The sequence below is a fragment of the Strigops habroptila genome, chromosome 11, assembly GCF_004027225.2.
Source record: "Strigops habroptila isolate Jane chromosome 11, bStrHab1.2.pri, whole genome shotgun sequence".
Lineage (NCBI taxonomy): Eukaryota > Metazoa > Chordata > Aves > Psittaciformes > Psittacidae > Strigops > Strigops habroptila.
This window is the reverse complement of record NC_046360.1, coordinates 16,702,182-16,836,490: the sequence shown is the minus strand read 5'-3', so window position 1 is coordinate 16,836,490 and position 134,309 is coordinate 16,702,182. Positions and strand designations below refer to the sequence as shown.

General features: G+C 43.5%; 1 protein-coding gene across 13 annotated transcripts; it reads right to left on the bottom strand.

Moving 5' to 3' along the window:
- Positions 1-13,807: 13,807 nt before the first annotated feature.
- On the bottom strand, positions 13,808-128,872 carry WNK2 (WNK lysine deficient protein kinase 2). 13 transcript variants are annotated; one of them, XM_030501361.1, is made up of 29 exons: positions 128,715-128,842; positions 127,613-128,422; positions 88,962-89,134; positions 87,744-87,964; positions 83,557-83,714; positions 73,508-73,596; positions 72,432-72,651; positions 70,933-71,221; positions 66,890-67,086; positions 64,066-64,218; positions 61,204-61,395; positions 59,613-60,143; positions 56,877-57,185; positions 52,662-52,711; positions 49,967-50,132; positions 49,772-49,888; positions 49,443-49,610; positions 48,549-48,594; positions 47,339-47,455; positions 45,888-46,894; positions 44,799-44,871; positions 43,457-43,512; positions 42,694-43,379; positions 41,287-41,501; positions 38,800-39,021; positions 37,679-37,777; positions 32,492-32,536; positions 30,696-30,949; positions 13,808-14,996 (listed from the first exon to the last, which is right to left on the bottom strand). In XM_030501361.1, exons 2-29 carry the CDS (start codon positions 128,330-128,332, stop codon positions 14,889-14,891), a joined length of 6,681 nt encoding a protein of 2,226 aa, XP_030357221.1. In that variant the 5' UTR covers positions 128,333-128,422; positions 128,715-128,842; the 3' UTR covers positions 13,808-14,888. The 13 variants fall into 13 exon arrangements, 12 of the variants coding, with proteins under 12 accessions (XP_030357221.1, XP_030357225.1, XP_030357226.1 ...); XM_030501355.1 differs by lacking the exon at positions 13,808-14,996 and adding an exon at positions 20,052-22,606 and having other exon boundaries at positions 128,715-128,872; XM_030501357.1 differs by lacking the exon at positions 13,808-14,996 and adding an exon at positions 20,052-22,606 and having other exon boundaries at positions 61,204-61,392; positions 128,715-128,872.
- Between the last annotated feature and the right edge of the window lie 5,437 nt (positions 128,873-134,309).

Genomic DNA, 134,309 nt, shown 5'->3' with positions numbered 1-134,309 from the left:
GATAGATATTGCCATTCCTTCCTCTATCTGGTCAGTGAATGTAATTTTTACTTACATTATATAGGTGTGAGCAAAGACTTCATAGTCCATGAAATAGGGTATATCTTACATGAGACTGAAGTCAGCTGAGCACATCTGAAAGGAGCAGGACTTGTAGGAGCACACAGACTCAGCAAACCTTAAGAACTGACACATCAGGGTAAGCACCCTAAACCTGTGTTGTCTAAACCCCAGTAGCTGGTTGTGAGCAGTTAGGCTGACATTTAGTCGTTCTGTTGCATGTTCTTGTGGTGCTACAGACTCGTGCAGTGTGGTTCCAAGCACAAGCTTTGAGAACCACACAGCTGATTGATAGCCAGCGGCATCCTGACAGTCTGCTGGAGTCTGCTGCTCCAGTAACCACTGAAACGTCTCAAAACTATGCAGAAAGAGAGGCAAATGCATGTCCATACTTGAATTTACAGCATTACTCAGGTGTTTTATTTCATGGAAGATTCTATATTAAGGAGAATGTGTATCAGAAGAACATCTTTTCTCAGAATCAGATCAGTCAAGATCAGTAGGCACAAATACTTCACTACTTAAATAGGGCTCAACCAGGAATGAGAAGTGAGGGCTAATCCACCTGCCAGTCTTCTCCTGAAGTTGTTCTGGTTGAACAAGAAATACTATATATTTGCTAATTATGCTTACTACATATTACCCCATACAAGGGGGTCCCATCAGGCCAGGTGCTGTGCAGGCACAAAGAAACACATAATCCTTTTCCTGAACATCTTCAGCTCTGAATAATGTGTCTCAATCTCCTGTTTTCTCAGCCTTCAATTAGAGGATATTTTGTACCACTAACCCAGAAGGTAGTGAAACGGCTCTGAAAAAGGATGTGTCTTTGGTTTAAATAATTACCTGCCTTGACTTGGATATTCTATGAGCCCCTACTAAGCTCAGCCTTCCCAGTAGTTTGTTAAATAAAACAAAACAAAACAAAATAAAATAACCCCAAAATAAAATAAAAGACAAGAAAATAACATATTAGTCTAACCCACTGTCGGTTTTATGACTGAGCTCCTCTGCCACATTGACCACTCACCACTTGGGACCAGACCTGCTACTGTTCTGTCCTGGTAGGTTTGTGCTCAGTGCAGTGGCAATATAGCATATGATTTCAGCTGAGAATTTGATGCCAAGCTATTTTGGGACTGAATGAAACTTGTCCTCCATAATTACTTTATAATCAGTGAAGAGTGCTTTCTAGAGCAACTTAGTATAATACAAAATCACACTTTAAATATTCTGGGCTTGTACCATGTAACAGCAAGAAAGGACAACGACTTGGAGAGTGCAGGATGGTCACTTGAGAGTCCACAAAAATACCATGGCTGTGATATATTGGACAGGCCTGATGTTGCTAGCAGGCAATCAAGGATATCAATAAAGCAAATGGGAGAGCTGGACAGTTTATGATGCCTTATCTCCCCTAGAATGCCACATAGACTTTTATTAGGAAAATAAATATACATTAATGAATGAAATAACCTGCAATTTACAACAGAAAAAACATTTTCTGTCTTCAGGAATTTCTACTTAGTTGCACAATCCTTCCACGAGCTCCTCAGACCACCTCTGCAATCACAGGGAACTCCAGAACATTGCTCCTCACTGTTAACTGTCTTCTAATTTCAATTCTGTGCTTATTCGTGACTAATTGATACCCATTTGATCCCAGGCTAATATTAACCTTAAACTCATGCAGTTCTTCCTGTTTGATATTACCCCTAAGGATATTTATAAATAGTTGTCTTTTGTCATGCTTAGTTTGGTGGGGCTAAAAAAGATGAACTGATGTTTATCAGTCATGGAAGTCCTTCCTGTGCAAGAATGAACATGACCCTTCATCTGGTAGACTAGCCCCAAATAGCTCCTCAGTTTGCAAAACCACAGTATTCTGGGTTACATGTAAAAGTTGCTTATTTTTTGTTTGCAGTTAAAAGTCATCAGGTACAAGTCCCAGTCATTTATTGACTCAAGATTATGGAAGCACAGAATCCCAGACTGGTTTGGGTTGAAGAGACCTTAAAGCTCACCCAGTTCCAACCCCCTGCCACGGGCAGGGACACCTTCCACTAGAGCAGGTTGCTCCAAGCCCCTGTGTCCAACCTGGCCTTGAACACTGCCAGGGATGGGGCAGCCACAGCTTCTCTGGGAAAAGTCTGTGCCAGCGCCTCAGCACCCTCACAGGGAAGAGCTTCTGCCTGAGAGCTCATCTCAATCTCCCCTCTGGCAGGTTAAAGCCATTTCCCCTTGGCCTGTCCCTACAGGCCCTTGTCCAAAGCCCCTCTCCAGGTTTCCTGGAGCCCCTTTAGGCACTGGAGCTGCTCTAAGGTCTCCCCTTAAGGAGCTTTCTCTTCTCCAGGCTGAATGTATCACTCTTTACTGCATTTTCCAGTGATGGCCTTGCTCTGCTGTTCCGCTCTTGTTCCTGATGGCTCTTCTGGCGATGCTCAACAAGCCAGAAAGGTCTGTGTAGGGACCTTCAGACACCATTACTGAGCAGCCTTATCACCTGCTGCAACACTCTTCTGGGCTGCTGAGCACCAGGACCATGGTGACGATGTGCACGAGGAAGGGAAGATGTTGGATTCAACAGTGCTGGTATTTGACAAGCCTGGTAATGCTTGGAGTCCAAGTTGGTTTTCCACACTAAAATTCCTGAGGCTGCTCAGAGATCAGCTGACAGCCTCAAAAATACATAAACCAGCTTGGAAAGGATCAGGGATGGATGGGACATGAGAGCAAAGCCTCGCTGAGAGCAGCACGTTTTCAGAAAGCACCTTCTCCTTAAGGTTGGCTTAGCCTTGGCTGAATATTAGGTGTGTAAGTGCCCTCTTAGCAGCAAAGAATTATTGTCACCTCCCTCTGCAAAACCATCTCTGCTGCTTTGCTGCAAGATTATTACCTAAAAAGCTTCTCCTGGCAGAATTTGACTGGCGAAGAGCAGAGCCTGGGCGAAAACTTCTTTCAGCGCTGGTTAAATCCTCTGTGCCATTTGCTGGTCACTGCTTGCACTGTCCCTTTCCCACCCATGCTGTCACATTCGCACCATGCCGTGCCGTCCTCTTCCCACCTCATTGCTCTTCCTTCCCTCAGGGAGAGCCAGCCAGCTCTCCTGGAGATGTTGGATCACTTCGTATTCTTACGTGTTTTGAGCTCTGCTGAGCAGCTCTTCACTATCCCAGGCACCTTCCTCCCACCCTCCCTCTAACTCTGGTCCCAAATCTCGGATACTTACCATTCTAGGATGATGATGGTGGTGAACCAGGGACATCTGGAAAGGCAGGAGCTCCAGCTGATGGAATAAGCAGTCTCCAGACAGGGGCTGGAGCTGAAGAACATAATCTTCCATCTATATATTTGTTGAATTTGTATCCTCTATTGTATTTACTCCCCACAAATATTCTGGCAAATAAGTTTAATGTTAAAAATACTTGCTAAGAAAGCAAGGGGAGCAATCACAGCGGCACAGCATCAGGCCTGCCGTGGGCATGAAGGCACCTGCACAGGCAGCAATGGCCCCCTCTGTGTCCCTGTCCCTGCGATGCCAGCCCAGGGGTGCTGCCAGGAGGCAAACCCAGTGCTGTGAGCACGCTTGGCAAATCATATTGAGTAATACTGGGAAGGCTGCCCCAGCATGAAATGCATTTCCTTGGATGTCCAGAACTCCATCATTTGTAGGAACAGTTTGGGTTGGAAGGGACCTTAAAGCTCACCCAGTTCCAACCCCCTGCCACGGGCAGGGACACCTTCCACTAGAGCAGGTTGCTCCAAGCCCCTGTGTCCAACCTGGCCTTGAACACTGCCAGGGATGGGGCAGCCACAGCTTCTCTGGGCACCCTGTGCCAGCGCCTCAGCACCCTCACAGGGAAGAACTTCTGTCTAAGAGCTCATCTCAATCTCCCCTCTGGTACGTTAAAGCCATTCCCCCTTGTCCTAAAAGCTGAAGGTCAAATTTTTGAAGTTAATGCCTATCAAGTTCCTTTTCTTCTAAACATGCAGAGTTGCAAAACTCAATGTGAACAGATTCCTCCAGAAGCAGAGAGTACTCCAGCTTATGGAAAACCAAATAAAGAACTCTTTTAAGGAATGGTAACAAAAATATTTGGAAACTCTTGACATATCTTCAAAGGAAATTCCCTTTCTGTGTAGAATTGCTTTTTAGATCACTGTGCTGAAACCAGAAGCTTTGAAAAATGTTTCTTGCCATTCCTTAAATAAAGGAAAAGGAATCTACTCTCTTAGGTAATCCCTCTCTCTAAGACAGGGATTTAGTAGATTTAAACTGCCCTGTGCTAAACTTTGCAGAACTGACTGTAGATAGCTGAAGTTATGCTGGATCCTGCTGCCTTAATTCAATTAATTTTCCAAGCAAAAGGCAGCATTGGAAGTTCCACTCCTGAGTGATTTCTGCTTTCATTCTTGTCAACAGCTGGGAGTCAGCTGGGTGGTCAGAGTCTGTGAACTGCCCTTTAGGAGAGCAGCACCCAGCAAAGAGCACGGCTGTACGAGGCAGCAGTCCCAGGCACGGCGCTGATTTACTGCTGTGGCAGTGGCCCCACTTCTGGTGTGAGAGGAAATCGATCTCTCCAGCTAATAAAAAGGGAAAAGGCAGCCTTTGCAGAATGAGACCGCACCTTCTGGGCACCGGGGGAGCTGCAGGCTCTGAAACGCTGCTTTGCTAAGTTTAAAAGAAGGAAAAAGTGGAAAACAAAGTTATTTTTCATAATGCTCCCCTGATAAAGCCTCTTGTGAGCTGCACTTCGTTCAGAGCTGCCAAATGCAGCCATCGAGGTGGCTGGTGGTGGCTCACGCTGCCGTTGGCACAGGCAAGGCTGCAACCAATACAGACAGGCAGCACTGGACTGAGCAGCACTGGGTTAAAGCCACTGATATTCACGTGGCCAGTGCAGGAGAATGTGGTTGTGCTGCTACAGCTGCTGGCCTTGGCCTCCTGGAAAGCTGTACATGATGTGTACAGACATCCAGGCCTCACTGCAGCGGAGGGCACAGTACTGCGCCAGCACCCAACGACAGCCCTACGCCAAGGCCACGTCTCAATGCTCCCAGCACTAACTCACTCAACACCCGCAGGCAGCAGGATGGCCCCTGTGAGCCCACCCGGGGCTCACGGTGACACCAGGGTGCAGTAACATCAGCAGGAGGGACATCACTGGGGGTGATGGAGGGGCCCCCGATGTGGCTGCAGCCCCGCTGCCATTGCCAACGCATCCAGCTACACAACGGCATCTCCTGCCCCTGCCACTGCCCCTAACCCTGCTCCTTCCCCTTCTCCTGCTGCTGCTCTTGCCCCTGCCCCTGCTCTCTCCATCTGATGCGGGTGCACTTGGCCCCGGCCCGCAGAGGCTGGGGGGGGTCTCTGCCGCTGCACAAGAGCATCCTCTGCCTCCCAAAAGCGCTGAGCACAAAGCATGGAGAAAACCAACTTTCTGCTCTGTGACGGGAGATGCTCCTGTGTCTGGGGCTCACAAGGAAGGAGCCCCCGGCGATGCTGCAGATTATTTCCTTTCCTACTCCACCAAGATTCCTTATTTCCTTGGCAGCCTCTCACATAATGTTCTCGCAGCGCACTGCTAATGCACGTGGCTCTGGGCCTGGGCACCAGCGCCGGACAGGCCCTTCTCCCCTTGCACCTGCCAAGGGTAGCTTGTTGGGCACCTCTGGAGCTTGAGTGAGAAACAGGGGATTTTGAAGCATGACCAATATTGCTGTAGATCCACAACCACTCGCAGGCTTATTCTTCTTTTATTTTCTTTTTCGACATGTGAAGAATAGCAATAATAATAAAATAAAAGTCATACCACAGCAGTAGGTGGTAATGCAGAACACTGGCAGCTGTAGATCAGCAGGAGCCCTGGCACAGCACACTTGCCTATGAATCCCTCAGTCCCAAGCATCCCAGCTGGGGTCCCACTGCTCTCACACTCCAGAGAAGGCAGAGGAGAGGGATGGAGCAGAGAGAAACTGCTCTGCGGGTCTGGTCTGTACAAGTCTTCATCTCGTGAAGAAGGGAAGAAGTTGAATGGTCTCCAGGAGGCCTCATGGTACCCTTGTCTCAAGAAGGGGCAGAGGCCACAAGTCTCATGCCCACCACTCTCCTGGAGCCCCTTCAGCTGCTGGACTCCATCCACACCACGCTGACGGGGGGAGCAGATGAACATGGCAGGCAGGACCCTGAACGCCCTCCCCCTGTCCCCTCTGCAGCGGTGGCACAGGGCAGGACCACCAGTGACCACAGGGTTGCACAGCTTTGCCTGGGGCATGGCGGGAGAATTCAAGCTCCCTATGTACCTTGACATGAGCTGAGCAGCACCGTTGTCCCTAGCCCAGCTTCACCGAGAGGCAAAGGGAGCATCTCCCACATCCTTGCTCCCATCTGCGGGAGGCAGGAGAAGGGCTGGCCCCTGGGACTGGATGCCAGAGCAATTGCACCCTCCTGGAGAGATACCAGGGAACGCTAAGACGCAGCTCATTTTAAGAGGAAACAGGTTTTTACTTTGCTTCAACTGCTCCTTCAATTCCCCCTTGTCCGAGGCAGAGCAGGACAATTGCCAAGGGCAGAGCAGCAGCTGATCAGTGAACAGGACACCAACACTAAACCTTCTGAACCCTTTCGCAACAAAGGCAAATGCCAGTGCCACTGTTCCCCCCTTGCACAGACCCGCCTGTGCTCCTTTCTCCCCCACAGGGCTCACAAAGAGACCACGGGCTTATAGTGAGTTTTTAATGAAAACTGAGCTCGTGTGTCATTGTGCAACCAACCTTTTCCCAGCGGAGGAGAACGTTGTGTCTGTGGCTGCAGCTGGTACCACCCGGGGTTCACTGCTCCCCATCCCTCCTGCATCCCTGGTGCCTGTGCCACGGGAGCAGCCCGGAGCTGAGCACAAACCCCCTCATCATTTTGCCTTTGCTGTAAAAACACAGCAAAGCATGAACTCCAAAAACCAAACGTTGTCATTGGGTTTGTGCCACGGCGAGAGCAGCGATAAGGAATGCGGCTCACCCCGAGCCAGCTCAATGCAGCTCAAAGGAGATTTTCCAGAGACCTTTTTAATTTAGCAAGGACATTTTGGGGCAATTAAATGACCCGTGAACTTTGCCCAGGCCTAAGATACAAAACTTGTCCAAGGAGATGGAACAGAGTCACATTTGGTACTTCGTCAGCCTGCAGAAATGGAGCCAATCTGATCTGTAGTGTTAGAAAAGCAAGGCCCAGGGAATGGAACCAAGGCCCAGGGAATAGTCTGTTGCTTTCAGTTTACTTAATGAGTTTATACACTGGAACTATGAATAAAGGGGCTGTGCAGTTGCTTTGGCTTTAGTAGTAACCCTGCAACCATGACAACAGGCAAGCATTACTGATCACCATGACAAAGAAGGGAGACAGGGCTGCTGCCATGGAACAGCCAAGTTGGGCTCAGCAGAAATTCAGTGGACATGGAAAAATCCACCCTGAGGGCGCTGCTTTAGCGCTCAGGGTTTAGTGCTCTGTGAAAAGAAAGATTCTGGGATAGGTTTTGGGCAGCTCCACGTGTCCACGTTTGTTTCATTAACTGCTGCGAGCAGCAATGTCTTGCAAAGCCAGGATGTAATGGAGTTATGCCTAAAAAAATAGAGATCTAAATATTTACAGCCAGTGCTGCCCCGCCTGCGCCCTGCCTGCCCCTGCCTGCATCCCTGCCTGCACCTGGCTGGGCGCTGGGATGCCCCTCACCAGCTCGTGCACTGAGGATTTGATACTAGACCTGATTAAAGAGAACAGTGAACAAATGACGTGTTGCTGCCAGCCCCTGCCCTGGCTCACACCCGGGTACAGAACATGCATGGCCCCCCGAGGTGCTCAGTCTGCACAGGCTGCGAGTGGAGGGAAGGAGAAGGGTTGCTTTGCTTTGTCACCTGGCAAACAGCAGCCAGCACCAGCACCCGGCCCACACTGCCCTTCCACAGGGGTCTTCCTGGTGATGCTTCAGTTATTACCTTAGCCTGGACTCCTCTGTGACAGAGAAAAGCAACAGGTTTACCCAGAAAGGATAAGTAAAGAAAATAAACAATGACACCTGAAGGTATGTGATCAACTCATAGAACCAGGTTGGAAAAGACCTTTAAGATGATCAAGTCCAACCATCCCCCAGCACTGCCAAGGCCACCACTAACCCATGGCACTGAGGGCCTCGGCTACACGGGGTGTGAACACTTGCAGGGACGGTGACTCCAGCACTGCCCTGGGCAGCCTGTTCCAATGCCTGAGCACCCTCTGGGGAAGGAATTGTTCCTCATCTCCATCTAAACCTGCCCTGGTGCAGCTGGAGGCCGTTTCCTCTTGTCCCATCCCTTGTTCCTTGGGAGCAGGGACCAGCCCCCTCCTCGCTCCATGCTCCTGTCAGGCAGTTGTAGAGAGCGAGAAGGTCCCCCCTGAGCCTTCTCTTCTCCAGACTAAACCCCTCAGGTCCCTCAGCTGTTTCTCATCAGGCTCGTGCTCCAGGCTCCTCACAGAAATAACACTGCATGCCTGGAGCATGGACCAGGTAATTGGGTCAAAGGACACAACTAAAAAGGATCTCAGAGCTTATTAAAAAAGTGATGGAGAGCAGAGCTTCCAAGATGTTCCCCCTTCTCACAGGGCAGGGGCTGAGACAGCCTAACACCAAATCATAGAATCCCAGAATCCCAAACTGGTTTGTGTTGGAAGGGACCTTAAAGCTCATCCAGTTCCAATCCTCTGCCACGGGCAGGGACACCTTCCGCTAGACCAAGTTCCTCAAAGGACAGGGGAAACCTGTTAACAGCGTCGGTTCAAACCAAAAGAGAGTATTTAGTTTTTGCTTTCCCAGGATCTACATTTTCCCATTGAGGAACCCTGCAGGCAGGTAAGTTTTGAATAATTTTATTTGTCTGTCTTTCTAGTAATAGGTATTAGAAAACAGTGAAGAATAATGGAAGAGGATGAATAAAAGTCTCCGAGTGCTTAACTCCACAAGATGTGCTTCCCTGTGCTTATCCCCACTAGTCAGTAACCAGCAGTATTTTTAATTCCAGATTGCTAATTGCCCTCTCTTTCATCTCATATTGAATATATGAATATTCAGTGAATATTCATTAAATAAAAATATACACGAATATGTTCCTGGATTCCTACTGCCAGAACAAACGCAAGGCCACTGGTATGTTAGGTTGTTCAATACTTCACACCAGTGAGAGCAAAACCACAGTGACGAGTCAGGAGCACTGAGTCTGCCTAGGCTCCTGCCGCCGTCTGCTGGCCCTGCTCCCCCCAGCGTCACCAGACAGCGCTGGACATGGAAATGAAGGTTCATTCTGCCACCAAAAGGCAGGCACAGCAATGCTGAGCTTCACCGGCTCCAATGTACGGGGGTTTCTTTAAAACCAATACACACTTTGCTTTAAAAAGGACAACAAAACCACATTACCTTCTAAAGTAACCCCCCAATGGAACATTTAAAGCTGCAAAGTCCTGCAAAGTCCTACAGTCTCCATGCACCCCTCTCTCCAGTAGCACTGAGCACATTGGTCACTGCCAGGAGCCAGCCAGGTGCTCACGTGCGATTAGCAAATATCCGAGAATTATTTTGCCATGTTGGGCATTTTAACGGGCTCCCAATTCCCATGGCTGTGTCAACAGCCCATGGAATGCTCGTTAAACATCTGACAGCTCGAACATCTTCATATGGCCCCAGCATCAAATCAGCGTCTCACCAATTTTATTCCTCCTTTTTTTTCCAGAAATTCTCTCCCTCAGAGCACTAAAGCACTGAGAAACCAAAGACAGAAAAGGAACCATTTAAAGATGCTCTGAAGTCTCACAGAAACTGTACAAATCCAGAGGGGATTTGAAACCACCTCAGTTGTTTTCCCTCCCCTAAATCAGTAGCTACCGAAATACTTCACTGCTTCAGAAGCCCCTGGTGCAGGAAACCAAGCTGCATGTTTAAGATTTGCAGTTATTTGCTTTTATTGCCACAAGAATATGTTTTGTCAGATTAAAATGTCTGTCTTCCCAAACACCCAGCTGCTCCAATACATCAAGCACTTGTACTTACGGGTTCAACAGTAACAAGAACCCTCATGTTCCAGGGGAGGAGGGCGAGAAAGCAGCAGACTGCTTCCATAAACTTTCAGGCTCTTTGTACCTGTCCTTGCTCCACAGAGCCCAAGGCACACCCAGTTTTCTCTGTAATTTTCCCCAATCTTCCAACAAGCTCTGCCAAATCTCTCCAACATCCGCATCTCTGCTGCTCCAGCAGAAAGGCTGGATGAAGAGAGAGCCCACCCTCCTGCAGAGCAGGACTCCAGCCCTGGCAGGGCTCCTTCACCCTTTCACATGCTAAAAGCTGCCCCAGTTGTTCCTCCAGCTCTCAAAGCCCCAACTTGCATAAGCACATGGCCAAGCTTGGCATGTGGCTTTGGGTTGTAGCAGACCAGATATGCAGGGCTTTGATGGACAAAGTAGCCTGAAAGCACAGAAGTTAAGTTTATGAAACTTAAGACTGTTTCTTAAACTCTACTCATGGTTTTATTTCTATGCCCACAACATGGAGGGTAACTTCGCTGCCCACACACCAGATCCTGACCAAAGTCGTGCTGCTGGACCAGGCAGCCCTGAATCCATGGCCTCGCCTGCTTTAGGATAACACATTGCAGAGCAATGTAGGATTTGGATGACACAAAGACCTAAAATCTCACCTTGCTTTGCCCAGCGCTGCGTTGGCATCAGTGTTTCACACAGTGTGTCCAAGTGGAGACAAGCTACAGCCCAAGTTGCTCCATCCCCTAAAGACTGCAGTTGAGGAACATTTCGATACTTACTCTGCATTTTATGAGTAGATCTCATGAGGATCCAACAGATCGACCTCATCATTTTTCTGGATTCCTATGTCAGAGCATAGAAGTTGTTATCCAAACAAACCTGCTTGGTTAGTTTGGGGGAAGCCTCGGTTCTCCAGCCATTCAGCCCCCAGAGCTGGGCTATGGGGGGTTTGTGAGCCATCATTTTGTCTCACCTAAGAGCTAGGAAAGCATCACATCCGCTATGTTTATAACCAAGCTTGTACAGCAGAGGGGTTGTCTGTTAGTACACTCACAGCAGCTTTACCAACTAGCTATTCCTCAAGCTCTAGTAGAAGCCTGAGGGGTAGCTGATAACTCAAACTCTGTTTCCTGAAGGATTCCATGTTGATTAACAGATCACAGAAAATCCTGAAGCTGAGGCCTGCCTCTGAGGACATCCCCAAGGGTAGTTTGGATATATAAAGATACCTCAATACCAATAACACAGAAAACTTTTATTGGAAATTATCCCAAGACTTCAGTAACTTCACATCCACATCACGGGGCTGGAAGAAATTGGGAGAACAACCTCCATGAATTGGTCTACAATTTATCTAAAGACAGGTTGGCTGGTATGTTAGTCTTGTACAACATTCTCTAGACCTCCTAACTCTGCTGTCAATAGCAAGATTACAATGAACTGCTTAGTTTTTCCTTAAACACTTGTTTCATATTCAGAGTAATTTCAGAATAACCAACCATCACCAAGGAGTCCCATTCTTATGAGCATCCTCATAGAATGGTTTGGTTTGGAACGGGTCTTAAGATCATGCAGTTCCAACCCCCTGCCATACTTCCATAGCACCCAAACTGCAGGAGTTTTTATGTTAGAGTTTTTGTGGGTTTGGTTTGGATTATTTGACGGTTGGTTTATTTTCAGAAGGTGGCACGGGTCCATATGAACTGCAGCAACTCACAGGTAGCATGGGAGAATGGTTTTCAGGAATCAGCATTAGTTGGAGACTTCCTGAGAAGCAGCGGCATTGGCAGAGGACCCTCCTGGACTTCCTGTGACCTCAAGACAAGCAGCAAAGGCAGCAGCAGCACTGCAAAAAGGGCAAGCTCCAAAGGGAGATTTGAAGTGACACTGTCAAGGAACACTGCAATAGCTTCAGCAAAGAGTTAATCATCTTTGGATGGCAAATACATATCTGAGATTTTCAGAGAAGATGGTGAGACTGCTGTTGGCTCCAAGCAAACAAATGTCTCGAGATACCTGCAGTCCTGATCCAGCTCTGGGGCAAAAACACAAGAGGGACATGGAGCTGTTGGAGCGAGACCAGAGGAGGCCACGGAGATGCTGCGAGGACTGGAGCAGCTCTGCTCTGGAGCCAGGCTGAGAGAGCTGGGCTGGGTCAGCCTGGAGAAGAGAAGGCTCCTTAAGGGGAGACCTTAGAGCAGCTCCAGTGCCTAAAGGGGCTCCAGGAAACCTGGAGAGGGGCTTTGGACAAGGGCCTGTAGGGACAGGACAAGGGGAATGGCTTTAACCTGCCAGAGGGGAGACTGAGATGAGCTCTGAGGCAGAAGCTCTTCCCTGTGAGGGTGCTGAGGCGCTGGCACAGACTTTTCCCAGAGAAGCTGTGGCTGCCCCATCCCTGGCAGTGTTCAAGGCCAGGTTGGACACAGGGGCTTGGAGCAACCTGCTCTAGTGGAAGGTGTCCCTGCCCGTGGCAGGGGCTGGAGCTGGATGAGCTTTAAGGTCCCTTCCAACCCAAACCATTCTATGATTCTATGATACTTCAATGAGGCGATGAGATGGCTTAGCTGTGTGTGCCTGGTACCTGCTGGCTGACTGAACAGCAGCGATGAGCATGGGGACCTAAAGCAGCTGTCTTCATTGCACCCATGAATATCATAGAACCATGGAATCCCAGACTGATTTGTGTTGGAAGGGACCTTAAAGGTCACCCAGTTCCAATCCCCTGCCACGGGCAGGGACACCTTCCACTAGAGCAGGTTGCTCCAAGCCCCTGTGTCCAACCTGGCCTTGAACACTGCCAGGGATGGGGCAGCCACAGCTTCTCTGGGCACCCTGTGCCAGCGCCTCAGCGCCCTCATAGTAAAGAATTTCTTCCTTATATCTGTCCTAAACTTCGCCTGCTTAAGTTTGAAGCCATTCCCCTTGTCCTGTCGCTACAGTCCCTGATGAAGAGAAATCAGTCTGCATGTCAAAAACCTGAGGCTGAAAACAATTCACTCCCAACAGCCCAAGGGGTAAACCCAAGGGGCTATGATGCAAAGGCCAGGGGCTGCTGCTGGCTGCCAGGTGAACAGGGCTGTCAGTTACAGGTCCTCTCCCTGGTCCCTATTATATGTGCCCCAGTGGCTGCTGAGCTTAACACAGGAATAAACTGGAACAAGCATGTCCAGCCTCTGTGGGAGAAAACACCTTGATGGAAGTATTGCATTTCAGAATGAAGTTAAAGCTCATGTTTTTGTATTCCTCCTTTTAATGCTTATCTCCTATGTTAAACCTTGTGATGGTCACACTCACCTGCTTGGACTTTTCATTATGGCCAGAAGAAAATATTTCTGATTAAACTCTAAACCTAAGTGTTAGCTTGGCATCAGATCGAGAAGAGAACGACTGCTACTGTTCTGCAAGGAAGAGAGAAACTGGAGACAGCAGGTAGGGAGGAAAAGCTGCAAAGGCAGCTCTTCGTCCACAGAGGATCCCACTCAGAGGTTCATCCTGGAGGAGCTGAAGGACCCTGGGCACATCTTAGGGCTTTTATTTCCAACTGCAAGTAGTCAATACCTGGGCTACACCCTAAAACAGAGCAGCCTTTTGCAGAAGAGATTATCTAAAGCAATATGTCTAAATCCACCTGTGCTCTCATCACCCTTGCAGACGGGCACGAGAAGCCAAGGTGGAAAGGAAACAGGTAACAACAGCATCAAAATAAGATTTATTATTTAGAAGCAAGATTTGGAAGAGACAGACATGGCAGATAACAACGAAACAAAATGCCAGGCTCCAGCTGCGAGGAAGGATGGTACCCAAAGGCTTAAGGGCAAACAGAAATCCCTATTTCTCTGGTATCAAAAACAGGAGTGAAAAGGCCAGAACACTGTGGTCTGGAACTGTCTAAGGGGGAAGCAGCTGAGGTGCTTGGGTGCACAGCATAGCAGCAGAGGGTCAGAAGAGTTCAGGGCTCACATGCAACTGCAGGAGCAGCACCCTTCCCACTCATAAGGAACAGTGCTAGACCTCATCTTTCTAAAGAAAAAGTTGAGTAGTCCTTTATAATAAATGATTACTTTTGAGATTATTGCTACAAACTACTTGGTACATCACCTGAACCCAGGAGACAGCTGAAACCCATCGTCAGGGAATTAAGAAAAAGAAATCTCCCACTACATTATTTTAGCTTGTTGAAGGCACTTTAAAGTCTTTTAAAAATTGCTCCAATTACCAACTCCTCTGTAGAAGGATTTAAGTCTTACATTTAAAATTAGAAGTGACTTGAGAACTGTATTTAACTCTGGCAAGAAAACACGACCAGTCTGTCAGAAAAAGAAAGAGGTAAAAAGGGAAGTGACAAGCACAAACTTACTCTCTGGTGAAGTATCTGTAAGGTTTTTTACTTGATTTAAGTGGATTTAATATAGAGTATTATCTTCACAAAAGAACTGTGAGAAATTTAAATGGAATTGGAACTTATCTTCTTTGTACTAGAACCTGAATACATGTGCCTGGATTATCTTACAATTAACTGTGTGAAACAAAAAAGGAGTGCTTCCTCTTCCTCCTTCATCTCCAGTCACTGCTCACGGGAACCTGGCTCACAACAGAAGGGAACAATTTGGAACAAAATCCTTTTCCCCCAAAATAATTCTCCTTTATTTTTTTTTTTTTTTGCATAACATATTTTGTATTTCCGACTATAAATAAAAAAAATTATTAGAAAGAAGTTACAAAATTTTGTTGAATGGACCAGAAGGGCACAGAATTTCTCACACATGATAAATCACTTCCCATCTTCCTCTTCCTCCTCCTTAGCCGCGGCAGGGCCTTGTGCTTGGCGCCGTAGCTGAGGGGGCCACGTATCAGTCACTGACGATCTCATTTTCAGAATCTAAAAAACAAAATATCCACATATGGGTTTCACACACAAGAAAACCCAAACAAAACCCAGAAGCGCCACTTGAGATTGTGGACCCAGAGCAGGCAGAAGATGCTTCTGCCAGAGCGTGGCAGCTGCACTTTGGGTACCGCAGGGAAACAGAAACCAGAATCCTCTGTTAACACATCACCTGTGTTGTACTGAAAGTTTAGAAGCATAAAGGTGGCAGAACTTAAGCACCTTGTGGAGTCCCTCAGGCTGGAGTCCTGATTCCCACAGGGAAGAGCTAGTCTCCTGGGAGGCAGAAAGGGAAAGCTACCACAGACACTCAGCACTTCCCTCAGTTGATGGGACTGTCATTAAGGAGAGGAGAGGGAGGAGGTGCTGTGTGGCTGCAGGAGGCTGCTGGAGCGATGGTGGCATTGCTGGGGCTGGTTGTGGGCACCGTGTCCCTACGCCCGCAGGCTCAGCAGCACGGCCCAACCTCACCTCCCTTGTCTGAAGGAAACGGAGCCAAGCCTAGGATCATCCTCCCACCTGGGAAGCAAGGATGCCATACACCACACACCAGCAGAACATAAGGCAGGGATGGGATCCATCACCCTCCATCACCCTTTGCTGCCCACGGGGTGAGGTGGCCGGACATGACAGGGTACAGCAATGCCAAGGGCTTGAAATGACAGTACCAGAATAAAACACAATGAGGGTGACGAGAGCACAGCACAAGGCTGAAGCAGCAGCCACACAGGGTGCCACCACACATCCCCTGCATCCCATGGCACATGCCCTACTGGCTCACAGTGACATGCACCAAAGCCTTTTACTCTATGGCATGGGAACATGCACACTGTTATGGATCTGCGAGCTTATGTAGGGTTTATACAGCATATGGTTTGCTAGATGCTTTCAGGAAATATGCAGTGAGTCTTTTAGGACACAGAGGGAAGGCGAAGGACACAGAGCGGAAGCACACTGTGCAAACAGATGCTGTCTGCCTGGCATAGCTCCTGGTGGGTCTCCATTTTTTAGGCTTTGCTTTTATTAAATGCAGTCCCAATTTTCTCCCTCCTGTATTTCTGCTCGTAGAAGAACCACTTTTAAAGGCAGTAAAATTATGGCTTGATCATAATTCCTCCCCAGGCTTCTAGTCAACAACAGTTCTGCAGATCCACCTGAATCCACCATCAATTCTCAACATCTGCTCACTACGGATAACCAGCATTTGGCACAGAGGTTCATCCAGAAAAACAAGACAGAATTAACTATGTCCAGCTAACAGGAAAAGCCTTATGACAGCAGTGGGTTACAGCCCAGGGCAGCCATAAAGCCAGAGCAAGATTGCCAGGTCCCTGGCTCTTCATGCAGACCCTTGCAGATGCTTAGCCTACACGCCATGGACAAGCTCTTCACTTCTTATTCTGAAGTCAGGCCGAGTTTCCAAAGACTGAACGGGCAACAGCACTGAAGAGGTCAGTGAACTCAGTTGTAATCAACATTTTCTCAGTGCTGGGGAGAACTATGGGAAAAAGGCTGGGATTGCACATGTTGTAGTGCTGACTAACAGTGAGAGAGATATCAGATGTAGTCTGTCTAGCCTAATAAACAAAAAGGGAATGCTGAGGAAGCTTCACCTGATTTGCAAAAACCAAACCCACGCAAGTTAGTACTTTCTGGGGTGTTTTATGTTGCACCTGAAGAACACCCGTTCGAGAAGGACTGGCAGCTGGTTATTTCTTCTTAAATTTCCTAGGTTTTTACAAGGTCCCAGAGCCCTGAATATCTCAGGAAAGCTATGACAGAACATCCCTGTCACCTGAAACTCCTTGAGAGCAATGTTGCTATAGCTGTACTCAGTGGTGCCTTCCATAATGATAGGCAGAGTATGGAGATCTGCTCCTTTCCAATGGAAGAAAAAATTCCCAACTTTTCCTTCTGCCTGCTAACGTGTGACTACAACGTGCTAAATATGCACCATGAATCCATCCAGTGGCACTACATCAAAAGAAATTAATCCAAGCTTCCCTTGCTCACCAGACTTTGAAAAACCAAGATTGTCACAAGAATTTCACTGTTATAACAGATCTTTTATCAGAACAGTAGGTCCTCTTCTCTGCATAGCTTCTCCATGCTTAGCAAGCAAAATCTAAAGCTTAATGAGGCTTTGCATGTAACACTGAAGGCTTCAATTACACAGCCTCTACGCTCTTCATTGTGAATGTTATTTCATGGGAGAAGATTCATAGTCAAATATAGATCCCAGTGTATACAGCAACGATCCTGTTAGTACACCACAACTGCTGCTGAAAAAAGAGCAGGAAGGACCACATAATTTACAGAAGTTGCTGCCTCCTCATATAAGCTTGACTTTCAGATGAATCAGTTGTAAGTAATCTATTTACCAACACAGCTGACATCAGCATCACAGGACATCCAAATCCCTCTGAGCAACACATTCTTTCATAATGCAGAATTTGTAACCTGACAGCTTCTAAAATCCACTTCATTATATTGCACTTCTGGAGCTTATCTGCATTAATAAAAGAACCAGCAGGGTCAGGGCTAGAATGTCACCTTCCTGCTGCACCTGCAACAACAGGTCCACAAACAGACCTATCTGAAAAAGCAAGTATTCCCCCAAAAGTCACCAACATGTGTAAGTCAGAACACTATTCCCATCTGATCAATGGTTGATTTCAGGAGTATAGAAACAGGAAAATAATTGTATTCAGCAGTTTCTTTCAGAAGAAACACCACAAGCATCAGCATAGCAGACAGCTTGCCAAAATACTCCACAGAAGCTCCGCCTGCCTAAGCACCAGCCAACCACAGCCCAGCACTACACGTCAAAGAAATGCTCCTCAAGGATTCAATCAATAGTAAATCACCATAGCAAGAAATTCCACACAATTATGACTTCGCTGTTTTATAAAATCAATCCCATCATGAGATATTCATCCACCTGTGACAATGAAGAGCACATGAGCTCCCTGCTCATACGCTCTGCAGAGACCTTGCCCACATTGAGCAATCACACACCTCTCCAGTACTGCCACCCTGCTCCACCAGCATTGCCAGAAACCAGGGACTGAGAAAGGCAGACAAGGAACCAGAGAGTGCAAGGAAACTTGAATAAGGTATAAAACACAGCAATGAACTATTTCATTTGTGACTTCTGTCTCCAAGCCAACACTTCAACTGCAATTATTGAAAACTCAGGTCATACGAGCTAATATCTGAGATATCAATCTTACTCAGAAAAACTTGAACCCTTTGTTAACCAGAGGCAGGGGACACAACAAAGAAAACAATGCTGAGGTCACATCGTTTCACAAGGGAGACTTCTGATTACAACTCTCCAAAGGCAACTCCCGAAGAACAGAGGAAGATGGATGTTTTTCCTACTTAAACATGGACTAGCTGAACCATACTGACACAGACTCACCAAGCGCTACATCCATGTGACTTGTTTGGAAAACCTCTGAATGTTCTCGGAATTGAAAATAGTGCGCTGGGACCATAAAAAAAACCCCAAAAAACCAACGATAAATGCTTGCAGGGAAAGAGCAGCTGTTGACAAAGCCAAGTTCAGCCAATGACTGATGCAAAGTATTAGTGACCTCCTTCCACAAATACCTAACGGCAGAACCTGCAGCTTGATTAAGCAGCTCATTTCAGAAACCCTGCCATTTAGCATGAGCACACCCTATTCCCAAACATGAGTATCTCTGTAGGAGCAAAGAGAAGCCACATTTGGCCCATTTAATTTTGTCCTTGATACTAGCCAATGTCAAATATTGCAGAGAAAAGTAATCGTTAAGTAATATTTCCTCGATTAAGTTGTGGAATGAAGACCAGAGTTAAACATGCAAAGAAACTGCAAGGGTCAACTCTACATCATTCTTTTGAACGAAATCTGTGTCAGAGAGGTTGAATCAGCATTTGCAGAAGAGCCTTAAACCACCCAAGTATCTCTCCCTGCCAGCACCAGCTCCCAGCTTTGCATCCCTGCAGCAGACAAGCAGCGCCAGCAGCTCTTCTGTGTGCCCAGCCCCACTCCAAGCAAGCCAGGGATACGGTGGGAAAACAGGATGTGTGAACACATTAGGTACTCCATCTATAGCAGTCAGAAAGCCAAATTAATGACATATGGGCAAACTTAATTTGGCATTTCCTATTGGGTGCATGACTTGGCAGTTTAAAACGTTCTTCCAATGTTCGTATTAAGTTTCTTCAACTTCTAAAAGATTGAAAACTGGAGGGAGATCTGCGAGCTCCGTCCCCGAAACCTCGTATTTAAAGCTGAGGATCCGTACTGACTTCACACGTCCTTGCAGAGCAGCATCAGGAGACGGCAGAGCTATGGGACATGGCTCCAGGCCTGAGGTGAGAAATTCTACCCACGGGTTTGACCCCTGCTTGCTTCACATCAAAGCAATATTCAGAGTCAGGAATAAAATCAGTTCAGTTCTGGGCTCTGCAGGAGAATGTCCTTTTGGGTACAGACCCCCCCACCTCTGACGGTGCATCATGGACCCTTCAGGTCCCTCTCACTCCTTTCCTCACTTTCTGCTCAACAAGTTGTCCCATTTATTTCATCTCATGTCATTTGCTTAATTGCTACTGAGGGTCAAAGCACCTGTTAACATGACTGGCACAGAATCACAGAATGGTTAGGGTTGGAAAAGACCTTAAGATCATTCAGTTCCAACCCCCCTGCTATGGGCAGGGACTCCTCATGCTAGACTGTGTTGCCCAAGGCTCTGTCCAACCTGGCCTTGATCAAGGACGAGAAAGCCTAGCTTGAAGTTAATAGTCAGAACTCCAGCCAAGGCAGCAATCAGACAATTAAACTGATGAGCACTGAAATGCAGACATCAACCTCTGAGCCAGTGTTTGCTCCCAGCGCCAGCTAGAGATGCAGCAGCTAGGAACACACCCACTAGAAAGGTGGAAGCTGCATCGAAGCCTGGCTCAGGCAGGGTGACCAATGCAAGCAAGGCAAGAGGGGACTTGCATCAGGCACACTGAATATCTTCTCTTCTTCGGATTTAAATGATGCCAGGATCAAGTTAAAAGGGCTTCTCTAGCATGTTTCAGTGCAGGAGACACAGTCTACGTGCCTCTTCCACCACCTACCAAACTCTAGCATCCTCATGTGTACCACCAAAAACACTGAAGGTACCATCTCCTCAAAGGAACCCATTTAATGTTCCAGCCTGTTTCCAGCATAACATCAGAAATACAGCAGGGGGGTGGGGGGATTTCATCAACGTAACCTGTGAGGAGGCACTATGCAACTTCTGGAGCACCGTTTCACTTCTACAGCTGCCAAGAGGTGGGATGTGTCACCTATGGGCAGAACCTGAGAAACAGTGGAGGCACCACATCTGCTCCTTCTACACAAGTCAAGGGATAAAAGTCTGGAAAACAAACGTAGAGTTACTGGAGCAGTTGGGAATCAACACAGTTCTATGTTTTAGAAAAACACTGGGTTTTTCACACAATTTTCAAGCACAAAATGTTTATTTTTCTTCTTTTTAATCTATACAATTTCTTGGGGTCTTTAGTGCCACTGACTTTGTCAGTATACAAGGGATGGACTATATAACAGGCAATAGCGACACAAACTGTAAGATTCAGTGCAAGCTGAAGGAAAACTGCTGTGAGAACATATTTTCCATGTTTGCTCATGAAGCATACAGACATGAATCTAAAAAACCCAAACAAATTAAAGATACATGTAACAGAGAACAGAAATCTCTTACTACAGTAAGTATTTTGCCCAGGCAGAAGACTCTGCATAATTGTCTATAAAATTCAATTCTAACTGAATTGATGGAATAAGATATTCAAAGGGTACAAACAAAATAATTTAGACAGATATAATGCTCAAAGTACAATAGAACTATACAATTCACAGCTTGGCAGCACAGGACAGCTCTGCCCTTCTCCAGGCAGTATAAAATGGCATCGCAGTAGAGATAGAGAGCAATGTGCCTTCGGATGTGACCGTGTGGTTGGAACCTGTGCCTGCAATGCTCTCCCTTAGTGATTCCAGGGAAAACAGACTTACCATCAGCAAATGAATATTAGTGGTTGTCTTGTGCCTTTAGACCGAGAGGTGCAGGTGGAGACTCTATGCACAGTAAAACGGGCAAAAAGCAACTTTCAAACAGGAGAGAGGTGTCCATGGCACCTAGAGCGCAAACTTGAGTCAAACGAAAAAAAAATAAAAAAATAAGAAAAAAAGAATTCAAACACAGGGTGGTGAGACTCCAGAACCGAAGCGTCAGATAGGAAAAAGAACAGCTTCACATTCTCATCCTGTTTTAGCTAGCACGTCAGTGGCAAACCACCATTCTTCACCTTGGAGGCCGGAATACACACCAGTGCTGTACTTACAAGGCTCTTACAATAACCCGGAGGTACGTTCTCCTACCATAACAATTCCAGTTAGATTTCTTCAGTTATGAAACATGCATGAATTTGTAATTTAACTAAATTGTCAAAGCCCAGCGGGGGATAGAAGATGTAATCCAATTTGCTGCTGATCCAGAACAAAACAGTATTTGCCTGCCTGGTACAGTAATAAGTTGCTGTCTACAACAACTTTACCAAAGCGTGTGGAAGAGAATGAATTGCACTGCCCGAAGATATTACCTGTCCTTATATACAACTTACTTGGATCACTCTGTAAATGCTTCTATTTTAAAATGTGCATTTCACTATTCTGTTTACAAACACATTTTTTTATCAGCACATCAAACAAATCTCACCTCACAATGATTATTTTAAAGCTTCAGAAATGAAAATTCATCCCATGAATTAAAATAAAAGCATTTACAGCAGAATGAAACTGATTGAGAACATTAACTGTAAACCGTCAATACCTCTGCAACTAAAAAGAACTTAAACTCACAGGTGGATTGTAAAGTTTTTAACTCCTTTCACGTAATTTTAAATCTCTTTCCAGCTGCAACTGAAAAGCAGAAATTCAAGGCACTGTACTTCTGCAGGGGTTAGTACAATTTTCTAGTCATCAATTCAAGTACATCGACTTCAAGGACCGCAGGTGTAAAACATCAGAACACAACAGAGTAAAGTGTCTTCAGCAATGAAAACAGAAGCAAATATTGCCATCACAGACGAAGGATCTTTTGTGAAACCATTTCACAGTGATTGCTAGATGCAGTGTATGGCTGTGTATGCTCACAGACCTGGACTCCTGCCTCGTCCGACACAAATGGCATTATCTACACATCAGACACTCCACGGGACATCCCTGTTAACCATCGGGGTTATGTGGTGGGCAGATGCGGTCCGGGCGGCTCGGCAGCACGCGGCTGCGGCGGCACCGGGAACATCCGCAGGCAGGGTCTGCTGAGGGGCGAGAACCGTGCAATGCCCCTGCCTCCAACACGCCACTGAGCTCCGTAAACAGGGCTCGGGAAAACTCCGTACTGACAGAGAGGCATCACGTAAGGGGTCACTGTGCCAGAGAGGGCGGGCCCTGGCATAGGCACTGGCAGGGACGGTGACGCTCCAGGAGCTAATGCAGCGGGCATGGGACAAGCCACTGGAACAACGTATTTTTTCCCCAATCCCGTTCTTACTGAATTAACCTAAAAAAAGAAAAAAAAAAAAAAGGGTACAAAAAGCATTGCTATACAGCTCCTCCTCCCTCCCTGCTGCCGGCAGCGCTGCCCTGCTGGGACATGCATGGCTGTGCCAAGACACACGTGCCCATGCAGGGACCACTGCTGCTCCCCCAGTGCCATGGCTGCGGCCGCTGCCATCACCCCTGCTCTGTGTCTGGGCTGGTGGCTGGGGAGAGCACAGGGATGGCACTGTGTCCTCAGAGCTTGGGGGGGGGCACTCTCTTCTGTGGTTTTTAGTCTTTTTTGGGGTTATTTTTGTTTGTGGGAGGGATTGGGGCTTTGGGAGTTGTTGTGTTTGGGTTTTTTTTTTCTTGGTTTCTTAAGACAAAAGTTTTGAAATCAGAAATACTTGTGCTTGTTCACCCTGGAGAAGAGAAGGCTTTTAGGGGAGAAATTGTAACAGTCCTCCAATACCTGAAGGGGGCCTACAAGAAACCTGGAGAGGGGCTTTGGACAAGGGCCTGTAGGGACAGGACAAGGGGAATGGCTTTAACCTGCCAGAGGGGAGACTGAGATGAGCTCTGAGGCAGAAGTTCTTCCCTGTGAGGGTGCTGAGGTGCTGGCACAGACTTTTCTCAGAGAAGCTGTGGCTGCCCCATCCCTGGCAGTGTTCAAGGCCAGGTTGGACACAGGGGCTTGGAGCAACCTGCTCTAGTGGAAGGTGTCCCTGCCCGTGGCAGGGGCTGGAGCTGGATGAGCTGTAAGGACCTTCCAGCACAAACCAGTCTGGGATTCCATGATTATTTAAGTCTGGGAATCTCCAGTTAATTTGATATTTCACATTAAATTGATAAAATTGGTACGAAGGTGAAATTTCAGCAGAAAAAAAAAAAAAAGACTATATATATAAGGCTATATGGAATGCTTACTCTCTGCTTTTGATTTTAGTACCTCTTCTCAATTAATAATAAAAATGGCAATGTCACTCTGGGATTTACCACTTTGGGGCGCTAACCTGTGCTGGAAAGTAGATTTTACAGAACTAAGAAACATCTGATATCCTTCTTCACTTCACTGTCTCCATTCCTAATCTGAAACCTGAATCTGATGGTAAGCATCAAACTAAGAGAAATGCTGCTTTGGTATAATACATTTAACATTATTAATGTACAAAAATCCACCCAAATTAACAGCAGAAACCAAAGAACAGTAAGGACATATTTTTAAGAACTGAAGACTTCTTTAAGCTGTTATTAAGACCCTTGTCTTAACATCCTCAAAATGGTTTCCACCAAACTGGACAACTGTGACCGGATGACAATGGATGACCACAGATGTATCTAATCAAAATATATAATTTCTTACACAAGCAGTAGATTATACAGTAGCATTGAAACAGTAAGGTGCCATTTTAGCAAGTGGTCCTATTTAAAAATTCTAACTTGCTGCTTATTTTCAGTTCCTTTAACATACTGAGAAAACTACCTCTACCCAATTCATTCTTTTTGAGCTTTTTGCAGCTAAATTACTCCATAAAGCAGGTGTATTTAAGGCTATATTTGTGCAACCAGCAAGAAAATTGCATCATGTTCCAAAACCAAGCATTATACCTACTTATCAAAACCTGCTAATGTCTTGACAAATGCATATCAATGATTTAAGGTTACTTCTTCTACCTTCTAAGAAGCAACAAGACATCTAGCTCTTGGGTCTTCCCTTGGATAGAAGCCTCTTGGTCAAAGACATTTTTTAACCATCATCTCTTGACTATCTATGACAACACTGATAGGAGGCTGAAACAACACATTTCTTGCTGCATGTAGATGCCAACTGAAACATCAAAATCAACACACACTTTTCAAAACAGGAACAGGAGCTATGGATTTCCCAGCTCTAGGAAAGCCAAGAGACTGCAAGTCACTTTGTTAATAAAATTCAAAGGGAAGTGGGCAGACATTCATGCTATGATGAACAAGGTGTGCACCTACACTGGGGTCAAAGTCACAGCTGTAAACAGAACTAGCTCGGCATCTCAACCCATCAGTTGGTATTTTATTGGCGGTACACCAAAAAGAAGGCCCCAAGATTCATGGCACAGCTGGGTGCCTTGTCAATGGTAAGGGGGTATTTTCACCCCTGAGCACAAGCCCTACAGCTGCTGGGGGGCTGAAGGCCACAGGTGAAGTTGTGAAACTGTAAGTTCTCCTGTCACTCATGAGCTGGCCAATTCTGTGCTGAAAGGACACATTATCTGTAGCTCCCTGCTTACCCAGGTGACCTCTCCTCTTAGCTACTGCCTTGCCAGTTTTGCAAGTTTGTTCAAAGCTGCCCAGGGCAGTGGTAGAGTCAGCATTCCTGGAGGTATCTAAAAGACATGTAGATGTGGCACTTGGGGACACGATTTAGTGCTGGCCTTGGCAGTGCTGGGCTAACAGTTGGAATCCATGACCTTAAAGGTCTTTTCCAACCTAAATGATTCCATGATTCTACAACTGGTGCCAGTTCTGGCACAAACTGTCGATGCCAAAATATGCATCACCTACAGCACACTACATCTTAGTGGTGATGAGGCCTCAGCTTCCAGTGCAGCTTCTGGGCTTTGGTATTCCACCCACAGCTTGAAGGGAGGGGTGGAAATTGTTTCTTTTATACTGAAATTATCTTTTGAAAACAAGTGGTACAGTATCAGACTCTCGTATCCTGCTAAAGCAACCAATGTTTAGAGATTACTCAAAATGAGATCTTTATAGCCACAGTCTGCAGTCAGGCAGGACAAGCATTTGAGGTTTATTTAAAATACTCCAATCCTCCTCCAGGAGCATAAAGTAGTAGTCTTTTCCCTTCTTAATTCAACTTTAGATGATGCAACACTAGTAATGAGGAATGAGATTGATTAAATGACTTGGCCAACTATGGGTGGTATTATTTAATTTTTAATATTCCCATATTAATTTACTTCTATTTGTTCTGTTGCCTGCATAGAGCCTGGCAAAGTCAGCTGCCCTGGCCTTAAGCAGGCGGATAAGGTAGACACAGTCTCAAACGTAATGAATTTAACAACAGCACTGTAATGTCATTCCCATGTAAGAAAGTCTGCTGGAGTTATTTCATAGGGTTTTTTTTTCCCTGGAAGAGAGACTGGGTTGATATCCTAAAATGTATCCTATATGATATGGGAAGGAAGTGAAATTCCCCTCCTCCTCTTTCCCTCTGCATCTCAAGGAAAGAAGGCTATGGGGACCTTACTGCTCTCTACAACTGCCTGACAGGAGGATGGAGCCAAGAGGGGGCTGGTCTCTGCTCCCAAGGAACAAGGGATGGGACAAGAGGAAACGGCCTCCAGCTGCACCAGGGGAAGTTTAGATGGAGATGAGGAACAATTCCTTCCCCAAAGGGTGCTCAGGCATTGGAACAGGCTGCCCAGGGCAGTGCTGGAGTCACTGTCCCTGCAAGTGTTCACACACCATGTAGCCGAGGCCTCAGCGCCATGGGTTAGTGGTGGCCTTGGCAGTGCTGGGAACGGTTGGACTGGGTGATCTTAAAGGTCTTTTCCAACCTGGTTGATTCCATGATTCAATTAGCCTTCTCTGTAGAAGCAACATATTCACTGAATTACATTATAAATACTTCTGGTTTTCCATTAGAACAGATGAAACTGGGTAACTGTGCTGTGAAAGCTGACTGTAACTATCACAAGGCATTCTAAAAATGCAGGATTTAGACGATTTTTCTTCCAGCTACGTCTTGATGGCTGCATTATTTACATTACTGGTTTACTTCTGTATGGTCCAAATTCCACTGAAACAAAACTGAATTACAGGACAGGGCTAGAGCTGGCAGCCCTCGTGAGCAGGGGAAGGATGTGAATACATCTCTTTTTTTTTTTTTAATCATCTTTTTCCAGGTTGGTGAAACCCCAAAGTTCTGAGGTGCTACTGAAGATTCGTGTTTGTGCTCTTCCAGGTTCTTAGAAAACTATTCTGATATTCAGAACCAGAAGGCAGTGTTGAATAGCTTCAAACACAGATTCATCCTATTTTTTCTGATTCTTCCAGTCCAATGAAGATGGAAGACACAGTACAAAGTGTTAATAGTTCTTCCACTCTGTTTTCCCATCTGAGGCTATCTCCAGAAAGCCTGCTTCCCAGGCAGCCAGCTCATTAAAACCAAGGTGTACTAAATGTAAACAGATGTGCAGCTAGGGATGATGGTGTCTAAGCCCCAGCACATGTTATGCACTGACACGGACCTGCACATTCACAGAAACAACCTTATTATGGACTTGGAACATATTTACAGCTCCTTTTGGGTAACAGCTTTTTCTTTAAAAGCCATGGAGCTATGTGACAGTACGAAGAACAGAAAACATTTTTGGTAAGCCCTTTATTCCCAGGCATCTTCAAGTAACGCCTTTAACTGCACAATACTCAGTACTCTTTACACACAAGGCAGTTCATGTTCCTGAGGGTATTCCTTGGCTGTTGGTAACCACAATTACCTGTAAAAAAGGATTATTTCATATGTCTTCAACAAAGACAAGCATGAGAGAAATAACTAGTATCAAGGCAGTTTGGCTTCAGTTCTTCCTGATGTCTCCCATCACATTTCAAATTACTGGTGATGAGAATCTATATGTATTTCCATGTTTAGATAAAACATTTGAAAAAGAACATTTCAGTGTTCCTGTGACATAACTGGATGCTCGAAGGCTCCCCCATAAATTTCTAATATGTATCAACCAGGATTTGACAGGTAACTTTCACAGAACCAAAGCAGAATCTAAAGTCCTGCTTCACATGCCAATTATTTTATCACTTTCTACACTTCTGATGATAAAAAGGGCGAATACAAAACCACTGACTTTATCAAACCCATCACCAACTTCTCTTCTGAGCTGATTTCCAACCTTAAAGAGTAGCTTTCACTTAGTTAAAAGAAAGGTACCAATACTATACTATATTCACATAGCGAACAGTTTGCTGATGTTGGTAGAAGCATCTCAAATAAAAAAAGATAATCCAGGGAAGTTACTCCTCTGTTTCCAGGTGAAAGAGAAGACTTGAAGTGAGCACACACTGACACAGCCACCCTGCATATTAATAGCAGTGGGTGGACAACAAAAGAAAATAATGAATTAAAAAATGAATAAAATAACTCTACCCTCGCCAATAAGGATTTGTTGCAACTTTCCTTTGGCCTGGATATTGAAAAAAGAACCCCAAATACACGGGCCATTTGAATTGATGCCTCCTTTGTGATACCTTGTATGACAGAACCCTAGACTTCCATCCCAGGAGGATGCTCATCACCCGCACGGCAGCTGTGTTATGTACCAGAGCTCTGTGTGATGCTAATTCCAAGAGACCTATAACCAACAGAGCACCATGGGACGACTCACATCGCTCCTACTCCTGTTTAAAAACCCTTCAAGGAGACATCTTTCTGCCCAATAACCTCCAGAGACAATTCAGAACTGAAAGTATGAATTCTGCCTCCCTCCTGCCCCTCTTTCATCACACAGGACCAACAACAGCTTCTGAAACAAACCACGCAGTCTGAACATATGAGACAACCTGCCTGCTAGTTTGTTCCAATCAAAAAAAAAAAAAGGCATAAGAATCACCATGTTTCCAATTTACCTAGCCTTTATTTACAACATAAAACCTTATTATAACTTTCTCTGATGGGGTGGAAATCTGTTTAGTGCTCCTTATTGTTTTCTTGCAAGGGCATTTTTCTATTTGATCAAAAAGAGTACAAAAAGATGCTGTTAGCAGATGGACTGAAGAAGTACAGCCTGAGCTTTATACACTTCCTGTTAGAAAGCTATTTTTCCATCCTTTATGTGATTCCCTGAGTTCTTTTTGTCTTTCCATTACCACTTTAAAAGGTGGACTCAACAGTGATTCTGTGGAGGTGTAACATCTCCCCATGCAGCTCATCACACCAAGCGCTGATGTTATGGGTCACTCCTCTGGCTGTCCAGACTAAGGGTGTTCTCACACAATTTCCTTCCTCCTCTTTCAGCTATTTTCTCCCAACATCGTGAATCCCTCTCATCCCTTAACTTCAATTTCACCTTTAGGGTGAATTTCAAGAGGTACAAACAGCAGAAGGATGCTCAACTCCCAAAACAAGCCTTTTAAAAGTCTTTTAAATCATACCCATTGCCATGTTTTCTATCATCTGCAGCATTCTGTGCCACCTTCATGGCCAAAATATCCCAACAACGACCACATTATTAGTATTTGCAATATACCTTTGCATCTCTTCTGCAGGCCACATGGCCCTACCAGGACTTGATGCACAAAACCAGCCAGGACAACCTAGTGTGGGCTGGCAAAGCCCAGCTGACTGCCACTCCAAGTAACAAGGAATGACCTGAAATGAAGAGCAGGGAATCCCAACCTCTCTGTGCTCTTGGTAAATTACTTCTAAAAGACATGTTAATTCCCTGGAAAAACTGCCATGTTCTATAAGGAAACAATCCCTCTAAAATCAGTGCATTGAGACAGGGACATTCCTGTTCCTCTCAGCAATACTCTGCCTTCTCCACAAGCTTTGAAACAGAGACACTGAGACTGCAGAAGGTAAAAATAACCCTAAACTGATGTTAATGGGTGATATGAAGAAGCAAAATAATCACTCTCTTTTCCAGAGTTAGAAGTGGGCAAAACACCCCCACTGATTGCTTCAAACTATTGTAGAAGTCTCACCGAAAAGACACTGAGCTGCAAAAAGCACATCAAAGGAGCATAAGAAGTGACTTAACAGAATCTGTGCCCTCATCATCACTTTCTGGAAGTCTTCAATTTGTATCTACAAGCACCTCCTTTGATTTATTTAATGAGAACTAATAGGATCTTAGGTAGATGCCACTGTTACTCCAGAACAGGTTTATACTGGTTAAACCATTACTACGTAGAAGGATTATTTACTCTCTGGGTTTTGTTCATTTATGGCAACTAAGAATTGACATAAAATTGCTTATTAAATTTGCACAAGTGCTTTTCCCTGTGAAGTCAGTGACCCCACTAACTCAGAAACCAGCAAGTATCAAAGCAGACATGTTCACACAGTTCCTATTTGGGCACATCTCACCTCACAGATAACTACTGATTTACTACTGGTGCATTCAAGTTTTTTTCTACATGCTAAAAAGTCAATGGTTTACTACCCATATCCAGTTACTATTTTTTAAAGGGATTATAAAGGAATCCCTCACTGGCTTTCTTTTCACTATTTCATTGCTTTTAAAATTACTTTACCTCTCTCTACTTTGTCTTAATCTCCAGTCTTCCAAAAAAATTAATCCAGCAAAAATTATTAGTCAAAGGATCATCCAGCCATAAGGAAGAGGAGGAAGAGGTCTGGAAATCCAGACTAGGGTGTGACAGAATAGTAAACTGGGATTCTGAATACAACTTCATTCATTTTTGTGCCTGCCTCCATATCATCAGTCAACCATGAAAACAAGCATGGAAAGCAGACACGAATGCACATCATGTTATTTTTCCCCTGCTACTAAAAGTAAGACAGGCTGAATGGGAGTACATCTGATTTCCATTTTGTTCTAGTTTACTTTCACAGCATTGCTGAAGATGGTATTTTCATGAGGAAGAGCACCTGAAAGAAGCCCAGTACAACCAGCAAGGGTCAGAACCACATCCAGCTCTCCCCTGTCTCAGCACAGTCCTCTCTCCACTTCCACTAAACCAAAGGTTCACTATCACCAAGCCACCAGCGCTGCCACTGCTCTGCCTAAGGAAGATTAATATTAAACATCAAAAAGAAGTAGTAATAGCTAAAACTTAAGTTGAGCAACACATGGTTAACGTAAGAGTATTGCTGTATATTACTGTTAATAAGCAGTTTGACATTTAAAAATATATATATTTTATATATATGTATTGCAGCCCATATATCCCTTAAGATTATTCCAAAAAACAATTTAAAAACAAAAACTCTGGTTTAGTATTTAATGAAAAGAGATGGACATTTATAGGAAGCATCTATCTGAAGTAATTTAGTCTATGTCCTCCTCCAAATCTGAGTTCTGCAAAGGCTTTCAGACACATAACAAAAGGTACATTCTTCAAGGAGTGCCACTTACTCCACATGTCTCATTCTGTGTTTGCATGGGATTAGCCTTTGGCTCCATGTCTTGCCTTTTTTGGTTCTGCTTCAGTTGGTTTAAAGAAGGTTTTGTCTGTGCAGCTCCAACAGTTTTGCTTGTCCACTGGTCAACCAGCTTGTGAAGATCATCTGTGAATGTCCCTTTCTTGTTGTTACTGTTGTTGGCCTGAACCTGCAGAGTTGATTGCGGGAGGGGCTCAGGACCCGTTACAAGACTGTTTGTTGAGGATCCTGGAAAACCACACACAAAAGAAAGTTGAGGATGACATCTCTGCTTCACCACTTCCCTGCTCAAACAGTTTCTCATCTACTACAACTCAAATGGTGGCTTTTTGAACTTTTATCCCCCCACCCCCACAGAACACCTTTGCTTAAAGAAATGGTCCGAGTCCAATGCATTCATTGTTTTTGTGACATTCTGTTACCTCAGCCACTAGCTGTTGCGCCCACAACTTCTCTCTAGGTAAAATTAATGTTTCGGAGAGAAGAAAGGAAGGTAGTCCAAGTAACATGGACATCCTAAGGCTTACAAAGTCTCTTCTGAGGAGACCACCACGAGCAAGTCAGAGGTAGGATGTATCACTTCCTAAAACTGCACGTATTTAAATAATTTAATTTACCATTTATTGTACTTGCATAAGTCTACCGTCCTCCTGGAAACATATAATTGTCATACAGGTTACAAGTAGGGTTGGCTACTACGCCTCTGGGAACCCACAGTCTCTCCCCATAGTGTTAGGACCATTTACTCTGCCATCTGCATCTTTTTTGGGGAAAAAACCCCATCGGGATCATGACAGAAAAAGAGAAGAGGACATAATAGGTGTGTGAGGTTTTGAGGTAAAGATAAAGATACAGAACTTTGGCATAGACAAAAGCAGACAGGAAGAGTATTGACAGAGATTTCATTTTATATGTTCACTTTTTTCTAGAAGAACTAGGGAAAAAAAAAAATCTGTCCTCCTTATGTGTTGGTAACTACAAGTCTGATACAGCAAGACCCGCAGGGAACAGCAACTGAAGGTGCCTGAATTTGACCTAAGCAGAAAATATAAGGTAACTTTTTACCTAACATATTTGATATAGCCAAAGATTTGAAATAAAGACCATCTCTCCAAGCAAAAAGTTCATTGAACTGTGGTAAAATTATCACAGAAGCAAACATGAACATTCAGTCTTCTTGTTTCTGTTAATCAGTTACCAGCCAATGAAACCAAGTAAACTAATTAGTCCTATGGTTATACAAAATACATTAATAACCTTTAAATGATCATGCATTCAACCTGCAACGTAACTTCTAAGTGGATACTGCTCATTTTCTTTTCCTTTACTTGGGGGAAAGGGACCAGTGAGAAAAATAAGATTTTTGGCAGGAAAACTCTTTAATTAGTGTTTCGTACTTCATGCAGCTCAACGGGAACAAGATTGCTTTAAGCTATAAACTCCTCCAGCAGAGAACTGCAGTCATATAAAGGTGTGTATTTCAGAAAGACAAACACTGAATCCAGTTTTCTGGCCGCATGCTTGCACAGTCTCACACACAAAGAATACCACAAGTGTCTTGCAGCATGCGTGATCCCCAAGACATCATAGCACATGCATTATTATGAAAGTACTACAGTTTATACAGTCTAATTTCATACCGGTATAAGTGCATCAGCTCTATTTATTAAACAACTAGCTTTTAGTAAAAAAAATAAAAAAATAAAAAAAAAGGCAAAAAACATCCCATGCCATGAAGGAAACACTGAGAAACAAAAATGGGATAGTTACTACTACTGTGATCTTTGCCTAGACATAGTCGTTTCAAGGTGGACCCTACAAGGTAAAACAATACAAGACATACAGAATTAGGTAAGACTAAACACAACAAATCTGACGGACAAGCTTCGGTACTTTTAAGCAATCAAAAAGTAGTTATTATGCAAGAAAGGACAGACAAAGTCAGCAGTTCAGGTGAGTAAAGGAAGTCTAAATAACTGGACAGCTCAAACCTTTCTTAATGTGCAGCCATTCAGAAGCTTTGAAAAGTACAATAGCATGCCAAAAGCAAGGTCTCATGACTTAAAGATGCATTTGGTTGGGATTTTTTTGTTTGTTTGTTTGTTTGGTTTTTAGTTTGTTTAGTTTTTTTTCTCCAAATCGCCTTGGCTTCCTAATAGGAGCTTTTAATTCCTACTCTATTTATGCAGGAAATGATGTCAATTCAGTTTGTGAAAGGAGGCCAAAAATGCTTTCAGGAACAAGTCAAGCTAGTCTGGCTGCAAAGACAAACTGTAAAACAACCCTAAAAGTCCTGTTTTACAAGTCCAAAAAGATACATTGTTCTGCAGGTCTCAGGCCAATTGTTTCCAAATACTTTATTAGTAGGATTTGTGTCTAAATGTGAGATTCTGAACTTCAATTGACAGTAACAGTGAATGAGTTTCCCTTATGCTTTGTCGAAATGCAGAAAAACAATCCAGCAGAGTGGACAAGTTTTTGTTTAACCAAACTACATGCTCTTTTACATTATTATCTTGTTACATCCTTTGTCATGATTTGACATATTCTGTTGGATAGTTACAGTGCCAGAAGTGTACCAAGAACCCTCCTCGACTGTCAAATCTTGCCAGACATAAGCACCATTTCTATGTGAGTGCCAAATTTCCTGAAAGGTATTTTGGACTTGGTAAGAATATCATTATGGTATGGGAGGAAATGAGTATCTTACATGGGGCATGGTAAGTTTATTGTGAAGAAGCACTTGAAAATATGAGCACAATCAGAGAGGGGCAAAAAGCAAGAATCAGGATAGATGTGCTTTTTGTCTGCAGCAAACCAGTGTAGATAATTTATGTTACTGTGCCAGAAATGCAGCTTTGAACTCAGAGATTGGAGGTCCAGACTGACACAGACTCTGAATGAGTCTTCAAAGGAGAAAGGAGAGACATCAGTCAGAGACTGAGGAAAAGAAAGTAAAAAAAAAGAAAAGAGGGAGGGGGGAAAAGAGAGAAGAAATGTTTGTGCTTTGATATGGGTGTCATGAGGAGAACAGAAGGATTACTTTGAAAGATTTTCTTATTATTTCATACAGTTTAATGAGGTTTCTATTCCTGGAAAATCAGAAAGACATGACTACAGTAATGTCTTATGCAAGCATGACCAAGTGTAGGTTTTCATCTCGAAGCCTAGATAACAAACACAAGTCACATTCACAACTCAACAATGTTGTATTTTTCACTTTTTCCCCTTTTTCCCCTCAGATACACCTTACCTTGCCTATCTCAAAGTTACCTAGCAACTCCCATTCCGGAAACAGCAGTGGCAGTCATACTAGATTGCTATTTTCTGAACTATGCTGCAGCATTTCTACATGGAGCAATAGGTAGCATTTAGCACAATATGGATGCAAATGAAAGCAACTGCCTGCAAAAAATAAAAGCGGGCAGCTGACTACCGTACGTGCTCGAATGCCTGTAAAAAGAGTTTAATCATCAAGCCTCCACTTCCTGAAAACCAGCCACAAGTTTACATGTACCTCGGGTGCCAAAGCAAACCCGGGGCCCCCAGAGGTGTGGGGAAGAGCAGCGAGGAAGGGCAGATTCACATAGTACCCACGTGAGGGGAGTCAGCTTTAAGGAAAATCTTGCAGAAGAGTCAGTCACCAAAAAAAGAGAGCTGTTTCTGTTATCACTCCAGCATGTTGCTTGGGAGATGAAAAACATAGCTAGAGAGGTGATCCTGTCTGAAGCAGGGGCTGACAATCATCAGCTACGGCTGTTTTTAAATTCAATTCAATTAAAAATGCACTTGGTACACCTAATTTACCAGATTAATTGTATTACTTCTACAATCGAGGTGTTTAATAGCTGTAAAGTTAAAGAGATTAATCATAATTAAGATTTAATCGTAATTAAATTTAATCTAAGACTGCAAAAGTTCAGCAGAGTCTTTTACCTCCAATTCCAGATTTCTTATCTGGGAAATTAAGTAGCTATTTTATTTTGCAGGACAGAGAAAATCCAGTCCCGTATTTGCACTGTAACAACTGCAAAAAAGTCTGAAAGCTAACATAAAATTGAAATGGCAATAGGCACATACAATATACTAATTACTACAGACCAGGCAAAAATGGCTTTACACAAGATTACAGGTCTAAGCCAATGAAGCTTTTGAAAATTCCACCCACAATCAGCACAAATTCTTCTCTAAGATGCCCTTGCAATTTAACCCAGGAAGGAGCTCAGGCTAAAATGATGCTGAAGCCCACCAAAACTAGTTTCTTCCATGAAAAGTACAAAGGAAAAGTCAATATTGGACATGGCGAACAGATCAAAAAGCAATTCTGGAAGACCACTGTGAAAATGTTCAAGTTTGATGGATCTTGTAACAAGGGCAGCACATTTGTAGAACCATCTTTAATGCATCTGAACATTTATTTTTAAAAGCATGCTGCTAATTTGTTTGCTAATACAGTACAGGCCTCACTCTGGAATATCCAAGCTCCCCAAAGGGCTTTTTTTTTTTTTTACTTAATAAAATGTATAGATCCAAAGCATTTCTGAAAACCATAGAATGATTTCGGTTGAAAGGGACCTTAAAGAAAAATCCAGTACAACTTTTCTCAACAGCTCTCAAACAAGAAATCCAGGGAAACACCAACTTGGGCCACAGACTCAGGATTCTGGACGGCCCACACATGGTACCCAGCTGCCCACACTGGAGAGCCTTACCCTGGCCCACTGGCACTCCCACCATCACCATCTATCACTGTTTTTCCTATCATGGCCACAGCAGCTCAGGAAATCTGGCTCGATGGAACCACCAGCCATACATTCTTCCAGCAGCAATCCCAGCCCCAAGCTGCCCTTGGGAAGGATGGAGCCACATGCAGTCCCATCTCCATCCCTCTCCCCACACACACACATAACCAACTGTTGGACTCACTGGGAAAACAAGCCAGAATAACCTCCTATCCCCATCAAAACCTACCCACAATTGTGCTGTGGAAAGCTGCCTAGCAGCTCTAGTGCCAGGCAGCATTTGAAACTCAGCTGCACTCTCTGAGCAGCGGTGACTTTGGATGGATGTGTCAGGGTTAAGGGCCTGAAACTGAGCCCATCTCCTCGTCTGACTCAGAAATGGGGGAGTGAAAACCTCCTCTCTCAACACCTCCCCAGAAGAAACCGAGAAGAGAGCATATGGGCTGAGAACAGAAAGCAATTAGTCGTGCCGAGTTATTTAAGCATCGTGAACTTCATGCCTTGAAGGATTTACATATTTCTCTTGGTTTCATTCACAATACCCATGCACCCAAACATTTTAATAAGCTGGTTTTTAATTGCCATCTCACAGTCTTTTTGCATCCTACTGAATAGTAATTCTGTTAAAGATTAATGAAACAACTTCTGGGAATTACGTGTGCAGAGGAAGAAACCACGATGTGCATTATAACTCCAAATGGGAAAACATGGACTGAGAATCCCCCTCAGGTTCTCAGAAAATAAAAAACCCTGAATGAAAAATTGTCTCAATTGTCTCACGACTTCCAATAGTTGTTAAAAACTTGCATATAATAAACCCAGTCTGTTGAGCAGGAAAACTCAGTTTTCAAGAACCTGAATGCCTGGACTTTTCAGGGACCTCAAACAGAAAAACTGAGATTATTTTTTAAAATACTATTTATCCATAAAATTAGGAGGAGTGTATTTGAGTGGTCTTGTGCCTTTGATCTCTACCACTTGGATAATGATGAGCAATGTAAAACTCCCATGGGAATCTGATATTAATGCAAATGAACAGTTAGTTAACCAAACACTTCCTCAAGAACATTATTAGCCTTTCTAATGTTATATGTAAGTGGCCTATAGTACCTGTTCAGCACAACATATCTTTATTGTACGAGCAAAATCTGTTTGCCTAAAAAGCAGCGTATATGATTGAGTAAAAAGGTCTTAATTTGTTAATTAAGTAGCTTGATATCATTTGGTTGAATTGCCAATTGCTTCACAAGTCAGACAAATAGGGTACAAATAGAAGGTGCACAGTCATTTGAAACAAAAAATCCTAGCAATCCATTTCAAAGTATCATCTGAGAATCTGATATTGCTTTTTACTTCTTTCTGCTTTGATGAACTGCTAATTGACTTCATCTCAGAGGTCACATAAGGTCATAAGAAAATACACTGAGTAAAGTGCTTCAGCCAGATCCACTTACACAAAAAAAGTCGATGGCACTCTCTCTTGGAGTCACCAGATCCTCCTGCTGCTTTATGAATAGGTAAAAAAATTGCTCACTTAAAGTAATTAAAGTGAATGCATGGGGAAAACCCACCTACAAAACAGATTTTGAAAGAACTAGCTGGAGCACTATTGTCTCAGCATTTCCACATGCAAAGAGCGGGGGGAAAAATTAAAGAAAATAGAGTGGATATAAACAGTACTGTATATCGTGTTAATACAGCCCTTGTATGGAAGTTATACCCTCCAGTGACCTTCTAGTATTGTATCAGCTTGCTACATGCATGTCTTCATAGTCCAAACATGTGTGAAAGAGACCATTCGTCTACAGAAGGATGGATTTCTTTTTGTTGTCGCTGGAACCGGGACAGCAGACATGTATATTTGCCACATTGCAAATAAAATTACTTCAACATAAATCACATAAAGTACAAAAGCTTTGATAAGTCTAGGGTAGAATTTACCATAAGGCTATATAATAAATGATGAGATCTTCCACACATGCTTTTGGTGCCCAGGCATGAGCCAAAAGCAGTGCAAAAAAAGCTTTCATATGAAAAATTAATATAAATAAGGTGTGTTCATGATGATTACTTAAAAGAAAGATAAAAAGAAAGAAATGATGGTTCCGAAAAAGGGGCATCCTGCCAAACATATCAGAGATATAAAACATGGAATTGGAAAAAGGGGGTAAAAGAAAGATGGGCTGTGATAAAATACAAAAGAACAAATACAAACAGATGGACAAAGACACAGGTCCACTGAGGAATCTGGTACGAGGTTTGCTACTAGATTTATAGGTCACTCTCTCAGACGTTTGGTGGAAAACCGTCCAGCCTGCAAATGAATATAAAGGGAAGAAAACAAAGACACTTATAAAGTACAAGTAGCTGTGATCAGATGTCCTATACCATCAGTCAAATCAGCTTTGTTAGTTAAATATCCACATCTCCATTTTAACTTTGCCAAAGAGGAGTAAGTTAATTGACCATACACAAAGGATGCAATAACAGCAGAAGAGAACAGATAGGTATTTTGTAGATTAGTTTGGCAGGATGTGCAATGAGAGGAAGGTATTTTAATCATCATTATAACTTCCAATATGCATGGCAACAAGATCAGTCAAAGCCTACGGAGGTGTGCAATACACAGGAGTTTCAGAGGTCAGGACTGGGGAACACAGCCAGTCTACAGTCCTTGGGCTGGGACTCCAAAACCATGCATGAAGTTAACCCCTTAGATAAAGGAAACATAACTTGGTTCTCTGGTTTTGGGTTTCTTTGTTTTGTTTTTTGGTTCGTTTTTTTTTCTCTTTCTGTTTTTAGAATCACAGAATGGTGAGGGTAGGAAAGGACCTTAAGATCATCTAGTTCCATCTAGTTTTTACCCTCACACCCAAGATGGTTTGGTAGTTTATAATGAGGAGCTCTGGGGTCTACCAGTATCAAGGGGCTTATCAGTAAAGCCCAAAATGAATCAAAGGAAACAATCTCTTCTCCTTCTATATCTTTGTCTGTTTTACTTTCTTTTTTTTCTCAGAAATCTGTAAGGCAGACTCCAAAAAAGGTGCCAGTATAAAGCCACTGCTGGCAAAAATAAAAGGTATTTCTTTCCTAAAAATTAGCATGCCTTCTTGAGTGTTGACTCTTAACACCTGGTAAGACACTTTACTTTTGTCCTTCTGGCAATACTGCAACAATCTCTTTAAAGATAAGCCAGTAATTTGCATTGTCAAAGTTTTGTGTTCCTATAGCACTAGCAGTGAAATCCATTTCTAAGAAGTTCAAGCATAAGGGAAGCAAACTAATTTTAGCATGTGCTGGAAGACATGCCAAACAGCTGGGATGAAAAAAAATCACCTTGGCCAGAGCTTGCGTTCACATCACCTCCTTCGGGGCCTAAGCCAGAGCAGATGTCAGAAGACAAAGAGGCCTTGACAGAGCACGGCTGCTGTGTCTGAACAGCCTTCCCGAAGGTGGCTGAGGCAGAGGAAACTACTGCTGCTGCTGCTGCTTCAGGAGAGCCAGGCTGAGATTTAGGTGTTTCTTTGTGGGGTGAGTCTTTAGAGTCTGAAAGATTACCTGAAAGAGCAAACAAACAAAACACATGTGATGGCAAATGGTAGAAAAGCACTGAATCAAAATCCATGCCTAAAAGTCATTATCTTTTCCAACCCTAACTATTCTATGATTCTATGACTCTACTTTGCCACAAAGAACAACAGGGATTTACAGTTCTGAAGCACTGTGTGAAGCACAGACTTTACAGCCCACAACAGAAAATCATCTACATACATCTACATACACTACTGCTGATCCAGTTTCATAGAATCATACAATCTCAGACTGGTTTGTGTTGGAAGGGACCTCAAAGCTCACCCAGTTCCAACCCCCTGCCACAGGCAGGGACACCTTCCACTAGAGCAGGTTGCTCCAAGCCCCTGTGTCCAACCTGGCCTTGAACACTGCCAGGGATGGGGCAGCCACAGCTTCTCTGGGCAACTGTACTCCAAGAAGCTTATGGAGTAGGCTTGATTTTTACAGTTTCTTTTCCTGCATTTTTCAGGAAAGCTGGAGTCAGGACCTCACAAGAAGCACTAGTGAATTAAAGTGAGAGCCACAGAAGTGCCTAAGTAGGAGGATGAATGCACAGAATGACTGAGTAGACCATGTAGGTTTGCTCTCAAACATAAACGGTGAAAGCAAGCAAATGGAGAGAAATAAAAAGTTGCTGCAAAGACATAAGGAACTTTTTATTCATAGCTATCTATAGATAGATAGATAGATACACATCTGTATATAAGTATCTGTATCTATCTGTCTGTCTACACGGATATCTCAGGTAAAGATGCTTTACCACCAGAATACCTTTGTAATCATTTGTTATATGGATTTATCAGCAAAAGCATCTAAAAGTAGAAATGACAATTACACTGGTAACTGTACTAGAAACTTCTTGCCCTTGGTCCCTAAGAAAGGACTTAGGAAGGTCAAAAAAATGAGGAATCTACTTAGTCAGTGATGAGAAGACTCAGGCATGAATTCTTAAAGTTAATGTGAACTTTATACAGTGCCTCAAAAACCTGGAAAATAATGCAGAAGAAATGCATGAAACAAAGCATGCACCAAAGCAGCAGACTGAGCAGATCTCTGTTCCCTAACTGGAGGTGACAAGGAAAAAAAAGGAGAATTGTAGCATTTGATGCAGAAATAAACTTTTACTCCCTGGACTAGGGCAGCAAACTGACATGAGCCAAAATCCACAAGTGGAGACAGATGTGGGTTTTGTGAATAGACAGAGGGAAAAATGGCTAGAGAGAACCAAACAACAAACTGCAAAATGAATGGACTACACATAACAGACATTCAGAGTATCTCATCACAAGGAAAGGAAGTAAAACGTCTGCATGTCAGCCAGCAGCAGCTGAAGAGCTATAGAGTACTGAACCAACATAACATTGCTTCAGTTCCTGCAGGCAAGTACACTCAGATTCAAGATGGATCACAGAACATCTTGCCTCTGAATATCCTTGCTTCTCCTATCTCAGTTGAAATCCTTAATTAAAAGCAAAAACTTCCAAAACACTGTCTACAATTCATTGTGGTGCAATGAAATTCAAAGTGGACTTATGATGCACTGACTTTGAAAACAAGAGCTACCAGGTTTGAAATACAGAGTTCTCTAAATAACAGCACAAACTAAGTAGTAGAATAGAACATAAATGATTTTTTTTTTTTTATTTTGCTGAAGAAATAGGTACTGGGGCATATCAACATTTCCCACTTGAATTATAGCTTTATACTTTCCAAAGAGATCATGACTCAAGACTGTACTGCTGTTTGAAAAATCTCAAACTGCTTCAGATGGTCCAAGCATCCATCACAGTTTTATAACTGTTTTTATCTTCCATCCTTTAGGGGAGCAAATGCAATATAATCTTATTTATATGGCATCTTGTAGGAAAAAATAAACAACACCACAAGATACAGCACATAATCAATAGAGGATAACAGCACCTAAGACGTGAATACAAACATCAATAAACTGCATTTGGAGAAAGGATAAGAAAATGTAACCAGGCTGTATTCCAAATTAAAGTGGACTATTGTTTCTCTGCCAAGCATTGTAGCTGATGCAGAGAAGGTGTGTATGGTTCAGCACTGAGCAGCAGCAATAAGCCTGTCCCAAAGGAAGCCCACTGCAAAACCAGTTTGCAGAACACAAACTTGAGCCACACTGTTAAAAACAAGAAAAATTCAATGCCTTTCCTGCAGTCCATGCCATTATACAGCAGAACCACAACCACCACTAACAAAACAACCTAGGAAACAACCTAGTGTACCTACTTGTGCTTGATGTGCCACTCCTGAGCTGCTGGACCAGAGGGTTTAATAGTTTTCCACCTTTCAATTTATTTTTGCTGGTTCTTCGGCGACGGCTGCTTGGTGGGGCTGAGTGAAGGAACCCCAGGTTGGGAGGAAGGGGCTTCCCTAACCGAATATACAGTGCCTCTATCTCATTCTTCTGCTGAGTCTGAAGTTCAGCAATTTCTTTCATATGCCTAAACATAAAAAACAAAGAACTCTGCTAGCAATGTATTTGATGAAGCACTGCATCCTGACAGCATATACAGTTAAAAAAAAGAAACAATACAGTCTGGTTATAAAACAATCAACTGCCCATCCAAAAGCATGGGAAGTTACAACAATCTACCTATGGTGACTGACTTCTCAAATGCTCATTTGTAAGACAGAATTCTAGACAGCTAAAAAGACTTTTGGCATCCTCAGTAAAAACGATTGATTCTGACACGAGATCTGAACTCCAAACTATTCCAGAACTCTCTTCAAACCAGCGGCTTCAAAAAAGCTAACCCTCAGGGCATGTATATCAGTTTGAAGGAGTTCAATTTGGAGAAAAACAAAAGTGCTTCCCACAAAAATGCCATTAGCACATGAGTCATTACCTTATTTATAATGCAGATTTCATGGTGCCGTAAAGCCTGTTTAAGGGGTTTTACATTACTGTAGTTCTGTTTTAAAAAGATGCATCATCCGTATTCAGTAAAACCATTACCTCTTAAGATAAACTCTAACATTTTGGTTAAACTAACATTTAATGCTAGTTTTTACCCATCACCTGCCAGGAAAGAAATAAAATGTTCACGTTTAAAGAAGTCAGCTCTCAGGACTGGCAGCACGACAGGTTCCTCTGAGATTGCACCAATGACTTGATGAGAGATCCAATGGGAGGCAAAGCAAGGGTCTTACCTGCCTGATAGGTACTAGGTTATCTACTGTAAAAGCAAGTCTAGGAATACCAATGGGTCTAACTCACCCTTGCAGAGAAGGGTGTGAAGAGAACGCTACAGCAGCTGTCTGTGCAGGCATCCAGATTATTTTTATGATGCCTTTAACAGTGTCCACATGGGGACCTACTATCACATACAGTACAAGTGCTATTGTTTGCTACCATATCAATATAGTTCCTCTGTAAGGAAGCTCGACATCACAGCAGAAATGTTTTGGGGTTTAAAAACGTTATTATTGAATTATTCTTCTAAAGGGAATTAACAAATAAAGTGATGTGTAAAAGGATGCACTATGACATGTTGGGGAAAGTGATGCCTAATTTGCCCAGAACCAGTTCACTCATTACAGCTATGAAAACCACATATTTGCTCATCACACACAGAGATGCTGCCTGGGTATCTTAACACAAGCTTCCCCAGCACTGTTTGCAACCCAACATACTTTTCTCTCAGGTTCTGCAATTCTTTCTTCATATCTGCATCTTCAAATTCCGAGTCATTGTCACTGCTCATGTATGACGACTGCGAGTGGAAAGATGTGATGTTGATGGTAGGAATTTTTGCTCCTTGCCCATTAGGGGAATCGAGGCCAGGTGAGCCAGCTTTGCCAGACCTCTGCAGAAAAGCAGCTGCTTTCTTAATGAAGTCAGTGGCCGTGCTGCTGCCTGGGGGGGACAGTGGGGCAGCAGCAGCCGACTGCCGACGGAAAGGCTCCTCAGCAGAATCACTGGAACCCTGGTCACAGAGAACATCAACAGAAGAGGCTGTTGGCATCCGCCGGACAGCTGTCTTCAGATTAGGGCTGGAAGGGAGCTCATCCAAGTAGACATCTGGGGGTGCCGAGAACCTCAAGCAGTGCGGCGCTGCTAAAGTTAATTCATCTTGCATGCTGATCACTGAAAACCTGCCAATCGTTTTGGCTGGTGTACTGCTATCATGAGCTTCAGCCTGTTTTCCATAGGAACCAGAGTCTAGAGAGTCATCCCTTTGAAGGTTATTTATCACCCCACCTGCTGTAAGTATCTGTGTTATATTTTCTGTGTGTGCAGACAGTGTAATAGTTTTTGCCTTCTCGCTCCCTTTAGAAGTTTCCATCTGCTTAGTTATGCTTGAAGATGTAGGTGTAACCTGGAGAAAATAATGAAGATTAACATTAAAAGTAACTGTAACAATCAAGCACAAAACTGCTTCTTGTTTCTGGTTACCTGAAGAAGGCCTTTTGCTGTAGCAGCAGGAGCTGAAGTGATACTTGCAGCTGAACCTGTTTTACAAGTTGGAAAAAAAAAAAATATTCATGTCTGGAATGCTTTAGTATAATAAAAGCCAATGTGTTTATTGTGATAAACTGAAGCATGATAAAATGTAGCACTGAGGAAGATTTTAACTATACAATCTTTGTAATACAGGAGGCAGTATCGATGCCAATATAAAATCTTTGCAGGTAGTAGGCACTCTCTTCAATCTATTGTGGAAATTAAGTGGAAATTATAAGCTCAAAAGGTGGCAACTCAGACCACAGAAGCACATAAGAATCAAAGTGTCAGTGGCAGTAATCAAGAAGCAATTATTTCACAAGCTGGATGCTACTTTTGAAGTTAAACCAAGAAATGAAGCCTTTCATAAAGCCGCTTTCTTATGGCACATTGCAGAGAGCGAACATAAGGCAAAAATCTGTCACTTCATAGTTCTGAAACAGTGAAATACATCACTGCTCGATGGTATCTAAGAGACATTAATTTTACCGCAAAATGCTGTATTTCACTTGCATACTCTCTTTGTCTGTAGTAAGAGAGATGAATGCAGGCTACCCAAAGTCTTCCCCTCTCAGACTGACCTAAAAGCTGTGGATGATCTATGTTCACTAGGACGAGAATGATTTATGTTGTCACACAAACCTGGTAGCCAGCTTTGTCACAACAATCTCAAAACCTATACATATTACAAGCCTCCCCAATCCCACCCATGACAGAAGGAGCAGTTTTAGGTTCCTCAGCCCTTAGAACCTCAAAGGAGTTGCAAGACAGGTAAATGGAGCATGGTAAATATCCAGCTTCTTACGCTGGCTCCTACTGTGTGTAACTACACAAAGTTCCATGGTATCTACAATAATTAAAGTACTCTTTACTAGTTCTCCATGGGACTTCCTTGAAAGTTTAACACGCTTCGCCTCAGAGGGACTACCCTCAAGCTTGTTATTTTTGTCAACATGTTTTTATGAAACCCAGGAAATCTGAGGGAATTTCTGTTTGGACTTTTTAAGGGCACTGGAAATGTATTATTTGGAACATAGCCTTCCATGTGAACACCCTGCACCTCCACCACAGGTAAGTATTACATATTTATGGTTTAAAAGAAATCTGCCTGTGAGGCAGTTCCTTTCTAGGAAACTTGATAGAAGTAAGATGTTCAATATTAGTTGTATCAGAAATAGGATCAGGAACACCTTATGCTGGGCAGTGCTCTGCAGAAGGGTGAGCAGCAAGTGGACACTGGAGAAGAGGACCGTGCGCTAGTACAGATGCTGCTGTTCACTGAAAGGAACATTACCTTTTCTGCTTGCTGACCCACCTCTTCCTTCTGAGGAGCGGGCACCAATGCCGGTGACCTCTGACTTTTCATACTTTTGGTACAAAGAAGAAAGAAAAAGCATGTCAGTCTCATACACATAGCAGAAAGGCGATGCCTTCTCCTCCTCTCTCTGCTCTCACACTATTGTGGACTATTAAACTATTTTATAGTGTCTGTGGAGGTGGCCTTCTAGCTCTTCCTTCAACTCCTCCTGTTTTTTCCTTCCCTTGGAAAGAAACAAAAAAGCAGCGGCAGTGTCACAGAAGGAACTGCAGCCTAAGTCAGTAAAAAACAGGCTACAAAAAAACCCCAACTGAATTATATATCTCTGTTTGGGGTTTTGTTCTGGTTTGCTTTTCCAGCCAAACGGTACCTTCTTCATCTGTATGTCTGTCTTCAGAAATTCTGTCTCTCTCTCTTCTTATTGGCACATATTTTAATAGGACAAATTATTGGAGAGACATAAGACCTTTCACAGAGGGAGAATTTTATCTGCTGTAGAAAGTCATTATAAACAATATGCTCTAAAGAGTGAGTTACTCAAGTGCAGGCATCTTTCCTGTAACATACAGCATTTTTCAAACAGTTGATAAAGTTCATCCAGCTGACACTACACAGAACAGCCTCATCCTTACTAGTGGTGATGTAACTATCTCCAGAAATGCTACTTTTCAGGTAAGATACACACTGATCTAGCAGAAAGCGCTGCAAATCTGTTGAATTTCGTAAACTCAGGATCTTACCTGAAAGAACGTAATACAGGGGCACAATCAAGACACTGAGTAAATAAAAGTTTGGCTTTCACTAATGAGCCAAATTTTATTAATGTAAAATGATGGTAAAAATTTAAGAGAACTTTCACATTGGAAAGCAGCCAACAGACACAATACACCCAGCAGCAGACACGTAACATGTTTAGAAAAGCAAGAAATCTACACATGTCCTACCACAGGACATGTACATAGACATGGTTCTGTGTATACAGACATTGGTTCCGAGCTCTACTCTGGTGCTGCCTCTAACAGCTGGATTTGGTGGTACAAGGGGCAGAGTCACCACTGGACTTACCAGTCCTGGATAGGGAGAGATCTCGGGTGCTATGAGTGGCACCAACGGGGCCTCAGCAGCAGCTGTCACCTCCTGGTTGGTGTCTGCAACACTATGGCCTGGTTCTCTTGAATCCAACACCAACGCGGGAACTTGATCTTCGGGAAAAGGCGGCACGTGAAATTCACTGTCGCCCTGTTCCAAGGGAACAGAGGTGTCTGGAGTCCCTGCTGATGCAGAGGAAGTAGGAACATATTCCTGATAAAGCAAATTGCGCAGCTTCTCATCAAGGCTTTTTATAGTATTGTCGACAAAGTCCACCCTGGGTGGCCCCTCTCCATCGGACTCGGCCGTGCCAGGTGGCTGCTGCTGCAGCAGAGTGACCCCTGCGGCATGCTGCGGGGCTGCGGGCGCTGGCCCCTGTGTCGGGCTCTGGAGCTGAGACCCCACCACAGCGAGAGGATCAGCTGTGGTGGCTGCAGGGAACGCTGGGCTCACAAAGGGGTGCTGCACCGCGCTGGGCTGGCTGGCCTCCGGCAGCGCAGGGACCTGCGCCACGGGCTGCCGCTCCAGAACGATGGCATCTGGGAGTGGGCAGAGCTCCGCTACCTTCGTGGGAGCTGCTGGGACTGCCCTGTGCGGTCCAACGCTGCAACATGCGATCTCCACATCAGGGACACACGTGCCCTCGTCGGGCTGTGGCTGCAGGCGTGGGGCAGCATCAGATGGCTCCTCCAACAAGGCAGCACGGGGGGCAGGAGCACCGGGATGAGCCGGCATCGCTGCTGCCAGCGGAGAATATTCCAGCTGACTGCTGTTGGTGGTTGGCTGCTCTAGGATACTTGGAGTAGATCCTGGTTGCGCTGGAGCTGGAAACTCCACCTGGCTCGGTAAACCGGTGGAAGATGCTGTGACAGGAACTTGTGTCAAAGAGGGAGACGCTCCGACGGGGCTGTCACATATCTGCTGACCAGATAGGACACCAGGTGGATCCATCACCACAGGCTGGTCATCTGGCTGCTCTGAGTCTGAAAAGAATACAGACATCATGGTAACTTTTTAATGAGCCACAGGGAATTAAAGAAAGTTATATGAATGATAACCACATCCAGCTGTAACGCACAAGTGCTTCCCATCAGAAAATAACTGTTATACAAGTCAAATTAGACCTAAAGTTGCAGGTTATGCAAAAATATGTCACTGAAAAGACACTGCTTATTGAAACAGCAGTGACTAGAACTTCAGCTACCTTACAGTGTAAGGCAGGGTTAAAACACTTTCCTGAAACTCAGACAAACATTGCCAGTTGGGTTCAATTCCAGGAACACAAAATGCATGACTGAAGAATATTCACCATTTTCTTCCTCTGACTAAATGAAGGAAAATGACCACAACTAAGTCAGGTGAGAACAAAAGAGAGATGCCACAGCAGCTTCAGAGAAGAAACCATTTTCTGTAATGTTTGTAAATACCTGGCCCTTCCGACTGCTGTGTACTCTGAGGTACCGGTGGGGAAAATTCTGGTGCATCAGTAGTAGGGTTTTCCACAACAGGACATATAATAAACCACCTTTTCCCAGTATGCAAAACTAGAGGTAAAAAGAAAAGAAAAAGTAAACAGAATAGTTCCCATTCATTCCAGGTCATCTATCAAAACCTAGTCTCAATTTCTGTGTTTCGAAACAAAATCAGACTTTCTACAATAGTAGCCAAGATCAATTAACTCCTAATTTGATTCTCATCCCTTCTGGAAGGGAAACAGAGATGCCTCCTGATTCTGCCACATATTTTCAGTTATTTTCAAGTGTTCACACTTTCAGAAGGATAACAGTTACGTGCTGTAGACGTTTTCTCATGATGAAAGATTTGTTAAAGTTCATCCAGTTTAACTTTTCCATGTTGGAAGTTTTCTAGCTAATATTTTCTTCCATATCTTATCTCAAAGCCTGGCATATGTCAATGGCAAACCAGAACTAGCTACACTTTTAAACTTTCATTAGTAGAAATATAAAGGTTATGTTAAAAAAGGTGGACTGAGAAAATTCTATGATGTTTACAGGGAAAAAATAAACCAGATCTTTTGAGCAGATAGTTTGGAGGATTCCCGGTTTCTGGACTTGGAAGTTTTCATTTATCCTTCTGCCCCGTTCAGCATGGAGCAAATAAAGTGCCACATGCAGTAACACGAACTATGGAAACGTTGCTTCCTTCAGCAGTGGTTTCATTTTTCTCACCAGCATGAACTTACAGAGAGAACGAAGGGCCAATTCCCTTCCCATTCCATTTGCCTGTAAAATCCGTAAGATATGACTGTGTAACACCAACGTAGCTGAAAATTTCCGGGTTAGAAACGTCAATTCAATTACCAACACAAACATAAATATTTTAGCTCTCTCTTGCAGACGTAGTCATGGTGGTGAAAAGAGTTTGCTTGCCTGTACCTTCTTGACTTCTTCACCACTGATCACCAGCTCATATAATCCAGGGCTTCCCTAAAGGTCCCCAGATGTGAGATTCACCCAGGACACCCTTGCGATCATCCAGGTTGCTAACAGCAGGGACCACTCTTATACCCATATTTCAGATACATTTCCAACCACCAGTAACTGGTGAGTTTCTTCCTGAATCTAGCAAACTCATCACTACCTTAAAGCTTAAGTTTGTATTCAAAAGCACGCTTACCATTTTGCTGATACACGTGTGTCTTCATCTGAGACTGCCGCTTCTCCTGTGGAAAAAACCAGAAACAAAACAATAGAACTGTCTCTGAACACAGAATCATTAGGGCTGGAAGGGACCTCTGGAGATCATCCAGTCCAACCCCTCTGCCGAGGCAGGGCCACCCAGAGCAGGTTACACAGGAATGCATCCAGGCTGGTTTTGAATGTCTCCAAAGAGGGAGACTCAACAACCCCCTGGGCAGCCTGTGCCAGTGCTCTGCCACCCTCAACATAAAGACTCTAGACTAATCAGGCCTAGCTCCCATAAAGTCTCCTCACAAGAGAGATACTCCAGACCCCTGATCATCCTTGTGGCCTCTGCTGGACCCTCTCCAGCAGCTCCTTGTCTGTCTTGTACTGAGGAGCCCAGCACTGGACATAGTGCTCCAGATGTGGCCTCATCACGGTCGAGTAGAGGGGGAGGAATCACCTCCCTCGACCTGCTGCCACACTCCTCCCAGTGCACCCCAGGATACTCTTGTCTCTCCTGGCTCAAGGGCACACTGTGAGCTCATGGTCACCTTATCTACAATACTCTCAGGTCCTTCTCAGCTGAACTGCTCTCCAGTAGGTCAGCCCCAACCTGTGCTGGTACTTGGGTTCTTCCTCCCCAGGTGCAGTACCTTGCACTTGCCCCTGTTGAACCTCATTAGGTTTCTCTTCACCCAATTCTCCAGCCTATCAATGCAAGAGGAGCATCATTCCAAGAAGCGCTCACATTGTAAGCTTTAATGGAGTAAAAGCATTATTTTTCTAGCTAAGAAACTTTTTTTTTCTTTAACACATGATGTAACAGCAATTTACAGTAACTAGCTCTAAGGAATCAAACTAGAAATCTTTATTTAACATTTCTTACCTCGCTCATTTCTAGTCTATCGGTATCTTGCTGGGGACTCATTCCCTGATCAGAACTCCGTTCTCCTTCTGTATCTTCACTGAACATATCTTCTGCTTTATCAATAATATCTTTCATTTGTTCAATAAATGTCTCTTTTTCACTCTGCAATATGAATTCGTTCTCTACCTATAAGGCCACATCAAAATAAAGAGGAAAACAATAACTTTTCCATTAATGCCCCATTCCAAAACTATCAGAAGGCTTGGACAATAAACACATGAGAACAAGTTGGTTGTAGCAACTTGGTGCATCAAGAGACTGGGGGCAGCCACATCACCAAGTCTTACCATGTAAGTAGCAATTTCCTCTGGTGCATCACCATCCAAATCAAACTTAAAAGTCACCATTTTGTGATTGTGTGTTTCAAGCTGGCACTCCACCATCTTATCCCCCGTGTTACAAACCTGAAGGCAAAGATTAACAAGTTATTTCTAGCAAAGGCAAAAGAATCCTAAAGTCACCCTCAAAGAGGCTGTACTTGCATTTAATATGGTCAGTTTGGGTCTGCTGGACTTCTCCTGGCGTGATCGTGCACGTGTCGATTTCTTATGTTTCTTTGAAGACTTTCCTTCTTGTTTTCCACTTCCTATTGCTCCTTCAAAGCTGTCACTCATCTCTTTACCCGAAGCAACATCTGGACTCATGTAGCTTTGTAAGAGAAAGGAAGAAACCCCCCAAAAAAAAACCACCATCAGCCACGAAGGAGTTATGCATAGTTAACAACAACAACAGAGACTACCCAAAGTGCACATCTGCATACTTTTGGCCTAAACTGAGCCAACTACTGGAATATGATCAGTAAGTGAAGGGAATTACTCCAAGTCAGGCACGTGCCCTGGCTACCACACTGCTAAGGAATGATCTATTAACATTTCTGCCAATACCACAGGAAAAGTCTCATCACTCTTCATAAATCACTACATCCCCCTAATCCCTTCACTTCAGGGATCTGACAATCCTTTTCTGAACTCCACAAGTTCAGAGAAGTTCCTGTTTTTTTAAGGTCCAGTTTTCTCAACTCCTGCCTGTCTGCACCCACAGCAGAAGGTCTAAACAGGGTCAGGCTATGTTTGTTGGAGATGAAAGAAAAGAGAAGTCAGTACAGCATCCTGTAAAAGACTGACTCTCCTCTCTCTGCAGTTCTCAAGGATCAGAAAGAAGGATTTGTGCCCCAATATCCCAGATGACCAGCTAACAACACTGTATTATTTTTAGCAGTCAGAACAGCAGCTCCTAACAATCTGGTTTTAATATGACATGCACAGAAGACGCCAACATGTAAGTAATTTGCTGGAAATTTTCAGAGGTTCATAAAAATCATGTCAGGAAGGAACCCTGTCAGGCCATCTGGCCTATTTTATTACCCCAAGGTATGATCAGCTCTGTCTAAACCAGCCCTCACACAGTTGTGCGTAAACTGATCTTACAAAGCCCCTGTGAGAATTCATCACTTTCCTGGACAATCTATTCCTGTGTTCATTTAGTCAGGCAGGCGTAAAAGAATTGAAGCCTAACCTATGGATCCCTTTCTTAAATTTAAGGCTTTTAGTTCTTGTTTTGTACTAGTTTATTTATTATTATATGTACAGAACAGTTTATTTCTACTCCCTTTGCAGCTACCTTGTACATGTAACTCATGTATTAAGGAAGTGAACAGATTTTGTGCACTGGACATATTCTAGATGACATCCTTCCTGCAATTGCCAGGCATCTGATTCCCATGCGTTACCCTCCAACTGTATAAAAGCACAACCCAGCTCTAGCACAGAGTTACCCATGCACCTGAATCAGGGAGAGCTCCCTCTGAGACTACAAGGTGGGAGCTGACAGAGACTCTCCATGCTGCAGCAGCCAGGAGTCAGATTTTCAAACACAACTCTGGAACAGGCACATTACAATTCAAAAGACGATTGAAAATTTGATGTAGCTTTCAACAATGGACTAGGTAGACAAAGAGAACTCATTTTGTCTAACTTACTTATAACCAGAACTCACCTGTAGTCATGAAAAATTAGATTTCACTTTCCATGCAGTATTTTAAAGCAGCAAATTCTTGGGAAAAAAGGTTCCATTTTAAGGTTGTGGGGTTGCATTGACTTGTGTCAGGTTAACTTTTTTGGTAGAATGAAAACAGTAAGAGAGGGATGTCTTCAAAGTTCATAAACTTAAGTTACCTATCTATTCAGGAAATAGAAAAAGGTCACTAACATCCTTACCCCAAAGCTTCATAATCGATAAGGCTGAAGTTGGTGCTGGCTTTTGCCATAGGCAAGGCACTCAGCTGCTTATGAACACACATTGTCTGTATCTACCTTATCCATATCCCAATCCCAAAAAATCTGGCTTACTGCTGGTGCAAAAGTGGGAGCTGTAGCACGGGAGCAGCAGGTGCCTGGGGAGGGGATTCCTGCCCCATTCAGCCTCTCTCCAGTCCAGCTGCGAGCCTTCCTCTCCAGGGCTCTTCCTCAGCAGTTCCTCTGAACCTTACCGCTTCCTCTTCTGCTTTTGAGTACAGAAACAGGTAGCTGAGGGCTGGCAAAAACTGGAATATGTTTTTGTTTCTGAGGAGGGCTGAGCTGCCTCTTGGGGTCATTGTTACTTCTGTCATTAGCATTACTAAGCTTGAGTGTGACCTCATGTACTGCAAAACCACAGAATGGGCTTTGGCTGCGTGTTCTATCACTTGTAATGAAACCTTTTGAGTGGCTTAACACACAACTCACCGATAAACCATTCCCTTTAACATACCTGGGGAAGATCACCACAGAAGGTGGTACAGACATACCCAGTTTATTCCCAAAGAGGGAATAAATTATATACCAAATTATACTGGAGTAGCATGTTTTTATACAGAGTCAGCAGCATCAAACCCAGGGACTGTACCAGGGACAGTTACCTGAGCAAAAAGGGAAATTACATGCTGAAACGAAAGCTGTCATCCATACATCAAGGCATACATGCAGCACCCAGACTAGAGAATTAAAGGAGTTGGAAGGGCCAAAACAGGTACACAGCACATCTGCAGCTTTCACACTAGATGTGCACCCTTCCATTTTCTCCTGGTCAGCCCCTGCCCAAGGCAAAGGGCAGGCATTTGGTATAGCCTTGGAAAGAGAAAGAGGAAAAACAGTCTCCAGAAAGAAAACATTTCTAATGCCAAAGAGATTATAATGATACCTTTCACAGCTCTGTGACAGAGTTTGAAGTTTGTCCTGTATTGCCTGCTCCTAAAATGTAAGAAAAAGTCATTTAAGTAAATGCATTGTATTGGCAGATGAAAAACACCTTTAAGAAAGGTTTTACTGTTGAGACACCAGTAACTCTAAACCATTCCGTTTAACTTCTTGAAACTTGAAAAGAAGTAAATAACTCATTTTACCCTCCCCACATTACTTCTGTCCAAAGCATCACTGTCTCTTTTAAGACAGTGCCACTAATGTGCTAGTTCCCTTCTGCTGTCTCTAAAGCAGAAGAGGTGGTGAAAGAACTGAAACAGTTCTTGCCACAATGGGAAAACTTGACTGCAAGACCAATGCACATCAGCACATACCTGATTTTATTTTTGAATGAGTATAAACTAATTTGCTTCATTGCTTTGTATATTTTCCTGAAATATGTAATTTATTTTCATTGTATTTGGCTTATTGTGAGCATTTCTGGGGAACTTAAAAATACAAGATGAAAATTCATCATTTAAAAACACTGCCCTCACACCATCTCCTCTTGCTCTCTACACCATAGATATTTTCCCTAAAAGCTTCCCCTTTTCACTGGTTGCAGTGCCAGAACAGACAGTGACAGTGTGACTTTGCATTGGGTAGACCTATTCTCACAGAATCTGTGCTGAGGACGCTACTGGCCCTACTGTGACAAACGTACCAAATATGTACATAGACACACACACCTGTGCATGTATATAGCTGTATGTATACACATACACCCCAAATATATTCATAAATATATATTTTCATATATATTTTTATATATTTACAAACGTATGTCTATAAAATCCTTCTATAGACACACAGCTAGAAACAAGCCCCTTGACTGTCATCACATCTTCATACCAAAGCAGTCGATAGACTGGAGTTAAAAGCTTAACAGTTAACCAGTCAACCCCACTCCTTGCTTATAATACCACACATATGCCATGCCAAGCTTGACGGCAGTTTCGATAAAACTGCAAAATTAATGAACAGTGACAACACAGACATAATGTATCTAAATTTTAGTAATGCACTTGATCGAGTGCCTTACGAAATCTCATCAGCCTGATTAATTCGGATTGGTTTGGATGTGAGTGCTGCCACACATTGAAACAAAGAGAAGAGATAAAAACATTATGGCAGAGTAGCAATAAAATGCAATGTTTCCAATATATACAGATATGAGACTCCTCTTACACCCAAGAAAACCTTAGCAATATATGTTTTAAAATCAGCATAGGGAGCACATTGATCAATTTGACCATCTTATGATACTGGATTGATTTCTTGAGAGAGAGAATGGAGTTAACTTATAAGATGAAATCATAGAATAGTAAGGGTTGGAAAGGACCTTAAGATCATCTAGTTCCAACCCCCCTGCCATGGGCAGGGACACCTTGTACTAAACCATGTGGCCCAAGGCTCTGTCCAACCTGGCCTTGAACACCACCAGGGATGGAGCATCCACAGCCTCCCCAGGCAACCCATTCCAGTGCTTCACCACCCTCACAGTAAAGAACTTCTTCCTTATATCTAATATCTAAACTTCCCCTATTTAAGTTTGAACCCATTACCCCTTGTCCTACCACTACAGTCCCTAAGGAAGAATCCCTCCCCAGCATCCTTGTAGGCCCTCTTCAGATACTGGAATGCTGCTATGAGGTCTCCATGCAGCCTTCTCTTCTCCAGGCTGAACAGCCCCAACTTCCTCAGCCTGTCTCCATACGGGAGGTGCTCCAGCCCTCTTATCATCCTGTGGCCCTCCTCTGGACTCGCTCCAACAGCTCCATGTCCTTTTTATGTTGAGCACACCAGAATTGTACACAGTACTCCAAGTGAGGTCTCACGAGAGCAGAGTAGAGGGGCAGGATCACCTCCTTCGACCTGCTGGTCACGCTTCTTTTGATGCAGCCCAGGATACGGTTGGCTTTCTGGGCTGCAAGCACACACTGAAGCCGGCTCATGTTAAGCTTCTCGTCAACCAACACCCCGAAGTCCTTCTCTGCAGGGCTGCTCTGAATCTCTTCTCTGCCCAACCTGTAGCAGTGCCTGGGATTGCCCCGACCCAGGTGTAGGACCTTACACTTGGCTTGGTTAAACTTCATAAGGCTGGCATCAGCCCACCTCACAAGCATGTCCAGGTCCCTCTGGATGGCATCCCTTCCCTCCAGCGTATCAACCGAACCACACAGCTTGGTGTCGTCGGCAAACTTGCTGAGGGCGCACTCAATCCCACTGTCCGTGTCGCCGACAAAGATGTTGAACAGGACCAGTCCCAACACCGATCCCTGAGGGACACCACTCGTTACAGGTTTCCAACTGGACATCGAGCCATTTACCACAACTCTTTGCGTGCGGCCATCGAGCCAGTTTTTGATCCACCGAGTGGTCCATCCATCAAATTGATGTCTCTCCAATTTAGAGACAAGGATGTCATGTGGGACAGTGTCGAACGCTTTGCACAAGTCCAGGTAGATGACGTCAACTGCTCTGCCCCTGTCCATCAGTTCCGTGGCTCCATGATAGAAGGCCACCAAATTGGTCAGGCAGGATTTCCCCTTAGTGAAGCCATGTTGGCTGTCACCAACCACCTCATTGTTTTTCATGTGCCTTAGCATGCTTTCCAGGAGAAACTGCTCCAAGATTTTGCCAGGCACAGAGGTGAGGCTGGCTGGTCTGTAGTTTCCCGGAATGAAGGTAGTAAAACAGTGGGTAAAAGTTCCTAGAGATATAATAAAGTGACAGGACAGACATGTGCCTCAGTGGGCATGGATTTCTCAGGTAATACAGGACCACTTGTATTCCCCATATCACACTGCACAATAACAACAAGGTTTATTCATATTTCCAGACTCTCTAATGGGATGGACCCTGCATTGAAAGCTGTAGCTTTGACATCAGCATTGAACCTAACATGAGCTGCGCATACAGAAAAAATAGGCAAAGGGATATGACAGCCAGGCATTACTTGGGGATCCTGCAAAGTGAAGCACTACAGATGGGTTCTACCATCCCTGCTATATCTGATCAATAGGATACAGAAACTCACCAGGAAATATCCTGCATCACTGCATGAATATTTATTTGACAAGAATAAGGTTGCTACCAGAAGAATAGGCAAAATGGGGAATTAGAATCTGGTTTTAGGGTTAGCAGCATCGTTACTGAACATCTTTTGGAAGAGGACATAAGCTGTACCTCTGCTGAAATTAGGCTATGCTGTGTAGTCAAGGCATGAAACAAGTGCATGAGACCATGGGTAAAACCAAAGAGATTTCGTCTGAAAAGATGGGAACTGTTGCTTTGGGAAGAAAGGTAGCCCAGAACAGAGAGCCTCAAGAGAAACCATTCTGAAAGCAGAATTGCTGAGGGACATTTCCACTCAGAGCGGAGAACAAATCAGACTTATTTACTGAAATCTAATACGAATGCCAACACCTTTGTTTTGCTTTGCTTATGGGTACTTATTAAAGAGCTGAAGAGAAGGAAATGTTTTGTGACATTTCTGTCAAGACTGAAGATTAAACGACCATGGGAGTGGAAAGAAAAGTGAAAATAGCAGACAGGAGGGGCTGACAGTTTTATAAAGAAACCCGGTAAAAAGTATCTTGCTTTTATGACCACTGAGAATTGGGAATGCCTACGAATATCGGAAGAAACAAAAATCCCAGGGATAGACTAGAATTCAAGCAATACAGGAGGATACAACACTAAATGAAATGGGAATAAAGCTCAAGCTGAGGAGCATGAAGAGCTTTTACATAGTGAAGAATCAGACGATGAAGCAGTTTAAGGAAATGATGGCTGGTTGCACAAGTGCTTGAGACATTTAAAACAAGACTGGACAAAACACGGATGAAACTCCACAGAACAGCTTCTTACTGACCCCCAGCAGTTAAAAGAAAGTAATTTCTACCTCTGCGTTTATGCTCAGCTACAGACAAAGAGGTATTTAGTCCTGCTGCATCATTACTTCAAGGAGACATTCCACAAGGTATGACATGCAGTTCCCACCTTCATCTGAAACAGTCAATTAAGTGCTGACCCAGAGCTGCCAGCATCTGGGACAAGCAGCTCTATGTGATGAGAGGGGATAATCTCCCTTGTGAAATAAGCACATTATTTCACAAAGGAGTAAGTAAGAAGGTTAAGGGTGAGGCTGGTGAGTTACTTCAGAGGAAAGTACCTCTTGAGATGTTTCTGCGAGTGCCGGGCCCACTGAGCAGGGAGCTGGGAGCTGCTGAGCCAGCGGCTGGGAAAGCTCGGGCTGGAGCAGGCCAGAAGGCTGCAGAGGCAGGCAGTGATCTACAGGCACAGGCGGGCTGGCTGCAGCGAGGCTGCCATGGAGCTGTGAAACACCTTCCGGAGCGGCACGGGGCAGCAGCAGCTCGGGCTGCAGCTGCAAAGGCGGTGACATGACTATGGAGGGTTGCACTGGCAGCATGGGCACCTGGGCTCCAGCCTCCAAAGCATACTGAGTGTGCCCAGTCATCTGCTGTAACACAACAGACAGCTGTTAAAACAAACCTCTACTCAGAGTGCTTGTGACTTACATGACCACACACCAAAGCCACTGGAGCTCATGGAGAAAGGGCTGTGATTCTGCAGCGAGACTGTATTTGTGTGGTCTCTGCTTGGACAGGTAACTGCTGAAACTTGCTTTGAAACAACCAAATAAAAATATAAGGATTCTTCTTCTATCATTATGACAATGTGCGTATTGCTCAGGTGCTATTTAGTTTGTAGAAACAAAGCCATGTTGCTAAGAAATTAAAATCCTAGATTATGAATTCATTGTCCTGAATAGTTCGCTCTGCTTTCACTGAGCCACCACAATGGCCATGCTGAGAAAAAGACACTCTAGCCATAATCTAAATTAGTATTTTTTTAAAAACTCTGCTCTCTATGTGAACCCAGTGGCTGGTATGGACCACACAATCAGCTCTTTTTTACTGGATATATACCAGTGTCTTGCAGAACACATTGTTTTCTGTTTAGTTTAAATATTTAAGACACGTGCTAAGCACCAAGGCTCTAGTCCTGCAAACGCTTCCTTGTGCCCAGAGGAAGAAGTTTCATTTATCTCAGTGGATTTCTCCAGTGCATTAAAATAACTTGTGTGCATAAGTGCTTTGTGGGAACTGGACCCATGCGATCAGATGTCAGCCACCTTAGAGACTGTGTTGTTATTCTGCATAACAGTTCTTTTGAGTTGTACATTTAAGAATAGAACATTCTCCTTTTAGGTACACCATGTATTTTTCCAAGGGGACTAAGCTTGTGGGAAGAGTTAAAACGAAAGAAAGGAAAATATGGGAGAAAAAAGGCTTTTTGCTATTAGGTAAAACTCTTGCCTAATTTTTAGCTTTTTGTAGAATCATCGCTTAGAGATTTAGCCTATTTGAAGGACATATATATTTAAAAAAAAATGAAGACTCAGATGAGAGTTCAGATGAGAACTAGGCCACATAGTTTTGTTAGTGCATGCTCTCTGTACGTTCTGGATATGAGCTGGAATTGTGATTCCAGGTTTTAATGTGGATAGAAAGACATGATGTGCTTTGCAACACACAGCAGTTACACAACTGCTTAAGTGGACGTTGGTAGAGCAGCAACTCTGGTGTATAACTAGAATAATTCACAAAATGGTTCCGTGTACAATCCACCTGGGCAAAACTAAACAGGGAGGTGCTAAACCTCAACTGCCACAACAGCACTGCTCTGGAAAGCCTTTATTTACAGAAATACCTCTCCATTAAAAGCATTTGAAGACATAGAACAATATGTTATTGAATATTCCTCTACATTTGCCCATTTTGTTTGTAATAGCTACTTTTTTTTCCGAAAAATATTACTGGGCAATTCCTCCACACATATTTGATAGCTAATGACTGTGTCAGGACAGTTTGGGAACATCAGTTCCCCAGCTTTGGTGTCTGCTGTGCTTGCTGTCCCTGATTCAATTCCCTCTAAAGCCAGTGGAAACACTACAGCTAATGAGCTTAGTGGTAATTGTCTCGGGCTCCATGTTGCCTACAGTGTCACAAACAGTATTTCTGTACCAAACGTACAGCTGAAGTTAAAAATGATGTACTGCTTTGAAGATGCCATGATATGGCAGGTTGAAATGGGATGCTATGGATTTTAATCAATATGTTATGGCAAAGTGAGGTGGTAGAATACAGGTTTTCAGTAATGCTATTATTAACAGATTTAGTGCTCTCTCCTGCTTGGGTCAGACTGCATTTCATGTTGCCATATTGCAGATGCGGCAATAGAAGTATTGACAGACTCTGTCAACAAGTCCTGAACCAGCTCTCTTGTAAATAGAGTTAATATTAGAAGCTCCATTTCATGCTTCATTTCATTTGAGGGAGAAATGGTCTGCAGCTAGAATTCATTCTTGTCTAATAGACCTCTTCCATGCAGGTTTCTGGAGTCATTACCAAATGGCCAATTCCCTTTACTGTTTTAAAGCTGTTCTACATCAAACCTACTCTCTCTCTCCTGCCAGCTCACCCAGGGTTTGCACACAGCAGGCCATGTGCATCATGCACAGACCAGGGTAAAGGCATCAGCAAAGCTGGGTGGCTGCTGCCACAGGAGAACAACAGCTTGTTCTTGTGTCATATTTGAGATGGGAAAAGGAAAGGGGAATTCAGAAAGTGTTCTCACCTGCTCACTTTCCAAAGCCTGTGAGATTATTTCCTGTAGCTCCAATATTCACCTGCCCCTGGGTTAAGACCTCACCTGCTCCACCTTGCTTCACAGCTCTAGCAACCACCTCCAGGACTGAGGTCAAGAAGTTACCAAACCATTCTAACATCAAGGAAGAGACCTCCCCGCTATGAGTATACAGTGTGGGAACCCCGGGATCACCTGCGCTCAGAACCACCCTGTAGCCCCACGCCCAGAGCATTACCTGGTGTCCAGCCCCGGGCACAGGCAGAGGCTGTTCGGAAGGATGGATTATGCTTGGCTGGAGTGACTGAGGTTGCTGCGCCTGGGATACTGCTTGCGTGCCCTGCGTGTGATGGGGAGAGGGCGCTTCGCTCTGAATGATCTGCTGGAAGGTGGCTGGGTACATCTGCTGTTGGGAGAGCTGGGGCACCACGTGGTGCGGTGGCAGCGCTGGCACTCCTGGCGGTGCCACGGCAAGCAGCGGGATCGTAGCAGCTGACATATTTGGCACTATTGTTTGGCAGGGCAAGACCAAAGAAGCCACGGTGGTATGAGGAAGATTGACTGCCTGCATGGGGAGGGCAGGGGAGTTTGGTGCCATAGGCAGAGTGGGGTTCATGGGGAGGCTGGGTAAAATCACAGCTGGAGCAAAATACTGAGAAGGAGCAGGTATGGGGGGCACATTTGCAGCAGGTAAATCAGAGAGGTTTGGAGGAAGGCTGTCAAGTCCTGCCAGAGGAGTAATTGCAGGAATGACAGGAAACTGAGGAATCTGAAAAAAATATAATATCACATAAATTGCAAGTGCTTTCACTGATGGTACAAAGTAGTTTCATTTGCCATACAAGTATGTAAAAATCATCTGTGCCATGATGATAATTATGTCTGTTTGTTAATCACTTCCATTCATTTCCTGAGGTTTATAAACAGTAAAAACTGATTTATGCTTAAATCATTAGTAAAAGAAAAAAAAAAAAATTTGGGGGGAGGGGGTGTGTTTTTACACCTTAGAAGCTTGACACTATTTCTAACGCTAGCTTGAAGCCTTCAAGCAACATAAAAATGAAAGTTGCTTTCCTTTTAACAGCAATGAGAAGGAATTGGACCAGATAAAATGCAAAACTCTTTCATGCAAAATTCAGTAACACAATTTAAAACCCTTTAAAACAGGCTGGCTGCAACCCAGGCAGCACGGAAGGTCCCATAAAAGGGGTTTTGCAATCAAAACCTCCCAGTGATGCCGCAGACCGTAACTACCCTGTCATCATCATGGAAGCAGCTTGTTTCTTCCCTTTGGCACAAGCTGCTTCACATCATAGTGCCTGTCACTAGCAAACACTCTAATAGCACCAACAAACCCTTCCACCAGGCCAAGGAAAGGGTCCATCCTTGCCACTGAAAAAAAGAAACAGGGCTGAGAGCTAGAAAGGGGAGTGGTGGGGAACATGGAACTCGGGAGCTCAGAAAAACTAAAAATTAATGGGCAACTTCTCATGCTCTTAAGCCTGGGATGGGGAAGAGATTATGCCAGAGGGGAGGTGCAAAAAATGGAAGAAAAAAAAAAAAGCTGCAGTTATTGCAATTTTGTAACTGCCATGAACTGGATTCTGTAGGCATGCCATAGCACTGCTCACAGAGGAGATTTCTGCTTCACCAAAGGAAAACAAATAGTAAGGATACATACAGGAATTAGGAAAAAGCTATATTCTTATGGGCTAATTAAATTGGCATGCACTCCAAATAGCCACACAAACCCCACAAATCATGTTAATTATTAGCTGGAAAGCTTTACTGAAACGGATGTATTCACACACGGGTTCCAAAGGTGTTACCTGGGAAGGGGCCACCGGCGGAAGCTGCGGCATGGTTGAAATTTGAAGAGGTTTCAGTGGAGCACTGCTGGCTGCCACCTGAGAGGTCTGGGGCTGATACTGGGGCAGCAGATGGGTTGTAGGCTGGATGGGGCAAACGGGCTGGCTGGCCAGTACCTGCTGCAGGGACGCCTGCTGGGCTATGGGTTGCTGCTGGGAAAGAAAGGAAAAGCAAAAGGTTATAGCCCGTATATTACAAAACAACCAGTGCACTGGACACAGCCACCAGAAGACCAGGTTGGATGGGGCTTGGAGCAACCTGGTCTAGTGGAAGGTGTCCCTGCCCGTGGCGGGGGTTGGAACTGGATGAACTTTAAGGTCCTTCCCAACTCAAACCATTCTTTGATTCTACGACATGGCTCTATATTGCAGTTTCTACCATTCCAGGTTTTGGGAAATCAGGGGCATCTACCCAGCTAAAATGCCAAACTCCACGGAATGGCAGTGCCAATGCAAACAAGTGGCTCAGCGGGAGCTGGCCTGGCACTGATGATGGGACAGAGTAAATCGGTTGGGATGGAGCCCACCTGAGGCACTGGGGATGCTTGCTCATCCCACAGCAAAAGATCTGCACCACGGGACACTCCTGCCAGACCCAATCAGACCTCAGGAGCAGAACAGTCCCACCACAGGATGCTGGGCTGGAGCTAGTAAACCTTGGCAGCACCTAGAGGTAACTCAGCATCCCTGGCTGGGTTAATCTGCAGCTCAGACAGGCTGCCCACAGGTAACTGAGGATTGAGCTGGCACAGGCTGTTCAAGCCACCTTCAACTTGAGAGGACACTATGCTAAGAGCAAGAAAAAATGTGCTCATGGAAATAAGCAGCCTCCTAAAGCCTCCATTTCAAATTCATCTTGTGTTTTACAAAATGCTTGTGAATTGGATGAGGCATAGAGAGCAGAAAGTATCCAAATGAATTATGTGAACTGTGCCCCACTGTAACCTTAACATTATAAATGCACAGATACCCAAATTAGAAACCAAAAAAAAAAAAAAAAATTGAGGAGATGCAACATTGATCCCATGTGTCTGAGCCATTAGTGTGTATTCATACAAGATCAATACATCTCATTCTGTTTGGCAGAGGAATTTTCTCACCCTGATTTCCCATTCTGGCGTTGACCACTTATTTACAAAAGACTGCAGATCTCCACTGCTCACAGCATCACGCCTGGAGACTGCGAGCACCAGACCTACTTCTGCTGCCAAGGCACAGAGGTGCTCTGCGAAGTTCTGCACAGAAACTTTATCATTTTACTTATTTCTGTAATAATAATAATACTGTAAAAAGTCAGTCTTTGATGTGGCTTCCTGGCAAGATTAGGAAACACAGACTAGTTATTAAATCTTGTTACTACCAGGGTTAGAATTATTTCAAGAGACAGCAGTGCTGTGAAGAGAGGGCATGTGAAAGAAACTGAGGAAGTTGAGCAAATATCCTATTCCAAACCAGCACCTACTCATGGGGGAAAATAAACAACAGATTTTGAACCATCAACATAAAGCTCCAGAGGCCACTAGAGAGACCTGTGCAACTGCTGAAGTCCTACATTTGCCTAAATGTAAGATTTTTGGCTGAGAACCATGAGAATACCCCTACCCATCAGACAAAAACCCGACGGGATAAAACTTCACATAAGCATATGTTTTACAAGACCAAATTACATTGTCTTCTGCAGAAGAATAGGTATAAAAGGCAACCTGTAAGATAAATGTTGCTAACTAAAAAGGTCTGGAGAGATATGACACACACTGGCCACAAAGTACACAAACTCCCCAGCCCTGTCAACAGCTTCTACTGAAGGAAGCCAAACTTTTGGTAGAATCACAAAAAATGAGCCACAATTACTGGGTCGTACAGGTCTGTGGCTGCATTCCTCTCAGGCTCAGCCCATCTCCATGCAAGGAGGCGACCACAACCTGCCTGGAGAGAGGTGTTTCTTTAAGGAACACAGGTTTGGGGGGGAATTCAATAATTCCAGCTGCACAAAGAATTACTACCTGGAGACAATACAGAGAGGTACAGACTTTTCTGTAGCCTTCCAATACCTGAAGGGGGCCTAGAAGGGGGCCTGAGAGGGACTCTTCATCAGGGACTGTAGTAACAAGGCAAGACGGAATGGGTTCAAACTTAAGCAGGGCAGATTGGGATGAGCTCTGAGGCAGAAGCTCTTCCCTGGGAGGGTGCTGAGGCACTGGCACAGGGTGCCCAGAGAAGCTGTGGCTGCCCCATCCCTGGCAGTGTTCAAGGCCAGGTTGGACACAGGGGCTTGGAGCAACCTGCACTAGTGGAAGGTGTCCCTGCCTGTGGCAGGGGCTTGGAACTGGATGAGCTCTAAGGTCCCTTTCATACCAAACCAGTCTGTGATTCTAAGATAAAGCTACTGGCTGGATGCCTATACTGAACTACATCTCTATTTGCACAACTCCAAAAGCAGCATTGCTGAGGATTCAAAGTCAATTGACACCAGGCAACAGAGTCTCTTTCTAACCTTTTACAAAGGAGGTGCCAAATAATGCTGCAAAATTAATAAAAGTTTTCAAGCCAGGCTTCAAGCCTGTTAAGCCACAATGGAAAAGAAGCCTTAAACTTCATCAAAATGTTCTAAGGTATCACACAATTGTTCTCAAGCCTGTTACTCTTCCATCCCCTAAACCCAATGCCCTCTGCCCCATCCCTAAGTCTCTCAAGTGGCAGTTTCATGGTCTCTAACGCCTCAAACGTGCTACAGGTATGGGTCAAAGCAGGGCAGAGTAAGGCAAGGGGCAGGGTAACGCAAGGGACAGGGAAGTCACTTTTCAGCAGCAGCCAAGCCCTCACCTGCTGGCCAGCCAGCACCGGCTGCGGCTGCCCCAGTGGCAGGGAGGCGACGGTGGTGGGCTGGACCACGGGGAACGGCATCGCTGGCTCTGGGTAGGGCTGTGGCCGCTGGGACACCACGGCGGGTGCAGCCGGCACTGCAGGGACGCCAGGCTGCAGGAGGGAGAGCACTGCTTTAGAGAGGAGCAACCCATGTGTTAGGAGCCTCTATGGCTACGTATCAAGGATATAATCACAAAGAACTGGCCTATTCGGTAATTCATCCAAAACAGAGTGGGGGGAAATGATGAAAAATTATCTGCAAGGAAAGTTAGTTAATCTAAGAAAAGGTGGCAAAAAGTCAGCAAATTCCAAATAAGACAACCAAAGTGCATTGCATTTCTTCTAGAAGCAAGTCTGCAGACCAGTAAAACCACTCAAAGCACATACACAGTGACTGACAATATACCAACAGCAACAAGCTATCAACTGCGTGAAACAAAAATCTTCACCAAGACTTTTGTAACTTCATAAAGAATCTTTATCTTCCCCAAAAGCAGGCAATTTACTTGAAATGGATGACAAGAAAATGAACGGAGAAATAAGAAACAAATTAAAACCACAGAAGTGAAAATAAAACAACAACAAAAATTCAGATAAGGTTTGTAACAACAGCAGCTCTCTCAAACTCTGGCTCAAGCAAAGTAGATGAATTAAAAATAAACAGTATGTCAGACTGAGGCTCATAAGCCTAAACAACACTACTACAGCTCCAGTGACGTGCTTGTTATCTTGGTAAATAATCTTTCTTGGAAAATGGAAGGTTCTGAGGCACGCTTCTACTTCCTCTGCTTGTTGAGATTTTCAAACCTGGGAACTTTTTACCGAAGTTATTACAGGACTAAAAACCACATGGAAACACCATCAGAGAATAAAAAGCTATGAGAGATATTTTGCTTGTGAATAAAGTTTTTTATCTTTCCAAACCCCCAAACACAACAAAGGTAACGCATTTAGGTTTAAATGACTGAAACCTATCAACGGAAAGAATGAGTCTGCTCTGAGCGTGCTACACAGCTCAATTTAATTAAAAAAAAAAAAAAAAAAAAGAAAAAAATACTGCTCAAGATGTACCTTTTGAGTATTATATTTAGAGTTGTTAAGCTGGGCCTCCAAGTGAACAAGAACTGAGGAAGGATGTGTCCCAGGAGGTGTATGCACATAGGAAATTTGCTTTCCACAGTGGAGGGAGCTGCTACAGATACCAAGGATGATATTTTTTCCTTCAGGTCAACATGTCATGTTTCAATGCATTCATGAAATATACTTCATAATTTCTTGCAGGCATTTTGGAAAATACAAGGTAAAACCAGGGGAAATCAGGCACTTGCCAAGTATTAGGGTAAATCTGGATGAAGCAGGACAAAGTCATCGATCTTTGATTTTATTTTTATTTCTCCTAAGTCAAGTAGGATGAAACAAAGAAACAAACAGATGAACCTCCCATGTTATCACTGTCACTTTTACCAGGCAGGTTGTTCCCGTTGCTTGGGGTAGCTGCAGCCACCTGCTCACTCTCAGCCAGCAGTGTTTTGCCAGCACACACTTTACAACAGGGCTGGGACTGCCCAGGCATGTCGGTTTCTCCACCATAGGAGCATGCTGAAGGCAGAATGTTCTCTGCAACTCTTGTAGATCTCATGGGAGAAGAACTGATCTTTTGGTTAATTATGTATTGTAAAGACTCATGGAACAGAGACAGGTCTAAGCTTCTGCCATGTGGTGTCTCAACCTCTCACCCCTTGAGACACTGAGTTTTGTGGGAGTTGGCTACCTGGGGAATGAGAACTTTCAACAGCCATCAAGGCTTCTGACATATTATGATCTTGGTCAGACTGAAATAAGCAGGCTAGGCATATCTGATGAGATTGTTGAGGAAATACTAGCTGCACAGGGTTTGCAGAGGTCCCCCCAGGGCCACCAGGGGCAATATGCCTGCCTCTTCTCTGGTCTGCAGATGTGTTTTCCACTCCTGGTTCTTGGGGAAGGAATGTTGTGTTTGGAGTCGAAACCATGCTGGGGTTGCTGTGTGGTGAAAAGCAGCTGCCTGTCACGTGTGATGAGTGTAGGCTGGAACTGGAACATGGTGGTGCGCCAGCTTCTGAAGTGAAGCACAACACTCATTGTGCCTCTCACTGGAAGCACCTGAAGATTAATGTTCACTCACATGTGTTTATTCTTGCACCAGTAGTTCCATTAATTGCTTTTGGTCAAGGTCATGACAGCAAAAAACCAGGAGCAAGTGTGAATGTCTGACTACTACAAAATCAGTGCCTGATTTTGGAGCCTCAGTAATAGACATACATCATTGACTCTGTGCAAGATTAAATCCAAACCCAGAGCCCAGGCAGTGACTGGATGTGTGACCTTTGTCATCAAGAAGAAACATCAGACCCAAGAGGTTCTTGTGCAAATGAAGGAACAATAATGTATGGCTATACTGACAGTGAACCAAAAAAAAATACCACTCACAGAACAGTTCCCAACTACATGCACGAGTTTAAAAGCAGGGGACAAAGGATGGATAAGAAGCTTTTTTACTCCAATTATGACAGCTGCTGGTGAAGCATTTCTTCAGAATGGCAAATAGAGCCACGCACCACCTACTAAGCGCACATTGCAGACCAACTAGAACGGTATTACTGAGCAAGTCCTCATCAATAGAGCCAAGTGAGGGATATATAAAGCAAGCCCTGGAATCCATACGTACTGAAATCAAGAGTTATAAACGAGCCACTCAGTCTGATCTAGAACACAAATTGATTTGTAAAAGCTTCAGACTTACTCCTGAGGGTTGCTGGTAGTGCCCCAGCTGCTGAAGGCCGTGGGGCACAGGCTGGCTCTCACTCAGAGGTGGGCTGTACACCCGCTGGATAGCAGGAGGTACCGGATCAGGCAGGGATGAGTAGATGACACTTTGCTGGCTGCTTTGGGAGTCCGAGTAAACAGTGGACCCCTGGCCACTGTCGAATGTGCTGTCAGCTGCAAGAACAATATTCTTCATTAAAAGCTCAACAATTCCAAATGTTCAAGTAATGATTTTAGAGCAAGGTCAACACTGGTTTACGTCATTAGCATTTTTACTACCCCAGCCTTTTCCATTAAGTAAATTAATTATACAACACAAATGTAATTTTCTACAAAAGGCACATACTGCTTCTCCTAAGCCAAAACCCATCCCCATGGATTTCTGTGCATGATGATATTTTAGGCACATTGATATTTCCTTTAAAGGGCATAAGGTTGACATTAAGAATTGCAGACATTTATACATTTTGTAGGAGGAAAGGAAAGCAAACCCCGATTGTAGAGTTCCTAGCAGATCATGGAGTCTTTCAGTGCTAGACCTCCCAGGGATGCACTCACTTTAACACCTTTTTTTTATTAGTAGCACTGAAAATTAGAAAATTCTTTATACTGTATGACTTATGAGTTCAGCAAATCAAACCCTAATTGAGTGTATAGCAATGTCTCAAGATAAAGAACAGGGAACAAAATAATTTGCAGGTTAGCAGCACCATTCAGAGCTCAGTTGGAGTTTCTCCTGCAGTGTTTGCCTAGCTAACCTGCAGAATTGCACAGCTACAGGTACTTTTGCCCAATGTAAATAAAACCATACCACTGAGTATTACTGATTTTAAAATGCATTTGGAAGCCTGTGAAGTACAGGTGCCCAGTTCTTTTTGAGCATAAGCTACTGTTTTCTTTATTTGAGAAATGAAATGAGAAAAATCAAGACTGTAGATGGAAGTATCCAGAAGACACTTGTTACAAGAAGAAGCTTGTAACAGAGATTTAAAATTCAGAACTGAAAGGAAACTGTAACACAAGTACAAAAGAATTGCTTAAATTACAGTTAAGTTTAAATGCTATTTCTTTTTCCAACACTTTCCATCTTCTCTTTTTTCCATATTCCAAATAAGGTTTCACTTACTTAGCTTTTAAATAACAAATTAATTTTTAATAGCACCAGAGATGACATTTCTCTTCAGTGCTCACAAACTATTCTCCCAGCTGGCATTTTGCAAGATTAAACTACCCTCTATCATTTATTGAGCTCATTTCTAAGGCGAGGCAGCATGGCCCTGCTCCAAGGCAGGACTTTCTGCAGCACACACACTTCCATTTTGCTACAAAAAATTATTTAAGACCTCAAAAAACCCCACAGCATGTCAGTCGAGTGCTAAAGTAAAAGCTGTGAGTCACTCTCAGACGTTTATAGAACACACATTACACCCATTAAGTTATTAATTTTCAATTCTACATTTGACCTCAGATTATTATATGAATTGGTAGAACAGTAATTTATAGAGGTCTTTGGCCTAACATCACTAAGATACTGTTCAAAGATACCTGATAGTAAATTATCAAATAATACTAAGTCCTGGCTAAAAGTCGATGAGGAATAGGAAATAAACTGGGGGGCTTATATTTAGTACAGAATTCTGCCAACTCGTGTGCAACAGAACCATGGGAAGCACACGTGGGCTCCAGTACCACTGGACACAAAGAGAGTCATAATTAGGGTGTTTCTCAAAGGAATTAGCTAGCATGAAATAAGTATATGATCTAAAAAAATGGAAATGAATTCAATTTAGCTTCAGAAAAGCAGCTTTGTAAATACTGCAATGTTCTGAGTGTTATGCAAATATGGTCATATCTATACCTTGTAAATGTTTTCTTTCTTGTAGAGGCATGCCTGGTTATTCTCGTATTCAAAGCAGACCTCTGTATAGCAATTTATACAATACCTGAATTAAAGCAGCAGCTGCCTCTTTGCTAAAGATAATGCATCTTTAATTTAAATATAATTCCACAGAACAGGAAAACAGAAACATTATGATTAACAGTTCAGCAGCAAAATACGTACATCAGATTTTATCAGAAAAATTGGCCAGAAAAAAAAATGCAAGAACTTGCAAAAAATTTCAAATTTTCCAAGCTAGAATTATCTGGCCACATTTCCTTCAAGACATTTAAAAACATGAACAGATTAAGATTTCAATACCAGAGCTTGACTCAGTAATAAAGGCTGATTTTAGGAGACAGAGCCAGGGACAAGTTAATTTAGAGAAATAACACCACTGCTTCTTCATACCCTGCAATTTGCTAGAGATAAGCCTGACGCTCAGATATAAAATGAAGAAATAACAAGCTGGAAAGCAAAGCCAGGAGTTACTTATTCAGAGACAGACCAAAATCAGTGCTTGGAATTAAAACAGGATCGAAATAGCCCAGTGATCACTCTTGAATTGGTCACCAGCTGAATGTGAAGAGCTGGCACATCATCGGCTTGTAGCTACCAGAGCCTGGATGAACAAGAGCAACCACCTCCTCTGATCTGCCCTTGCTTCAAGGCCATGAGCTCAGGACAAAACAGACAGCCTGATGGAACAGAGAAAGTCCTGATCCAGCTCTGGAGGCAAAACCACCAGAGGGACGTGGAGCAGTTGGAGCGAGTCCAGAGGAGGCCACTGAGATGCTGCAAGGGCTGGAGCAGCTCTGCTCTGGAGACAGGCTGAGAGAGCTGGGCTGGGGCAGCCTGGAGAAGAGAAGGCTCCTGAAGGGGAGACCTTAGAGCAGCTCCAGGGCCTAAAGGGGCTCCAGGAAACCTGGAGAGGGGCTTTGGACAAGGGCCTGGAGGGACAGGACAAGGGGAATGGCTTTAACCTGCCAGAGGGGAGACTGAGATGAGCTCTGAGGCAGAAGCTCTTCCCTGTGAGGGTGCTGAGGCGCTGGCACAGGGTGCCCAGAGAAGCTGTGGCTGCCCCATCCCTGGCAGTGTTCAAGGCCAGGTTGGACACAGGGGCTTGGAGCAACCTGCTCTAGTGGAAGGTGTCCCTGCCCGTGGCAGAGCGTGGAACTGGATGAGGTCCCTTTCAACCCAAACCAGTTTGTGGTTCTGTGATTCTATGATCTAAGGACCCCAATAATAATTACAGCGTCAACCCACAAGGTCTGGTGCTCCCAATATGTGTGACCAAACCACAGCTGATGTTTCCCACAAAACAGGGAAATCTTGAATTGCGTCATGTAACATTCAAAGATGAACTTTTTTCTGCTGTAGGTCTTTGCACAGCTTCACAAAAAACTTCATAGAAGCCATTAAGAGTAAATTGAACAGAGAATTTGAACAGAAGCTGCAGAGCTTTGGTTTCAGCTAGGTCTGTTTTTGCATAACCATTTCAATAACCATCATAGATTCAGGGAATACCAGGTTGGAAGGGACCTCAAGGATCATCTGGTCCAAGCTCTCTAGGAAAAGCATGACCTAGACTAGATGCCCCAGCACCCTGTCCAGCCAACTCCTAAAGGTATCACTTCCCTGGGCAGATTATTACAGTGGCTGATTGTTCTCATTGTGAAAATTTTTCCTTTTCTCTCTGGTTGGAATCTCCCCAGGAGTAAGTTGTGCCCATCACTCTCTCCACGTTGCCAAAATAATTTGAAAAAGCCACCAGTCGCTCTGTCTGGTTTGATGTCAATTCAATTTCTGCAGGCTCTGAAACTGTGTTTCACACAAACTTAGCATTGTTCCCACCACCTGACATAGAAAACAGGTATTTTTGTGTTTTCTTGCTTTTCCATTTACAGATATACTAGGTTTTCTACATTTATTGCTACTGGAGGAGCTATCTCTCTATAATATACTTTTTCTTGAAACTTTCTTTCAAGATTGTTGTGAGTCTGCCCAAGACGCTCGTGTTCTTTGAGCTACTGTGCAAAAGCTTCCAGAGCAGCTCATATCACTACTGAGATCAGACTGTCATTGATTGTCACCCTCCGACATTCCTCGCCACGTGCACACAAAGCTAACCCTGGACTTACACGCAACAGAGGTGACGCTGGTGGGCAGGTTCTGCTGAAAGGGATGCTGGTCTGCCTCAGGCTCCTCAGGCTCTGACAGGACATGGTGACCAGTGTGAGAAAGGTAAGTGACCTGGACCTGCTGTGCGTGTGGCGTCTTCAGCTTCTCCAGACACTCGGAGTCCCGACGTTCCTCTGACTGCATCCTGGGCCAAATTCGCTCTCTTCTCCATAGTATTAATGCTACTCTGTCACGTATGGACTTTGCAACTATCTTGAGATCATTTTCATGAAAAAATCCAGAGTCAATCTAAAGAGAAGGCACAAACACATCAAGATTACGTGCGCACATTGTATTATTTGAATCTCTTCCCAACAGAGAAAACATCCATTTGAAAGAATGGAAATTACGTATTTACTCCTCACAAGAACAGGAAGTCAAGAGCTTGATGGGTGTTCTGAACAAAACTTCTATTCCTAGCGCATTTTAAAACACCAATGTGTAATTTCTAAGACCTGAATATAATTGGGTTAATTTATTCACCAGTTGACAACCATTGAGAAAAAGAGAGCAAATTCAACTGCAGATGGGTTCCCTCTTGGTTGTGGGTTGGGTTTTTTTTTATTCTTTTCTTTTCTGGGGGGGGGGAAGATGAACAGAATAGATAAAAAAGGAAAAGATTATTTTTGAAAAATGTTCTTTGAGCAATGCAATTGGAGTGAACATCCTACCCCTAAATCAGAACTTACTGCCTTAACTTTGCCAGCACACACAGCTTCCCACATTGCTGTGCTTGATAAGTCATGAAAGTCACAGGAAGTCACGGTAAGTCATGAAAAAAAGATCTTAACACAATTTAATCTCAAATTAGCTTCTCTTAAAAGGTAAAGTCAGTCAGTATTGATTGACTTTTATACAGAAAAAGCCTGTGACAGAGTCAAAAGCAGACCATCTTTAAAAAATCCAAAGCTTATTCCTAACTCTGTGCTGAGAGCTTGACTCTAGTTTCCTATATATGTTTGGTGATAGAGTGGCTGACCACACAGTTTCCTCATCTACATTCCTCCTAAGGAAAGCTGACAGAAAAGACTGAAAGAAGTGTTTTGAAGAATTCAGTGTGGAGTATTTTGTGATTGAACTTTTGAACTCTTCTAATTCATTTCAAGCTGCTGTCCGAAACTAAACAGATTTCAAACTAATTTTAAGACATTCAACAGCTAACAAATTGGCAAGAGTTTTCAAAATGTAAAAGTAGAAGAGACTTCTATGGTCCCTAAGCTATTTGAAATGCCTTTTCATGCATCTGCTTTCATACTTGGTGAATGATATTTTTCAGTTATTAGTTCTTCCCCATGTACCCCTTCCTTGTAGAATTCATTCTAAAATCAATGCAAACTGCTTAAACTAGACATCTGGAATGGTTTAAGTGGAAGTTACTTTACCAGACTTGTTCCTGCTGTCCTTTCAGATTTATGCACAATTAAATATATATACATTTTTTGTCAGAAGTTTATTTTACCATTTCTTGTGCAACATCATCAGGAGTTTCCTTCTCCAGATCAAAAGTAAACTCAATGGCTCCGTTATCTTTGGGTTTTCCTTTCAGTTTCTTAGGATCTTCTACCCAGAGTCTTAAGGCAATAGAGGATTTCCTACCATGGTCTTCTTCTGCAAGTTCCACTCTTACCCCAGTATCTTCAGCAAAAAAGGCATGGCTTAATAAATCTTTAATTTCATATCTGAAATGGATATAAAGAATATCAAATAGTGCAAATCTTAATTTCAGAGAAGTTTGTGACAGGAAAGTGGTGTTAAAGGCAGGAAATGTTAGCTGTATGTTTGGTGTTCATCCCTAACAAATTTGTGTTCTTAGCAAAAAGACACAGTATTTCGAGTGTTACTGTGGACTGCTGAGTGACATTTCCTGTTTCACAAAGCTTCAGCAATATTCATACCCCATCAGCATGTACAGAAATGCAGATTACAGCTTCGCTCGGTTTTTCTTGTGTATCTGACTTAAAGAGTACTAAAAAAAAAAAAAAAAAGTTCCCTCTAAGCAGGCAGTTGAGGTCCCTAAAAACTGCATTTGTGAAAGTTATGAAATACTGACCAGTAGACATACTTATCTAGGAGAAGCCAGGATAAGATTAGATTTTAAAACCAAAGCTGGAAACCAGGCACAATTTGTCTCCACATCCAGAGGTTAATGAGCCAATGGAATCTGTCTGTGGTGAATCTACCATGTCACATTCATTGTCGACCTCCACCACACTTGATGCTCCACACAGAACCTTGTAAGTGAGATTTTACAGACAGCTATGCCAGAATGTGCTAGAATACATTAGCTAGTATGTCCACAATAGTGCTTCTGACCTTATTCTTTGAAGCTGAGAGGCTGAGACACACACCAACAGCATTTATTCAACCATCCTGACATTCCTGGCAGGAAAGCAGGCAATCATTTATAGCTGTATTTCCATTCTGTATTTACTCCTGCACAGGGGAGACTCAGGGGCCAGAACAAAAACCTACAGACAGCTTTGAAATCTCTGCATACACATTATTTAATTCAAAACTTGATTAGTTGAAACAAACCTTTCTTCTTTATTTTTGCAAATGCACTCCCCAATTATCTCCTTAATTTCAGGATCAGTAACTTTCTCAAAGCTTGCTGGCTTTATACCCTAAAAGGACAGAGAAAAACAATTTAGTTTGGAAAAGAATTGCATTATATCTCTTAATTAAGAACATTTTCCCTACATTTTACAGTCAATTCAACTCTTGGGGTAACTAATACTTCGAAGTTGTTAGTCTTAATGCAAAACTGAATTGAAGAAATAGGACTACCATACTTCTAAGTACCACTGCACTTCAAATTAAGCACTCTAGTTTGTACATGAACATACACAGGGCAAATCTCCCATTTTCTTTACTAACCTTTGCAAACCTTACCTTTATATTTCGAAATCAATATTCAAGAAACACCAAATTTTAAATTTTCAAAATAACTTCTCTGAAATTTTTTTCTTTTTTTTTTTTGTCTTAACTCTCAAAACACAAAATTAATAAAGACAAATAATCATGTTTTTCTTCAAACAGCCAGTTTAAAGAATGAGTCAAAAGTACCTTGGAATATTCCAAACTCCTGTTTCCCACATCTTTTAATATTTTGCTTTTCTATGTCCCAAACACTCTCCAACACCTCCACTCCCCCAAAAAAATCAAAACCCAACCCCAGAAGCAAGCAGGGCAGCAGGAGAATATGCCCAACAGCTCTTTGTAACTCCTGCATTTCCCCAGCACATTGTTAGAATCTCATGGGGAATAAGTGGCAGAGCAGGTGCAACTCATAAATCAACCTATAAATCAAGTTCAGTCTCTGTTAACTGTTGACATTTTTGCTGGGAATAGCGTTCAGTTCCAGATTTGGAATAGCCAACCTATAAGCATGGCCTTTCAAGGAGAAAACCCAACTGTTTCTTGCAGGAAAAAAACTTTAAAAGAAGCACATACACTTCTAGGGCAGTCAGAGGTCATCTCTCCCTACTTCCTAATATGCCAGGATGAAGATCTTAACTCAGCATGATCCTTCTCGGGGTATATAGCCACAATTAAAACATATATTAACATAAAGAGGAACTGTAGGAGTGGTAGTATGCAAGCTCTCAGTCTAAATGACAGTTTATATATTATGTCATCTTTCTTAATCAAGATATACTAAACAACAAGCTAGGGGGAACACCTGGGCAGTCAACACACGTGCATTTTCAAATCCCAGGCTGACAGTTTCTTCTGATGCCAGTGTCCTGGGTTCAGCTGTAACAGACTGTTACTGGGCTGCTCTTATCTCAATCCATGGGATTTACATTCTTTCGATTCTCCTCTCCATCCCTCTGGGAGTGGGGGAAGAAAGAAGGGGGAAGTGAGCGAGCGGCTGTGTGGTTCTGAGTTACCGGCTGGGCTTAAACCACAACAGCCAGGTTGCGGCAGGGAGGAAGGGATGTTCCGTTAGGAACAGCCATCATTTCCAGCGTGGCCACCCTACTGCTCTCCTTGCCAAATAACACAGGAGCAACTAAACAGGTACTCCAACATCTGTAATGCTGGTAACTCATTCCATGCAGTTCAACAGAAGATATCCTGTGAACACTTTTCATGTACATACACAGCCACAGATGAGAAAAGTGGCAACACAAAAAGTTACCCCTTTTACGTGTGATTTTCAGCTTAAATCACACCACCACCACCACAACAAAACAAAACAAACAAAAAAAAAGATTCCATTTTAAAACCACAGAACATCTCTACCTACTAAAACAAGATGTGTGAGGGTGAAAATTAGTTTGGAAACCGATTCTGCAGTTAGGCGCTATTACTTAAGGACCCAAGCATTTCCAATGAAGTCAATAAGAAGAATAAAGGATAATCAATAAGAAAGATAAAGGAAATGTTTCCTTTATCTAAAAACCCAGAATCTGATTAAGCACGTAACTGAATGGGATTGGGACATTTAACTCCATTCAAAATCCTTTTAAAGTTTCACTCTGAAAGAACAGTAAATGATGGATCACGCAGTGGCAGATAAGGAGGCTTGAAGTCCTGAAGAGTGGACTTTTGTCTCACTTGGATAACAAAAAGAAAATATATATTTCAGAAGCTGTCTGTAAGTACTTCACTGAATTTAGTCTTGAATAAATGTTATGGGTGAATTTTAGAGAGGGCTGGCACCTCTCTGAGGATTTCTGAATATTCTAGCATCAGGTTATACTTTTATCTTCTCATTAATATTCTGTTGTACTCAAGCCTCAGATTCAACTTTAGACTTGGATTTATTTCTGTCATGTCAACCAGTCCCTTTTTGTTTTGAAACCTGAGAGTGAAATATGCAATTCATAAATTTTGGGGGAAAAAAAAGACAGAATAGTCACATAAAGACTCAGCTTCCCAGCTTTGCCTCAGAAGAGAGCTGCCGAGAGCCACACAAACCAGTCTTGTAGGAACAAACCAGAATAATCTATACCTTGGCTGCCTGGTTGTGACCCACTAAAATGAATTATTTGCTTAAAGCAAACCTAAATGTTACTTATGAGGGTTCAGATATAGTATGTTAGAAAAATGTGTCAAAGTGGTAGGAGTGCCTGGCCTTCAGTTTGCTCAAAACAAGCAAAAGCACCACAGTGTGTCAAGAGCTCAGATACCTGAAATGGAAATGAAAGAAAACAAAGCACCACCAAAAGATGTTTTTAGCATGAGTCCTCTATGCATAATACACTCTAAAGCTACAGGAACTTACTGTGTTCTCAGATGGGGAGGAGTTTGAAGAACTCTTTGGCAATTCACAATGGAAAGCAATAGGACAAACATGTATATTTTCCAACACTGCAGTTTGCTATAGGAAACCACTGATTTCCATCTCAGTGATACTTAACAGGAAGAATTTGTAATAAAGATATCTTAATTACAATCTTACTGTTTACGGAAAAATAGTCCATAAATGTCCATCAGTATCAATGTAACAGGATGTGGGGTGTGGAACAGAACACCCCAAACACCAAAAAAAATCCCCAAACAAAGCAGTAGAGGCAACTTTCACCAAACTACCTGAAGAGCTTCCAGCTACCTAGAGGAACATACTGCTCACGGATCTACACACTCCAGAGAACCTGCCAATTGCTTTTTATAATTGCAGAGTGCAGTCATGGGTATCTTAATACACACTGAACAGATGAGATACAAATAGCATCAGGCATGTTACAGCATCTCAATTTAATTTTCTTTTCCAGAATTCACGAACAATCTCCAGTTACATGGTTCAGCTTGAACACTGACATGACTGGGATGGAGCAGGATCGGATATCTTGGGCATCTATAAAATCAGGTTTGCCTGGAAATCGTCCTTTTGAGAGATGCCTAAGAAAGAACTGACCCTGATTTCTGACCTTACAAATTGCTTCCACTAAATAAATTAAAAAAAAAAAAAAAAAAAAAAAAAAAAAAAAAAAAAAAAAAAAGGCAAGCAACTTCTTCAAACACCATTTTACTTTCAACATCTTTGGAAGGAACACTGACTCCTCTCGGAACATCTATTGTATTAATCTAGTGAACAGCTAAGCTATGAATAGATGACTAAAACAAACAAGGACAAAATATGCACAGTGAACAGAACTACTTTACCGAAGTGTGTTCTTTCAATGCCCATATGCTGTTGCATGCTTTTCCTCCTTACTCCTCAGTAAAACCTCCAAGGCCATCCCATTGTCATGCTGCAAACCCTCCCCACAGTGCTGTGCCCTGATGCTTACAGCCCTCCTGACAGTGAAGGGGGTTTATGTGAAAAGCAGGTTTCTACTTGCAACCATACATTTATACAAAAGCCATTTGTCTTCCCTGAGCATTCCCAAGGAAACATGGCACCAAAATGCAAAGTATATTAGCTAAGGAATTATCTATGACACTTGAAAACTGTACAGCTGTCTTGTAAAGAACAGTAAATTCAACACCACTGCATCTGGAATGCAGGGCTAAGTGATTGACAGAAGGTGCATAGAGATACTTTTACGCAAATTCTTTAAATGCTAATATGTATATCTATATAATCCAAGAGCAAAATGAGAGAAGATCAAACAATCTTCTTTTTGAGAATTTCTCTGTCTCAACCAGGATGATTTACTCTGAATCCCTCGCCACCACTTTCTCTCCTCACATTCTTTCTGAAGCGATTAGATTTGAAATACACTGCACCCCAGTGTAAGATAGTTGAGTTGACAGTCAGGCACATACAGGACATTAAAGTTTGAACCTTCATGTCGGGGGCAACTCTGTGAAGTTTCTTTTTCAGAGGCCTAAAACCAACCTCTTGTGATTTTTCCATCAGCAGAGATGCTGTATAAGAGGCACAGCATATGCCAGACAAGCCAACTTCAAGTCTGACCCCTTGTCAGTTAGGGATTTTTCTAAAGGCTTTCCTTTCACCTAGAAGGTGCCCTCCTTATCTAGATACAGTCACCTTTGGACTAGACCACCACCTTCTACCTGAAGGTAGTTTCTAGACTCACGTAGTTCCTAGAAAATGAAAAAAAAATCTTTCTTCAAAAAAAAGGTGAAACCATGTTTCCAACTGCAATTCCACCCTCCCACAGATGCTCTGAAGTTAATAAAGTGCACATAAAGTTCTCAGTTTTGCCAGGATTTTGTTCCACAACATTCAGCAGTGAGCTCACTATGTACAATTATAAGCTCATCTCTACTTCACTCTAAAAAGGTACTAAATCCTAATGCTAATCTAAGAAGATTATCTGCAGAGCTAAGAACGTACCTGAAACAGACAAAGTCTGCACAATGACATTTATAACATTATTTGTCTGTTGTTGCTGTGCTACAGCTATAGCATTTGTTCTGTGTGAGCAATATAGAATATAGCCTGCAAATGCTGGGAAAACATTCAATACATTTATATAACAGAAACAAAATGAAAACTTACAATGCAAAACCAATACAAACATGAGTGTTGTTTTAAAGCACAAGTTTGTGCTGGTGACCTCATACCCAATGAGGTCACCACAAACCCCTGGCAGATACAGCCAGCCTGCTGTGCATTCTGCAGCGCATCAGTAAGAAAACATTGGGCTGGAGCTGCATGGGAAGGTCACAGGCTCCAGTGCTTCGTTGTTATTGTCTACATCAAAATCACTTGGCAGAAAAAAAAAAAAAAAAAAAAAAAAAAAAAAAAAAACCCCCACACAACTAAGAAAAGCCATCAAGTTATGCATGAAAAAAGAGATTATGGCATCGGAATGAAAGGTCACTGCAAAGATGCTGACCAGGAAGTCACTTCAAAGTTAACTGCAGAAAACATGCCTTGGACCTGCTGTTTGAAAATTATGTATTTTCTATTTATATTGCATATGAATTTTTTAATGCTTACACTCCATAATTCAGGCTGAAAGGGCAGAGAGAGAGGTGACAAGTCCTACAAGCGTGTCTCATCTGGCAAAGAAATGAGCCCCTCTGTACAGTTAAAAATTACTGCCACTTCATCCTGGACATACATTTAGACAGATCTAAAAACAAGCGTAGAAAACTTAGGTAGCAATTAAGCCATGAGAATATGGCCAGGCAGAATAAAAGGTTACTGAAATAAATAACTATAATAACCATACACTACAGACACACATAATGCATAGTATCTTAAAACAGTAATGTCTCAGAAGGGTAATGTTTCTATTTTCCATACCAATAAGGACCACCAATGCATAGGACTCAATGCCTATGACTTTAATTGTATCTTATGTCCTATTAGCAGGCAAGAGTTTGATAGAATGTTATAAGAGAATAGCAACAATTGGAAAAGGCATTAGAATGTCAAAATCAAACTAATACACTGGCTGTGCTGGGCAGCAGCAGGAACGTGCAGCCCAGAGTAACCCAAAGTAAGGTTAGAGGCAGTCTGAAGAATAAGCTGGTTATTGTACCTTCACTAGCAAGCAATTGCTTGCTTGATGCAAACACTAGCAAACAATTCTGACCCCTCTACATGCTACTGGCACCTCCCATGGTTGCCACCACGATGCCGAGCCCAAGGCAGGAAAAGCAAATTATTTTAAGCTTTTAAAATACAAGCATCAGCAAACACATTTTTACACTACATTGGCCCTCAATTTAAAACACTAAAAATAGTGTTTACATTTCTGGGGCATAAACCTACACTTTCATCAAAAATTAAGTAAATTTCTCACTGACAAGCTGAAATATGTGACAGCCTTCAGGGGCACCACACCACTGATCCCCTCCATCGCAGAAGGTCAGGGCCACCTCTGGCTCTACTGCGAGCCCCCAGCCTCATCTAACACTGGGAAGACAACAGTCTAATTCAGCCTCTTGGTTTTAGTCTAGGCTCCATTTCTACCCCGTATTTCAGTCTAGTAAAACCTAACACTAGCACTAGCTGCTGCATGACCAAACCTTAACCCTTCATGGAAAGTGATTTTAAAGCCTTTTCGGCTGTAAGTCGTCACCGCCCCAACTAACAGAGCAGACCTCATGGTCTGGTGATGGCTCAGGATTCACACCCTGAATCCCTGCCCCTCCACAGCAGCAGCAGCTTCCCTGACCCCCAGGCTGCAACTCACGTGGGTCATAGTGGGGTTCTTTGCTGTTGCCAGCTCTCCTGCAGATGCAGCTCCTCTAGAGAAGCTGTTGAGCCCACGCCAGAGGTTCCTCCTGGGACAGAGCATCTCCCCGCTGTTCCTCTTGCACCCTCACTAAGAGGTCCACCCCCTGCTCCTCCTCCCTATCTGACAATTCATGCAGCTCATGGCATTCACAGGGCTTTCCCCCTCTTCACAGGGAGGTGGTTAACCCCTTCCTTGGAACGACAGCAATGCCAGCTTTTCTGTCTAAGGAATCTTGGTGTCTTTGCTCCCACTGCTACCGGAGTTCTGCTGAGAAATACAGTAAACACATCCTCTGTGCCTGTGCCTGATGTCATCTGTTTCAGCTTTCCCTGCCAGACAGTTCTGTTTCAAAAATACCCCTTACAAGTAATAAAGTGACCTTTCAACAGCTTCACCATTACTTCTTTATGATAAGCATGATTTTCCATCTCTAAAGTTGCTAGTATAAAATCGGTTTTACAAAGTTCTATTAACTTCCCATATAATCCTCAGCTATGTAAAGGTTATTGCCATAGAAAACGAGTTGCTCAGGCCTTCATCAGTGTTTAGAAAAAATGACTACTTAAGTCTGCAAATTGAAATATAACATCTAATTAGGAACCCCCTGATGAATCATTATTCTTTGTCATCTTGGATATTGCTTTGATAAATGAGGTTTAGGAGTCTTGCAAAGTCTGAATTACCAGCATTCCAGATGGCTAAGAGTAACTGTGGGTTGAAAGCAATACTCCAGGAAGAGAGAAAACTACCAGAAATCAGGGTTGCAGTCACAGAATCCCAGACTGGTTTGTATTGGAAGGGACCGTAAAGCTCATCCACTTCCAACCCCCTGCCACGGGCAGGGACACCTTCCACTAGAGCAGGTTGCTCCAAGCCCCTGTGTCCAACCCGGCCTTGAACACTGCCAGGGATGGGGCAGCCACAGTTTCTCTGGCCACCCTGTGCCAGCGCCTCAGCACCCTCACAGGGAAGAGCTTCTGCCTCAGAGCTCATCTCAATCTCCCCTCTGGCAGGTTAAAGCCATTCCCCCTTGTCCTGTCCCTACAGGCCTTTGTCCAAAGCCCCTCTCCAGGTTTCCTGTAAGCACCCTTTATCCACTGGGAAAGATCCAGCTTTATCAAGCTACAAATGTCAGCTTGCAACAGGTGTCCTGGGTTCAGCTATAGCAGTCATTTTTTTCTCCTTCTTAGTGGCTGGTGCAGTGCTGTGTTTTTGACTTTCAGCCTGGGAACAACGCTGATAACACCGATGTTTTTGGTTGTTGCTAAGTAATGTTTACTCCGACCAAGGATTTTCTCAGTCTCATGCTCTGCCAGGGAGGAGGGGAAGCCAGGAGGAAGCAGAGACAGGACACCTGACCCAAACTAGCCAAAGGGGTATTCCATACCACAGCACGTCATGCCCAGTATATAAACTGGGGGGAGTTACCCGGAAGGCCAGATCGCTGCTCGGGTCGGGCTGGGTATCGGTCGGCGGGTGGTGAGCAATTGTATCCTCCCCCCTTGCTATTTCACTAATCATTATTATCATTGGTGGTAGCAGTAGTGGTTTTGTATTATACCTTAGTTACTGGACTGCTCTTATCTCAACCCGTGGGAGTTACATTCTTCCAATTCTCCTCCCCATCCCTCTGGGAGCGGGGGGAGGAAGAAGCGGGGATAGTGAGCGAGTGGCTGCGTGGTTCCGAGTTACTGGCTGGGCCCAAACCACGACAAACAGGTTACACAAAAATGGGATAAAGCTGCTTCCCCTCTTTAGATGTGTCCTCCTGCTTTCAGAAAGTGATGGCCATCTCTCATTTCCACCAGGGACACCCTCATGTGTCCTGTGATACTGACTTCAACTTTTAAATAGAGACTCCCAAGTAATTTGCATCCTCCCTCTCCCACCAGGTTAGCAGCAGTACAGCCTGTTAGCACAGCCATCTACAAGAGCACCGACTTCCTGGCATCCCAGTCATCAGTGGTGAGAAAAGACAGATACTGAACAATGCAAACTAGAGCTATAAAAATTAAAATTGCAGATCAACCCATCATCTGGCACATGCAAGTGTTTGGGTGTCTGATCTCTACATCCAGTGTGAGCAATTGGTGGACAGCAAAATTGATAACGCAATTTTGACCTCGAGCAGTGTTTGCTGACTGTGGGATTTCACGGAACCCTATTAGTACTAGCCTGATTCAATGAACCTCTTGAAGAAGGCAAGTGGTCTCAAGTACCTTTCAAAATTGACCAGTTATTATTATGTTTCATTTGGGAAGACTATTGGTCATAAGCAGTTGGATAAGAGGAATATAAACTAATTTTGGGACCACACTTTCAGAAACTAAGAGATGGATCCATTCAATGTATCTCCTATTCAAACCTAACTACTCTTCCTACCTTACAGGTCAAAGAAATAAAAGCAATGTTATCTGTAGCTAATCTTTGCAAATTTTAGTGCAGCTTTCTTCTGAGGATTACCCTCTTCCCATCCCGAGTGTGCTGACTGCATCTTTTGGTGATGCACAAGGGTCAAACCATATAGCTCACCCTCTTCTTTTGTAACAACCAGATGGAAGGACGTACCTGGGACAATCTTTGACAAACCAGTCTTTTTAACATAATCTATCCTGAAAAGAACCTCCTGTAACTCTTGGTTTCACTTAACCAAGTAGAGCAGCATATAACTACAGCTTCCAAAGCCTTTGGCAAGTCTCATTTCCCCGCAGTCAGTGATTTGCATCTTACAGACTCAGGAGTTTTTTCAAGCATTCACAGTACAGCTCATGTAGACAAATACATTTATCATCTGGGGGTGAGAAAGAGGGACAGGGTATTTTGTTCAGTGTAAAGATTATTTTAGATTGACTTCTCTAGCCTAACCTCACCTGAAAATGCAGCAAAACCATTTCCTTGGTTCCTCTCTCTGGGGATTACCACACTTTTGCAGAGCTCCAAAATGCAGATACAAAGCTCCTCTGGCTGACTCCAAAACTAAACATTGCTAAGTTCTCCCTTTTATATCTTCAGGTAATTTCTTACATGCACAAATGGAGGGAATCTGTACCGGAAATCTGAATCCAACATCCTCCACCATATAAGTAAGTATTTTAGCTGTAACCTGAAAGTGAGTCCTTTTGTGGGAAACTTGATCAAACCTGAAAGGTCCCCATTTAGGAGGCAAGACTAGAGCAAAGATTTTTTTCCCTGCTCATTCTTCAACAGTTTCATGTATTTTTGGCTGATGGAGATTAAATCAGCAACAAAGATTACTGAAAATACTTTATGCTGCTGCAGTATAAACAACAGGATCCAATTGTGGAATTGCAAGTTTACACATGAATCTGCAACAGGCTTGTGCAACCCAGAGCTCAGACACCTCAACTTCTACAACACACCACACATTCAACAGTACTGACACCTCATTCACATACATTTTTAAACCTTCAAGCTACAAAATTCCAGTACAAATGAAGGAAGTTTACTCACACAGGTTACTTTCCGGTAAATTTGAGCAGCATTCTGGCATTCTGAGTAAGGGTATTCTGAGGTAGCCATTTCCAACATGCACATTCCAAAGGCATAGACATCCACAGATTCATCGTAGTGTTCCTCATACATTTCTGGGGCCATGAATTCTGGTGTACCTACACAGACATGTGCAATAAGAATGTAAATCATTTATAAGTTCTAAATAGCTTTAACCACAACCTTTTCACCTTTAAGAAGTGTGCCCATTATAGCAGTGTACAGGTGCACGTGAAATTATTTCAAAAGGGGGAAGTAACCAGCTCAAGCATTGTCCAGGGAAGAAACCCAAAGTCAACACACACACTTACATACCCATGGCTCGCTGGCCATGGGTATGTAATAGTCTGGGTTGGAAGGCACCTTCAGAGCTCATCTACGCAATGAGCAGGAACATCTTGAATAATAAAAGGGGGAAGAGGAGAGAAGAGAAATACAAAAAAGAAAGCGGAGGAGGGGGAGGAAAGTATCAAAATTTCAAAACCAGAACAGAAGAATGAGGTGGGGCATACTGTCTGACCATCGTACAAGCCATGAAATGGTTTCTTTTCTGGGTGGAGAGCGGGAAAATCTACAGGAGAGTAGAAATGAGAACCTTCGCTCTTGGTTTTATCCATGCAAATTTGCATTTTTTTCCCCTCCAGAGATACATAGCAACCACCCAGCAGATAGACAGCTCTTTGGAAGCAAGTAGTATCACAAATCACCTACAAAGTCACGCTCGAAACATTAAACCTAATTCTGTCACTAGTTTAGTGGGACAAATCAATGAGGCTACTCATAGGACACAGTCCTACTCAACAGGTATTAGGGTGGCAGAAGTCTGATTCAAGTGGATAAATATTAAGTGAAGCACTGTACTTCCTGCTTCATAACTTGGAGCACTGTGTACAGTTCTGCTGTTGCCAGACATGGAACTCTTGGAGCAGCTCCAGGGGAGGCCACGACGATGATCAGGGGCTGGAGCACCTCCCATACAAAGACAGGCTGAGAACATTGGGGCTGTTCAGCCTGGAGAAGAGAAGCTGCACGGAGACCTCAGAGCAGCTTCCAGGGTCTGAAGGGGGCTACAAGGACGCTGGAAAGGGACTCTTCATCAGGGACTGTAGTGATAGGACAAGGCGGAATGGCTTTAAACTTAAACAGGGGAGATTTAGGTTTGATATCAGGAAGAAATTCTTCCCTGTGAGGGTGCTGAGGCGCTGGCACAGGGTGCCCAGAGAAGCTGTGGCTGCCCCAGTCCTGGCAGTGTTCAAGGCCAGGTTGGACACAGGGGCTTGGAGCAACCTGCTCTAGTGGATGGTGTCCCTGCCCGTGGCAGGGGGTTGGAGCTGGATGATCTTAAGGTCCTTTCCAACCCAAACCATCCTGTGATTCCGTGATTCTATAAGGGGAAGTTGCAGCTTTATGACAAGCAGCAACTTACAACGCCTGCCACGTCTGCACAGCAAACTACTCTGAAAAGTGTGGTCTTATAAAGCAAAGGGGAAAAAAAATTACCAATTGGGTAATTTATTCCAGGAAATGCATCCTGCAATGTAATTTACGCTTAGGAGTCAAGACTAATTTACTTCCTTTTTACATTTAGAAAAGATGAAGGAAGAGAGATCAATGCCTGTATGTTGCGGGGGAGGACCAGCAAGCCATGGGCACTGGGATGCCAAAAGGAGCGTGAGAGATCTCAGACCACATTAAAGACCCAGACAAACCCTTCCTGTCCAGCCCAACAGCAGCCCCCAGGACCCAAACTGCCCCCATCACCCTGCAGCAGCCTGGGGCCCTTCCTTTTTTGTTATAACATCTCTTCATCAGCAGATAAAGCACAACTGTAATGAAAGTAACATATACTAGAAGAAAATAGTTCTCGTATATGTTTGCGGACTTGATGTTAGGTTTTTTTTCTTCAATGTCAACATTAACAGTGTCTCTCAGAATCAGGGTATGTCAGTAAAAACTCTGCTTTTGCACATTTTCTTGGCCTAACTCACAAAACAGCACAAATATTCCTGTAAAATTAATTTTACAAAATTTGGGATCGGTCTCTCTCATTGTGTATGTTCCTCCCACCTCTTAAAGACACTCAGCTTTTGTAAATCAAGACGACCCAGGAGGTGGAAGCTCAGCTTAGTGCCTGCTCTTTAGGGTTTTTGTGACAGCGGTGGTGGCTGCTGCTCTGCAGTGGTTAACAACTGACACAGAGAGAGGGGTTTGGAGCTGCTACCTCAATTTAAAAGGAACGAGACTCAGAGGCAGCAGCGAATCTCATGAATTAGGGAGCATCTAAAGGAAATCTGAAAGTGCCAGCAAAAGCCTAAGAAGCAAATGAAATTCTTGACACCATGCCAAAAGAGCATGAAAATGTCATTTTCCCCCATTCCTCAGGGGTGGGAAGGAATATACACAAGCACCCTTCAACAAAACAGACTACCTAAATGTAAAGTTGCTCAGTGTCTATTCAGCTCCCTTGGCAGAAGGAGTTTTGCCCTGGCTCGGCTCGCTGCAGAGATACACTGCAAGGTCAGATGAGTATCAATGATGGCACAAATGCAGCAAGGGAAAAACTGGACCTCAGCCATGCTGACTTCATTCCATTCAAGCCAATGTAAAATCACAGTTACTAATATTTCTTTAAAGCTGCTGCATTTACAGAAGGGGTAGAATCACTCATGTGACCTGTGTTTTCAAGCCCTCCTAATTCTTTCCTTGGAGCAGCCCTACTCATGAAAAAGGTAGGCTTAGATATATTGCCAAAACAAATGCGGACACCTTGCCAGGAACCTGCAGCCCTTTTCAGTATTGAGCTTCTTTTAGACACGAGCGTGCTTTGGTGGTGTTGCGGTAACAACTAATTTTACAAAAGCTTGTATTGGTACTACTGATACTATTCCATTATGTCCTGTGGACAATTGTTCTACTGCAAAAAAGTATGTGAAGAAATACTGACCCTCAACAGCAAATTATTAGGAGTTAAAAACTAGAGATCCACCAATTACTGAAAGTTAAATTTAACAGCTACAAACCAACATCATTTCACTAAAATCCAGAAGGCTAAGCACACCTACGGCTGCCAAGCACATACCCAAGATTTCTATCATTCTGACTTCCAACACACTGGGGTCCCTAAGCATTAAGGTTGATACTTGATAATTTTTTACAATTATTTGTACTAATCTCTGGAAATTTGAGATGCTAAAATAGTTATTTAAGCAGCTACTGCTTGAAAGACAGGGTGCTATTTTCATATATAGTAAGAGAACAGCGGCTGTCACTATCAGTTTGCTAACTCTAATCACCTAGAATCTAATTTCCATTTATATTGTAAGTTCAAATACGACTACATGTGTAATAACTTTCCCCACTTTCAGCATCCTCTCTGAAGAATGTGCAGCTTTCTAGAATCATCATCTACAGATCTAAACAAAGGGAATCTGCTATGGAAGTTTGGGTATTAAAAAAAAAAAAAAAATAGAAAAAGAAAATCCACCACAGAATGTTTGAGAATTCAGGATGTTACATTGACACAGAAAACGCTATGTGTAACTTCCGCAAGGAAACGACGTCCTTGGACAGTCATTCAGGAAACATCCTCCCAGTCCAAGCAAACCCAAGTTCTAACACTCCTCACACGGGCACCTTCTGAGGGCACCATCTATTGTATATCCTAGTGGAAATCTCTTTTAATTTTGTACCTGCTGATTTGATGTTGTTTCAGCAGAACTCTGCCAGGATGGCATCGAGGCAGGGACAAGCTCTGCAGTTGCCTGCAGCCTGTTCTGCTGATGCCCCAGTAAATGGGATAAGGTGTTCCAGCTACACCAGCTCCCTGCAGCCACTCTGCAAAGGAGAAGCCTGGCTCTGCAGTAGAATATATGGATACCAAGTAATATTTCAATTAAAAAAACCCAACAATAACGAAATAAAAGTGCTTTACCATTGAGACACAGAAGGAAAAGAGTAAGTCATGGTCATGATGCCATTTCCTACTGACTCAGATTTTTAGTGGTATAAAGTGAATAGTCACAAAGACACTTTAATCCCTTCTACTAACTTACATGTGAAAAACACACTAGTGCAAAACATGAAAGAAAGGTATTAAAAAGACAACCACCACACCAAGAGCAGGAAGCCAAGGAGAACAGGACAATTACCTATTACACTTTTGGCAAATGAAGCTCTCTTGAGGGTTGCCAGACCCAAGTCTCCTATTTTCACAGATCCAGTTGGCCCAGTAATAAAAATATTGTCACATTTTAAGTCTCTGTGAATGATTGGCGGAGTTCTTGTGTGCAAGAAGAGAAGACCCTTCAGGATTTGCCGGCACCAACTACGCAGGACTTTTGGTTTCATCACTTTAAATCTTTTCAGATACCTAGAGCACAAACATACACAGAAGTAAGCATAAAGAAAATGAAGTGTTATTAGAGATTCTAGGGGCTTTAACAGCTGAAATGCCATTCCAGATGAAAGCCCCTTATTAGATGCTATAACAGCAGCTCAGAAATATCACAAAATTGAAAGAAATAGATTTTTTCAATGGAGGAATTAAAGCATTCATTTTCAGGGAGGAAGATAATAAGCATTTTTGGTGCAAATACAACCAAATATTTGCAAGTCTAATAAGTACAGCAATTCACTTCACACAGAGAACAGCTTTACAATATGTTTCCTATATTTAAATCAGAAGAATACTGAAGTTTAATTTTAACCACAAGGTTTTGACCTCTGGACCATGCACCTGCATTTTTTCCATTTACCTAAAACGCCAATTGGAAGGGTATATTTTGGAAAGCTGTAGAACCTGCTAATGCACGGGTAGAGCAGCACACTGGATATACGCAGTGATGAATCCTGCTCCCATTGGGGATGAAAATCTGTTCCAGAATTCACGCCAACTGTTTTATATCACCTTAACAGGACTGTCAGTACCACAAGCTATTAATTAATATGGTTTAGTAAATAACCTAGAGCACCTTCTGCTTCCAAAAGAGGTTCTACCATTCAAGTGCTATTCTATCCGAATTTTCTAACAAAACATGCAAATACAAGCACAACAGCAAGCACAAAAATACACCCTGACAAATTAAAGCAGCACAGGCAGAAGATGAAGCACTCCAGAGAACAGCTTCTAGTTGCATAACTGAGACAGGAAAGCAGGGAAAGAGATATGGAGGCCAAAATTCTTCCTGTCAAACCAATGCAGTTCAAACACAGGGACAAATGACAGACACTAGAGAACAGCTCCATTTATTTTTTCTTTTTTTTTTTTCCTTTTATCTAGAGATGCCTTTTTCAGAATATGAAAGTAGGGTTTTTCTAAAAATTCCCATTGTTATTTTTAGCCTCCTCACCAGGATTGCAGGACTTACGTCTTCAGTGTTCCAGAGGTCATCAATTCGGTAACCAGCACGATGCACCTTTTGCCTTTTACACACGATTCCCAGAAGTCATAAAATCTCACAATGTTTGGATGCTGTAGACCTTTCAACATTTCTGCTTCCTCTTTAAATCTCTGCCTCTCTACTTTTGTGAGTTTTCTGTCCTATAATCCAAAATAAGACATTATTCGTAGCAAACAGACAAAAATAAAGGCACTGCATTGCTAGGGTGTTGAGAATTTTAGATTTGGTTTATGCCTTTATGTAAGAGATGAGCAGAGTGTATGAACCAGGGCACTAGCCTTAAATCCAGTGTCAAGATGACAAAGACTTGCCTCTGAACAAAGAGACATCTGTGCTACATGACAGCATTAATATTTCAGGCAACATAAACACACCCATGGCTCGATGGATCCACACAGAGCTATTTACTTCTTGTTTTGGTTTTGTGAGGCTCATTATCTAAGAAGTTAACACACTGGATTACATTCCAGGTAGCAATGTCCTCTCTACTGTGACGGCTCACCACCCTCCACAATGGCTCCTGGGAAGCTGTGGCAGTGACTACGGGTCAGGTCCCCAGGAACCACAACAGGCTGCACAGCCCATCCCACTTCCAAATTAAAACAACACCCTTCTCCAAACAAACAAGCACATACATTTTTCTATTTGTTTGCTGTTCTGCTCAATTGTACAAACTTTGCTTTAACGCCAAAAAAGGAAGGATTTAAAACTGTCTTGCAGCCAGTTGCTGCACACTGAATGCATGGAAATACTTAGAAATTAGAGATTGGAAATGTGAGGAATGTCATGTTCTACTGCTCTGGTTTTCCTACAGAAATGGACAAGAATTTACCATAAACTCCAGGCTGCAAAGTGACCCTGCGAGGAGCACACAGAGCTTGTCTCCTCCTCCCCATGGGTCAGCAGAAGGCTGCTGGGCTGCCTGAACCTCGCAAGCAGCACGAGACCCCTACCCCAAGCAGGTCAGATGCAAATGCTAGCCTCTTTAGATGATGTAAAAGCAAAATGGGAGCGTCACCAAAGACCACAGCATCGCTGCCTGGTTTGTCCGCCCTGGACAGTTGGTTAGGTTGGGAGCACTTCCCTCCACTGACCTAGAAATGAAGCTTTTTCATTCTTTAAAAGGCACAATTGTGTAACTGTTCTTACTTACAGAAGCAAAGGCTCACAAATCACTAAGATTAATTAGCTCAGATTTTAACCTCAGACACTTTCCTTTTCTCTGTTCACTCAGGCGTGCTTATAAGAGCATATACATAGCGATTTAAACTGGCACCCAGCTGATTTTTAATCAACATGTAGAGGGATCAGGCCACTGTCATTTCGACAGCCTGTCGTCATCTGCAGTCACAAAGAACTTGGTACAGGAATGACAATTTCCATGGCCACAAACAAGTTTTACACAGAGACTTTGCAGAAGGTTGCAATGAGGATGCTCTGGCTTTTCTTGGAAGACAGAAAATCTGCTTCCCCAGTGGTGTGCATGCATGGAAACAGCATTTCCATTTTCCACCATGGCTGCTGAAGAGGTTCTCAGTTTTCTGTACGTTCTATGGAGCAGAATGAGAGCAAAAGTTGCCCTGAGCAACAGCAGCCATCCAGCCTGGCACAGGGGGTGTCCCATGGGGACCAATGCCTGGGTCCCCAGGAGTACCCTGCACTCCGCAGCGCTACCAGGGATGGGCAGGCAGTGGCATGGCAGACCCCAACAGCTGAGCGCAAGGCAGGATTTCTGCTGCTCTGTGGCAACTGCAGTTTTTCTAAGTAAAAAAAAAAAAAAGAAAACAAAACCAAAAGCAGGCTAAGAAGCAAGGACAGAAGAGCCTGAGCATTGCATTTAAACCCATCACTTCTTCCCCTACTGCTGAGTTTCCTCTGAATTTAAACCCTCCAGAATAAATCAGACACACTGCTACTAAGGAGGAAAAGGAGCAAGCCCGTGTGTGAGACAGGAAGAGCAGCGTGAGCCAGCAGAGAAAGGAAAAGCAACGTGGATCCAGCAGTTTTTAAAAACCCTTCTTTTTAAATTCCCACACCTGGACCCTTCTTTTCAGCTTTCTGAGCACTGTGAGAAATGTTCCACTGCTGCTTTAGGGACCACTTTTAAAAATCTCCTTCAGACATTGCAGACAATCACATTCGGTATATTCTACAGATTACAAGCACTGGACATTTTGGGTTGCTGTCTGCATTTGATGTACTAAGATGGCAAGCTGGGCACCAGAGTGATACTGGAAGACTAATGTGCGTTTTATCTAGAATTATGGTAGAAAGAATCTGGATTTTTTTTTCATCATTATGATAACTGAGTATCTTTCTCCGGAGAAAGCCCAGGCCCAATACTACCACTGGAGAGGGGAGGCAGGGGCAGGGAGGATGAGCAGGCAGGGCTTGGGATCCTCACATGTTCCCCACCTCATGAGGGATCTCAGCACTGTAAGGGCTCTAACAACCTTTTCTAAATTCCTCCAGGCTGAGCCTGATGCATGAGTTGTTGGCCAAAGCACAAGGTCTTTCTGAAAGGGCTTAACAGTTGAAGGTTTCTACTCTGAAGCGCAAAACCACCCACTTAACTGCATGACTCACTTGGGGTTTAATCCAAACCCAAGAAAACCTTCACCAGGGTCACAGACACTTACTCCCCATCATATAATCCACGCAAGTGAAGTGTCCTTATGCTGAAGGTAAGGGTAGAAGCCTGAAACAAAATTAGGACATGGAATTTTAAGATAGTGAAGAGGAATCTGGAAACGTCACACCAAAGCAAGCTAATCACAGAATCCCAGACTGGCTTGGGTTGAAGGGACCTTAAAGCTCATCCAGTTGCAACCCCCCTGCCACGGGCAGGGACACCTTCCACTACAGCAGGTTGCTCCAAGCCCCTGTGTCCAACCTGGCCTTGAACACTGCCAGGGATGGGGCAGCCACAGCTTCTCTGGGCACCCTGTGCCAGCGCCTCAGCACCCTCACAGGGAAGAGCTTCCTCCTAATGTCTCATCAAAATCTACCCTGCACTAATGCACTTGTCCATTTAACTGGATTTAAGGCATCACTTTGCATAACCCAAATTTATCAGAATCTGGAGGAATGATGTTTACAACACTGTACAGCTGAACAAGGATGCTCAGGGATGCCACCTTCCACACGACAGCTTCACAAGTGCAACCACTGAGCATCACGATCATGCTGAGCTGACAAACGAGCCATTCCTCAGTCTGCTCCACTGCATTTATGGCATTACTGCCATTCTGAGCTTCCTCAAGACACGAGACCTGAACCTTCTCAATGTGATCTGAGAGATACGAAGTTTGCAGATACCTACACACTTCCTCTCATTTTAAGGCACTCACACTTCTTGGCTCTTTCCCTCCTTGCTAGGACACAAAGTCTTGGCTCAGGAGGCAACACTGTAATTCCATTTCAGATAATTGAAAGTTTCTCAAAGGTTTCTAAAATAGACTTCAACCTTCAAATGCTCACAGCAATTGTACGGATCTGGTTCAACTTTTCCAGACAAAGTGAAATTAAAAAACCCAAGCCATTAGTGACACAGCCACTTGGTTTGCTTCCTGCAAGGAAATAACCTGAAATTTAACCTGTTTGTCCATGTTAATATTAAAACTGTGAAGAATAGTCAGCTTAAAAGGCTTCAACCTTTGTTGGTGGCACAGCTGGAATCAGAGCACCAGAGCGAACGGACACAGTAACAACGAGCTTCCTCACCCTTGGAGCTTTAGATGTAGCAGCTTTACAAATACATACACAGTGTAAACTCATCAACTCTCCAACCCCAACCATTCTATGATTCTATGAATTATAAGTTACATGTGTCTTACTGTGGGAATCCAGAAATTTGTGTGGATATTAAACTACTTTGACACCACAGAGAGAAGCTGAACAGAGAAACTGACCATCATTTCACTGCAGGGCCACAGCTAGAATCATGCCCAGCAACAACGAAAGCACCAAGTCATACAAAACACAAGGGCAGAGAGGAGGCTGCACCCACTGCTAGGCAGCCTACAGAGCAAGGTGCTTGAAGAAGGCATTTCCCAGAGCAGCCACACGGATTCATGGTCAGATCCTTAACCTGGTGTTGAGAATTGGACATTTTTTTTACTACAGATACTCTGGGCTCCTGCAGTTTAAGTGCTTACAGAATGCTTCTGCTGGAATAAACCACCAGAGCACTGCTTCACAGTGCATCTTTCACACAGCATCACCAGTTACACATGCAGCCTGGCTTACAGCTCCAGGATTTCACCTTTCCTATAAATAAGCTTTAATTGGGTTGGGGCTATACAATGCATCCTTCACTATAAAGGACAAGCTAACAGGCAGATATTAAACAAGCGGCAAGAAGAGGTTATAAATTGTAAGCTACCTTTTCTTCAATAATTTTCCTAGCTTTCCTGTTGCCAATCAGATCATAACTTCATGGTCAGTTTTAAGTGTCAAATGACCAAAAGCTATTCACTTCTTTTTGGAAGGAAGAAATAATTCTCAATCGGTACTTTATAGCCTTGCTCTTGATAAATCACATACCCATTCAGAGACACTGGAGTAAAACGATGTTTGCAGCAGGAAGCTACATTAAAGTGATTATCCTACCCATAAATCAAGTTTCTGCTAATCTAACACACCTATGTTCTCTGCTTCTCCCTGCTCATTGTAGGCAGGGAGAACAAATGCCTCTGTTTAATATAAAATTTATCTCTTCATTAAGTTCCTTAGTGGGGAACAACCGCAAAGACTGGAATTAGTAAGTTAATGTGTTAACAAAATGAAAAGGAAAGCTTACGAATTAAATTTCTGGAACAGCACCCAAATTAACAGCAGGAACATGTTTTGTTAGTCATCCCCAAGCATCATTTCCTCCAGGTTGTAACACATGGGCTCTGACTAAGAAAGTTATACAAGCAAAAGACTAGCTTTCACCTGTGCCTTTAGAAGATTTCTAAGGAAGATTAACAACTGAGGTCAAGTTTCTTGCCTACTTGCTTGTGAGGGGCTAACAGATTTGGGAATAAACTACACCCTCACCCCATTAGGAAAGGGGATCCAATGAAAGAAATAAAAATAAGACCACACACAAAAATACATATTTTATTTTTTTTTTTTTTTTTTACATAGCAACGCCTATATAACCATGCAAGAGCAGAGTCTGAAGCACAACTGCTACCAGAGCAGGAAGCCAAAGTTCTCCTGTTTCATCCTGAAAAGACCCTTCTCTATTTTTGAGATCCCTGTGCCTAATGGGACAAAGCCATCATTTTGGAACAGATTAAGGTCTGGAGAAGCAAGTAGGAGCAGTAGGTCAGCAAATGAGGGAAGGGCTCACCCCTGTCACACAGAAGCTGTAACATCTCTTACACATGCAAGTAATGAAAAAAAGGAAACTAAAGAGGCATTTGTGACAGAGGAACAGAAATCAAGTATCTAAATCAGCAGAATGAGTATCTGCTCACATCATTACATTTTCACACCCGCATGCCACATCTTCACATTTGCTCACATACCACAACTACTCTTCTAATCAGAGATCGCCATGAGATATCAGATCAGTGGGAACCATTGACTCCTCTCTCCTATGTAGCTCTCTATTGGTTTATTGTGGATTTATGACCAGAATTGCAGTTCTGTTCTGCCCTACCCTCACCAGTTTGATAGCGAGATACCCACCTTGGTGGGAACCGGCAGCAGCCTTCCCAGACATCCTGCAGTGTAAGCCCAGAACTTGCTTTGCTCTGCCAGTGAGCTTACGACATGTTAGCTGGTACCTGCCTATGCCTGTTAATTCATTATATTCTGCATTGTCAGTACTGTCTCTTCAGGGAAATGTCCCAGTTTTGCAAAAGTTCTCGATAAAAAAAATAAAGGCTTTTATAAATAAATTTGAACTATAGCACATTTTAGAAGGAAAAAAAAAAAACAATTTTGTATTTAAAATGAACACTTTACTCATTTAGTACAATCGCCTTTTGCATTTCACATTAAGACTTGTCTAATCCACTATCAGAGGAATCTAGGATTTCTCCCAAAGGTGGAACTGGGAGCAAAACCAGGCTCAGACACGCAGAAGTTGCAACTGTGAAGAGCTAAAGGTAGTGCTGAAGTAGCTGCTCTCATGTACCAGCTCTATGCCTTTATTATTATTATGCCTATACTATGAATTTTTAAAAGCATTCAGGACCTTTAATTCCCACACCCTGTACATTCAATTATAAGCACATATCATTTAAAGCAGTCCCCTTTCTGTGAACACAAAGCAGATGCCATTGGACAACTTGCAAATCAGGAAGACAAATTTTACAGCTTCATTACATATCAGCATTCAGCCAACATTCTTCTTCACTAAGTCACCCTCAGTAAAGTTACTGCCTGCTATTTGTTAGCTGTATTAGCTAAGCACAGGCAGATTTCCCACTGGTAACCCATTTTCCAAATGCTTAAAAAGTAGCCCTTGCACCCAAGAATGCTCACAATTCACAACCAATGGGAGCTACAGAACAGGCTGAGAGAGATTTACCCATTTGCCTGAGTCATTGCTAGAAATCTATGGAAAAGAAGGAGATGAATTCAGATCTTTATGGCTAAATCTGGAACTGTAGAGAAGGCTGAGCTTGCTTTTTTTTTTTGCTGGGCACAAGTACAGCTTGCTACTTTTAAACTGCTCAAGGGACATGTCAAAGTCTTATGACAGAGAAACAAGATTCACATCTCCTGAACGTCGGAACTTAAAAAACTCGTCCTGCAAGGTGTAGGAGGAAGGGGAATCAACATTTCCAATCACAAATCTTAACAGCAAGGGCCATGAAAACACCTAAGAAACCCAACAACATGGGCAGAGACTCTGTTTTACAGATTAAAACCTCCCAACACAACTGCACAACGATAACCTATGGTTAAACAAAAAAGTTCTTGTCACAAGCAATTGAATTCATTGCAGGTAGCACCCCATTAAATCTCTCAACTACCAGTGCTTCACAGGTTCCACGTAAGACTGTAATTTTAGATGAAATACCAGAAACAGTTCAGGCTTGCCTCACAAAGTGACTTTTTCAAAGGAAAATCAACGTGTGAAAAAAGCTGGACAAACCCTACGACCAGATCACCTCTGCTCACACAGAAACAAAGGGAAAATCCCAAACCACCAAAAAACTGGTTTAAACATGCCATGAGAATTAGGTATTTTGGTATTTTCTGGATATCACTTCTGAACCTTGTGTTCATTAAAATTTCTGCAACAGTTTGTGCTATTTTTTAAAAGCATTTTGCTTCACCTACTTCTTATCATCCATAAACAGTATTTGGCCATGCAAAATGTCTAACCCTAGGAGACAGACACGTAACATCTCACATGGATGAACCAAAATGCCAACATGCCCGTGATCCTGGTCCCATGTCCCACCTGCAGTGGGCTTCATCTTCTGTCTCCGTTCCTAAGGGGTTTGGAAGAGCACAAGTTGTAGGCTGGAAGACTCAGAAAGAAAATGCAAATAGCTCTAAGCACAACAGAAACATAGAATCATACTGGGGTTGGAAGGGACCTTAAAGCTCATCCAGTTCCAACCCCCCACCACAGGCAAGGGCACCTTCCACTAGACCCGGTTGCTCTAAGCCCTGTCCAACCTGGCTGAAGCCTTTGCCATTTTAACCACTGTGGTTATGAATTATCCTTGTTTCCATGCTGGACTCCACATCACACAGCCAGACTGAGGAGGTGGCTCCAGCCACCCCTTGGAGGCTCAGTCCTTCTGGCCTGGGCCACAGCAGGAGTGGAAAGAGACATGTCAGTGCTGACGCCTAAAAGTCAAAGAGCTGAAAACATGTGGATGGAAGAAAGGAGATACTGCTGCCTGCAGACAGCTGGTGTTTCCCAGTATAACACAACAGATAGAATCTGTCACCAGACCCATATAGCAGCAGGGTGTTTAGAAGCAGAGAGAAGCCCTCAGATTTTTTTTTTTTTCTTCTTTCTGCTTCTCTCCTTCCTCTAATGCATAATAAACAGTGTAAGCTGAGTGCAGGCAGGTCCAGCATTGTATGTATTTGAACAGTAAAAACTGTTAAAATGGTAAATCTGCCAAGACCCAACAGAAATGCTTGTGTGGCGTTACAACTGCACTAAAATACTTTGTAAATAAGCAAAATTTTCTTCACATCAGTATCAAAGCTGAGCACTAAACCAGATTAATTCCTATGTACTGCGATCTTATAAATGGAAGAACATCAATGTGACATTTATAGAATGATTATCAAATGTGTTCACTTCCTATTAGTTTTTACCATTCGTGAAATATACTATTTTAGAAAAATCACTTCAAACAAACCGTTCCCTTTGGAACTTTTATTTATGCAGTAACAGGAAACACATTATCACATTTGCAGTGGAGATCATTCAAGTCGGAACATGTATTTTCTGCCTTTGGCAGCCTTGCCAGACCTAGAAGATACACACTGAACAGGTCTTCAGACTCAGTCTCTAATTATACGCTAAGTGCATTTATTTGAGCAAATAGCCTCAAAAACTTTCACGTTAAAAAAAAAAACCCAAAAAAAAAAAACCCCACACAAACCCAAACCAAAACCACAGAAGACCCCAAGACTCCTCAACAAACCAGAAAGTTGGACTAACAGCCCTGTAGCAGGCTAGAGTTCTACAAATCATGGCTCTTACACAGTAATAAATACCTTTCATTCAATCACTCTTCCAACAAAAAACACCTTATGTCACATAAAGGCAGAGTTTAAAGCCATTTCTCACTTGTTCCTGTCCCCCTCCAGTGCTGTATAATATCTGAAGCCCTTAAAACACACCAGCAAAGCAGAGCTGAGCCCCCAAGAGCATTGAGAATGTCAGGAGGTCCCCATGGTTGAGCTGCCTGTGCAGCAGAACAACTTGCACCTTCTGTCTCCTTCATCACCCCAGTGACTGCAGCCTTCATTTAGCTGGACATAATTTATTTTCTTCCTGGAGAAGAGCTGTCTTCATGCACAAGCCAGGCGAGCAAGGAAAACCTGCGCACACTGCCTGCCATGGAAGTTCAGCAACTCATAACTTCTCACATCTTTGTTTTCACAGAACAAGTAGGACTGAACAAGTCCATGTGCATCTATGTACATACATGATGAACTTAACTATATTTCTTTCCCTCAATATAAAACAGCCAGACAACAAAAAAGGGATGGGTCTTTGCACAGATCTTAATTTAAAATCTAATAGTGGCTTAATGGGTCCTGAAGAGAAACTTTTTCAGTTCTTCCCTCACATTGTGGCCTGCTGAGCCACCTGTACCTCATCAGGTAATCCTTCTGTGCCTACATTTCACATCTCTAGGACATAAAAACTGATAAGGAGTTCCTTGGTACACCCTGGAGATCTACAGATAAGCAGCACCATAACCAACAGTATGATGAACTCTTCCTTCTCGCAACTTGTTTCTGGTTTTTGGAAGGGACCTTTTGGGGAGTTCATTGGAAAGGAATGCAGGAAAACAGTCCTTTAACATGACTTGCTCTGTTTTGAGGAAAAAAAAAAAAAAAAAGAATCCTTGCAGAGGGCCATATTATTGCAAATAGCCAGCTTAAACACTTGCACGCAGAAAGTAAGAAGTCTCAGAGGCCTTGGAGCTGTCTCAGCAACACAGCTCATTCCAGCCCCGATCCACATCATGCAGCACCCAAGAAAGGGCCAACTGCTTGCTGCTGCTGGAAACAAGATGCAAAAGAATAGATATGTGGGAAGGATATAGTGCAAAGACAAAGGGAAAAGCCAAGGGGCCATCTTGTCTGCTGTAACAACTCAGAGACTGGAAACAAGCATTCCATGTAGCATCTTGGACAGCAGGGACAGGGATCTTTTACCACCACAAAAGATACTTTACAGATTGGGGTATCCCAGCTCCTGAAGATTCACACAGTAATTTATCTGGAGTTCGGAAATGTTTTTAAATGCTGAGAAGTGCTGTCACTTTTCCTGGATTCCTGACACCACTTAACAACCTGTGAGACAAAACTCCAAGGCAAATGCTGCACTGCTGGCCAGGCTACATTAATGTCTTCCATAACAGTTGAGAATTCAGCTGAAAGCATCAGATTTGTAACAAAATATTTCTTTTTTCTTTTTCTTTCTTTGCCCTCCTGCAAAAGCTTGACATTCTATAGCCCTGCCCAAAAGAATAACACTAAGCTTGTCAGCTAAAACATACTAACAGCTAGGAATTCAACTTCTCATCTCTTGAACAGCAACCCATGAGAGGGTAACATCAACATGGGTTTATAAGAAACAGATCTTGGCCACTTTCCAATGAGATTATATGTTTGGGTTGACAAAAATAAGCATTGACATAAACTCAGATTTCTGCAATGCATCTGCTTCACATTAAGAAAGAGTAAGAATGAAGCAGAAAATATCTATTTACATAAATGTTTTACTTGGGTAAGCGATCAGTCACAAAACATAAGCTACACATATAAAAATACACATCCTTGATGATTTTCAAGAGGTTCTGCAGGGCTTAGGGTTTGTTCTAACAAAGTGATTTGTAGTTTTACAAAGAACCATGAAAAAAGCCTGTCATTACCAACACATTTTACACTCTGAAAAGAATTAGGAGAGTCTTGAAGCATGAAGATGACAGGCCACAAACAGAGACTGAGACGCTTGTGTAAGCTGGGTACAAGCAGTCTCACAACACCTGGCTGGCAGGAGGTTGTGTCACTGGGATAGAGAGACAGCAGAGAAACCAGGGACTCCAGCCTTGGGGAGCACTGACCCTGAACCAGACCCAGGGACGCCAGCGTTGCGGAGCACTGATCCTGAACCAGACCCAGGGACTCCAGCCTTGCGGAGCAGTGATCCTAAACCAGACCCAGGGACTCCAGCCTTGCTAAGCACAGCCTGCCAGGCAGCAGTAACAGGCTGGAGCAGAAGCACAAAGCAAGAGCCAGCTGTACTCTCTTGCTGCAAAAAGCAGAGCATACTTTTCAACATGTCCCTTAGCACACACTCAGTTTTAAGGATGGGCCGTGACAATCACTGGAGAGTTGGGCCATGACTAAGGAGTTCTGCACAATTTGTTTGAGAGAGGGTAAGGGATCATCAGAGGTTAATCCAAGAAACTCTGATGAACCAAGGTATACAGGAGATTTGATCAGATGATCACAATGCTACTTTCTGACTTGAAGTCTGTGACATAGTTACGTTACAGTCATACTTACGTTAACAGACACATTCCCTTGGCTAAGGTCCTGGAATACTACTTATCAAATGCAAACAAGATAGTTCAAATCATCATCAGCAAACTTAAACAGATTTGAGTGATGCTTAGTGAGAGGAGTTCCTGCAGGCCATCATGACCTGAGTTTGAAAAAGATTCCCAACTGGTAGGCATAGGTACAGTTCTTCTGAGTCACTGCCTACAGATCCCTTGGTCACAGCTGTTTAATAAGCTAAATCTCTAGCCTACAGAATTATAGATTTTATGGTGTGATGCAAGGAATGTTCCATACACTGTATTTAACAAACAGCATCAGGCATTCAGAGACTCTACAGAAAGCAATATTAATCAGATAACTACAGGGACAAAACAATATACATATTTAATGAAAGATTTCAAGAACAGAATCATGGCATGTTTGTGTTGGAAGGGATCTTAAAGCTCATCCAGCTCCAACCCCTGCCACAGGCAGGGACACCTTCCACTAGAGCAGGTTGCTCCAAGCCCCTGTGTCCAACCTGGCCTTGAACACTGCCAGGGATGGGGCAGCCACAGCTTCTCTGAGAAAAGTCTGTGCCAGCGCCTCAGCACCCTCACAGGGAAGAGCTTCTGCCTCAGAGCTCATCTCAGTCTCCCCTCTGACAGGTTAAAGCCATTCCCCTTGGCCTGTCCCTACAGGCCCTTGTCCAAAGCCCCTCTCCAGGTTTCCTGGAGCCCCTTTAGGCCCTGGAGCTGCTCTAAGGTCTCCCCTTCAGGAGCCTTCTCTTCTCCAGGCTGACCCAGCCCAGCTCTCTCAGCCTGGCTCCAGAGCAGAGCTGCTCCAGCCCTCGCAGCAGCTCCGGGGCCTCCTCTGGTCTCACTCCAACAGCTCCACGTCCCTCTTGTCTTGTTGCCCCAGAGCTGGATCAGGACTGCAGGGGGGGCTCCCCAGAGCAGAGGGGGAGAATCCCCTCCCTCGACCTGCTGCTCACACTCTGGGGGTGCAGCCAAGAATGCAGGTGGCTTAAGAATACTTAAAACTTTCAAATGGGAAAATCAGTTTGCAGAAAAGAGTGGCCTGGCAGCTTGGGCTTCACACTCAGATTTCATCAAGCAGCACAAGGAGAAGATCCTGTTGATGGAGACATTAGCAGCCAAAAAAAAGGCTTGTTGTATATTTAATCCCATATTATTTCCTATATGCATAAAACCCAATACTAGCTAGGAAAGCATACAGAAACCTTTCCCTGTTCTCTCTCCCTCCTCCAACATGCTCTGCAAACAGGGAAAAAATGCAAAAGCCAGTTTTACTCTACAAAATCCCTCAAGAAGAGGGTATGTAAAGATGACACTGTTCTTGGCTGTCTCACTCTGTAATGATGTGTACCTATGCAAAGCAAATAAAAACTCTTTTCAATCAGGCTAATGTTTGACTTTAAGCACATTAATAGGGTACTACAGAACTGAAGAACCCACCCACTGAGAAGTAACCCAACAGAAGTGTTCTCTATTAATTTCAGTAAATAAAGAGATTAAAACCTCTTCAAATGGAACAACTGAAGAAAAGACCAGTAGTGCATATAAATATCATTAATTTGAGTGACACCACCTGGTTTGATTGGGTTTTTTAAAGACCAATTGCACTGCCAGCAAAACTTAGGATTGAAGATCCATTTGGTTCAATGTACATTAAACAAGATGGTTCTGTATTCAACAGATAATATTACCGCTAAACACTTTCATTAAGGAGTTATAAAGAATTCCCCCCCCCCCAAAGATGCTCTCAGTAAAAATTAACCACCTATAAACCCCCAAATACAGCACAGTGAAAAACTTAACCAGAAGTTAGGAAAAATGACTTGAGAACTCTGCCTACTTTTTATACGATTTTAAATGCTTCCTAATTATTCTTTAAACTTTCCAAAATTCAGGTATCTCATCTCTCCTTAAAGATTTTCCTATTAATAAAGGGCAATCAATATGCCCTTTTAAGATTGTAAATGCTGGTCTCTCTGAGGTCCCTGTGGCTTGCATAGCATGAAAGCTTTTTCCTAGCATGAAACAACAGCTTCATTACTAGCAAAGGAGAACCAGCAATATGAGTAAGACATTTTTAATCACCAGCTGTAATGGACACTCACTAGAAAGAATGTAAGTCCCAGAACCTCATTTCCTACAGTCCCTAGGATAAGTGACAGGTGTGTACACAGAAGGGCTTCATTGGTCAACAAGTTATTGTTCAGTGTGGGGAAAATGGTAGTCATACAGAAAGATGAAAGCATGGATGTCTGCAGAGTAGACTAGGAAAACATAAATAATACAGTATTTAACCACATATCACAGGACGTTGACTAGTAATTGCCCTATCCTGGGACAAAGAAACATTGAAGAATATACCCTTGCATGAAAGTTAAAAGCAAACCAGATATCCTCAAGTGATTCTGTTTACCTCTTCCTCAATAAAATCATCGTTTCTCTATAGCAGCATTTCTCCAACACTCAGCTTTGCCTTCCCCAGTGCCCAGCTCAGGCTGGCCGGCCCCAGGCAGCCTCACCCCTGCTAACGCAGCATCACACCTCAGTATCTCAGACTATGGCGAGACGCCACTCATGTGTGGGAGATCCTGAATGGTTACAGATGCAACAAAATGAGACTTCGTCTGAGGATGGCAAATTGTCACCAAGAACAAGTTTAAAAGCTTCCTGGGGAAATCAAAGAAAGGGGTAAAGTATGTGTTTGGCATATAATGCTTTTGCTCAGAATTTGTGAAGGGATACAGCACTAAGAGGAGATTTCAGAGTCTGCACGTGCATTCATGGGTCTCAATTTTAGTATTTTCATCTTTTTAAATGAAGTATTAAAAATCCCACTTTATGTTTGAATTTTTATAGTTATTTCTTTACACATTTTCTACAGAGCAAAACCTGGATTAATGCAAGGTACAGCAGACAGAGGATGAGTGAATTCAAGTCTATGAGTCTAATTCATGTCATCAACAGAGTGAATAGAAATAATTTGTCACCAGTTCTTGGCCAGTAACTTGCCCAATTCCTCCCAAACCCTCCCGAAGTATCCTTTTTGTACAACTGCACGGTAAAGTCAGGTAAGATACTGTAAGAAATAGTACAAATAAGGCCTGAAAATACTTTAAAATCTTACTGAAGAGGGTGAGGCTTTCTAAAACTCTTCAGCACATTAAAATCAAAGACCACACACTCATTCACAGTTAACTGTACACAAGTTCTAAGCACATGCCACAGTTTCAGTGCATGCAACTGAAGTTAGGAACAGCAGTCTGCACTTTTATGCATATGCTAGAGAAAAAGGTACAAAGAGTACAGAAAACAGGGGGTGTGGTGTGTGTGTCTGTGTGTCTGTGTGCAGAATCACTGTGTAACTTGGCATCTGTTTATCCCTGTGCGCACACACAGCTCGCTATCAATGGGCTTCACTCTCTTGAAAGCTGTGAGGGATTGCTGAGCCTTCACATGAGTTTCCAAATTAAAGCTTTATTATAAACACTGTGCAGTGCATTAGAATTCATTTCTCAGCCATGCCAGGACCACAGAGTCTTTTACAGATGCTAATTTTGCCAGGTCACAATTTTCCAGGATGAGACTGATGCAGGGAGAAATCACAGCCCATCTGAACTCATTTGGGCTGTCTCTTTCTGCAAGATTCCCATGGAGGACTATCCATACACCTATGTATGGCACAGCTGACCGGCAGCCACCCTGCAAGCCCAGGCACCCAAAACATGTAGGATTTATGGTGCATGTACAGCCTGACTAACAACCACTCAAGAACCAGCCAGAACAGAAACTTGGGCGCACTCAGCTGCTCTACTCCTGTACTAGGAAATCATACAGGAGCTCTGTTTTCATCCTTCTGGTGGTAACCATATCTCCAAGCTCTCCATCCTATAAATCATTACCCTGTTACTATGCCAGGCAGCACCAGATTGGGCATATGACGCTTATCTGACTCGTCTACCACCATCTGCCTTCGTGTGCAAAAGAATGGTTCAAGGCACATAGGCGCTGCATCACTCTCCAGAAGAGCACTAGTGGAAGCGATCCATGCCATTATTACTGTTCATGTCCTGCTAACAGAAGCACAAGGACCCATTTTTGGTTAAGAAAACACCGTCAAGGTCCACTGGTTTAATTTTATCCTGAAACAGGAGCATATGGAAAAACATCCCATAGGGATCGGTGGTATTCTCCTCAACAGATGTTCTTGCCATAGGAAGCATTTAGAAGGCAAGCAGGTGTGCCTGATGAGATGGCTCACAAACATAAACCTTTGTCACAATAGGAACACCATTTCCATTCGATTCTTGCACTATATCAAGGCTTTAGAAGCAGTAAAACCAATCACATAACTTTGAGAAAGACAGGAAGGGAGAAGGGCAAATGCACTTATTTGCGTCCTTATGGAAACAGTACTTTGTGTTAAAATCATGCCTAGTAAAACAAGCAATTATCTTTCCAATAAAGTGTTATTTTTTCACAAAAAACCCTTCAACATAAAGACAGTACAGTAACGAATTTATAGCTGATTTACCACTGTAACGAATCAGATTTTCTCTTTCGTTATTACTACTGTCTTTCTTAACCGACCTTAAGTTAATAACCAATGATTTCTTCTACTCTATTTACTTGGATGCTTCACTAAATATGCACCCAGCCAGTAACAGGAGACTTACTCTCAAGAGATGAGGCTTTATGGAAAACCAAGCACTAGCACCAGTGTTTTAGCCCCAGCCAAAAAACTACACATTAATGCTTCACTACTTATGAGATTTAAGGGTAGTATTTTTCCTCTACCACAACCAAACCCACTTTGTACGTTCTGACAGTATAGACACCAGCTCCAGGTTTTCTAATCTAGATTTAGATTAGGCTGAGCAGAATCTAACAAGACACTTGATACACCATCCTAAGAAAGACCGTGTCCTTAAAACAGCATCCTTGGCAAATGCTCACAAATATAGCAGTTCTAGACAGTATCAGGAAAAGGCTCCTCCATCCTGCAGGCTCACCCTATGATGTGCAGTTCCCCTTCAAATTACGCTGTAGAAACACTGACTGAAAACCTTTTTCCAACTTTGTCAGGGTGGGGGGAGAGCATCAACACAAGTAGGCTATTTAAAACAAAATCAGAAAGACAGAAGGAAACTTCAGTGTCTACAGGGAACACTCTACCACCACTTCCACAGCCATAACATAAAGCTCGAGAAAGTAAGGCTGACAAAATCAGTGCAGGTGTGACCTCATCATTTCAGCTGGGAGGTGAGCCCCAGGACAGTGGTGAGACAGGAAGAGCCACGACAATGCAGCGATGCTTCCCACTCCCCTTGCTCCTGCTCTGCTCTGAGGCTTCAGTGGCCCAGCTGCTGAAGCAGAGTGATCATCTCTGCATGCTGAGGGTGTTGGACAGTTTATTTGCACAGAACATTTTGCTTAAAAACTGTTTATACTGTTCTGTATGAGATAAGCAACCACCAGGTTACAGCAGTTTATCTGCTTTCAAGTTCAAGAGCTGGCATCAGACACTTGGGTTTCTGTCTCTGAGCCTCTAGCCTCTAGCCAGTGTCAATAACTCCAACAAAAAACAAACCTATAAACTATAAAGTGTAAATGCATAACCTGAGAGGCACCATCGCTCATGAACAGAAGGAGAGCCCTTCTTCCCTTTTTTTTTTTTTAAATAGCAAGCACTATCTGGAAAACACAAAGCTTTATTTTTACAGGTATGTTTAAAACCCAGTTTGCACAGCTGCAAACCTGACCTGACTTCAGGATACAGCAGACCTTTAAAAATTAAAAACAAACAGCAATTCAGAAGCAGTAGGAGCACTTAGGAAAAAGAGATTTCCAAATTAGTGTTGCTTGGGGTTGTTTTTTTTTACTGTTTCTCTCTCTGAAGTTTCTACGTGGCACATTGCAGGTGTTGGATAAAACCTGAATAGTCTTACAATAAGGCTCCTGACTTTTTTTTTTGGGGGGGAGTGGGGTGGAGACAAGCAATAGCTCAAGCTCTTAGCACAAAAAGTTCCTTCTCATGGAAGCCTCTGACATAAGAACTTGTGAAGTCAACTGCAGGATATACCAGGTAATCTGGTTCATAAATTCAACAACCTTCATCTTAAAACAATCAGAATTCTTGTCATGCCACTCAAAGCAAAGCTGTCCTAAAACCTTATGCCTCCTCTTTGTTTGGTTTACTCAAGACCAGTTGACAAACAGTGTTCCCCAAGCCAGCTTCAGCCTTCAGACTTCACAGCTCTCTTCCTTCTAGTGAGTTTTCCCTCACTTTGCATTTCTACAGAGCTATCCCCTCTTGGTTCACCAGGCTAACTGAGCTGAAGTCTAGCCTTACTTCATAATCAAGGTTCTTAATTCACCTAATCGCTCTTGTGGCCCTAACATGACATGTCCTTCCTTCCTGAAGACAGTGACCACAACTGTAAGGGTAGTTTCTGCAGCCAGACAAGTCACTGCTTCTCTTAGGTGCTTGATTCCTCTACATAAAATGAGGACATTTTTTGTGGGCTATTATTTGAAGCTGCACCATACACTTACACTATCTGAAACCAGTTCAATGCACTTTTAGTGAAATAAATGCAAATATAACTTCACCAACAGCCCAATTTAAAGATGACTTATGACTGTTTAGTTTAGGTTGGCTCCTGACCAAACTAAACCAAATTTGCATAAATGATGCACTGATTGAAATAACAGGGCTCACAGGACTCACCATATCAATATAAATGCAAACCTCGTAGCCCTGCATATGTGACCAATGTCAAAGCACAGAAAAAGACAACTGCAACAACTGGGTCTGGAAATCACTGGGAAACATCACTAGTCTACACCCTTGCTACAAGACAGGAGGAACGATTTCAAAATTACTCCTGACAGACTTGCCCCCCAGCTCCAGTGAGCCTCCCTGGGGAGTATGTGTCAATGCTTGACTAGTCTTAGTTGGAAAGTTTTCCCTTTTGTCCAACCTACATCTCCCTGGATTAAACATAGTTTCATTTTAAGGCCATTAATTTTTTGCCTGAACATAGTGGACACGAAGAATCATTTATTCAACTCTCCTTTTAAGTAAGTTTTAGGAGTATTCTTCAAATACCTTTATCTTCAACATCTTCACCTCAGTCACCTCCTCCGCAGAGCGGACAAACCGTGTCTCACTACCAGCCATGCACTCAAGATCTCTGCTTGCTGTTGTAGCCACGTGTTGGATTCTGACCAACTAGTCCACATCTTCCTTGAAGTGAGATGAGGTGGTTTGCACCAGTTATCATGCTGTTAGTTATCCAAGGGAATTGTCCAACATTTTGTATATTAAGGTGAGAAGATCAGGGAACATCAGTTGAAAGCAGAGTTCATGGTTTGCAACCATCTCACCTCCCCTCTCCCTGCCCTGTGATACATATGCCGGCTTTTGGGAAGAGCAGAGATTCAGTAGGTGTAGCACAGATTCTTGATTATTAAATCTGAAAACCAGACAGCATTTCGGTGGTCAGCATCCAGCTTAGGTTAATATGACTGTTCAGATTGTGAGCTATTTAGTTTACCTTTGAGATCTGGAACACAATACTGCTCTAATCTCTTTTCAGGAAAACCTTGTGGGTATCCTGGAGTACTCACTCTGCCTTAGAACCACGGGACAAGACACCCCATTTAGAGGGAAAAAAAATCCATACAACCCTATAGGTACTGCAGTACTTGGGATATTAATCTTTAAGTAGAAATAGTGTTCATAAAGGCTTGAAGAGGCTCATATATACCAATTATATGCCCCCCTAAACCAGCGCCTCGGAGAGGATTGTGCTGCTCATTCTCACCAGGACATCCTCCTTTCCCAGGGACTGTGTTCAAAACCTCATCCTCTGGGCAGGCTCACCCCCAGCACCAGCACCACAGCTGCTCTGTGCACGAGATGCCTGCTCTCATTTCCCACCATGCAAGGCAGACAGGAAAGGTCCTGCTCAGCAAAACACCTGAAGAGCAGCACAGACCCTGTGTCACACCAGAAAGGCAGAGAAGGCGGCTCAGAGCTTTTCCATGGCTCACTGCATATGTAACATACAAGAGAAAGAATAATTTCGGCAAAATAATACCCAGAAGGAAGAAGTCCTCCAAACCCCATCTTGCTTTAAAGAATCAGGTTAGCTTCAGCTCAGGTGGAGGAGCAAGGGCAGGATTCAGGCAATCCCAGGAGAGAGGAGATAGGAAGGCATCCCGCACCCTGACTGCGCATTGCCCACAGTTCCCAGCCTCTGGACTTCTCCCTCTCTACAACCACCCACCCCATTTACCTCACCCCCTCATTCCTCTCCTCCCTCCATGCCCCGCTGAGCCTCTGAGCCATGCCCCTTGCAATCATCCATTCATACAGTTTATTTTCCCTTGGAAAACACTTGGAGTGCATTCACTATTTTTTGCTGCACTGACATGACATTACTACCTCTTTACCTCCCAGAAAAAAAAAAAAAAAAAAAACCCAAATCCAAAAACCAGATCAGTGTGATGTGATTTCCATCAGTGGCCAAATTCAAGCTGACACCAGCTGGGTGTATATCAGGTTCAAGGCTACCGCACAGCCCGTCGGGGCAGAAAGCCCTCGGTGTGCCTGACGCAGAGGCAGTGCCACTTCCATGACTGACTCATCCAAAGACCTTAATTAACTCTTTCCTGAATTGCATTTTCCTTCTGCTGTGCCTGAAGAGTGGCAAATATCATACAAACATTTGGGGATCAAACAAACAAGGTCTGGAATAATCCCACTCTCTTGCCTTTGTGTGTTGATGTTTAATACTGAGCCTGCCTTTCCTAAGCAGTCGCATTTTAGATGTCCTACAATTTGCGAGCAGATGACAGTACTTGTTGTCCTTTATATCCACATTATATAACTGTGCCTCTCCATGTGGACCAAGCTCTCCAATATCAGCTTTAACCACATTTTCCCATGTACACTCACAGCAAGTTTGAGAGGAAGAAACATTGGGAAGTCACTCTCATGAATCATCATCTAGCCTCAAAACCACACAGGACCATGATTTCAAAGTCTACCCACCAAGAGGAACAGCCTCTGCAGAAACACCACATGCAGGGGCGAGAAAAGGCCCCAACAGTGGTCTAATAGGAAGCTGAATTTTCAGAGCTCTTTTAAACATCCCCGTTTCCAAACAACTTTAATTATTCACCTGTCTGCCCATGCCAGCAGAACAGGAAAGGAGAGCAGTGCCTGCAGGGCTTACCAGGAGCCTCATGGTCACAACCACCAAGAAACCAACCACCACCCACTGATCCCATTGCAGCTTGTTTCCCATCCCTGAAACACCTACACAGGCATTGCTGAGCCAGCAGATTTCATAGCAGGTAATCCAAGCAACTTTTGCTTTCTTGCACTGCTCCGTGCTTTGCTGGACTCCCTCACGCTGGGCGCACTGCCCATGGATGGAGATTGGTCCAGCACTCCCTGACTAGCCTGCCCCACATATCGTGTGGAGAGGGGGAGATGCGGAGGCCATTTGGGGAGACAAATTCTCAGCCTCTGCTGTCAAAGCTCTATTTCTGATGATTAACAAACCCACTGAAATTCCTCCAAAGCCAATCTCTCTCTAGCTCTGCAACAGCTCAGAAATATTGTTCTTTTATCACAGAAGAATCTATGTAATTTTTTTGTCGCATTTTTAAGTTCATACAGAAGATTTTTCATTAACTGAAGTGTATCATCCAGCACAGCCAAGTAGTATGATGTGCCTTGCTTTCTTTTATTATAAAAGTTGGATTTGAGACATAATAGTTCACTTAAATTATTATGTAAAGTGAGGAAAGAATTTCTTCACCCAATTAAATTTGAAGGCTCTTGAGAAAGAAATTCAGGAACGTTTCAACCTAAAAAAAAAAAAGATGTGAAAAACAGATGCAGAGAATAATAAAAAATTAAAAAAAAATAAAAATAAAAATTAAAAAAAAAAAAAAAAAAAAACAAAACAAAACCTAAAACCAGAAAGAGAGAGAGAGAGATGTGCACTTAAATCCAGAACAAAAAGACATCCCTTAACTGGAGTGACACAACAGAGCTCACCCAGCCTGAAACAAGACTTGGAAGGAATTATAGAAATAGGCCTCTTCAGAATTCAGGCAATATACTGTCAATATTTTCTGTGACAGAAGCAAATTTGGATCAGTTTGGATCCCTTTACAATAGGGGTACCCATCAGCAAGAATAAATACCTCAAAATAAACTGATGAAGCACAGTGAGTTATGGTGGGTAAACCAGGACATGCCTCAGTGTTTGCCAGAAACTTAAACAGAAAATACAAACAACAAAAAAATACGAACACCACAAACCAGAAACCAAACAGATACATTTAAACGAAGCCACCACAGGCCTGTTTATATGAGTTTGGAGGACCTGCAGTTCGACTGAGAAAAGGATAAAAGTAATAATTTTCTTATTACAGCTGTTATATGTTGGCTGCTGTTCCAGGGAAAGACAGATTAAATACCACACCTGTTTGGTCGGACTTCAAATTAAAAGCTCTGTGATGACCTTTCATTCCCAATAGGGTGTTTTAGTTGGTTTGGTTGGGTTTTTTAAAAGTCTATTAACTACATTAGGTCTTCCAGAACATTACCCTAAAGAAAAATGGTTTCAAATGTAAGAGACAAAAATAGGATTGGAAAGAAATATATCAGCAGTGGTTTGGCCTACAAATTCAATTCACGAACTCCCAGATTCCCACCCTGCAGATGACGAAAGGGAGCCCACGGTCCTGCTTGTGATGGACTCAAAGCCCTGCTCTCGTCCAGAGCTGGTAGGCACACTCCAGCACAACCATCGCTGCTGCCAGCAGCTTTCAACAGGTGAGACAATTAAGTTGCCAAGAAGAACCAAACACAAAGTCCACACACCATAACATTAAGACACTTCACATGGAGATAAAATTTTGCAACTTATTAAACACACACAAGCAAACTTTTCCAAAAACCTGGCAGGCTCAGCCTTTAATAGGATTTAATATTTCCAACTTCCAACTAATGAGGCTGCCATGGGAAAAGATGAGCCCTAATCTGCAGTTCTGAGAGGAACCAGGAAATACAGGTGTAGGAAATAAAACATCCTGGCCTATTGAAATTTAAAAGGATAGGATAAAAAAAAAAAAATATGCTGAGAGAGTTTCTTAATTGTGTTTAAATTCCCATAGCCTTTTGTAGAGCTAGAGAAATGCAAGTAGAAGAGTCTGGGAGTTTTGTCCCTGACAACTGAGACAAGGCTGGCTTAAGAAGTTTTCCTCATTCCCTTTCTCCCAACACATTTCCATGGCAAAAATAAACTTTAATTCGCACTTTAATAATATACATGTGAAATCAGAGGCACATTTCAGGTGCCTGCTCCCAGCACACACATCCTGTAGCTGCCAACCACTGAGACACATCGTCATTTCTTACCCCGGAAGGAAGCACATCCCAGCATGTGCCAGATCAGCCCTTCCCGATCTTTCCCCCAACTATGACATTAAATCCAGAAAGTTTCTCCTTACCCCTTTCCACTCTTTCAATTTACAAATACTCTCTGTTTTTCCTCTGCTGCAGTGCAAAGAAAAAAAGTGGTGGGCAGCCTCCCTGGGAACTCATTACTATCAGCACACTATGCTGAGCCTTTTATTTTGGCAAAAGCTTGGTTTTCATCAAGCTCTAGATAAGAAAGTTTTCAAAGAATACTCAATTTATATCAACACTTTTGAAACCTGCAGTCGTAATCCAGCTCTGGGGCAACAAGAGGGGCGTGGAGCTGTTGGAGCAAGTCCAGAGGAGGCCACAGAGATGCTGCAAGTGCTGGAGCAGCTCTGCTCTGGAGACAGACTGAGAGAGCTGGGCTGGGTCAGCCTGGAGAAGAGAAGGCTCCTGAAGGGGAGACCTTAGAGCAGCTCCAGTGCCTAAAGGGGCTACAGGAAACCTGGAGAGGGGCTTTGGACAAGGGCCTGTAGGGACAGGACAAGGGGAATGGCTTTAACCTGCCAGAGGGGAGATTGAGATGAGCTCTGAGGCAGAAGCTCTTCCCTGTGAGGGTGCTGAGGCGCTGGCACAGGGTGCCCAGAGAAGCTGTGGCTGCCCCATCCCTGGCAGTGTTCTAGGCCAGGTTGGACACAGGGGCTTGGAGCAACCTGCTCTAGTGGAAGGTGTCCCTGCCCATGGCAGGGGTTGGAACTGGATGAGCTTTAAGGTCCCTTCCAGCACAAACCAGTCTGTGGTTCTGTGAAAGAATATAATTTTATTTACTGCAAATATAATTCCTTTTCTAAAAGATGTTGTTTTAGTCCACGAGACTACACATGTACAGGTTGGAGCTCCAAGAGGTTCCAAGTAGCTGTAGTTAAATTCTAGGTATCCCAGAAAAGGGTGCTCAAAGTATTCAGCAAAGGACTTCTTGCAGGAGGGGGCTGGACTGGTCTTGCCAACAGATTCAGCCAATTTCCAAAGAACTGAATGGTTTGAATATCATAAATAAAATAATAATAAAACATCAAAATCTAGATATGGATTATCATCCCATACAAGAACACCAGAGCATATTTAAGGTGATGAAAAACTTACAAGTCACATAGTGGTTTACTTAAAGTATCTTATCTTAAAGCTTTGTTTTCAGAAGTTTTCAAATTTAGAAATTCTAAGAGCAATTTATTGAGTGCAATAAGATGAAAATTTTACCACAGCCTTCCTTGAGGCTGCAACTTCATTTTAACAATCAAATTTCTCAATTTTCTAGCATCTTAAGAGCATGATAGCACATGGTCAGCACCATCTTATACACAGGATTCAAGAGAAAGCCAATATATCAGTTGCAGCATAAAGAAACAGTTAAAATATTTGTAAAAGCAGGCTTAGGTAGAACTCTACCAAACAAGTTCACAATCCACCTAAACCCAGTCCTCACAATACCCCTAAACCCAGTCCAGGTACTTTTTAAAGAAAGCACTTGAGAATCCACAAACCAAAGATTTTAGTTTGGTTTTGTTTGGATTTTTTTTTTTAACCATTCAGGCATGCTTTGCCTATCAGAAGTGCACAATATATTCTGCACCACTACAATTAAGAGTGCCACATACTGCAATTATTTAAAAACCCACATACTTTAAGGGTCCTTAAACAAAGAATAATACTCATTGCAATGATCTTATTCAATACTTGCTATACTCAGGAGGACATAGACAATTTTAGACTCTTGTATTCCTCTTGCCTGTACAAACATTTTATCCATATAGACTACTGTTGCACATTTGTGGGTTTTTTGTGGTTTTTTTTTTTTAAGTAACTCTCACATCCATCTCATGGATATGCAGTAAGTAAACACCAAGGAAACCAAGTAAACCCTTTCCATGAATATGAAAGCAAACAGCAACCCAGCAGGTGACACCAAAGTAATCTAAATCAAATGACAACACAGCCATTACTTAATGAATTCCTCACTCCACTCTCAGCATTGTTACCAGCTATATCATGTGTCAGCTATTTAATAAGGCTTAACACTACAAAACCAACCCAGATAGCAGCTATAATGTTCCTTAAAATGTTTTTTTAAAGAAAGGTAGAATTACTGGGTTTTTCTCTGAAAAGCAGAGGAAGCTTTTAAGCATGTATTTTCACCTCCACATTTGGGGCTAAGGAGAAGTCAATCAACTGAACTGCTGATTGTCTAGCTATGTTATAAATATATATATATTTGCAAATATGCTGATTTTGCATTGAGTCTTCCTTTGTGGAGATTACAGCTCTGGTACAGGCTTTCTTACTGCCATTGCTGTATACTGTATATAGTTATAGAGCTGCTTTCATCATCTCTTCAATCATTCACATTAACCTTGCAAGACAATACTCAAGACGTGCTATCATCACACCACAATCAATGCAAGGAATTGTTTCAAAACCAGGTAAATCTGCATGGTAATTTTGGCCAGACCCACGATAAAAAGCTACTGCTCTGGGAATGTTATTGCACTTCAAAATACATAGCATGCTGAAAATACAGGCTGAATATAATGCTTACTGAAACATATGCATAAACTCTGGCTCAGGGATTTTAAAACTTTGATACATGAGCACCTTAGAAATAGTCTATTTTCTGTTTTAAACTGAGCTTATTAAAACAGGTGAACAGGCTTTCATGACCGATTATTCATCTGAGTGTCTTAGATCTCCAAGAGTAATTTAACATTTCAGCATGTTAAGATCTTCTGGCTAAACCAGTCCTTCCATTTTTCCATCCACGCAATTAAACACTCTGCTTTGTCACAGATTATAGTTCATTCTGACCCTTAAATATGTATCCTCTCAGAAAAATAGATGCAGAACTGTACTAAGTTGATGGAAAAACTGAAAATGTTGCTCAGAATTGATGTAATGATGATAAACAAGGAGTGGGTTTACTTAATTCATCTAGGCTGGGAAGTGACTTTAAAACAGGCTTGAATCACTCTACTGTGTCCTCTGTATAGACTGCAGAGTCACCCTCCATTGTTACACAAGTGTATTCTTTGGGGCACTGTATAAGCACTAGAAATAGCACAGGCTCTGCCAGGCTGTCAGCGGGGCACAGAAGAGCTCTGTCCCAGCAGCAGTAGGACCTGCGGTCTCCCCAACAACCCCCGATCCTGCTGCCACCCTCCATCCCCCCTGGACCACTCTGGAGGAGCAAAGCAGCACCTCTGCAGGGCACATGCCATCAGCACATGCTGTAGCTCTCCTTACAGTGCTCGTCCCCAGTTCCTGGGAGTTTGGCATTTTTCACGGACTTCAACTTAGAAAGAGCAAGACAAAGCCAAGAAAACTCCTCCCTTCCAGTTATTTCTAGTGGTTGTCAGAAAAGAAAAAAAAGCCTAAAGGACGGTTTTCAACATTCATTTCTTCAGGAAATAAGACTGCACTGATGCTCTCTGTATGTGTGTACTGTTATTCGCAATATAAAGTAAACTGGGGTAGTGAATCACAGAAACAAAGCACCTCTCAATTTTAAGGAAATTTGATATAAAAGGGAAAGAGAAAATTCTCTAGTTGCTTCCAGTGAAGGAAAAACAGCAGAAAAAGCATGACGTTAGTAGCTGCAAAATATGTAGATAAGCATATTCGGAAATAACCAAACTGGGAGAAGCAGCTTCACGGGGAGTTCGCATCTTACTTCGTACCAAGGGCTCCAACTACAAGATGGTTTCATCAGCTACCCTGTGACAGAAATCCATTACGAAATACACACTATTTATCTTTCAAGATACAAAGATTCATAAGAAATTACAGAGTTCCCTCTTCCTGCACACAAAACTCAGCTTAGTGAAAATATTTTAATGGCTTCTTTCCTTTCTCTAACAAAATTCATGAATTAGTTTCATTCTGATGGGATGCAATAAAAGCATGCATGAAATACACAATATATTAAATTTATCATAGCTTTTTTGTTGTTTTGTTTTTTTGGTTTGTTTTTTTTTTTTTTTTTTTTTTTTAAAAGCATTTACAGCATGTGTACTGTTAAAACATGAATTGCAGCATCAGAATTCGGGCAGCTAAGCATCAACAAGGCAGTCGGACTACCTGTATCAGTCATTGCTAAGGACCAGAAATAAACAATTATTGCTCAAGAGGTTATAAACTGCCTTTATCATATCATCTCATTAGATGCCACTTCACTTTCCTTTATTTCTCTGCAAATTCCAATTTCCATCTCAGGTTCATCAGGATTTTTGGAAAGATCAGGAGGTACTGCAGCTGGCACTGACTGACAGCCCTACTGCTGCACAGAGCAGCTGCCCAAGAAAACAGCATGCACAACAGGAAGACTGGGAAGTGAAACAGTGTCTTACGGGATTAAGCAAAGATAATAGTTCCATGCAATTGTAAAGATGACCCTCTAAGAAAAAAGGGGCATGAAAAAATAACAAGTGTATTTATATACACCAGAAGGAGTTAAAGAGCAGGCCCTGTCCTTGTAACTTTTGGGGTGGTGGTAGAGAACATGGAAGAAAAGAAATGAGAAGGAAAAAAACATTAAACTGCTTTTAAAAAGCCTGCTGGAAAGTTTTTATGAAGTGGCACCTATTTGTGACAAAGCCTCCCTAGAAAAGTGCAAAGGAATGCAGGAATGGGACAATAAACCACCCTGTGGTCCTTCCCTAATCTGTAACAAAACCGGATCAGCATCAGTCACACCCCCCACACTGAGAATTTGGGGTTCAGCAGCAACGCTCTTATGGTTGGGTCCTAGGTTAGCAAGCTGTGTATTTCCTGTTAGTCCCTGTTCAGGCAGAGCTAACCCACCCCACCCCCCCCATCGCAGACCCTCCAGTTTCAGTCATTCTCTATCACCATCTTCACACTGCAAGATTCCCTCCCAACACAGACCACACTCTGACACTTGGTACAAATTGAGCTGTTGTTCAGCAACATCACAAAGAAAAATATGGATAGTTATTAGTGTCACAAAACTCAACCACCCACAGCCCCATTTATGTGCAACAGTTGCTTTTGAATACACCAACTCCATGATCTCAAGTCTCTCATTTCACACACAAGAGCCCAAAACCAAAACTATTTAGAGGAAGTTTCCTTTGAAGCCCACATATGAATGGGCACTAGCCTGTTCTCCCCCTCCTTCAAGCCACCTAAGAGATAACTCTGAAAAAGTATACGCACACTTTAATAAATGAAGCTTTGTGTTTAATGCTTTGATGCAAAGGCACATGAAAAACAAGGTGGTTGGTGACAGCCAACATGGCTTCACTAAGGGCAAATCATGCCTGACCAATTGAGAGGCCTTCTATGACGGGGCTACAGAACTGATGGATGGGGCAGACCAGTTGACGTCATCTACCTGGACTTGTGCAAAGCGTTTGACACTGTCCCACACAACATCCTTGTCTCTAAACTGGAGAGACACGGATTTGATGGGTGGACCACTTGGTGGGTAAAGAATTGACTGGATGGCCGCATGCAGAGGACCTTAAAGCTCATGCAGTTCCAATCCCCCGTCACAGGCAGGGAGGCCTTCCACGAGAGCAGGTTGCTCCAAGCCCCTGTGTCCAACCTGGCCTTGAACACTGCCAGGGATGGAGCCTAACAACATGTTAGAGGCTGCCCTGTCTGCCTTTATAGGAACCAACCCAGATGCCGAGTTCACCACCCACTACCTGATGTGGGTGATTAGATCAGCCTAAACAGACAGTCCTTAAGGTCTGAAATGGACACTCCAAAGTGAATTTTCTATTTAAAGACCAAATGAGCACTGCTACTTGACACCAATGGGGCTCAGCAGCTCTCAGTAGCCTAGAAGAACTTACAGGTCAAACTTCTTTTAGATAACTTCAGCCCAGTTCAAGAGCCTGCCACACATCCGAAGACCAGCAGACTATCAGCAGGAGCTTTCCTCTCACTTTTTAAGAGCGAAGTCACAGAAAAATACCCATTTGTTTCCTGAAACAGTGCTGAGAGCGCTTCAAATTAATTATTAACAATTAACAAGGCCCTTACAATACAATACAATCCCAAATATCACATTCTCCCTCCCTGCTTTGCTGGAAGTTCATCACAGGCTTTGGTTAGGCTAAGCTGCCATAATGCCTTTTTGAATTCATTAAGGTCAATGAAAGATGTTACACAAGTTATTACAGCTTGTGCAAGAATAAAAAGAAGATCAGAAGCCTGGAGGGCAGTGGGGCCTGATGCTGCATCCCTAGGAGCAAGTGCAAAAACACCACACAAGGGAGCACATAACCTGAAGAGAGTTATAGATGGGCTATAAGCAACCATTCCAGGCCATTCTTACCGATTCATTTTATCCTATATCCTGTGGCTTAATACAAGTGGTTGTGCATTTTTTTCCTCTACTGTTAATTTTATAAATGCACAACAACATTAAGTACATAAAAATCCACCCACATTAGTTATGTTTGTGCTGTTTGCTAAAGGACAAGATAGTCTCGTCCTCCATTAATAATCAAAGGTGATACAAGTCTTCCTGTAATTGAGAGACAAGCAAGTCCATTTAATAGTGCAACACTTACTTTATTATCTAGAAAAATTCTCAAAACACACTGATATGAAAGAGAAACAAAACAAGCTCAAATACACATAACCATGACAATTTTCCTTAATTCATCAGTAAAGCCTAGAACAAAATAAACCTATTTGGAATTAGTCTTACAGGGCCTAGATCTCACAAATGTTTCAGCAGAGCTCTGTACAGGCCTGGAGCAATGAGATACATCCACTGGAAATTGTGATTTCCCCCCACCCTCCTACACTGTTCTACTTCCACAGGCAGGATTGATTCTGCTCAGCCAACCACCACAGCTATATTAGCTCCAGCAAGTCACCCAAATGTTCCTCTAATTGAAAAAAAACCCAGATAGCACCAGGAAAAGCAATGTTAAAAAGCTCCTTACTGTTCAAAAATCTAGAATAAACACCATAACTTTACTCCTTCAAGCACACACCAGCAAGAGAAAGGAACACCCACTGCAGAAGCAGACATAGGCGATACCTGCTTTACCATGCTTTTGTAAAATAAATACTCTGTTCTCAGGAGGAGGTGACCAACTGTCATTTGTTTTTTTTTAATAAAACCTGATTTTATAGAATACCAGTAAGGTTTGATTATTTAGCTAAAGAACCTTCCTCCAGCTCTTCAGGCTTACTGGGGTTTAGGCAGTTTTAAGAACTTGAATCAAGGACAATGGTTTTTAGACAAGTACAGGAATACACAGAACAACATTCCTGTGCTTGGTACAGAACTATAGTTTATTAAGGCCCATAGTTGGCTAAAAAGTTAATGGAAAAAGTAAGATAGTTCCCCTAAAAGCATAAACATAGATTAAAAAAAAAAAAAAAAAAAAAAAAAAAAATCAGCATTCATCTATGCAGACTTACAATCAAATCCTCCGAGTTAGGACAAAAAAACCTTTTAAGCAGTTTTCAGGAGAGCTGGACTACAGCAGGATTATCAGAAAAAGAGGTAAACTGGGAGTTTAGTAACCAAATACACTACAGCTTTCCCCCCAAAAGCACTGCAGAAAAGGACTAGCACCACAGAAACATGCCCATTTCCTCCTAAGTTTTCATTTTCTTAGGAGAAAAAGCAAACACTAGGAATCAAAGCCATGATTTTAAGCTCACCTAACCAAAAATTACATTAATTCAAATTAACTTGGGTAAAGTGCTGCTGAGATTCATGATAGGATCAAATACTACTTAAAACATGTTTCATTTTCCCTTAAGTCAGCAATGAATATCAGATTAAATTCAGAAAGAAATGGCCAAATAAAAAGCCCCACGTTATTTGAGCCTGCTTTCTCCTGTTTCCCTCCGAGTTTATGAATAAGTGTTTTGTATCCCTCTGTAGCAAACAACTGAAGAACAGATGGTATTAGATCTTAAGTTACTCCTTCCTTGATATTTTAAATGAGATGTATATTCCCATAATATGGCATCTCATTTTACCCATTACTCCCACTGCATATTTAACTACCATATTACACAGCCATTATACTGTATTAACACAATAAAGCAAAATTATTTTCCAGTAAATCACTTACTGAAATCTAATTGTGTATACTGTGACACTCGATAAGAATTAAAATGCATGTGGACCTATATGGAAGATTCTTGAGAAGGAGGGAAGAAATCCCCTCCACTCCAGAAATCCACTTATTTGCAGTAATGCTGTAGCCATGGTGGGGTCAGACAGGATATGGCATGTTTAGTAATACATTTTTAGTAACAATTTTTTCTTAGAAAGCATTGTTGGGATGACAGTGAACTGAAAACCCAGGTGTTTAAGACCATTCAAGCCTGAGAGGGAACATCTTCCAAAAATAAGATTCAAGATGACTGCAATTATTTGAGTTCACTTATTTTTCTTTCAGGGATTGAGTAGAAGTGATATCACCACATCCCACTAACTGGATATATCTGGAGTAAGCCAAGGCACTGCTGACAAAAGTCACTCTAGAAAGGTTTTAGTACATATTTATTGTCAACTGACTTAGAGTTCTAAGTTCATCAATCCCCAGCTGTCATACAACTAGCTGTCAAGTAAGGCTTAAAGGTGTTCAGTGACATGACATCCTGTGTCCACAACACAGGTGATTGCAGGAGACACAGGAGAACAAGCAGACTTGCAATCTTCTCCTTGCATCAATTTCTCAGTGTCTTATCTTTTACATAGACATCATCATCTGCAAGAAGACAATCAGAAGAACAGCCCAGAAGCTATGCAGCACTAATTCAGGACAAAATTCCCAACAAGCAAGCTGTCCTGGATAAACATCATGCCAAAAGGTGTCATGGACTTGATGTCCTTGGAGAACAAAGACTTTATTCAGGGATATGGGAAGCTGCCTATGAAGATTAGTCCATTCCAGAGCAATGGATCAATCTAACCCATGAAACAGGCTCTACTTTGTGGCTTATGTGGAAATTGGATTTAGGGAGATCTACAAGTACTTTTAGGGAAGAGAAGAGAGGTAGGGACAATGAGGGTGCACACCTTCCTTCTTAGAACATACTGAACAGCTCATGCTCTTTCACCAATTGATCAAAGCCTTTTTATTTGCCCTGCCAAAGTGAGACAGTGGCAAAGAGGAACCACGACTCTTCTCTCTAAACATAAAGAAAAATCATCACACCAGATCCAGCACAGATTTGAAAGTTATCATTCATCTTGCAGTTTTAACTAGTCCAGACTCCACCGCAGAAGAGGCTGCAGCCATTCACTGATGCGGAGAATATGACTGTAAAACTTGCTCCTGGCAGAAAAGCAGACTTCTCATTCCAGAGCAGGCAGAAGGGCAGGAGAAAGGACGAGTTGGTTCCTCCATTTCAGAGCTACATAGGAATAGCAAGGAACTAGATGAAGGTTGTTTCTAGCTGACTTCTCAACTCCACGAAAAAGAGTGGAGTTTTTTCCCTTCCTTGCCAAGCTAGGTTTAAGGCACACCAAAATCAGCATTCGGATAGCACCCATGTTTTCTAAAAGGCCAATATCACTTCAGGGAAATAATGCATTTCCAGATGTAACTTCAATGTCAGATGTACAAACTTAAGAGGAAAAACAGTTCTGCCTCTGCATGACTCTTTTAGATATTCATAGAAACCCAGAATGTTTTGTGTTGGAAGAGACCTTAAGGCTCATCCAGTTCCAACCCCCTGCCATGGGCAGGGACACCTTCCACTAGACCGGGTTGCTCAGAACCCCATCCAACCTGTCCTTGAACACCTCTCCAAACATTACTTGCATAAACCCCTCCTATTTCAGAGCAACGAAGATGTCTCTTCCAACAGGAGTTCCAAGTGTCATACATCTCACATAACATGCCTTTGGCTGCCCTTTTCGTACAGGTACAGGCTATCAAGGTATCACGCATCAGCACTTAACTTTTATTTATGTTTACCTTACATTTATCACCAGAACCACCCCAGAACCCACTGAACACACACATGGAAGTATCTTGCTGCCAGCCATCAACAGCTATGTCATAGCAAGTCTAAACACCAGACTTGCCCTGATCAGACAGTTGTAGCAAACTCTTCTCAGCACTCAAGCCTACTATTCCCATGGGGTTACTAAAGCACAAGAGATTTGTCACTACCTCCCTCCTCAACAATCTCTTCAAACCTGATCCTTACAGGGATGGGTAGATAGAGCGTGAAGGCCCCAAAGAATCACTGTTCCCAACCTCTGCAGCATCTCTGATCTCTCGGAGCATGCAAACACACTAACTCTAGGAACCAGCAGCTGAATTGCTATTGCCACCCTTTTAGCTCATTACCAGTACCACTGAACTTCCTTCAGACCTCTGTTACACCCTAACCACCAGACAAGACCATAAATGTAAGCACATTAGAGACACAAGTCAGACTACACATCAAGCAGGAACATTACTAAGATAACAGGCTGCAACATCAACTTCCCTCCCCCTCCCCCCATCAGCTGTGGGCAAGAGATGGCCAAAGGGACCAGAAATACCCTTTGCACCAAGTTCTGACGTTACTTTATTCCCTCTTACAGCAACTGGACCCACACATGTAGCATGAAGCGTTTAACCAGGATTCAAGACCATACAACCAACCTTCAGGCCAAATGTACTCAAAAGCAAAAGAAAGGAGCCTTGTTTGATTCAAAAGCAGAATCAAAGTTTGGCCCAGCTCTATTTACTGAATTTGAGAAGCAGTCTATTAATAGTTCACTACCATATCCCTATCCTGCTTCTGTGTCAGGGCAACAGCTATATTAACAAACACCAGTGATATAGGCACATGTTTTCATATTGACACTGTAAAGCAGAGATAAACCAATTGTTTAGATTTAAATAGAAGTCACTATCTCATGAATTAACTCAAAACAGACAAAATTAGTCTCACAGTTAATTTGAGCACACAGCAGTATCAGATTCAAGCTTTCAAACAGTCTCCCTCCTTTCTTCTCCCAAACAGATTTTCTAAATCATTCTGTTCATTTACACTACAAAGTTTACCCAGCCAATAAATTAACAGCATCAAGAATAACCAGCTACTGTTGCAGCATCAGATGAATGCTGCCAGCCAACACTACAAAAGCCAAGCTACCACAGCAGTGAAAATCCTGAACAAACCCACAACAAACCCTGGATTCTTGATACAGGGACATAGGACATCCTCCTTCCACATAATGTCATTTTCCCACAAGTGACTTGCCAGCTAAAGCAAAGTGAACTTGCTTTAACACTGTCCATTTTACAGGCTCCCACTTTCAGCCAACAGCATCTGAGCCATGGACCTTTGCTATCACTTTAAGCAACTACCACAGATTTTGAAGTGGACATAAGATGGAAAATACCACTTCAAAATTTAAATCAATAGTTACAGGCATCACAGCCTTCTCTCACACATAAGGTAACACACTTTGCAATAAGCTGCATGCTTTTCCTCCCTTCCTCCACTTCAACCAGGCATTTTGTTTCAAGGAAAGATTATCAGCCTTAGAAACAAAAAATAGCTAGTTCACATAAGTCTAGCATTAATGATTTTAACTGCCCTTTTTATTCACCCTGCATTAAAACAAGACCTAATTTCACCTCATGTCTAGAATATTCATGCCATATTAAAAATCAGTCAGTTATCTGCCAATCTAGATGAGCTTCTTGTTTAAGGAATAAAAACTAAGATCAAGAAAATAAGTTATCTATTCCCATATTAATCCTGCATATGTATCAAACAAAAGGGTTCGGAAATGCATCCACGTTTAGAACTCGATTTCCAGTAAAGATCCATGCCCTCCAAAAATGTGAAAGTCCTGAACATCGCAGTGATTTGAGCCATACAACATATTTTTCTTTTTCCTTTGGGTCGTTTGGAAAACCTGGCAATGACAAAGTGCTAGAAAACAGCAAAATCACACTCCTCAGAGCAGAATGTCTGCCTGTGGTTGTTTCACCATTACAGATGCCTTGGTTTGGTGGCCATTTGGAAAACGCTCTCAGAGCTATTCTAATATTCTTGATTTCTAATTTCAGCTATATGGGCAGGGAAGGAAAATTGACCTCTGCCCATCCTTCACCCTCACGTACCTCCTTAAATACCTCTAACATCCAATACCTGAACTGACCTCTGTCCCAGGAAGCATCAAGGACTCCCATGCATTCTCCCATGGAGCACCTATAGGCCAAGCGTCCTGAAGAAACCAGCACCCATCTAAGTACCGCTAGGCAGAGTGAAGAACAAGTCTTGGGCGAACAGTGGGAAAAGCCTGGCTTCTCTGCAGTGTTCACCAGCAGGCATTTCTCACCTTCCCACCACAGGTACAGCAATGGCAGGATAAATCCTAGAGTGGTTTGGGTTGGAAAGTCCTTAAAGCTCATCTGGTTCCAACCCCCTGCCACAGGAAGGGACGCCTTCCCCTAGACCAGGTTGCTCAAAGTGGAAGATGAGACAATCCATCCTTTCCACATTTTCAAAGACAACTAAAAATTAAATACAATCAAACAAGTTCAATATTCACAGTCCAAGCAAAACCATAAAGTACAATGGGGTTTTTGCATTTGAGATACTACCAGGTTTGACTCTTCTGCAGTTTCTCTACATGTTTCCAAAGGGAAATAGAATGGGGATTTCTAAACCATTCATCTAAAAAGATTAATCCAAGTTAAAATCATCTAAAAAAAGTTTCGCAGCAGTAGATTGTCAGACCCCTATCTTCTAACATTTTACTTAGGAGTGCAACTCCACATGCAACTCCACACAGCAATTGTATGCCACCAATTAAAATGAATTATAACTGTTGGAAACTTTAGAATGCAAACCGTTCCAAACTGCAAGGGCACACTAATCCTGCTCCAATACTTCAGTTTCAGGAAGGAACAATAAACTTATTTTCCAGCTAGAATCTGACTACAGCTTTTCATGTCTTCAGGCAGGTCTAAACCCCTGATCTAGTTTGGTTGGCATCTGGATCCTACCCTAATCAAAGCCACGATTTTGGTCCTGAACCCTAAGCCATCTTTTCAGTGAAATAAACCCACTGAACAAGAACAGCTCACGAGGTCTTTGTACACACAGACAAAAAAAAAAAAAAAAAAAAAAACCTCAAAAAACAACCACACATGGGCAACAGTACAACTGGGCTGAAAAAAATGCTGAGCCAGGACAGAGGATTAATGCCCGCATGGAACCTCAGTGCTGTTAGTTTTTAACTCTTCAGCTCTAAAAGTAACAAGCACCAAGTGCATCTCCACAAGGAAGACAGCACAATTTATTGCTATTTTTCCACAAAAAGGCTCTGAGATGGGGTTTGATGATGTGAGATTGCAGAGAAAGTAGTTTTGCCTTCAACAGCATGGTGATGGCGGCTTCCAGCCCTCTGCTATCTATGTCTGAACTTAACATTTCTACAAAGAAAGAGACAAATGAGGGCATATCTAACTGGCACAGCTTACATAAAGATTTTCAACATGGCATGAATAAAGCGACCACTTGACAGCAGCCTCTGAATGTTTTCCCAATAAAACTCCATAGCTGAATTGAGAGTACTCTACAAGTCAAAAAGCCCAAGACAACACACAGCTATTCACACCTTCTCCTAATTGCTTCCTTCATGCAAACTCAATCTAGAAGCACAGGCTTTAATCCCCGTGGTGATTAAAGGCTTTTGTCATTCAGTTGGGCTTTCTCAATCCAGCCCCAAGTACTGGCTTTCAAAATTCTCACTCCATCTCAAGGCACGTGGCCTCTGGCATCACCTCCAAACCTGCAGGCAAGCAGCCTGTGTTCAAGGAAAACCAGCAGCCCTCACCTACTTCTACAGATTCACACCATTTTCTCTAGATCAGTCAAATAAGAGTTTTCTTTCCATAAATTCTGTATTAAAGTGAAAATATCTAGTAGTAAGACCAGATTAAGCTGAAGCACATATAAAGGAAACCAGTGCGAATTATGCAGTTACTACAAATTATTCCTTCACATGCAGTCAGTTCAAGAATTCCCAAACAACTAACTAGGAATAAGATGACCAATCATCAGGTAAGCTTCATACTGCAATTTTCCCCTCCCAATGTCTTTTAAATGTAAATGACCCAATACCCTATGTATTCCCACACATTTGGCAGTCTTTCGTAGTTAAAGCTATTCTGTTACAGAAAATACATTGAAAATCCACCCGTTTCAGTTCCTCTACTAGAGCACACTGAGAATTTGGCACTAAGATGAATTCCCGATCCATGCAATGGCTGTGCAGTGACAGAGCTGGTCTGTGCTGGTCAGACTCACAGCAGACCAACATCAGCCCCTTCCTGTGGGCAAATTTTCCCTCTGACAGCATCCCAGTTATCATCCAAAATGAATTCAGGCTGCCAAGGATACAGCTCCAAGCAGAAGCCAGACAAAGCCTAGGCCTGCGCACGAGGCTCTCCTCACAGCAGTGCCCGCCTCAACTCTCCTTTATATCCCCTTGGCAATCCCACAGCCTCTTCCATTTCCCTATGAGTCCTTCAGAATCCCTCTGGGTTAGGGGGAGAAAGGGGTTAAATCCCTCGCCACCACTCCACCATGTCCTCAGAGCCATACTTTGCCCATGTTCTGCATCCATGTCTAATCAAAGCCAAGGGAACATGATTATGAAGACGGAGAAGTGCTCCCCATACTTCTTAAGGAAGTAGTGCTGTGATGAGTTGTGATTATATTGTGTAATGAAATCATTAGGCAATAAAGATGTGCTGTACATCCATCCCCAGCTCTGCCAGTGATTTACGAACAGATTGGGCCAACATTAAAAATAAACAATCAGGAGCTCCAGCTTATTATACCACATTATTCACATGCTATTCTCAAATACTCTCATAGGCCATGAAGCTCAGTCAGCCAGTGGAAGTTTAAGGACCTCAAGCTATAACTAAGAGTTAAATCTTCTAGTTCCCACCAAAAATCACATATTAACTCAGACTAAGTAACAGCTTAAGGGAAAAAAATGGTCTTAGGCTCTCTTAGATAGTGTCCATTTGAATGAGACCTAACAGAAAAAGTAGGAAAGAGACACTAAAATCTTCACCAAAAATATGAGCATATACTTCCATAATTTTTACAAAGTGAGAATATAAAAGTCAAAGAAAAGGGTAACAGTTATGTCTCAAACCAGCAAAAGACAATTATCTAAACCATCACTGTCTTCTGGTATTACTGGATACTTCACTCTAAAGAGCTAGACCTCAAATCAGATCTTTTATTTAAAATCTTCCTTTTTAAAGCTATTTGGATAGGCAGGTCTTTGATCTAACTGAAGGTACTTTTGGAGGTTTGATTCACAAGATCTGGCAACAATCACCATTTCAGAGCAGGGGAAAGGGCAAGTAACAGGCAGCAGATCTTCAATCTCTACAAGAGCATAATGCATCGATGTTCAGAGCAAAAGGAAAGTTCATTCCTGCAAATGCACCCCAAGTTCATTTATGTCTGGTGTCTTTTTAATGCAGACCTGCTTCTCCACTGCTGCTAAACCAAGCTGCTGCTTTCTGAGGGGTCAGCCTAAAGCATAAGCTAGGGGTAGGGAGGAAGACTAGCCCAGTTTAGCTCTTTTTGGCATGCTTTGGGCATTGGGAGTGACTCGTGACCTCTCTATGCAATATGACAGATCCTGTGCTCACATCCCTCGTGTCGGCCGGCAGATTCTAGGGCCGAGAGGGTTAAGCCTGGGAGGAGTGTACATAAGGTGGTAGATTCAGAGCCAATGAAATTATTGCGCTATAGTTAGACACTGGATACTAAGCAATGGTGACTATAAAGGCTGCTCAAAGCTGAGCTCTGTAGATGACAGCGGCATGTTGCCCTTAGCTCCTAGGCTTACAAAGCAGAAAAAGCACAGGAAGATGAGCTCAGCTTACCTGAAGTTCACACCACGCGACTTCCACCCATGTCTCCGTGTCCAGACCCTTATAGACTGTTTTGAAGGATCCCCTCCCGAGTTCAATATCAAACTTTAGGAACCTGCCATCCAGCGAGGTGGCAACCGCTTTCATATCAGCCTCCTCCTCCTCGGGCTCCTCTTTCTTAGCCTTGCTCTGATCTCTGGAAGCATCCGCCGCCTCTTTCCTCTCCACATCTCTGCCAGGTTCCTTCTGCTCCTCGGCGCCCGCGGCGCTGCCCGGGCCCGGAGCTGGTCTCGGCCCGGCGGCAGGCTCAGACCCTGGGCAGCCCGGCTCCGGGGGCCCGTGTCCTGCCTTCGCCCTCTCTGCAATTATCCTCCGGGTTTTGGGGAGCAGGATGATTTTCCTCTGATGCTCCGACTCGGGAAGGTCGAACGAGGGCTCCTCCTGGTCCGAGTCCACCACGCTCCTCCGCAGAAAACGCTGATGGACCATTTTGGGGTCCCTGGAGATGGGGGCGCGGGGCGGCGGGGCCGGTGCCCCGGGGGCTCCCGGCACTGCAGCAGCGTCCGCGGCCGCCCCGCTCCTCCTGCCACCGTCGGGGCCACCAATATTCATGCTCGTCTCCGCAGCCGGGGGAGCGCCGGGCTCGGCAGTCGCTGGAACTTCGCCACGGCCGCCGCCTCCTCCTTTGCCTCCCCGCCGAGGTGCCGATCTGGCATCGCCCCCAGTTTCCATGAGGTCTGAGGTTTCAGCGCCCGCCGCCGCCGCCCCCGGGCTGGGGCAGTCACCGTGGTCCACGTTCGCGCCGGGCCGCCCCACCGCCACCTGCGAGGGGCAAGGCACAGCACAGCAGCGCCCTGACGCACCGGCCACTGCTCCCCGGTCCGCGGGCACCCCGGACCCGGGGCCTCCAAACGAGAGAGCTGCGGCGAGCCGGGCCCCAGGGCTGGGCCGAGCCGCAGCCGCCGCACTGCCCGCCCGCCCCCCCTCCCCGCCCGGCAGCGCAGCGGCCGCGGGTCCGGGCAGCCCCGGGCTCAGGTGCGCAGTGGGGCCACCTCACCTGCGGCGGAAACGGGCAGGGCCGCGCACAAAGGGGCGTGCGGAGCCGCTTACTTACGTGCGGAGCGGGGGGCTACCGCCCTCAGCGCCATGGACGGGGATGAGAAGGGCGGCGGAGAGAAGGGGCGGGTACAGCCGCCTGTGCGCCTGTCTGGGTGTGCGCGCCGCGGAGCGGGTGCCGGAGGAGCCGGCTGCCGGGGCTCCGCGGCCCGCCCCTGCGCGCTGCAGCACGGCCCTGCCCGCAGCGCCGGCCTCCCGCTCCGCTCCCCCCGGCTCCAGGCCCGCGGAGCGCCCCTGCCCGCGGCGAGCCCTGCGGCAGCCCCCGCCGCGCCCCCAAGGGCGGCCCCAGCCCAGGCCGGCCCAGCCCCGCACCCCCCCCCCCCCCCCCCCCGCTTTTGTCAATGGGAGACGCTCTATGGCGAGCGCCCATTTAAAGCACCGGCGCTCGGCGGCCGCCAATGAGGCTGCGGAGGGCGGCCTCCGGCCCCCCCGGTCCGCCCTCGCGCTGCCGGTGCTGCCGCCGCCGCCGCAGACAATGGGAGGGTCCCGGGCCTCGCCTCGCCGCGCGGTGCGGGCGGGGAGCGGGGGAAGAGGTCCCGCGGGGAGCGCCAGTCCCACCGCAGGTGCCGCCGCCCGGACCCGTCCGTCCTTCCGGGGACACCGGTCCCGGCGGGTCTGGGGATTCGCGCGGGGCGAGGAGATGGCTGCGCCCGCCGACAGCGGTCTTGGTGGATTCAGCGGCAGGTTACTAAGGAGGAACCAGATACGCCTGCCCGCCGTTGTCCAAAATCCTTCACACGTAAAACGTGAACCGGGAACTGCTCACGCACAGTACCCGGCAATGCGGTGTTAGCACTCGGGGCTGCGGGTCTGGGCACTGCCCGCCACGTGTGTCTGCACACATAACTGCAAATGGATCTGCAAATGCATTCCTTTGTTCGAGGTTTTTTCGCTCCCAGCAGTTCCTGACTCATTGGGATCAAGTGCACCTTCAGCAAGTTTGCTGATGACACCAAGCTGTGTGGTGTGGCCAACACCTTGGAGGGCTGGGATCCAGAGGGACATGGACAGCCTGGAGAGGTGGCTACATGCGAACCTCATGGAGTTCAACAAGGCCAAGTGCAAGATTCTGCCCCTGGGTTGGACCCATGGAGGTCCTTGTGCAATCCCAAGCACAAACACAGGCTGGCGGAGGCTGGACTGAGAACAGACCTGAGGAGAAGGTCTTGGTTAATTAATTGACAAAGCAGCTCCCCATGACCTGGCTTCAGTGTGCGCTTGACCCCAGAACCCCCCTGGTTCAGCCTGGAGAAGGCTTCTTAAGGGGAGACCTTAGAGCAGCTGCCAGTGCCTAAAGGGGCTACAAGAAACCTGGAGAGAGGCTTTGGACAAGGGCTGTAGGGACAGGACAAGGGGAACCTGCCAGAGGGGCCGTTGAGCTCTTAGGCAGAAGTTTTTCCCTGTGAGGGTGCTGAGGCGCTGGCACAGGGTACCCAGAGAAGCTGTGGCTGCCCCATCCCTGGCAGTGTTCAAGGCCAGGTTGGACACAGGGGCTTGGAGCAACCTGCTCTAGTGGAAGGTGTCCCTGCCCGTGGCAGGGGGTTGGAACTGGATGGGCTTTAATGTCCCTTCCAACACAAACCACAGTGTGATTGTGATTATCTCAGTCTGAGGTTGTCACGTGTGTTAGAATGATGTACGGTACCAGTGTCACACTTGCAGGCAAGCAAAGAGAACTGGAGCTTGTCCCCTCCTGAGGCGGGCGATGAACATCCTCGCCACGCTAGCTGCCTCGGCTTGCCCACAGCTGCCATCATCTCAACACACTGGGATGTTTTCTTATTTTAAAAGGGCTTTTGAATCATCCTTAACTAAAAGTGAATTAATTAAAAGACATCCCAGGGACCAGGATGCATTTGCACAAGTTTGTACTAACTCATTGGCTTGAACTATTGTATTTATAAACAAATAGTTAGAACAGAACACAGACAATCTAACTGATAATATATTATGAAACTGGGGTTTTAAATCATTATTACTGTTCTTTGAAAGAAAACAGTTATTATAGAACACTACATTAGGGCCAGTAGCACATGTGCAGCGAAGGGTAAGAGCACACCTTGGGTGCAACTGAAAGTAGCTCTCGACATGTGTTTGACCTGTTTTTAACCAAGTTCTGAATTACATAAAAGCCAAGTTAATAGAAAACTGGTGGCCAATATATATGTTTCCACAGTCCCCAAAAAACCTTTATTTTAAGCAAATAAAAAATTTCTCAGTATCTGAGAACCTGAAAATTGAGCTGTTAGCTTCAGCTGGGTGTGACTTCCTCACTCAAAATTAACAAATATAGAAAGAAAATAATGGCTGTTCTTAGGAGAAAATGGTTGTTTTTCTCCCTTCTGAAAATAACACTAGCTAGTACTTGGACAAGCTGTCCTGCTCTGTGTTGGGTAGTGGCTGACTGTTCCCAACATCAGTCAGTGGAGCGGTGAGGGGAGTCACAGACAGACTGGTGTTAATCTGCTTGTCAAGTGGGAATACCCATCTGTGCTCTGGGGGCGATGTGTGGCTCATTCAGCTTCTTGTCTGGAGACAGAATTTCATCCAGCGGATGAACAGCTTGGCTCTAATACATAAAAAGAAGGTTTCTCCAAGTCAAAAGCTTGATGAAAGTCTCTATGTCTGAGGTGGCACCTTCACTGCCTTTTTGTTGGAATGTGCTGTAATTTCTGGGGCCACCAACATAAGAGGGACGTGGAGCTGTTGGAGCAAGTCCAGAGGAGGCCACAGAGATGCTGCAAGGGCTGGAGCAGCTCTGCTCTGGAGCCAGGCTGAGCGAGCTGGGCTGGGGCAGCCTGGAGAAGAGAAGGCTCCTTAAGGGGAGACCTTAGAGCAGCTCCAGTGCCTAAAGGGGCTACAATAAACCTGGAGAGAGGCTTTTTATACCTTTCACTAGAGCAGGTTGCTCCAAGCCCTGTCCAGCCTGGCCTTGAACATTGCCAGGCACTGGCACGCGCAGCTTCTCCGAGCACCCTGTGCCAGTGTCTCACCACTCTCATAGGATTACGATTAAGTTTGTGACATACAAATTATATTAATATTTCAGTAGCCAAATGGACACAAGAAGAGCACTTGGCACCATCTTGGACATAGGACAGCACAACAAACACCAGAGGAAACTCAGCCATGAGGAAACTGTCATGAGGATGGGTCTTGCTCTGCTTTCCCAGCCCTGAGGACCAGTCGGGAGTCCCTGGAGCCACACAGCAGTGCCCTGTGTCCTCCCAAGGCCGATTTGCAATACTGCCCTCATCTCAGAATGGCTGGTCGGTTCTAGAATATTCTCCATTTTCTTCTGTCCACCAGCTGAGTGGAATGTTGCATAGCACTTCCAATTGCCTCATTACCCTGAGTCTCGTCCTTTTTTCCACACAGTGGTGGGAATTTCTCTAGCTGGGAAGAGTTCTAGGTCAAATTTATGTTGTAGCTGGAAGAAGGTTGAGAGCATTTCTCTCAACCTTCCCTGCCTTTTTCTTGGTAAATTCTTACCGCTTTCTTTTTATGAAACCTGTCTGTGGAATAAGAGAAGCCTGGCACACAGCACTAACGTCAGGGATGCTGTGTTCCTCTGCATCACCAATCTGTGATTTATGCCACAACTGCAATGTTGTAGAAATGTCGTGTATATTTGAACACTTTGAAAAAGAAACCACTGAGAGATCAGATGTGTCCATCCCGCTGGATTGTTAGTCATCAACCACGGGTTTTAAATGGAAACACCAGAGATTCTGTTTAAAATAACCACCTGTTTTCTTATTTTAAAAGGGCTTTTTAATCATCCTTAACTAAAAGTGAATTAATTAAAAGAACTCATTATGGTTGCGTGGCAGTCAGCACTCTTTCCTTCAGAAATCCTGGGGAATGATTATTTGGTAAAAATTTCATCTTTTTATTTAGTTAAATTTTAATTACTATAACATATGTTATCTTTGTATGAAGCTAATACTTAAGAAAACAAGCATGGCAGTAGTGGAGACAGGGATCCTTTCACGAATTTACAGAGCAGAAATGTCCCTACTGTCGAAGGGCATAGCAAAGCAAGCTCCCTGCGTGTCCGGACTAACCAAGAGGGAGCACAGCTTGGTCCTCAGCTCCGGGTTTCCCTCAGTCCAGGCTAGTGCCAGTGTCAGTCATAGTGAACCATGAAGTCAGTATTCACAGAATCACAGAGTGGTTTGGGCAGGAAGAGATATGTTTGTGCTGAATAGCCTTTTTTTTCTTTTTAGCATGAAGCTGTATTTTATCAAAGAGCCTAGCTACCACATTGTGTTGCAGATATAAGGCAGATTTAAGACACAATGACAATGCCATTATTGCTCCTAACATAAAAGATAGGGCACTAGTTATTGTAAGTTTGATAAGACTCTCTATGCAGCGCTGCTCGTTGTACTTAGCTCTTCTGGTTGTTTTTTTTACAAATTGGAGAAGGATGGGAGCATATAACCGTAGCACAAAACCCTCCCTTCCTGCAATGAACATTCAAGTGACCAGGTTCATTTTACAAACAAGAGTAAAGCGCTGTGATATGAGGTTTGCATCCATTTGTCTGACTGGTTCCAGTGACCGAGCACAGCACTATGATCAACACTCAGAAGTCAGAGATACATCTATTGTGGCATTAACTTGAACTAAAAACAATATTTGCAAAGGTAAACCGTGTGTCACATGCAGATAAAAACAAAACCCCTGAAGAGTCAATGCCTATGCTCTGAATTGAGCCTTCATCCTCAACGTTCTTCATGAGAAGTCTCCTACTTAACACACTGGCACTTCAGTTTTAAGTACTTTTGAGTAAGTAGCATACACCATTGACTCTCTGAGAAGTGTTACTGCAGATACACAGAGCTCCATTTAAGCCCATTTAAGGAGTCACAAGAAGGACAAGGAGCTTTCCACATTCCCAAGGTCACAAAGATGCATCATGTCTGGCCTTCCAGTCCTGACTGGTCTGCTGGAATGCCAGGGGACCATTAGAAAAATGGCAATATGATCTGGATAAGAGGTTCATCAATGCAAACAATGCACGGACAAGGGGTGTGGACTATACAGGAGAGGTGGCCATGTGCACAACGAGTGTTGTCACATGCAGTCATATGCAGTTGCTTAGTATAATCTCGCTCTTCTTTCTGCTAGCTCCCATGTAAACACCTGAAAAAGTCAATTTAAGCTGCATTGTCCTTCTGGGCAGAATTATTTGCACTGGTCTTTCATTGTAATAAGTTCTACTGGACAGGTACTGAATACAAGCCACTGGTGCATGTGTGTTTGTTACAGTTACAGCCAGCTCTGGGTTACTTTCAGAGCTCCTAAGAGAACAGGACATGAGAATTACTCTCTTCCCTTGTAAAATGCCACAGCAGAAGAATGCTGATATACTACCAGATTTCTGTGTTTGATAAATATGTGTGGTACGTTGTTATGTCAAAAATTTCCTTCTCATCTGTCAGTCCAACAAAATAAAAAAGAATTTACTTGGAGCACTGTGTGCAGTTCTGGTGTCCTCAACATAAGAAGGACATGGAGCTGTTGGAGCAAGTCCAGAGGAGGCCACGAGGATGATCAGGGGCTGGAGCAGCTCCCGTATGAACAC

Excerpts from the sequence above, each read along its gene's own strand:
- WNK2 (XM_030501355.1), bottom strand. The coding sequence starts at position 128,332 with ATGGAAACTGGGGGCGATGCCAGATCGGCACCTCGGCGGGGAGGCAAA. Across the intron at positions 46,895-47,338 it reads ACAGCAGTCGGAAGGGCCAG|ACTCAGAGCAGCCAGATGAC; the intron begins GTATTTACAAAC and ends TATTCTTTTCAG. Across the intron at positions 22,607-30,695 it reads CACAGAATGAGACATGTGGA|GTTAATTCAGTAAGAACGGG; the intron begins GTAAGTGGCACT and ends TTCTTTTTTTAG.